The sequence below is a fragment of the Haemorhous mexicanus genome, chromosome 5 (assembly GCF_027477595.1).
Source record: "Haemorhous mexicanus isolate bHaeMex1 chromosome 5, bHaeMex1.pri, whole genome shotgun sequence".
In the NCBI taxonomy this organism is placed as follows: domain Eukaryota; kingdom Metazoa; phylum Chordata; class Aves; order Passeriformes; family Fringillidae; genus Haemorhous; species Haemorhous mexicanus.
In genome coordinates, this window is record NC_082345.1 from 34,113,748 (window position 1) to 34,257,926 (window position 144,179).

Consider the following 144,179-nt stretch of genomic DNA (forward strand, 5'->3'; position numbering starts at 1 on the left):
AAGTTATTTTTGGAACATCTCTAGTAACCACTGTGCTACCAGATATTGCAGAGCTGTCTTTCCCTGTTGGAAAGCTCTCATCCATCTTCTAATCGTTCCATTAATTCTTGTCATTTGTAGTTTAACTCTTAGTTTCTCCTGAGCTCAATTTCAGGAAGATTGTATCAAGTGTTTTATTCATCTGTTAAATCAACCAAAAAATATCATCTCAATTTACATGGACTAAGAACCTTACGGTGTTTTACTTCCACATTTTTCTGTGGTCCACTGAATTGTCTCAGTATATCTGTGCATAAAATCTGCCTTTTGCAGATACAGACATGGATTACAGCTATTTAATTCCATTTAATTTTAAATAAATCCTTTGTTTTAGTATTTTTTTTCATGAAAGTCCAGTTTTGATATGCTGGGATTTTTTTACAGTCATAATCTTGTAAATACTCTACTTCTTATCAAAAATAATTTTAAATAATGCTACTTTCTGCAGGTTCATAACCTAACTAAAAAATGGCTGGTCAGTATGCATACAAATATCCAGGTCTTATCCTCAGCATTTTTCCCCAGTCTGTACCTGCAAAGTCAAAGTTCCCAAACATTTCTCTGGTCAAAAACATTCCAGACAAGACTTTGATTTATATTGATATAGCCAAAGCTAGGTTACAACAGATAATTGTTCATTCTATGTTACTCCAAGCAAAACATTTATACTTTTTTTCTCATTTTAAAGTTAGTAATAATATTTTTTATGGCATAGGACGGACCTAAAGTCCATTTATCTTTATGGAATCCCTGACTGCAGTAGCCAAATGGTCAGGGGAAGGGTTTAGGAACAAGCTTTGGAACTGTGCATGGTGGATCCCTCTCTTGGTACGTCCTATGAGGTTTTGGGAATTTGCACACAAATACCTTCCTAAATCAAAAGTTGCATGGCATTTTACAGATCTTCATTCTCATGAATGTAGCTATGTGGCTCTTGTCATCTTTTATACCTCACCAACCCTAACATCTTGCAACAAACAACAAAATTTGTGTTCTGTAAAGATATTATTTTTACCAACAAAATTTTCATCCATGTAAGTCTCTCAGCCTGCTGTTAAGAGAAATAGTGTGTCACTTCCTGTTCACCTCTACTGCAAGTTGCATGATTCTTCCCTGGAAAACCCTTGTATAAGTAATGCATGACTTTGCAATGCCTCTGCATTAATTTAGTTGCTGTAATATTTCCCTGTACATTTTTTAATTCAAACACATGCACCAGGAGCTAGCTCCAGTGGTATCTGTCATGCAAAATGTCTCACTGGCTCTGCCGAAGTGGTTGGCCAGCACAGTGCTGTCTTCACCAGGGCATGCCTGCTGAGGAGCTGAAGAAGGCAATATGCCAAGGGGGTGACCAGCCTCTGAACATCAGGATCATGTGCAAATGGGAATGCTGAGAGCAATTATTTTCTTGCATTTTGTTAGAACTACCCTTGCTGCAGCTTGAGTTCATTACCTTTCAAATTATTTGCTTCTGTGCAAATACCGTTCCAGAGCTGAAGATGGCTGTAAGAAGCCCCTGTAAATCCTGTCTCTTGAGGCAAAAATGAATCAGCTGCTTCAGTCTGTCTTCATACATCACATGGCACAGCCCCTGGCCCCCTTGGATATGCTGCAGAACTCCTCCTCAGACGGCCACACCAAATGAAACCAGTCTATGTAACCCACTGTCAGTATCTGAAAGCAAATGCTTAGAAAAAGTGTAAAGCAAGTTGGAAGTGATATTAATCTCAAGCATCCAGTAATCTGTGGGGTATACATGTCTTGACTCATTGGTGGTACCTCTGTGTGCAAAAATCATATTCATTTTTTATTATTCCACTTAAGCCTTTCCAGTCATGTTGTACATGTAATATTCCAAACATGGTCTTCACAGCAGTCTCACTATTTGGTGCTGTGGTATGTACATAAGCTTCAGGATCTATGTATAATCATCTTGAATTAAAACTAGAAAACTTTGATAGGGAAATTGACTGTAACATTTAAAAGCAAATTAATATTTTCTCTTTAATTAAGCAGTTGAAGAAAAGCAATAAATTCTTCAGAAGAAAATCACAGGCTTGGAGGAAGGTTAGCAAACAATACTATGAAGACTGTCATATTTCAGTAGAATTAAGAAGCTTTGTAAGACCCTAGATGCTTTTTTGCTAGTCCCAAATATATGACGAAAATGCCATTTTTATTTATTTCCTGGTTTAGATCATTACATTCTTCCATGATGATAAGCTTCTCAGGTCAGAGGCCACATCTTACAGTGGTGTTATTTAGAGCACTGCAATTTATCCTGTCACTTGGAGAACATGGGTTGGATTCTTGCTTAAGATTTATAGTTACTGGCCTAAGGTATACAAAAGTTGCTACTAGGACTATGAAGAAAACATTCTGTAAATAGGTGAATTCAGGACAGAAACACAGAACAATTCAGTCTAATTTTGTCCTCATCTGTAGAGTGACACAATCACGATCTTCTGCAAATCGTGTTCTAGTTTAGCCTGTTGAATGAGCCCTCTGTTTCACATTTTAACGAGATACTTACCAAGAAGCACAAAGATAGCAGCCTTCACCTCTGAAGTGATAATGAACAGCAGATAACAACCGTTTGAACAGCTGCTGCCCTTGGAAGCAGAAACTCCCACCTTCTCAAAACCCTGCCAGATCACGAGCAAAAGAAATCCAATCACAATACACAACAGCAAAAAATCAGCCACACGGTGTTATGCTCTATATATTATACAACTGTACTGATTTATTTATGTAAGTCTCTGCTTTTAGCTGATCATTTTTGTGATTTATGTAGCTCCCTCACAATGGGTAATAACCTGAAGCAGTTACTTGGTCATCAGTCCCTGTAAGTATTTTTCTACATTGCTGTTCCAAGGACAACAACGAAAGTTTTGAATAATAAGGCAAAATGAGCACTTTTCATAGTGAATGTTGAAATATTTGTGTTGCATTTTTTTAGCAGAGACTTACATATGCAATTTATTTACATTTATAAATACTTATATTCATATGTATTTAACCAAAAGCAAAGAACAGAACACTGAAGAGGCTTATTAGCTATATGTAAAGACTTCAATCCTTCAGTTACCATCTCTTTTCATCCATCTGTCCCGGAACATTGGCAGTGTGAAAAAGTAACACTGCCACAGAAACAAAAAAAAGACAAGAGAACAAAGGAAAGAGATCATAAAGACATCAAAACCAATACAGAGACCGTGCTGCTGAAATTCAATCTCACTTCCAATCCTGTTATGTAGGTTCATCTAGAGCATAAGTACTAAAAACACAGCCAAATGATACAACTTTTAGATGCCAAAGTTGAGATTGTCAGTAATTGATGAGTTAAAATTTTGCTTTATTTCCTCATAAGCCAGAAGGCTTTTAAGACACCCAGACACAAAACAGCCTAAGATTACAGTGTTTGTTTTTTGTTATTAATTTTTAAACTAAGCTCGCCCATTTGCTTTCTTGCATTTCAGTTGCTGTTTTATGTGGTTTTCTCTTTTTCTAGTCACAATGTGTTTTGTGTTTGTAAGCTGAAGGATCATCAGTCAATTTTATACTCAGAATTTTTAATAAAGTTGTTATTTAGAGGAAAAGGCCTTACGGTCAGTTAAATAATCAGAATGTAAAGGAAGTCAATGGAAAGAAGGATCCTTTTTAGTACAAGATAAACCATTGCAGATAATTGGCAAATCTTCGAATAATCTTTATGCATCTTTGTAATGTCAGTGGTGCTTTTATCTTCATGCAGTACATCTATTTTTTTGGTCAAACACATAATTTTTCATGTATATTAATCAGAAGGAAAAACTCCCTAAACTCAGTTATATTATTTTTGCTTTTCCTGAACATGCAAATTAGCTCCTTGGCAATATCTGTTAAACCATCTGAAGGATTATCCTTGGAATGGTAAATTTAAACCTAAATATTTGTACTAAAACTTTGACTATGTTCATCCAAGTAAGGGGCAGAAATACAGTGTGAATCATACAAATAGTAGTCAGTTTTACAGATCATACTGTAATTTCATGAAAACCCTCTCATATAAATACATCTAAAGAAGTATTACAGAATTCAGCTCCTCTTATGTTCTTGCCCAGTATTTGAATTTCATGAGATTTAAGTTGTCACATTCCTTCCCATTCTTTTTTTTATTTGTTTGCAGCTATTTATACTGGAAAACTGATAAAAGTATATGCATAGAGTTGAAGAAAACCCAGTATCCCAGACCTGTTCAAAGTTTGTTCAAGGGATAGAAAGGGGGTTCAGAAAAATTACTGTATCTTGCAAACTAAGATAATCATCCATAATGTCTGGTATTCCTGTAGATGAAATGAGCAGTGCATCCAAACAAACAAGCAAACCTTGATTATTCAGCTGGAGGCTGAGGAGTGGTAACAACTAATCCCCCAATCTGTCAGCTCCCGTTGTCACAATGTCCTGCCAGCTCTCGGTACTGGGGAGTCGGCGCCACAGATCGTGCTCCAGTGATGCTCACGTACAACTACAGTGTCAGGCTGGGTTAACAACTGCAAATGAAATCAAGGTGAGTGCATGTTCTAGATGGTATTTTAAAAATCAGGATTTATGACTTCTGCTTTTGGTAAGACATCCTGTAATTGTTGTATTTTCCTCCTCCACCTACTCTCATTGTGAGCAGATGAATACTCACGTAATTAAAAATACCTTGCCATGCCTATTTAAAAAGACAATACCCTGGATAATTACATGTGAGGAACAAACATATATGCTAAATAGGGGTAGGATATCTGAACAACATGCTTTATTCCAATGCTTTATTCCAATGCATAGAGTACTATGTGGAGTCCCTCAAGGCTTCACATTCACTACAGTTACAAATTCACAACCTCATATAAATCTTCTAAGTTTTATCACCCTCAAAAACTGTATCAAATACACCAAATTGCCTGCTACAGTGATCTATGAGTAACTAAAATTTTGGAAAGTATATATACATTTTTTCCTCAATGCCAAGGTGTAGACTTGCATGCAACACCCCAAGCCAAGCTTTTAATTTCTTTGCTTCTGTCCATAACTACAAAAGACTGAACTCACCCATGCAAGTAACTCCTAAATTTGCTGTTATGTTAGGACCTCTGTATGAGTATTTAGCAAAAGACATTTACAGCTCTGTAAGCACTGGTGAAGACACAAGCTGAACAAGGAATTTTTACTCCCTTTTAATTTGGTAGTGCCTTTATATACTGATAAAGATGCAGCAGCTATCAGTTCTTCACATTATGCTGGAGTAATAACATGATATTAATTTTATTCTAAACAGAATTCCTTAGTTGATGGTATCCATAAATTCCAATTCTCTTTCCAGCCATCTTTTAAATTATGACCATGCCAGAGAAGGTTAAATGTGTTTTTCTGGGATGATTTTCTAGTCCAGGAAAATTATAGAGTTTATTATGTTGCTCCAGAACCAGGATAATTATGCATTAAGTTCTCTGATTTGTTTGTTTGTTTGTTTTCCTGGTTTGGTTTTGTCATTATTGTTTTTTGTTTGTTGATATCTGTATGTGATTTCCTCTGGCTGTTTGCAAGGGACATATAACCCACAAGAAGAACCACTAGTTTGTAGACAGGCACTAGACTGTAGAAAGCAGTTTTAAAGTTTTTCTAAGAATATTAACTGCACTACCATCCAGAGCTATAAAAATGTCATATCTATCTAAGATTATTTAAAACAAAGCATAGCATTGCAATATTTGTAACACACTATGTTATTTTGAATTAAAGAAGCAATGACTTATCTTTTTATAACCTCTGTTGGATATTTGGGAGACAGATTCTTCTTGCTCGAGTTGAAATACTGCACAGTGTTGTATTTTTGTATGGGAAGGAAGTGAGGAAAAGGATGGGTAGAAGGTGTCTTACAGCCTTTCTATTCTCATGGTTTCTAAGCAAAGCAGGATTCCTTGGCTCAAAGTCCAAGCATAGTTTTGCTTACATAGCAGCAGGTGAAGCAGGACTTTCCTGGAACAGCAGGTTCTGCTGCAATTCCAGACATTGTGCCAGGCAGAAGTGAATTACAGAACTTGCAAGGAAAAGCCTGGCCATGTACACTCACCCAAATGAGGACCCTTCCTGGAGATTTTGTGCAATGCAAAGTTTGCAAGAGGCTGGGATGGGTTGAAAACTTCCCTGAATTGCTTTGATCTTCATCAAGTCTTTCCATAAGAAACTCCAGGAAGGCACAGATAGCTGCATTCTTAGCCCAAAGGTCCACACCCCTGAAGAAGGCACGTGAGCTACATGGCTGTCATAGTTTGATACAGGAGGAATTCAGGGAAGTGAAGGAAAAAGTTTTTGTGTAACAAAAGTACTTTTTTGTTGCTCCTCTGCAACTGCACAACCTCCAGGTATCCGAGTGTCCCAACTATATGCATGCATATCCAATGTTTATGAGTCTGTCTATGTATATACTCACCTGCAAAAGATCCAAAAAATAATCTGACAAATGTATGCATCTGTACTCAAATCACATGCACAAATATGTGTAATACTTAAAATGCTTACTCTGCAGCTGTATGTGTAAGTGGGAAAAAATTTGCATACGGATGCAAAGATGATGTATGACATCCATTCTATTTTTCAGCAACCACAGTAATTGCACTGTATGAATAGAGAGCTACAAATTATTTTAGTATGCCTGTCCCACTCTTAGAAATTCCTACTTCTTGCATGTTTAGTGAAATTGGGGAATTCTGAAAAGAGATGATATGGCATTTTGCACATGATGATGGCGGGGAGAGAAAAGATGGGCTGAACTAGAAGGGGGAAAATATCTGTTGATTATTCTGTTCTACCTGCAAGCAGAAAAAGCTAAAATTACTCTTTTTGACAGTTTTCCTATGTGTAAATGCTATTTTGATAGTTTTTCACAAGCTATGTCACTTAAATTTAATAAACCATTTTACTTGTGAAAGCCTAATTTTAAAATGGCTGACCCATCCTAACAGGACAAATACAACTTGTTAGTCAAAATACTTGCTTTTACTATCATTTCTTTGAGAGAGACAAAGGGGGAATACAACTTGAGAACACAGTCGAAAGACATCCAGCAACATCCAATTTCCATCCATCTGATGATTTTAGTTAAACCTGATGGCACTTCTTAGCACCCATAAATCTAACAGTTCTTGCTAGTACCTAAAGAGCTACTTGGATGGTCAAGATGAGACAAGACAGAGGCTCAGATGCAGAGATTGAGACTGTGTCTTTACTCCCCTCTTCAATTTACACACCAAATAAAAATGGTGGGGCAATGGCAATATAGATCTTCATATAGAAGAGTAGAGAATCCTGACCTTCTCTATCAGAATACCTTTTCATACTACGCAGTTCCTGCCATTTTCACATGAATGTTCCTTCGTCTTGCCCAGAACAATGGCTAATCCTTTTCTAAAACAAAGATTTGGAGGAAGACTTTATATGCAAGCTAATGTTTCTATAAAAGTCAACAGACTCTCTATTTTAGGTGCAAGTATCTGAGTTATTCACAGACAAGTGATTTTCAAGGTGTGGTCAACAGATTCCTGTGAGCACTTCTTTAAAAGCAGCACTGAAATATTCTTTTGTATGACGAACAGCTGCACACCATATACTTGTTCCTGTCAGCTGCTTGTAAAAAACGTTTTTAAAAAGACATTTCCCCCCCCACCCCTCAGTTATTACCATGCAAGCAATTATTGTGCTCACATTAAGAATGATAAGCAATAAATAAAAGGTCTGTTCAAGGAAGCCCTTTACCCATTTCAGATCTCTCCCACAGAGATAATTATTACATCTTACAGCTGGATTACTGCCTGAGGCAGAAAGTTGAGCAGGTACGGAAAGGATTAAGTTTAAATGGTAGAATTGTTAAGGGATACTTCCACATCATGAAATAAGACAAAACATGAAGAGTAAGAGTTAGATTTAATGATCAATGAAAATGATGAGTGAACTCATCTCTTACACTTCTTTTCTTTCTGAGAATTAAGGAAAACATCAGGTTTAGGTAATCTGTAGCATATTTAAACAAAAATATATGCATTGCATAAGGATAAAAGCAATACTGAAATTTGAAAGATTTTTGTTTCGTGTAAGAAATTAAAATGATGCACTAGTGAAAAAGTGTAAATGGGAATGTTTTAGTAGTCAAAATAAATATTTAATAAAAACCACACACCCAAGACAAAGTATCAAAACAACAGAACTTAGTATTTGAAAGGACACTACCTACATTCTCTTGTGTTAAACATGACTAAATTCAGTGGTTTAATTATTATCGCACTGCATTGAGCAAACATTGCTTATATTAGTGTTGTAAAAAGTAATGAGAATAGAAATACTGTTGCAATGACAGAAATAGTAAAACCAGATTGCTATAAACAAGGAAGAATTTACTACACCAAGGAGTCAATCCACAGCCATTGATACAAAGTCAACAAAATGGACTACTGCATAGCATACTGGTTACTGTACCAAAGTGCATTTATCAGCATTCAATGAACTGGGGAAGAAACCACCCTTTATAGTATAATTTTTTAAAAAAAATCAGATGATTGACAGTTGAAGAAACCCCACACATTTCCTTTAAAATAAAAAAGTAGAGTCTAAAGATCTTAAAAGCACCATAAGACTTCTTACCAGGTAAAAGAGTACAAACCATTAGCACTGTAAATAAAGAACATCTAAAAGTAAGTATGTCATTCCATATTTGGAATGCAACTGAAAATTTTAGTGTGTTGTTGCATCCTCCTATACTACATCCAGTGGCATTTTGATGAATTTGTTAAGTTTTGGAAACAAATAATGCAAAGAAAAACTGTTTTTCTTCTACAGCAGGGGTCTAGGAAAATTAAAGCTGATTTTTAAACTGAAATGTAGATAATGAGAATACAAACAGATTTGCTGGGGGAAAGAAGGAGTGTCTGGCTTATCCCACTAATTCACCATTCAGTTCTACTGAATCTTCGAAAGTAGCATTACTTAATATCCCTGACTACCAATGACTTTTATGAGTGCTATTTTCTCATTATTAAGGATTCTGCATTGAAGATTTTTCTCAACTCTTTACCCTTCAATTCCCACCCATCCCTCCATCATATTTAAAAGTTGTGGTTTTCTCACATAGAGCATTGTAATGCCTTTTGCTGCTTGATAAGTGATATGCAGTCAACACTATTTCTATTTTCAAAGCACTGAGAACACTTTCCAGTTGGCTCACAAATTAAACAATAATTAAAAGTAGTATTCTCCCCTTATTTGTTTGTGACATGGTAAAGACTATTCACCATTTAATATACGCTCAATTTCTTCCAGTCTTTTCAATGCAGCAACTCTCTTTTTCTCAATGTCTTTGATTTCTTTTCTAGATTTTTTGGGAGTCTCTTTGTCCACACTGCTTTTCTCTGTTGGTTTCTTGTTTTTTGAGTGCTCTTTATTATCAACTGTTGATTGGGTGGTTGCCTTCTCACTTTTTGCTTCTTTCAAATTCTGAAATGATTTTTTTTTTGCTTCTGTAGCTGCAGTCCCATCTGATGGAAGTGATGATTGTTCCACAGCACCAAGTGATGCAATTTTACTTCTAACTATGTTTAGATGACGCTGAATATACTCTTCATGAGGTGCCAGTGCTAGTGTTTCAACCAGACATTTTTCTGCCTTTATTAAATCTTTTTCTTCAAAATAAACCACACACAGATTATGTTTTCCTTGTACATTGTTGGGATCCAGCTCCAAAATTTTTTCAAAACACATTTTTGCTCCAACAATATCCTTCTTTTGGTTCATAAGGATATCACCTTTCAAAATCAGACCTTTGGTATGATCAGGGTAGTATCTCAGTAAGTCTTCCAAGACAGGCAAAGCCATCAATTCTTTTCCTGTCTGAGAATAAAGCAGGGCCAAATTGAACAAAGCACTTCGGAAGTTGGGTTGTAACCTTATGGCTTTCTTCATCCATGCCTCTGCTTCCATGTCTTTTTTGTCATCCATTGCTAGCATACCCAAGTTGAAGTATCCATTTGAATCCTGTGGTTCTTCTTTCACATAATGTAGCAGTCTTTGCTTAGCTTCAGGTCTAAGTCGAGCATCACCTAAGAGAAAAAAATGCATTTAATTCTCAAGATATTTCCTGTAACACTTATTCTGAAGGATTTTTAGACTGTAAAATGCTAATCTTTATACAAATTAAAATGCAACTGTAAAAGTGAAAGGGTTTAAAATGCTATTTTTCATTGTAGCTGTGTAACAGCAAAACCAAATGTTATCTACCTTCTTTATAGAATGAAACTATATACAGTTGACTTCTAGCCAAAGTCAGCATCATTACTCTATTAGCTGTTGAATGATATTTAGGTTTGGTATAACAGATACAAGAAGTGTCTCTACAAGCTTAAGAGAAATTATTTTCATGCACAGTTGAGCAAATGGAATGCAGAGCAGACATCAGTTCTGACAAACCAGCTCTTACAGAGGCAAACACTGAGTGGAAGATCTCATTGTTTTAAAGATAGATTGAAAGAGTTTAGACAAAGAGCATATAGGGTGACTTCTAATATAGCTAGGCTAAGATATCTTCTAACACCAAAACAATAAAACCTGTAATGCTATATTTTAATTTGCATCAAAGTTTAAAAAAGATTTAATAAAACAATTTTATCTGACAATCCCAGGATTAGCTAAACTTGCTTGTGGTCTGTGCTATTTTACTGAATAATACAGTGAACATATTTTAGTAACGAATTCCAGACACAGACTTATTGAAGGATAGGGGAGCTGCTTTCATCTGCCCTCTTTCACCCCCTGAAACAATATTGCACCTTCTAATATGAATAAGTGAGTACTAAATAGTTAATACTTCTGTTTGTACTTCTACAGACAAGGAACAAGGCATGTCTTGAACTACCTAATTTACAATGTGAGAAGAGATGGAAAATTATCAAATGTCTTCAGCTTCAATCAACTCTCTTTTATCTTTCTTGGGGGCAGTTTATCATCTCAACAAAAGGGAAACAAATCTTAGCAGCCCACCTGCCAAATACTCTTTTCAACAGCCTTAATTCACTAAGGGCTCACCCTTATCCACAGAGTTATACATATGAAAAAACAAACTCATGAAAATCCAACTGAATTCATCCTAATTAGTGGTACCACAGAAAAACCTATGAAAACATTCATATTTCTAGAGCAGGATTTAAACCCAGAGACATAAGCTAGATTATTGAGTCAATAATTAAATCAATCACTATAAATGCAAATCAGGTATTAAAAGTATTTTACTAACTATCATCATTACAGATTATACAGGCATTATTTTGAAGATGTTCGAGTAACACTCTTCTTTATACGTGTAAGTTATATTGTAAAATAGTATTTGTATTAAAGATGCTGATCAGCTAAGGTGTATGTACTTTGCACCAATTCCATACACTACAAATTACAAAGCTATAATAAATAGCTTCCTTTTTGATGATGCTATGTACTTCTCCTTTCCAAAAACAAAAGAGTTAATAAAAAATGAAACAGTAGGGATCCTGTAAATGCAAATATGCAATATGCACAGAAGGGACAATTAACGTACCAGATTCCTGCATTAGCAGTGCTGAGTTGAATAACGCCAGTTTATGCGTTGGGTTGAGTTCTAGTGCTCGGTTGAAATTCTTCAGGGCCTCTGTTGGATCTTTCAGTTCAATGTAAACAATTGCCAAGTTGTACCACAGGTCTGCATTGGTTCTGTCTAGTTCTAGAGCTCTAAGGTATGCTTCCTTAGCTTTCAGAGGTTTGTTCATTTTTAAAAGTAATTCTCCCCTGTTGAAGAACCATACTTTTCTTGTTACACATATGAAAATTGACAGGATTTTTAAAGTTTGACTTCCTACAGACAGCAGGTGTCAGATAACAGTGTTTTTTAATTTAGTTTTAAGCACAAAACAATACAAGACCCTATTTTACATTCTATTCCTAAAACTTTCACTTCTCAAAACCCTGTATACAACAAATATATAAGCAGGACAAGAACAAAAAAGGAACTGATCAAGGGTGCCTGATTTGGCTCTGCAATTACAGGCAAAGCTATGGTTCAGGCATCTGCGAACATTCCAGGGGGAATCACAACAAACAAAACAGTGGACAGAAGCCTCAATACCCACATCCACATTACTCTTAACTAAAATGCAATAATGTCAACTAAATGGTTACTTTGGACTTGCATTTTCTGGACCATCTTTAACAAAAAAGTATAAAGCATGCTCCATGATCCACACTAACCAAAAGCTTTTTAGTTCAAAACTGAACTATGAGGTTGGAAATTAAGAGTTAGAGATTCATAAAGAAATCTAATGGAAGTCTCTTTCTATAAAATCTACATGGAAATATGTGATTTGAAGCAGGAATTTAAAATAACAGGACTTGTAATGAATAAGTGATTATTGTCCCAAATCTTCATCTTGTCACTTGGAAATGAAACAATTTCAGAAGGTAATTGAACTGTACAAGCTAAATAGTGTTCATAGTACTACAAATATAAAAAATTTATTCAAGAATATGTATCTCTAAAATTAGAAAATGTACCTGCTGATGTAAGCCTGCTTGAAATCTGGCCTCATACTAATTGCTTGTCGATATAACTGATCCGCTTCTTCAAGGCGAGATTCGTTTGCTCGAATTAAGTTTGCAAGATTGATATAAACATTTAGATGGTTAGGAGCAACTCTTGCTGCATACTTTTTGCCTGGAATAATCTGTCAAAGACAATATATGTACCAAACACAGACGAGGAAAAATATGAAAGATGATCAGTATAGAACTCCTTTTCACTCTGCCACATTTGTTTTAAGGTACTACTGGACATTATCGTGTAGGCTCTTGAAAATGACAAAGAACAGTAATTCTTTTCTAGAAAAATCATATCGGAAAATAAATAGAATATTATCTATGTTTTCACAGAAATAAAGAATAAAAAACTTGTACAATATTTAAGCTCTGCTACTACTTAACTTGGTTCACGTAGATAGCCAATTGAAACCAAACAGACCTTGCAAAACTTTCCCCAGACAGACAAAAATATTTCCTAAAGCCTAAACTGACATTCTGTCAGACATTTTAATTCCTTTTTATGATCCTTCAGCCTAAGAAAAGTGCAAATAAGGTTTTACAGCCAATGATTTGCCAACTGATATGGAAAATGAAAAGTAGTGAGGAGAGATGAAAATGCTATGACATTGCAACTACTGCACTGTTCATACTTTATCCATTTAGAATCTTCATACTGTTCCACAGAACAAACTTCTAAATGCCATGCTTCTACTCAACGAGCTCATTTGTGTGGCCAGTCTCATTTTCACCACAGCTTTTATTACCTTCACATATTCTTCAAAATACTATTCTCTTTTTCTCTAAACAGCTTGAACAAGTAAAATTTCCTAAGTATAAATATAATTTAAAAAATGAAACTCAGTCACCATCAGTGTATTAGCTGTGAGTGAAAATAAGCCAATTGTAACTAGAAACTGTATGTTTTGGCTGCTGCTTTCTTTTATAACCTCAATTTCAGAAAAGAAACCAAACCCCAAAACACAACACAGCATTATAAAAGGTAAATTAAAACAGTTGTAGCAGAGTTTCAAGTTAGCATTTTTTTAACAGCCATGAGTGTATACAGCCTATTTTTTTCATAGATATCTTTTAAAAGAACACTGATAAACTAAAATATACAGAGCCACAGGGGAAAAAAACCCCAAAAGTGTATTACAAATATAGGTCTTGTGCTGTGGTGGTAGATAAAGTTACTAATTACCTGTGGCATCAATGATTTAGCAATCATATATGATTCTTCAGCTTCTTTTGTTTTGTTTAGGTTCTTGTAAGTTCTTCCTACATTCATGTGGGCACCAATATCATCTTAATAAAGAAAAGAATGAAATTTAAAACATTTCCACGCATTGAGTATCATGAAATTAAACACTTCTGCATTCAGAGTAGCATGAAGTACAGATGTTTCAGATGAAACATCTCCATCATCAAAAGAAGAAAACAATTCTATCAATTTTCATCTTAATTATGAAGCTATTAATTTAACCAGGAACTGCTAAAATATGGATTATAAAATTAACACTGTAAAAAGTTTAAGGTCCTATCATACTTCCCTGTATCCAATTTCTTGCTATAATAGAGGCATATAAATTGAAGGTTATTTATTAATCTTTGAAAAGGAAAGATTGCCAGTACTACCCAGAACTTCTTTTGTAACAATATGTAAAATGGATTAAACGTGCATTTTGATATTATCAAGTTTTTAAAATTTTCTTACACACTTGCTTATTTTTGAATAAAAAGATAAAGCCATACTTATACTCCATAGGAAATCACAGTTCGAGTTAATACATAAGAATGTCATACAAGGAATAGTTTTGAAAGTATTTGTAGCTTTTTATAGATAAAAATCTCTTCTGGAGGACTTTTTTAGTTTACTTTCAAAAACCCTGGACCAATTAACTTATTATGTGACTTGGTTTGATGTTAAGTTGAAGCAAAATAGTTCATTTGTGAAGCTGTTAGTAAGCTAAGTATACTGAAATACCAGGAGTGAAGAGATGGCAACTAGTCAAAGCTTTACCTGGTTGCACTTGTGTGGCCTGTATGAAAAACTGCAGAGCTCTTTCAAAATTTTTTTCATTTTCTAATGCATGCCCCACATTGTTCCACAGTTTTGCATTGTTCTTATTTACCTAAAACCAGAAAAAGATACCAAAGCGTAAGGTATTAAGTTGAAATTTAACAACTGAGTTTCTCTTAACAATATCTTAAGTCATTAAAATGTATTGCAAATGACAGAATTCATCAGAATTCATCAAGCTTCTATATGCAAAGAATAGCAGAACGTGACATACAGAATGATTACACTGATCCTGTTGTGCAACATCAATTTGTTTTAGTTATTTGCTCCTAGAATTACCAAACATCGTAAAATTCATTTTAACTGTTACGGGATATTTTGCGAACTGCCTTATTATGCAATATAAAGAAGAGAAGAAATAATTCTATGCCTCAAACTTTTTGTAGATTTTTGTACTGAAACATATCTGGCTTTTATCCAGACAAGAAAATAAATTCAACTGCTTTGACACAAGAAAAATTATCATCTATTTTCTGCATATGAATTTCTGTGTGTGCATTATATTTAAAGCATTCCCAACAGCAACTAATTAGATGCCAATACTCTCAATATAGAAATTAATGTGCTGAAACAAGCATCATTTTTGCCAGTTTTTATCACGTTCCACTGCAGCTTCTTAAGAACAGCAACAAAAACTTCCAATTAGCCTTTCCAAACAGAATACAGTACCTTTAAAGCAGACATAAACAAAGTGTACTCCGACTCCCAATCCCAGTTTCTGTGCAGTGTTTTTAAGGCATGAGTGAATAGCACCGCAGCCAAACAAACCCAAGAAATTTTTCTTAGCACACTATTAAATAAAACAAACAAAGACTTGTTGTAAGCACACCAAAAATTCTAATTTTTATTAGAATAAGTATCTTATATGCTAAAAGGCAAACAAAGCACCAAATTTGTGATTAGCACACTCCAGAGATTGAAAGGAAATAATGTTCGATTACAAATTAATTTTGTTTACCTGCTTTTGTTGTTATGTCCATGCAAGTCCTTTAATAAGAACAAGCCCAATTCACACAACACAACAGAATTTGCATAAAATGTTTACAGAAATTTTACTTCTCTTAAAACTTAGCTGTAATTTAGGACAATAAATATGATGCCAAAAACTGGGGTTCTCCAAAACACTATACAAAATGTTAAAAAATGAAAAAAGCAACTAAAAAATCCTCTCATACTTCTGTTTCACATCAGACAATTCCACACATATTCTTCACTGCACATACTGCAAACTTTTCCCACACTGCAGAACACACCTTAATGGAGAGGTCTGTGGAGACTACCCAAATATAATGCTAGTGCTACTGTAATATCTAAGTAGGAAAAAAGTTTAGTGCCTTTCTAGCAATTTTATTTATAAAGCTGCAAACTGGGGCAAAGGCCACTCTCTGTGACAAGTTTGTCAGGAATAATCTTCACTTTGTGCAGTTTATTTTTCTGGAGTTTAAACATGACAGATATAAAACATACACATTCACACGCTGATCATTTGGTTTTTGGATTATAATTCAATTATGAAAAAGATGCCAAACATTCAATAGCCTTCCCACAATTATGAATACAAATAGTTTTAAAAAAAAATCTCATTCTTGAGTGGACATACAGGTGTTCACGCTTAATTGCTATTTCTCACATTTGACTTATGGAACAGTTGTTCACTCTGCTAACTACTTCACAAGGGTTTATTAAAAACTGCAAGGTTTTTTCCCCCCCACCTCGTCCACTTCTAAAATAAAATGCATGTTTTGTCTACCATGTTTGGTTTTAAAAATACTAAAAAAGGGGAACTGTAAAGAGTAATTTTAAAACACTACCAAAGCGATCAATAAGAATCGGCATACACACTAATCTGCAAACCCATCAGGCTTTTATGAATGTTTTCTTCTTTCCACATATTTCTAAAGCAAGGATCTTTTCTTTCTCATTTTAAAGAACTGATTTCCAGTATCATTGTAGTAAATGACACTAGCCGCCTAATTTTTCTCCCCAGCCATCCTCTTTTGGTTCCTTGCTTTCTTTCACATCACTTCTATTTTTACTGCCTCATAGTGGGATTTGTGAGAAATCCACACTCCCACAATATATCACTAATTTCTCATTATCCAGTGCTGTCAGCTTCAGCAGCACCAGTTAGTGTAAATTTTACCGCAAGGCCTCATCTCTAACAATAGCAGACAACAGAGACTGCAAATTGCTGCCTTTCCATTTGTCTGAACTGGCATTAGGATACCACTGGGCTAAGGGTAAAGCATCCACATCAGAGAGAGGTACGTCCAAATCAACACAGAAGATACCAGAAAACACAAAAGCATGTGCAAAACATGCTTTTAGAGCACAATTTTTAAGGAGAAATTGTTAACCAAAAAATTGTTTTGTTTAACAAATACTGAATGGCTTTGACATTCACTCCTAGCACGGCATTTCTGAAAATTTAATTTTTTACTGATTAAATTTTCAGCAACTTTAATTGGCTGACCCACATGCATTGTATAAACTTCGGTCAGTAATCAACTTTGAATAAAGTTAAGCCAGTTTTGATTTATACTCATCTATGATTTTCATAGAAGATAACCACATTTATGGCTATGCAAGCTTTCCCATTGGGGCTTTTATCAGTTTGAATTTATTTACCTTTTAGTTGACAATTTCTTCCATCCATGTGCTACTAAAATGCAGAATCCCATGCTAGGAACATATAACACTCGCTCTGCTACTACAAATCCAACAGGAAAAAACAGGTTTGACGCAGGAATGAATGGTAGCACTATCAAGCAGAGAGCCTAGAAAGGAAATATAAATTAGTAATCAAGATATTGGCAGTGATAAACTGTACCCAAGAAACAAGTTACAAATAACAAAAATCATCCCATAAAACCAGACATAAATAGTAGATATTTGGTCTTTAATATTCAGATCTGTTTTACATTGAGATTGCTCTGAATATGGCAAGTAGTAACCTGCAAATGATTCTATTCCTTACTTAAGGGCTTGGTAGTCTATTTGCTTTACTATGCTACAAAAAGAGGACAAATAAATAGGATCAACAGATTAATTAAATTCATAACAATGTTTTAGTAAGAGTTCCAGCTACAAAAACAAGCCAGTGTAAAAACCTTGGACATTATCTGACAATTAAAAAATTGCATCAGCTTATTTGAGGCATAAAGCAGCTATTTTTACAGTACAACAGAGTTAGTTGTACGTTTCTGTAAGAAATGTGAATAACAAAATCACCATCAGTCACCGAATAAACACCAGTTTTTGAACAGAGTGCTAGGAGTTCCCCAAAGTATCAAAAATTACCCTGAACTTAAGAACTGCACAATAATAGTTCTTAGGTTGGGGACTGACTTCTTATCAAAAATTGTGTTTAGTAAGTGACAAAGAAATCCATCTGTTGCAAAGAAAGTGGACATGACCAGTCCTGGAAGTCCTGGAAGACTGTTAAGTAGCAGATTTCCCATCTCTGGTTCCAGGAAAGCCATGAATAATTATTTCGAAATATCTGGCCTCCAAGTTTCAAAAAAACCCCACAAAAATATACCTACAGAAATGTAATTTTTCTTTGAAGAAAGAGGAATTTTCTAGAAACTTTCAGTACAACTGGTTGTCTAGAGTTAAGCATGACATTAACTGCCTCTTCCATGCTAAAACAGTTAAATACTCCAGTTTGAAAATCAACCCAGGATTATATATATAAAAATGCAACACTGATTTAAAACTTCAAGTATGATTTTATCTCGTATTTCAAGGATATTTCAAGAATATGCACATGGATCTTTAACACAGCTCAGCTGCTGATCCACAGCATTCCATTAAGCTCCATGAAAACAAAAACACAACTGAGCCTTGCAACATTCAGAATACATTGATTACTTGGGGATATTAATAGCTTGCTGGAATGCAGCAATAGGTTTTGGCCTATCATATTGTTTCATTTTGTAGCACATATTTAATATAAAATACTGCATTCCCATTTCCTATGAAACTTGCTTCCAGACACTTCAATGCTGAAGAAAATCAACATATACACAGCATAGATATAGATTAAAGGAAAACAACTTGCATTAAACCAGGACTATACTGTGTCAGGTGACATTGAGGCTTGCATGCTGGAGTGAATGATCTCAGAAAATCTTTCCTATAAAACTCACTTGGAATAATAAAAACACATGCAAAAATACCACCCTCAAACAAAAACTGACTTACATCAACATATGCTAAAAAACCCATTAACCCTTTCCTCTTGTGAACTTCACCAGGTAGGGAATAAACAGAAATGAAGGGAAATAAACAGCCTTAAAATTCAGGAGCTGTCCTGTAAAAAATGTGAACCACACCCCACACACATTTTTCCTGCTAATAGTGCAATGGAGAAAAGTTTATGCCTCAGCTTATATAAGGAGGAAAATGCAACTACTCTGCATATTTGAAGTGCTGTAAAACTTATTTTCCATTTTCCAAGCATGTCACCTTGCACATTTATGACATCAATAATTTCTTCTCTTCATACACAGTTTCCAAATTCAGGAGAAGAAATTTCATCAGCAATACTAGATATCATTTTCACTTGTCTTCTAGGGAAATATATTGCCTTGCTCCATGACAAGACAAGAAAAAACATGTGAGTCAGAACTATAATGCTAGATCTTTTAGAAGCGCATCAAAATTTGTCAGCTGCTTAGCAAAGAACTACTTAAACCTTAGGTTATGCATAAATATTTCCACCCATCTGAAACTTTTGTTCGCTGATCAACATACTAAAAAAATGCATTATTTCTGAAGCAGACTAAGATAAATGCATGCAGGTTTGTTGTACACATAACTTCACCACAGAACTAATAAAAAGTATGGTATCAGGTTATCATTCACCTTGTGAAAATTTGTAATGGAATCAATAATTGATGACTGTTTTTTTTTTTTTTTCAAAAATACCAGCTCCTTTGATCCTTTCTATTTCTTCCAAAATATTCTTTTCTGTTAATCCATCTCAGTTTTAAGATCATATATAATAGTGAACAGACACAGGAACTGATCTTACAGCCTGACAAAACTAGTTTTTCATAATATGAAAACAACTTACAGAAGAAAAACAAAACAACAATAACAAAAGTGGAAACTTATTCCTAAATGCAAAAATATGTCCTTTCTTTTACACCTATGAGAAAGAAAATCAAATCTCTTGCTAAACACATATCATGACTACTGACATTTAAATAAAGTAGACAGCTTGCAGGATGAAAATGCATTCTGGTCCTTGAAACATATTTAAATTCTATTGAAAGCCCCCATGTGCCAGTTGAGCTCTGAATATCTGAGGAAGGCTGCAATACAGTTTACAAATACATAAGAAGGGGCATATTTATTCTCACTGCTAACAGAATCACACACTTAATTGCAATTTAGCAGTTTTGTTGCTAGACAATTTTCCTCTTATGTGTTCATTCTAGCCTAAAAGGAGACACACATAGTATCTCTGGGTCACAGCAGATTACACGTGTCACCATACAACCTGAGGCACTTAACAAAAGGACAAAAACAGTGCATCATTCATACCATCAATACTGTCTTGGAGGAGTCTCCAGGGTATCGGAGACTGAAGACCATCAAAGATCCCAGAAAGCAAAAGAAGGTAAGGGTGGCAATATTTCTAACATCTAACAAAGACTCCACAAGAGGAATCGTTCCCATTGTCCAGTCACAGCATAATTCCGAGGGATTGAGAAGAAGCCAAGCATTTACAGGGAGGAGGTAGTTGAAAGTCAGCTGTCTTGCTGGGGATGGACTAACAGCAGCTGGGTTATCAAACCTAAAGCAAAAGAAAGGAGAAAAAGGAACTTTTAATGAGGAAAGATATGATCTTGATTCACTTTGTGAAAAAAACTTTAGAGTCATAGCAAACTTCAGAGTCATAGCTAGAACTACTAATTACAGACATGTATAATATCCTAATCTTTCTGCATTTGTCAGGTGTGAAACCATGCACAGTGATTCACTGAAGAGAGGGACAGAGCCTCCCCCATGTTTATGAAACTGTTTTGGGATATAATCAACATAAGTTTGAAGAAACAGAATAATTTACACCTCAAGTTGAGTTCAGTGGCCCTTGTTCATGTTTTTAATAGTTCGTCTCAGTTTTTCAGGGACAGTTTTAGATTCTTGTAGTTCTACATTGCTCAAGCTTAAGATAAATTAGTTTTTCAGTTCTAACATCATTCATATACATCTTCAAATAGTCTATCTGAAGACAACCATGTTTTCTGCATAGCACATACCTAAAATATAAAATATATTCTGTATGTAGAAGAGGAAAAATTTAAGAGGTTTGCATAATTCAGACAAGGCTCAAATAAAGAGACAATAAAAAATACTTAAGCAATAAGACATTTAATTTCTGAATTAGTAAGATGAACTATCAACTGTAAACTTTTTTTAAATTGCTGCCTGGCCAGATACCTCAATATTTGGAACATTTTATTCAACAGTTGCTGAAATATATCATTTAGCAATTTCACAGAAAATGCAATATTGTACAGACGCTGAATAATAATATTAAAACAGGTGAATAACACTTAAGTTCATACATTTATGGCCATTTCATTCCAACTTCATTAAGTCACATCTTATTTATAAACAACTGTAAATAAGAAGCACCTTACTATTACCTTGTAAACACTGGAAGCTGAGACTGGATAACCTGGACTCTGACAACTACAAGCAGGAGTGTACTGAACATTAGGACTATGAGTTTCAACAGTGTTTGGAGCATAGAGAAAGGAATACTGCCCTTTCCTCGAAGAATCTGTACAGCTGTGTCCAATAATGCTGGCAAGGTGTACTGCAAATGAAAAAAATAGTTTATAATCAGACAGGGTACTCATTAGTTCCTTAGATAAATATGAGCTACCTAATACTTTTTTCCTTAGTTTTCTGTAAACTTCTGCTTCCAACAGTTAATTAATTCAGCTTCTTAATGCCTTCATGACAAGTCCCCAAAATAAGGTCTCCATTCTAATAAACTAGTCAAGTATTCTTGCTAACACTATCACAGCTGAACCTGTACACCCGTAGCTATTTCGTGCTGACAGATCAAAAAATAGTACCATCTTCAGAGGCTTGAACAAATGAATCAAAAGAATGAAAGGAACTCTCAATAAGAAAAATGACTATTTTCAGAATTATCAGCACCTTTGAAAACTTGCCCTATAAACAAAATTCCTTATGAATGACAGAAATACTGTTCGCTTCCTGATTAGCCCCGGCTTTCCATTTCATACCTCCACTGCAGTAAGTCATCCCTCCTTGCCTCATGAACATCATCATCTTGTACAGTTTCCCATTACATAGCTAATTTCTCCTCAGTGTACCTCCTTCCCTTTGTCTTCATGACTTCTGTGATGATTTATTGCTTCACATATACAGGCTGGCTAAACTACAGAAACTGAAAGGTTTTTGAGGACTGGTAAAACTCTAAGTTCATGTGACACCTGTGCTTTCAGAAGAAGCCTTAGTTTGCATTTTATCTTTCCTACTTAACTGACTTACATAATCTTATTAAACTGCAGGGAAATTGAAGATCAGATCAAAAGTTACTAAAAGAAGAGTGGGCTAAAAACCAGTCACGTACTGGTGATTTCCTTAAAAATCCAGCTAGAAAACAGTATTTTAATTCACTAGACCTATTAATTAACTATTGCAAAGGCAATAGTTACAAAGACATCTATGTGATTTTGGTATTTCGGCCTTGATTATGTGTCCCCATGATAGACAATCTTTTGGCTTTTATTGCTGCATTTTTTGCAAAATTTTCCTGCAAGCAATTAAGGAATAATAACTATAAAATTTTCTTAAAATATGGAATGCTACATTTTTAATTGCTACATTTTAATTTTTAATTTATTTTGGTTATTAAAAAATCTAGAATTATTCAATTGCAGGAAACTCTTGTTTCTTTAAGGAAAAGTTACAATTAATTTAAAGGCTTACCAATGCTTAAAATGAAATATATCAGATAACGGTATTCTTAGAACAACAAATTTCTTAAGAATATTGCTTATTCAAATAGGACTACTCTAAAGCATTTGGTTACTCAATAGAAAATGATGAAATGAATATGTATATAATATGTTCTCTATTTTTACTACATGGATTAAAACCAAATAATCCTCCACCTTTATGCACCTCAAACTTTAATCAAGACTGTTACAAGTTAGGATTTGCAAACCTCAGTCAGCTAAAACCATAGGCTTCCATTAAGACCTGTCAAGTCTTTACTGAGTATATTTGCTAACATCTCTGCATGGCACGTAAAGGACAACTTGGAAGTTATTTGATTCCCTCACTGTCAACTATCAAAAGTGAACTGATCCAAAAAAATCTGAAAAATGTAACAGAACTATTGAGTTAACCTTAACTGAGAAAGATCAGTGCCGAAATACGACGCTTCAAAGTACTTAATGTCTCATAAAAAAAATTCATTTTATTTTTCAACAGCTTACCCCTTGAGCAATAAAGACTTCATACACACAGCATATCCCCACCACTGTTATTCCTTGTTCTTTACACAGTGTTGCAACAGCTACTAGAAATACAGTCACTGCAATTGGTGTCCACACTGCAAATAAAGAAAATATTATTGAAAATGTTCCATCTTACAAAAAACACATTTAATAGAGTAAATTACTTTAAAAAGTGAAGGCTTTGGCTCCTCATATCTGAATATGACATGTTTTGTAAACTTATTTAGTATATGTAATGTCTTATGAAAGATGATCACATTTATTCTACAGAAAATAATACACATGCATCAATGTTACTACTGTCTCCCTTAAATTGAATAAAATAAATGAAGGGTAAAAGACTAATTTACAATAAGTAAAACAAAATAACTCCGTATTTCCTAAACCACCAGAGCACTTTTTCAAATGGAATATTTTATAGGGAGTCATGACTTCTCACTATGTCAATCTGACTCTGGCAAAGATGGAAGCCTCCTTTATCTGCATTGAAACTTTGGAGTTTACTTGTGACTGATCATCTGAGGCACCTCAGCACACTTCCTCTTAAATTGCAGTAATAAAAGTCAGTACAAGCATATCCTAGGGTAGGTGTTATAAAACTAATTAAAGAAATGCCTATGTCTTGGAGAAAAAAATGCAATTTATAATGGAAAGTAGTATTACATGGGTATCTTGGCTCTGAAGGAGGTTTGGTACATGCTTGCTGAATAACCAGTTCACCTCTATTATGGTTTTAAGAGCGTTTTTATCAGTGGGAAACAAACTAACTTATATCTCTATTTGTCAATCATTTACCTATGGTATTATCCGGCCCTTTAGACTTTGTGTATGACAAAAAAGCAGCTAGGAAAAAAATAGATGATAAAAGCTCTGCTCTGCCCACAACTCCAGTCACCTGAAAAATAAAAGAAGAAAAACCTTAATTATTATTATGTATTATTATTTGATATTTTAAGATAGCATTTGTTGAGTTTTTATTAATAATCTAGCTATGCCATTTATATGTTACTAGATATTTATTATTATATAGATAGCAGATCTCTAAGGAAGTATTCCATAGAGCACAGGAGTTACCAATCCCCAGGAGCTAGAAATTGGGTAAGGAAAGTGAGAGGTCAGTTTTGCTGTGTAAAAACTGTTGGTCAAACTAAAGTGAAAGAAGCAAATGCCCAGGAGAGGAAACAAGGACCAGTAATCTGGGAAAAAAAACCTGGGACAAAGCTCGGTTGTGCAGAGATAGGGTGTGGAAGGCCAAGGCAGAGCTGGAACTGAATGTGGCAATAGACATAAAAAATAAAAAGAAAGGTTTCTGCAGATAGGTTAACCAGAAAAGGAATGTCAGCGGTGTACCTTGCCACACCAGCAGTGCTGAACAACTGGTAACAATGGACAAGGAGAAGGCTGAGGTACTCAACAACATTTCTGCCTCAGCGTTCAATCGCAACCTCTCTTCCCTTGACGAGACAGAGAGGAGTGGATTTTATGAAACTCAGAGAAGAGTTAAAATGCATAGGGCAAAGGGTTGTTTCAAAATCCCCAAAGAAATACAGATTCATTCCCATTTCAAGAAATGTTTTTAAAAAATGCTAAAGTGAAACCAACAATCGCATATGGAAGACAGGTCATTATGCTCATGGTTCTTGCAGTAGCCGCTGCATTGCCTACACCACCTTCTAGGACTACCATTCTTCCTCACCTGTCCTCTTCTGTAGTGCCACTGACAGCTTCCAAATTTTTACAAGTAACACGGCTGAAACAAGTGACATGTCCTGAGGTACATGGTTGTATTTAGCTAAGGAAACTGCATAGCTCATGATTTAACTATGATGATGCTGAACACTGACTTTTTACCATCTGGACCCAGCTAGAAATTTTTATTGCTAGTACATTCTTGGTCAAGCATGATTGATCCAGCACAGCATAAAATGAGAAAGTAACTCAGTATCCAAGGTCACAGTGTAAAGAAAAGCATTCTAATCTGAATCTGAAATCATACTCTAGTATTTCTCTTGGGACTACTGTATGTTTACCAAAGGATTCACTGAATCATGCACAGACAAAGCATGTTTCACAGTTGGTAAGGCACCACAGGTTTGTGTTAATATTTTAAAGAGCATCTAAGTATTTGTTTCCAAAATATCTTAAGATGTTTCAAACATTCCTGGTCTGGATTCCAAAATCGTCTAGCATTAAGACATTAAAGAGAACTTTATCTGCAGATCAGCTGAAAGAGAACATGAATAAAGCATGTTGGTGTGCCTCCACAGTTGACTGCCAACAAAAGAGAGGTTCTATTTCTCGATGCAAATGTAACTTATGAGAGAAAATTCCAGCACTCACAAGGTTAGTTGACATCCTGTAGTAATAAAGGTGGTTTACATACTTCTGGCCAGAACAGTTGAAAAGTAGGGAGGAAGACTAAACTGGAATTGTAAAGGCAGGGACAAATGCAACTATGATGCTGTTATTCAACTCATTTCCTAAAAACGTCTTTCTCAGAAAAACAGATATCACTGCAATAGCCTAGCTTCTTTCTGAACTGAAGCAGAAAATAATCTACTTATCCTGCTCTGATAACTTTTCCAGGAAAAATCTGTATATCTTAAGATAGGCAAAAGGTTGAAATATTTATGTATTGTATCTGCTGTTTCAAACCCTTGTACAGGTGATTAATAAGTAAAAAGCAATAAGTAGGAGATTAATTTGAAGGAATTAAGACCACAGACCTTTTAATTATAATTATAAAAGATATAAAAACTCCTAGTACTAATATACATCTCATTATTACCTTCTCTTTTCTGTGTAAGGAAACTTCCACTTGTTCTTTTTACACAGTGAAAGAGGTGAGGGTAAGACGAAAGCAAGCCCCTGTCTGACTCTTCACTGAGTACCTGAGTACAACAGCAGGGGGATTTAACTAGAATTGCAGTTTCGCAGTGTTTCCAGGCCAGCACCAGGTTGGAGCGATCCTTGTGTTGCAGCGCCCTCTCGTGGCCAACACCAGGCCTTACACACGCTCTGCCAAATCGCTCCAGAACACTGCCTTACACAATTAGCTTCGGTTACACAACGGGCTGTAGGATTTGCACGGCACTTCTTACTAACTCTGATGCACAGGACTAAAAGCATCTGTGCTACTTGCTATTTCGGGCAAAATCTGAAAGTTCAGGCATAATAAAGAACCACTGAAATTTGGAATGAAAGTGATAAAATTACACTGGCTGATCTAACCTGTGAGCCACTAACCTAAGTCACTGGCAACTTGCTAACACTGCTGCAAAGATCCTATCACATTTACTACAAAGATGTAAAGCCAAGTTTGGCAATTTAAAGCATGTTTTTTCAAAGAACCAGAAAACCAAATTAAATAAAGAATTTCAATTTTTAACTCATGTTTTACCCAAGTTTTTATAGGGGTTTGCGCTTTGGAGCAAACAGGAATTTTTAGGTGCCGAACTTCCTAATTTTAAACATTCCATTAACTTCTAGCAAGGACGTATCAGTAGCTTAAGTAACAGCCAACTTTATCAACTCAATTCCTGTAAAATTTGCTCAAAAATACAAGGATGCAGGCTTCTTAATTATTGCTTAAAGGGAACTGTACTACTAGTGAATAAGAGGTAGATGCAAACTCTTTACTCCCAAAATCGGGACCAAAAAAATTAGAACATAAAGCCCCCTCATTTTATTAAAATCAAAAGACTCTACTCCCCCCTCCCCCACCCAAAAAACCTCTTTTTACTCAATGAAGTGGTATAATCTCCAAAGCAGCAAAAGATTCAAACATTTTCAGTTTTCTGGAAATAAGCTAATACTATTAAAAAAAAAAAAAGAGACAGGGCTCTGCAATACCTGTGTACTAAAATCCAGGAAAGTAAATTGGAAGGGGAGCAGAAATAAAGGCAGAAAATGCCACGAATTTGCTTTATCAGATTTTCTGGCAGAAAGAAATCTAATGAATGGTCATCACAAGACTTCATTTCCTCCACAACATTGCAAGCCTGGTTGGCCATTAAAAAGTAAATAATCAGAAACTTGTACAAACAAAGCTTTTTAGTTTTTTTAAATAGCAGTGAAGAAATCCTTCAGAATCAAAGAAAACAAGAGAGGAGAGAAATGTATTTCTTCTTCCTTGTATCCTATCTGTTAAAAAAGTGGAAGGTTCAGACAGAATTGGGCCAAAGCTGGCTATAGCATAGGAACAACAATTCTAGAGAAAGTCCCACTGAGATAGACAATTGACATAAAAGAAAGCAGACAGAATAGGCATGGTGATTAGCCACAAGGGATTCTGGAAATGCATTAAGAGGAATTCATAATATTTGAAAAATAGGATACTGTATGAATCACACAGAACACAAATTCTACGTAAACTGAAGTCATAAAAGCCAACGTGCATAGCAGAGGACTAAATTATTTAGCAACTAAATCCATGTTTCTTTAATTATTTTCCAGTAGCTGCATGTAATATAAAACAACTCTTGAGCATGGAAATTTGGCACTTCCACCACTCATTGCAAAGGAAAGAATAACTATGAATAAAATCATACTTTCTGAAGGTATGTATATACAAGCAGATCCAAACACCAGGAAATTTAAGTTTAATTAACACAGTTCAAACAAATTAAGCACATCACAGCTGTACCTACCGCTTCAGTATGTATTGGGTGCACTGCAAAGAGCAAGGATGCAACTACACTGCTCCTGTTGTCCAGGAAGAGCTTACAGACCTTGAGGAAGACTATGCACACCACCACATGAAAGACCAGATTTAGAAAGTGGTAAGAAACTGCATTTAACTCGCTGAACAAGTAGTTTAAGCGAAACGTTAGAACTGTAAGGGGACGATAAGATTTATGACTCCTCTCCTGAAAGAAAACAAATACAATCAGTCACCACTAACTTACAAAATGACTTTCACTCTAAAATACCTTCCTAAACACCTATCCATACCTGAATACCCTTCTACTGTCAGGCATCTACCTTCAAAACAAAGATATGAAAATCAGTGGCCCAATCAAAAAAAAAAAAAGAAAGAAAAAAAGAAAAAAAAAGGCTCTTTTCCACTGGACATAGTTAGGGATTTTTTTTCAGTAAAAACTCTACCAAAAAAAAAAAAATTTACTATTTGAAACTTTACTGGGGGAATTTAGGAACCTATTTAACCCGCAATGAATACAGAACTAAATGGCATCTGGAAACTTTGGTTACAGGGTTATATGAAAATTATGTATCAGTCTATTTGCAGAGCTAGCAAATAGTATGTCACCAGGAACTAACCCTGTAGGTTATGAACATAAGAAAAGATTATAAAGTGGAATGCCTTGATAAGCAGAGAATGTATGAATGGGAGAGAATTTTTATTCATTTACTCAACAATAACGCCATGCATGACTTTTAAAATTGTATCAAAATACTTTAGCTATTGCCATTTAACAATGTTTATCAAGAGCTTTAATGCTAATGCAGCTTTTCAGATAATAGATAGCCACCCTATATGGGCTACAAATCAGAAACTCTGAATTCATATCTATCTCTATATATATACACTTAAATAAATTTAAAGGAATCAATATCCTAATTCCCAACTATGTTGTTTAAGTGTTATTTTTCCTTCCAGGTTGCATCCAGAAATAAATGTCCTGGCAGGCAATATCTAATTTTTGCAGGAGAAAAGAAACTGGTCAGAGTTGTTCAATTTTGATATTGTGATTACATAGGAAATAACATCATGCAGCTATGTGCTGTCAGTACAACTTCATTTTCTTACCAGTTTTTTTTATTGAACAAAGGGAAAGAATATAAGCTACGTGTATTCCTGATATTATTGTACAAAACACTAACACCACCAAATTCCACAAATCCTAACTATTCTGTTAAAACCACACTAGGATAAAGAAGCGTAAAAAGACACTCTGCAAGGTTTTTTTCAATTTCCTAAACATTTCAAAGTGTTTCACAAACCATTTACCTCAGACATTGGAGTGCCCCAGAAGTCATTCTGAAACAGATTTCTTAGTGGAGTAGAAGGATGCAAATCTTTATTGTCCAAAATTGCTGAAACATCATCAAAAACAAACCCACAAAAGAGACTGTTCCAGTAGCAGGCTGCCACCACACCAACAATAAGAGCTGCTTCCTTCAGGCTTATGTCAGCCATCTTCTCAAGGAGGTTTCATGGACAAAAACTGAAATATATGTAGAGAAACTTGAGTACTTTTACTTACTAAACTTGATAAAAAAAGTCAAATTTAGACATCAAATATTTTAAAAGTTAATGACACTCCATACCTATAACTCAGTAAGATAGAAAAGTTTCCTCAAGTCACACATGTAACATGGTTTAGTGCTTAAAGTAAGTACTCTCATTAAAATATCTTACCCTTAAAAAGCCTTACAAAAGGTGGATACACTGATACTTTTAATGTTTTACTTGCGGGCAAAGAAAAAAAAGCATTGGTAATAAATTGTGATGTTGCTTTCAGCAGACAGCTATTGCAGTTCAAGAGAGTGCTGTGAACTGATAAACTGTGAAAAATAACTTCTCTGCAATCCCGAGTAATTTAACATACACAAAATTCTAAGTTAGCAAAGATGCAGATACTGTGTCAATTAATTATTTATGAGGTTTAGATTTAAAGGTGTTTCTTAAAATATCTCAAAATCAATTAAAACTAAAACAAACTTCAAACATTCTGATGAACAAACGGGAAACTTGTAAAACTTCATAAATACAGGGGTTCAAGGACAGGTAAAGGACATTAATAATAAAAAAAAGTTAAACTTACCATTGAAAGTCACACTAGGCTCATTTGCATTCTTTGTAGAAGTTCATGAAAAGGTTTTTTTTCTTGCTCAACTCTGCCAGTTCCTCTGATGTCATTGACTGTTCATGAGACTACTGTCTAAAACAAATAGTATGAAAAAAACCAAAATTAATTTTATCTTATATTAATTTCTCTCATCTTGCTTAATTTTCTAAGCCTGAGAAATTATTAATCAGCAGTTTTATGATTATTATTATTTATTATATTTATGATTATTTACATAATATTATATGGGTGAACTGATGAAAAGGTGAAATCACTGTGTACTGTGTTGCTTGAGAATACTGTTCTGCCTCAGAAAAATAAGAAGGTAACTTACAGGTCAAAGGTATTTCTTCTGACCACTAGTTGACCCTGCATAGATCACTGCCAACTGCTGGGACTGAAGATACTGAAAAGCTACGGACAGTTGAACACTGACTTCATTTTGAGAACATGGACATGACTGAACAAGAGTATTTTCCCACCCTAACTGTAGAGGGGGAGCATCTGTAAGGACACAGAGCAGCTAATATTAGCTAGATAATGTGGATCCTTGAATACATAATTGTGTATGTGCAACCTTATGTTTATCACAGTTCACACATCAAAGCTGATGAGCTATTTGAAAGCTATTTTAGTCTGCTTTATTGTCCTAAACCCTGAAATCCTGGTGATTTTTTTTTTTTCCTTTGGTCTACTGGGCTTTTTAAAAATTGTGTTCAGATTTATCATAAAACATGATGAGCTGGAAAGGACTCACAAGGATCACTGAGTCCAGCTTCTGGCCCTGCACAGGACAACCCCAAGAATCACACAACATGCCTGAGTGTTGTCCAAATGCTTCTTGAACTCTTAATACTCCACACTTGAACTCTTAATACAGGCCACAAAGATCTAGATAGGTGACCTTGTTTGTAGTTTGCAGCGTGGACCTGAGAGCTCACAATCACTCACCACCACAACTAGTGGCAAAGGAGCAGTAGGTACAGGAAGGAATACACGTGCAAAAAAGATGCAGATGCAGCTAAACTGAAAACAAGGACACATTTCAAAGAAATCAAACCAAACCATTTGGTGTTCCTCACATAATGGCAGTTAAGGGCTTTTCTAGTACTTGGAGCACTGGCTTTGATGTTACTTCAACAATGAAAGCCTTTTTTTAAAGCTGCCACCACCTTTGTAAATAACAAAAACCAGTAAAAAAACCACCACAATGTTGAAGAATGTTGCCACACCTTTTTCATAGAATCACACAATGGTTTGGGTTGGAAGGGACATTAAAGATCATCTAGTTCTAATCCCCCTGCCATGGGCTCGATCTGAGTACTTTAAAACACTAAGATAAGTTTACAACTGAACATATCTAAGGTCCTCTTGGCAGCCAGAGAAATCTTATTAAAAAAAGAAAACAAAGCGTGCTACAGGAATACACTTTGGAACTTGAACTCATCACTTTTTTAGATCCCCCTTCAAAGAAGGTGGATATGAAACATATGCTTCTACCCTGCCAGAATTTGAAATTCCTTTTTTGCAACAAGTTCTAAAGAGTCCACTTCCTTCTTCTTGAACTTCACCAATTCTACTGAAAAGAAGTGATATCTGAAAAAGATCTACAGTAAACATGTCAGGATTTTCCAACATACAAACCTTTATTATTTTAAATACTGTGACATAGTAATATTACCACACAGAATCAACGGTAAGATTTATTTAAATTCAACTATTAAGAAAAGGCTTTGTTAGGTGAGTAGGGTTTTGGTGACTTCTAATTCTTTAACAACATTTATTCAGAAACAGCTACCATTACCCAGCTAGCAAAAAACCCAAAATTGATTCCTAAGTACTGCATCTTATCAAAATGAAAAGCTTAACCAGCCTTAATTAATAGCTTTTTCACCTTTTAGTAGGTTTTCACTTTTCCACAAGTGAAAAAGTATGTCAAAACATCCACTATACTTATCTCTAAATCCCAGGTGATTCTGATGCTTTTCACAAGCCTTTCATTTTGCTCTGAATTTCTAGTATTCCTTTAACTCAGAACTCCACACTCTATATCACTATTGACCATGCTGCTCCCTGACAGAGCTCCACTTACCTACAAGACAGCTGTAGGGAAAATACTGTTTTTATCTGAATGAAAAGGAACTCTCAAGCATAAATAAATTCATATATTACATAAATCCAAAGTTCATGCTTTAGTGGCTAGCCCACCATCAGAGAACTCCAGCAAATATTCACATTTAACACTGAAAGCTTTTATTGCAATTCACCTTCTCCTTTACACGCACATTTCAATCACAGATACAATCACAACTACATGCAAATACATGGCTATACCTTGGTCTTTCAAGGCAAGTATTTCAGTCACAGACACTCCAGGAAATCCTGAACAGTTTTACTAAATTTACTGTAAGCAATGAATATATGCAACAAAATGCACTGTTCTGGTTTTAGCAGCAAGTCACCCTGCTTGAACTGTATCAAACTTGGTAACCTCTAAAGCATCACACCATACCCCTCTCAAATTTTAGCTGTGTGCTAAAGCACTAGCTCTTGAAAACAGAGAGGCATAATGGAAATCTGGTAAAGCCTCCATATTCAAACACTCTGCTTCCAGGCTAAGCACAAGGAGAAAAAAGGAAAACGTAAGGCCACATAGAACCTGTAGATTGCACAAAACTGCAGTACAGTTACAACTTCTGACTTGCATTCTGGCATTCTAAGGTCTTATTTTTCTGAAATGTACTGTAAAGATACACAGAGTTAGGAAAATTACCTTTTTCACCTGGTCTGATTACAGAGTAATTTTAATGTTCTAATGTTCTACTTTTAATGGAATAAAAAATTTGCAGTCCTTAATGTTAGCATAACAATGCAGATTTTGAGCAAGTCTTGCCATCAGAACTACTAGTTCCTATCTGCTACTGTAGCTGGGTCCACTCCCACACTCCAAACCTGCAATGATCAGCAACATGTTGAGAATGCAGAACTAAAGCAGATGTTTGTAAAAGATCATCTGTACTTGGTAAGCCAGGCAAAAGTATGACTGCTTTTAAACTCAGTGGAAAACAGCAACTGCTTCTTGATAACCAAAATTACTTTCACGCCAACTAATCTATTATCAGTTTGATGTTGGAAAGAAAGAATCCATGTAAGGAGTATGTAAGACTGAGAACCTTGCAAATCACAGATGTGCAAGAGGCTGCTGAAGCCTTGACATGACTGGGCTGCTCATGTGAGTGTATATATTCTCCTTCTTACCCAACTGACATGTTGATCAACCCAAGTATGGTCTTGCAAGTGCCAGTACTTCACTTCCAGTGATGGATGGATTTGATAAACACCTGCAAAATGCTGCCTAACAAGTTCATTGTTAAAACAGACTTGCTGCGAGGGAGAGCCACATCACTGCCTGGTCCTAAACATGCAAACAGACTTACCATCCCTCAGGTTATTTTTTCATCTCACCTACCTGCTGCTTTCACAGCTACTAAGACTGCCCCTGAGATACCTTAACCAACCCTTGGGCTGTATGACTGCCACCTTGTGGTTTAGTGCACAGCCACAGAGCTACCATTTGACTGGATGAAATCAGGGCAGACATGTACTTCAGATACTTTATTACAAAGACTTCTGTTGGATGCTTTAATCTACAACAATATCTGACCATGTCATGAAGAATATACAGCTGAAAACAATAAGCAGCAAGGTAAATCTTGAGAGTCAAAAAATGCACAGTAGTCATCAGAGACAACTGTAAAAAAAAGAATACCCAGGCTGTGCAAAACAGCCTATCATTGGACTAAATCTCTTTGGCTGTTTGGCACAGAAATCTGCACTTGGCACTGCACCATTTTCACATCTGTACAGAGACATTAAATGGAAAGGACAGAAGAGAACCAGAACTCTCAAGCCCATTTGGCTCATAAAGTAGTTTTCCTGTTCCAGCTTCTTCAGATCACTCTAATAGTTCATCCAGTCTTCAAGAATAACAGACATGAGTAAAACGTAAGAAAGACTCACAAAACTGAAAAAATGCATGGACAAAAAAAACAAGTAACAACCACCAAAAGAGCCAAAGCACTATTAGAGGGTAAGAAAACACACTATTTCTCAACGATTGCTACTAAATCCATGACACTACAGATGGTTTAGCACACCCCATGTTGCAAGATGAAGCAGTCGGCATAAGAAAACCTCTGTCACAAATAAAGGAAGCAAAATGATGCTCTAGGAGTATCCTCAGTTGGGAAATCTGGGAGTGCAGAAGCCATTTTCTGTCCATCAGAACTTAGAAAAAATTGGCAAGCGTGTATCTTGGCAAGAACACAAATGCAATCCCAAAAACATGTTAGCAGTCCAGAATTAGCTATCTGCCACCTTACATTAAAAGACCCTTGTCAGAAGAAATATGTTTTTGTCTGTTAGACACATCTGACTATCAAACTTTGGAAACTTAAACATACATTTAAATTTTTTCTTCTACAGAGTAATGGCACTTGCACTGATTGAAAGGTATTAATAATATGTTATGTCAATTTACTAAAAAATAATCAGGCAATACTAGAGATTTATTTACTAGAGATAGAAACTTTATTAATCACTGAAGGTTCTGAACTGTTTAGAACATTACTTACAGTTCACAGAGAAAACCTTCAAATTATCAAAGGTAGAAGAAAGTGAAAAGCTGTTAAAACCACTCCTAGGGTTATTTTTATTTTTAAACAGGTGAGCAACTAGTTAATCTAAGAGCTGGTAGCTGAACTGATGAATATCAGCAGATATATACAAACCAATAGCACTTAACAGTCACTTTAATAGCATTTTTAATTCATTTAATAATATAATTTGAGGCTCCGCTAATGTCCTAATTTGTATTGCCTACTAGCTAACCTTTGTTTATTTTTATTCTGAGTAAACTGAACATTCTTTCTGCTGATTTAGTACAAGTGTTTACTGACAGAGAGAGAGATCATAATTTTGTTTTTGTTTTGCCTTTCCAACAAAGCCTTAAACTTTATCTACTCATGCTACTCCAAGGTACAACTCCAATATGAAATAACTTAGATGCACAGCTGAGATTTAAATGATTGGGCTTGAATCTGATCTAGAAAGCAAGAAGTATTTGGAAAGATGAGAGGATGAATAATACAAAACACACCTGAATTTCCTTTTCATCTTGCTGAAATCATAGACCAGGACAAATATAACAAGAAAAGTTTTATTGTGAAAACCTTCTGCAAGGTTTTTACTACCAGCTCAAGAGGCGAGGGACTACTAGGAAATACTCTCCACTACTCAAGAAAGCCATTAGGCCTCCAGCCCTCTCTTCACAGGGTCTGAAGGGTTAACTAGAGAAGCACTGGCAGTTCTGATACAAAGTCAGAGTAAGTGCTGCAGGCCAGATGAAAGATCTCCTATGGGGAAAGAACTCGCTGGCAGCTAGCAGCCGGACTAACACTAGGGACATTTTAGGTTACTCTGATACAAGCAAGGAAAAAAATGTAACACAATTTAAAATGGGTGAGATGAAGATCCTGGTTTAGCTGGTGGTTTAGCTTCAATTTGTTCAACGCAACTGGTACATGCCAGTTGAAATACAAACCACACAGGTCCAGCTTGTACTTCATAACTTAGAAATTTAAATCAGTAATAGAATCTCACATTCCAATGTCAAATCTTTAGGGGTTTTTGCTACACTCAAACAGTAGCAAAATAACACCCGTTCTATTTAGAGCAACTACATAAAACATCTTTTGTGGCCTCACTGATGCAAAAATAGTGTCTCTAAAATAACACTTATCACCATTCTCAGTGTTCCAGAAATGCAACAGCAGAAACTGTATGCTTGTTTACTCCAAAGAATAAATGAACAAAAGCTACATGTGAGGTATAAGCTGAAATCACAGCCTTTAGACTCTGCTACTCTGTCCTTACTTAGTATGCTGGGTCTGCATGAGATTTCTTGTGTACATTAAATAACATTCCATTAGGCTTTCATTGGTGCAGTTTTTCTATTAGGTCTTTGCAAGGGCACACTGTTATCAAAGCTGTGATTTAACATGTATGCCTAACTCTTCTATCAGAGTAGGTCAAACCATTCACCATGGAGCTGAATTGATTTCTTTGCTCCAGAACTGTAAGTATCTATTCCCACTAAAAGAAGATTCACTTAACCAAGTTCATGACGTGAGATAATGCAAAACATACTAATTTACAAGCCATGCTGCATTTTAAATGTTTTCTCATTTTGTGTGGGGTTAATACTTCAATTCCCTTTATTCTTTTTTCACTTTTGGAGTTTCCATGCCCACTTCAAATCCAAATACCTTTTACTTCTGCACCAATGGTCTTTACTAGCTGCACTACGCAATTACAACCCAGTTATGGTTTCACTACCAGTAAATGTGTTTTCTGCTGATTCTGCAAAATGCTGATGCATATTAAATAAAGCACATTAAATAGCTAGACTGGCATTAAAAGCTGGTTAAGGTGATGAAGATGATTAAAAAAAGCCTCCAATACAGCAGCATTGTAGCATCAATGGATTATTTTCTCTACCACAGAAGGATTCATTTCCTGAAGGCTTACTTTGTGGCTAAGGTGCCATTATTTTCAGTGTCACTTCCTATACCTAAAAAAGTCCCTTCTACTAATAAATCATTGTTTTACACCTAACCATAATTAATTTTATTTTTAGTAACATTACCCATTCATTAAATATAACCCGGTCTCCTTCCCTTCCCTAACTACACAGTTTGCCTTTTGCACCCAATATGGAACTATAATTAACCAATCCCTGGCTGAGATATAGACGTCTTTGGAGTTGTGCTATGAGTGGAAAAAGATGCATAATTATAAGGACTGCAAGGCATCTTGTATCTTGTCAGTCTCCATTATATATCAACACTGATCAAGAGACAGCAAAGTATTGAAAACAATTATTAATCCAAAAAAGGACAAAAGTACAAAGATAACGTTATAGCCACCTTTCTTTTACCTTTAAAAACAAAACAAAACAAATCCACTTCAGCTCTCCAGAGCTGTTGAACAAACAAATACAAAGAGATAAACACGCCTGGAATGATTACTAGTTTTCTTTTTTATTTCAAAAGATGCCTTCACACCCATTTAACTAAAACACAGGATCCCAAACTTTCTCGGCTACCAGACTTTACCAAACTTGCTGGCTAGTATACCCAAAGGATGCAAGTAGTTTATAGGTGTGATTTCCCCCGTGCCTTCTGGCTCCCACTGTTCCCTTCCTACCCCAAAGCACACGCGTACCCGGGCAGTCCCGCAGCCCTCCCGCCGGCCGGGCAGGAACCAGCACGCTGCCCGCAGCGCTGGGGCGAGGCAGGCAAGGCAAGGGCAGCCTGGGCGGCGGAGGCGGCAGAGCCAGGGCGCGGTCCCGTACACGGCTCAAGCGCCGCAGTCAGCGGTCGAGGCCGCACCGCAGCCCGGCAGGCGCGGGGGGCTCACCGACGGGGCACGGCGGGCACTGCAGGCACAGCCAGCGAGCCGAAGCTTCTGCGAGCAGCAGCTACACAGGACTCACTCCTTCCTCCCTCCCTTCCTCCCCAGCAAGGCCCACAGCGCGCCGTGCCCGCCCTACCTGTGGCCGGCACCAAGGCTGGAGCCGCGGCCCCACCACCGGAGCCGCCACCCACCGCGCGCTCCGCCGCCACCGCACACGGCGCAGGCGCGCCGCCCAGCAGAGGCTGTCGGGAAAAAGTGGACGGGGCGACCAGCCCAGATGAATGCCGGGAGCTGTAGTCCCGGGGAACCCGCCCGGTGGCGGGGGTGGTGCTCGGGGCCGTTGCCCCGGCGAAGTGGCCCTCTCGGGCGGCATCACGCCCTGCGCGCCTGGGTGCCCTTCGGGACTGGGAGAGCCCGCTTGGCACCGTGGGGCTTTGTCTGTGGGTGCCACGGAAGCGTTGATTTTCCCGGCTCCCACGAGTATCCGGGTCCGCGGGAGAGTCTGATGGCGTCGCCTGGCAGCGGCCACCGTCATCCTCCGGGAGCGGTGAGGCCACGGGGCGGGGGGTGCTCCGGGCGAGGAGACCAAAGCTGCCCCCGGTCGCAGCGGCCCGCGCTCCGCCGGGAGCAGCCGGGCTGGGGGCGGCGGGGCCGCTCCGCTGCTGCGCGCCGGCCGCGGGTCCCGGCAGGCGCGTCCGGGCGCCGGCGGCGGCGCAGGCTGAGCCCGGGGAGGAAGCGCCCCGCCGGGTCTGCTGTTGGGGCTGCCTCTGCTCCGCCTCGCTGGGAAGGCGGCTGCCGAGTAAGGCAGATTGTTAGCTCAGCAGAGCTGGAATGAATCGGGGACAAAATTGTCTCAGCAGCATCCTGGAGGAATCCTGGGCTGTCACTATATCCTGTGCCTGGGATATGCCAAAGAGGAGAGAATGGGAACCTGCGAAGGTTCTCTCTTGATTGAGGCTTTGTAATTAAGATCTTGTGGTTCTCCGAACTACTCCTGGTAAATTCAATTTGAAAGTCAAAAGCAGTTTAAACTGGATTACGTCATGTAAACAAATGCGGAGTTAGCAGAGCACATCTCCCGTGTGACTGTGGTGCTTCCTGATGTTAAGTCCCCCTCGTGTGCACATGACTCTGTGTTGCCCATTAGACACACCCTGGGGTGAAAAGATCAGCTCTTCCCAGTGATGCTTGATCTCACTGTGATGGTAAGGTGTCACCATGTGAGCTTGGCTGCCTCTGCGTGTTTTCCTATAGTCAGACTAGGGCATTGTTGTTCTGGTAGTACTTTTGCAGTATGATTGTTCTGGAAGTACTCCAGACTTCCTTTTCCAGCTGAGGCTGCTGAACTTTTCAACATCTGGCCGTTTTATGTAGGCTTGATTGCCTAAGTCCGGAAAATCTTGTGGTAACTAATACCAAATCCCCATCTATTTCAAACATTTTGTAGACCATGAGCTCAGCATCTCACCTCATGGATCATCTGTTTACTAAAACCACGGGTTTTAGTTGCTGACAACAGATGAGCAAAGATGAAAAACTTTTCAATTAAATAAATTCTCTCACAGTACTGTACTGTGTACTGTACTGTGGAACATACTCTGTGCATAGGTTGTGCCCCCCTACCTTACTGTAGCTGATCTCCCAACAAGTTGGATTCAGTTGTTTTTGTACAATCCAATTATGTTTTATCCTTTTGGATAAAATTTTAGGGCTGATATTTTCTTAGGACACTATTTTGTTAGTTAAGGGAAAAATATATGAGAGATGGAAAGTGGGAAAGGATTGACAATAGTAAGTTTATGTATTTGCTTTCAGAATAGTTTTGATTGTTGAGCATTTAAAACTTCAAACAACTTCAGAAAAAATGAATATGTTTAAGAACTCTGATCCTTAGACAAGTATGTTACTGAAATCAAGTAGTATTCAGTTCACTGAGTAAGTCAAAGAGCCAGTACTGTCCTTGTATTATCCTTTGCCATTACAACAAAACAGAAAAGCAATAATGCTTATAAAGTGTCATCCTTGTGAAGTCATCGATTCAATGTAATGCACATTTTATGGTTAGCAAACATTGAAGAAATATAGTAAATATAGGGGACCTTTCAAGTAGTTCACATATTCAGAAAGGATGAAGGTAATTTTTGTCTTCCCTTAAGCATACAATTGTATTTCTGAGTCTGACAGCTCTTCTTTCAGAGTGCTTGGGCATGTTAGTTTTGGAAAGTAATATGAGTTTCAGCCTTTTATTGATGAAGGAGATTTCAGTTGTTGAGTCTTTAAACTGCTGAATGAGGGACAGGGTGCATGATGGATCAGATCTCAAAATACTGTGCTCAGCATACAGCATTGCTGAAGTTATTGATTGAGCTTGATTTTTTTTCTATAAAATACATACCCCTGCTGTGGAATTTGTTTTTTGAATAATACTGCATTTACTATTCTAGTTAGCTTTATTTCTTTCTTATTTTTTCTTAACCTTTTGTGCTATATTCATAATTTAGGGCAATAAGTAGATAAAAAATGTTCTGTTCTAAACTTGGCAGAGTTTACTTTTTGAAATATTGATCAGAAAGTCTAGAGACAGCTCCAAAGAACAGAATAATCCAAGATTTCCAATCCCTTCTGCCTTTTTCAGATACTGCATTGAATTTCAGGTATGTGAGAAATCACTGTGGCCCACAACAACCAGTAGGTAAGCAGTAGAAAAAACTTTCCACCACTTCCTTTTTTTCTCTGTTTCCAGGTTGATTAATGTCTTTTGTCAATTCAAGTATTCTAATCAAAAAGAAATGATGTTTAATACAATGTCAAGAAGTTGGTGCTCACAGTATGAAAGTGTTTGTTGTGTTTTAAATATTAGAAATAATGATTTTTGTGTTTGCTCATTGGCCTAAAAATACCACATTAAGAGATGGAGAAGAAAACGAGGATATTGAAATTAAAGTACAGGTTTCGTGAGTGTCCTCATCTTCACTGATAGTTCTAAGAATTCATTAAGTATGCATGGTGTAATTCTTAACATAAGAAAAAATGGTTTTATTATACCCTAATAATTTGCAATAGAACAAAATGTGTTACAGTTGTTAGAATCATCTGGTGTGTTCAGTGGCCAGCCTCCATTAAATCATTTGACCTAAAATTGGTTTGCACTGATAATACCTGATAACTGTTATTTTAATCTTTATTCTAGGGGGAAAAAAAAGTCATACAATCACTATGGCACCTGTTTTAGATTGGAAGAAACTCATGAAAGTTGATCCAGATACTCTGCCTCGTCAAGAGGAGCTAGCGGACAAATTGCTGGATATCATGATCAAGGTCCTGGAGAAGAAGGGGTCATGAGGGTTCTGTCATACCTTCTTCCCTAAACTGTCTCTGGTCCTTCACATACATGAAAGATTTATTTTGTGTATTTCATTGATATTAGTGTAAAACCAGTTTTGTCTCTTTTGTTAGGTTGATGGGAAAGAGTTAAAAACTGAAACTCCAGAAAAAATGATACACCTTTTTAAAATTATTCAATCACTACTGAAGGTTTGTATAAAGGCTTACTTTCTTCAATTTTGCAGATGCATTTGTTTTGCTTTGTGGGCCTTTTTTTTTTTTTTTTTTTTTTTTTGTCTAAATGAAGGATCTTCTTTTCCCCCATTCCTGCTTACTCCTGAGGTAATTTATATGCCAAATGCCTACTTGCACTAGAGCACTTTCTTGTGTAGCTGTTGGAATTTAGCAGTGGGAAGTGAAGTGAAATGCAATAACATAGTTATATAGATGGAAAATGGAAATAAATTTCTCAAAATAAATATGTTTTAAGCATAAGGTCTACGGAACAATCTTTTAATTTATGGTAGTAGTAAATATTTCTTCTTTGCTTGCTGTGCTTCTTTTCTCAGATGAAAACTCAAGAGGTAGAACTGGCACTAGAAGAAGTTGAAAAAGCCGGGGAGGAGCAAGCCAAATGTGGTAAGCAAGCTTTTGTATACTGTTCTTAAAAGATTTGTTAAATGTGCTTTTAGGTTTTTGTTCTTGCTTTTTTGTTGCTTTTTTTTTTTTAAGGTTTAGAGAGCTGGACAAAATACCAACTGCTCTGAAGACAGTTGGTTTAATGTATTGTTTTATGTGTTTTTTACCTTATTGGGTAATTCACTGTATCTGTTCTATTTTAACAGAAAATAATTTTAAAACCAAGCTGGTGAAACTTCAGAATGAATTAGAGGTATGTTTGAAAATTTTGTTAGTGCGTAGACTAAAATTTTGTTAGTGCTCAGGTGGGGTCTTCTAATTATTTTATTTTAGATGAGTAGTTAGTCTTGGAACGTCATGAAATAACCCTAAATTTTAGCAAATGCTTTTTATGTTTTTTGAATATGCACCAGTCTTGGATGAATAAATGAGTTTTTTACACTTGAAATCCCATTTATTTTAGTACCTGCTTTGGTTTTTTATTTGTTTCTACTTTGACTATGTACTATATTTATAATGTTATTTTAATGCTCATAAGATGGCACAAAAATCTGCTGGTGGTCGTGATACTCGTTTTTTGCGTGATGAGATCCGCCAACTGGAAAAGCAATTGGAACAAAAAGAGAGACAGTTAACAGATACAGAAAAAGAGTTGGAAAAGGAGAAGAAAGTGAATGAACAGGTATGAAGGACTTGAGCTTGACATCTCTAGAAGCGTTCTGTCAAATATTCTGAAAAGGTGATGTTCTGAAAAACGCATCTGAAATGTAAAAAAAAAAAAAGCACTGATGACAGGATTGCTATGCATTTGTTTTTTTGTTTCTGGAGTTCTTTGTGGTGTCAGTGATGCATATAAAGGTTTTCTGTCTTGTAGCTTGCTCATCGAATTGAAGATGCTGAAAATGAAAACATCAGATTCAGGAGAGAGGTTAGCAGAAATTATTGCTGATTTACTGTATTTTCTACTTTTTTTATAAATATGCTACTATATTTCTGTATTTATAATTTTTGGTGTGATGTTTAATTTTGGAACATTTCCTGTGTACTAGTGCAAAATAAATATGTGGTACATCTGCTCCAGTGAAATGTAGTTAATTGAGGTCAGGAAGTCTCTGCATTTCAATTTGAACAGTCCTACTGTGCATTAGCTTTGCCTGGATTTTGGGTTTTGAGTTTTTAAAATTTTTGTTAGATATTATTTCCTAGTAAATTTGTTTCATTATTGTCCTGGGATAGAACCTTGATAATCATTTGTCAAAATACCCTTCTGTATATGTGTGTGTATGTATGTATATGCCTGCAGAGGTATAACGAAAGCTATTTTATTTTGTCTCTATATTGGTTAATATTTAGTCTTCCAAAAGCAAAGCTAATTTCTAATATTTTCCATGCTTTGTTCTCTTGGTCTTGTTTTCTCCTTTTTAATATGAAGAAAAAGCGCATAAAGAAAAAGGTGAGGCTTCTAAGACTTCTAAAAGCAGACTGTAGGAGTTTGGATGGGTTTTGCTTGTGTTAGCTCTTTGTGTTAGCTTGCTAGAAATGCAACAACTTTGTCTTCAACTCTTAGAAATGGATTTAAGTTTGGATTGCTTTTTGTGCAGAATGAACAATTGCGTCAGGATGTGGTTGACTATCAGAGGCAAATAGATTCTCAAAAAGAAGCAATTCCATTACGAAGAGGAGAGGTATCTGATTACACATCACAGCTGTCCAAAAGAAGCTCTGAGCTTGTCCAGTATTTGGATGAAATTCAGGTGAAAGTCTATGCATTGTATTGAGCAGCTATTGGAGTTTTACTGACCACAGTGTCTTTCATTGCAATATTTCAATTTACAGATAAAGTCATGTGGAGTAAGGGAATTCATAATTCATAATATGGATTCAGTCATTCATACAGTCTGCATCTCTGAATTTGGTAGAGGTAATGAAGTTACTGACAGGGAGAGAGATATGTCTTACTTGCTGTTTGGGTTTGTTGAAATTGATAACCTAGAGAGGAAATACTCTATTCTGTGCTAGTTTTGTATAAGACTTTCAAGTTCCTATTCAGGTATTAAGACAGGCACTTTGTAAAAGCAGTTTTTTCTTTATTTTTGCAGAATTTGACTGAAGCTAATGAGAAGTTAGAGATTCAAAACCAAGAAATGAGGAAAAACCTTGAGGAATCGGTGCAAGAAATGGAGAAGATGACTGATGAATATAGCAAAATGAAACTAATTGTGCAACAGTCTGATATTATTATGGATGAGTTGAGAAAAGAAAAAGATCGATACAAATTTCAAGTAAGAAATGACTCATGATTTAGTATAATTCTTTTTTAGGTTTCTACTCTGTTTTCATATTTTAGCTTAAGTTAAAACCTTCTGTCTATGCAGTTAAAACCACACGCTCCTCTAAAGTAATGCTCTTTAAAAGTAGTGTGATCTTTGAATGTGGTACAGATTTTAAAATTTTACTGCAGATCACAAAAATTTTTTTGTATAGAATGCACTGTTCTCAAAAGTCATTCCCTTGCTGTTGTAATACTAATCTGTTAAGTATTATGTCCTTGCTGTAGTGTGTTTGTACATATATTGGTTAGTCCAAACCTTTTTGGACCTAATGTGATGTTCATCCAAACGGCATGTCTAGGTTCAGGATCTTTCAGACCAGCTGAAAGCAAAGAACGAGGAAGATGATCCACTCATGGCAGCTGTAAATGCAAAAGTTGAAGAATGGAAGGTATTTTTTAGTACTTTTAAAGTCTGTTCTAGGAATTACTTCAAGTGTTCTGATGTTATTTTATCTTCTTTTCAGAAAATCTTAGCTTCAAAAGATGATGAACTCCTAGAGTATCAGCAAATGTTATTTAACTTGGAAGAGAAAATGAAAATGGTCCAACTTGATGTGGACAGAAACAGTATACTGTCCCTTCAGCAGGTACAGTTCATTCACATTGCACACATAGAAACCACCATTAACTACATATGCTATTGACCAAATATGTATTTAGTCTTTCATAGTTTGCAAATACAAAATACTTAATTTTGAGAATTAAGAGATAAGTTGATTCGTTCCACTGCAAGGTTAGCTTAATAGACAATGTACAAAGGAAACTTCTCTTGATGTATATGTGTATGATCTGAACTTTTGGTGGCTGGCCCTACCTTTTCTAACTATTTATCTTTTCTAACTATTATGTAGTGTTTCTAAAATACGGCTTTAGCTTCCACTAAATTTGTTAGTTAAGGAACGGTCTTACCTAGTACATTATTTTTTATGTTCATTTGTCTCATCTCATTAACTCAGTGGTTCATTATATGATAGAACTGTCTGAATTTGTGTATCTCTCATATTCAGGCAAAATTACATAGTTCTTCATCATTTTGAATGTCTCCACTTTCTTTAAAAACATAACCCCCTCCCCATCCCCCCAGAATAATGTGGCCCGTTAGGAATCCTGAAGTAGTCTCTATGGAAAGCGTACTCTCTGATTCCAGGATGATTTCCTGCCTTGGTTCAAGTTTTCTAAACAAATGTGTAATGACATTTATGTTACATTTTGGGTTCTCGTAAACTGAGCAGTATGGTGAGATATATCTCTGCAGTCTTCCAAACCTAGAGACAGATAGCTTCTCAAGAGAAAAACACCCTAAATTACAAATCAGCCTTAAGATTCAGAAGAGGAAAGCAGCTGAAAGTAACTTTGATAAGCAGTTGTTTGGTTTTAGCTGATTAGATGGCTATAGAGGTTGCTTTTTGGGGGGGGGCTGGGGGGAGGAGGGGGCATTCTTAGCAGGGCATTTTGTAATGTTTTGTGTAAATAAGCATGTATTTTAAGCAGACTTTTAAAAATTAATCAAGTTACTGCTCAGGTTTTTACTCAAAATGGACTGATTTTTCTATCCTTCAATGTGTGTTCATATTCTAAAGGGTTGTATCTAAGTTTTTGCAAATTGCTAAGCTCTGTACTTACAGGTTTCAAATGTGGCTCTATTTGTAAGAAATCCTATAAGTTGTTTTTCAGAACATTGATATAAAGTAAGGATCTTGAGATTTTTTGTCTTTTTATTATTACATTATTATTATTATTATTATTTTATATTTTATTATTGCTAATGCCTGTAAATTTTTTTCAAGTCAGTTTTTTATCTTTTACCACTTTTTATTAATCACAGAAAAAATAACATGAAGATTTCTATGTTGTTTCTGAAGTTCATGTACAAGTACAGAAATAGGAGAGTATACACAGAAGTCATGTCCACAGTCTCTGTGTACCTATGAATGTATATGCATCCAAAACAAGATAGGATATGAATTTTGAACATTTAGATGTTTTGCTCAATGGCCGTCTGCAATTCATGTGTCATGTATGATGGATTGTTCATCCTAGCTATCTTGAACTTGTATCTCTCAGTTCCCAATGGCAGCAGTTGTTTATGAAGAAGCTGCCAAGAAATCTGTATTATCCAAAACTTTAACATTGGCAAACTCGGAGAGTACTGTTTTAATTTAAAGTCATTATACGGAAATGCTGCTTATTTTTCTGTGTTTGAGTGCTCTGTTTTTACTTTTTTATTTTTCCTGCTTTGCATTTATATGCCAAACTTCTAGATAATATCTGAACTCTCTGTTGTAAGTATAGTATATTTGATGTTCTGTAAATAGATTTGTATTAGCTAAATGTAATTTCTTCATTTCCCATGTGGTACTCTGTATTGCTAGTTTGCCTGTCAGTAAAGAAGGATCCTTTAATGGAGTTTCTTTTCTTATTTTGCATGCATAGGGTGTGCAAGAGCGAGATGCTCAGATAAGATTGCTCACTGAGCAAGTTGAACAGTATACCAAAGAAATGGAGAAAAATGCATTCGTTATTGAGAAATTAAAAGATGATCTCCAAAAAGATAAAGGTACAATGACTGTTTTGTATTAATGTAAAAATCAGGAAAATCAGAAACCACAAATTTACTTAGCATTCTTTATTTTTTTTTAAATACAGGGAAAAAAATTGCAGTATTTGAGTAATTTTAGTCTCTAATATTTTTTTCTTAATTTTCTTTTATTAAACATTCATGAAGAGTTTAAATTTATCCAGATTACCTCAGTGGGTTTGACGGGCAATAAAATTATACCTGATCTATAAAAGTTAGAGCATAAAATATAATGTCTCAGCTCCATGAAGAATTGAAAGGGAGTAATAGCTTGCAATTCCAAATAAATTCTGGTGTCCTTTCTGTGCACTCACTTATGATAAATACTGTTTGAAGGAAATGTTAGGGAGAAGAGAACCCAACCTCTTATCTGTAGTGTCTTGTAATTTCCTAATTAAAAAGAGCAGGAAATTAAAATCTCCTTTAAAATGTTTTCTGAAGTGTTTCTGTCTTGATTAATGGCAGATAGCAAGAATTCCTAGTTGAATGGTAAACATCAAAGTTTTTCTTTCCAGATCACTCATCTCTTGCTCAGCAGAACCAAACTGGGGATATGCAAGAAAAGTTTAAAATGCTAGAAGAGAGAACTATGGAGGCTGAGAAATCAGCAGAATTGGCAGAAGCACATGCTAGAGAAAAGGACAAAGAGCTTGTTGAGACTTTGAAAAGAATGAGAGACTATGAACTGGTAAACAGTTTGTAAGAGTGGAGAGGATATTAATCATATTTTTAGGAGATTGTTTTGTCTTCCCATATTTATTTAATTGTTCTAATTAAAAATTAAATAAATTACTTTGGTGCCCTTCCCCTTCGTTCTTCCTTTCCCTATTGAACAGTAATTGAATGCTCAAGATACCATTCTTCAAAGGATCATGTAGTTGGAGGATTCATTTTTGAAATATGCAAGCTCCTCTGTAGTCAAAGACAGATTTAAAGGATCTACTTTTTATTCAGTAATCATTTCCACTAAGCATAGTGCAGAAGAGTGATAGAGGTTGAAAAACATTTTTTCTTGTCTGTGTAATAATGAAAGAAAGATTCATGGTCTATTTTAGTTAAGTCTTCTATTGGTTGTTTTATTCTTACTTGTTTTGTTCTTACTTCCTATGTGGGGTTTTTACAGGGAATATACGGTTTGGAAGAAGCTGTTGCTGAAATCAAAGGTTTAGGAAAGCAAGTCAAAATACGAGAACATGAGATTGAGTCATTAATTAAGGAAGTCAATAAACTTGAACTTAAAATAAATGACCTTCTTGATGAAAATGAAGAACTCAGAGAGCGCTTAGGTATGCTATACCCAGTATATGTTCAATTAATTGTTGTGTAAAAATTCAAATAGGATTCCGTAATGGAAATTTTTTACTGTACCATGTCACCGGAAATAATTTGTTATGTTTTGCTAATATTTCCAAGTAGTTTTAATTAGTTTGGGAAGACTGCATGAATGAACTTGGCTTACTGGTTCCTTTGAGTGAACAAAGTAGGGGAATAGGTTCTCTACTCTTTTTTGGCTTTGATTCCTCTTCAGTCATGCATTGCCTAATAAACTTCATAATATGGTATCTGGAAACCATAACATCCTGAAGTTGTAATGCTAGATGAAACACACAGAGAAAACTTCAGATAGGCTTATTTTTGAATCGAAGAATTTAAGTGTATATAAATTTAATTTGAGGTGCCACTTTATTTTATTTTGGGTTTTGAGTAACTGAGGTAAAATTAAGCTTTCTTCTGCTCTTAATACATGGAGTATAAGATGTGTGTTTATGTTATATAGATAGTTACATAACAAATTATTTTTTTTAACTCTGCTTCTTTAGTTATGTTCTTACATAAATTAACTGCATTAACTACCATTAATTTTCCTCCGTAATAAATGACTGTGATCTATTTTGTTTTAGGTCTTGAGCCAAAGACAATGATTGATTTAAATGAATTCAGAAACAGCAAAGCACTGAAGCAGCAGCAATATAGAGCTGAAAACCAGATTCTTTTGCAAGAGGTAGGTGATAAATCCTACTTTTATGTAAAAGCTACAAAATAAAAAGGCATTTGAACAAAATGGAATACTGATCTGTGAATAACAATATGCAGATTGAAAGACTAGAAGAGGAAAGAATTGAACTGAAAAAACACATTCGTAAGTTGGCTCAGGAGAAAGGAAGAAGAGTTGCAACAATAGGTAGGATGTTTTTGATAAAAACTGTCCTTTCAAAAACATTCTGTTTATACTTATGCATAAAAATTCTGTTTATAGTTAATGAAGCTATGTTATGCTTACTCATTTGTTTAAATTAAAGGCCTTAATACATTGCATTGAATCTGTAGGAAGAGGTGAGTGGTTTTGGATTTCTGGATCTTACAGCCCAGTATCTTCTTGAGTTGTGATGACTTGGAATGCATCTCTGGGCCTTCTGTCTTTGCCTTGCAATAGGTGTAGGAGAATCTTCCCAAAATTTCCAGTAAATCTACATAATTCATGTGTTTCAAAATTCTTAAAATTTCAGTTCCATGCCACTCATAGTAACATAATGCTCAGATGGAAAGGTAGAAGACTAGAACTCAGATATAACAAATGGAGTGTATTCTTTTGATTGAAGACCAGTTAAAATCTCCTAATAATTTATTACTTTTACATCTGCTTGCACTTAGGATTGGATGCTGATAATATGCAGATGACTGATAGCTTTACTGAAGAGAAGGGACAGAATACGAGGAAGTTGGATTTCTTGAACAGACATGACATTGCTGAAGTAGAAGCAAAAGTAGGTTCATAAAGCAAGTTTATGAACATTTCTTGTATTTCTCTTTCAAAAACTAAAACCACCTATTTTGTAAATATTTCTTAAAATACTTTTTTAGGGGCTTTTATTAACTGCTTTTAAAAAATTCCAAAATTAATAATTTGTAATATTTTTTAGAAGACAAGTGAATATTCTGTATTTGTTGTAAATACATCCTGGCAGCTCATGTAATGGAGAAACACACTTGCAGATAGAATAGCACCAGCTGAAATTCTGAAGATGGAGAAAAATATAGCAGAAAGGCTGTGGGAAATCTTCTTAGAAAAACTTGTGGCTTACATGGGAATTCAGATCACTTGGAAAAAACCAATTTTTTGGTTCATTTATGAGATAGAGTGGCAACTAGTTAAACACAAGTGTAATTTTGAAGCTCTTGGTGTTTTCATATCACTAGAGCTACAGCTAACAAGGCCACACAGACATCTGGTTTGTACCAGACCACTATTCCAGCTGCTACATGACCCAAGAGTCATATTTTGCTGTGGACAGTGTTAAAGTGGATACACCTCCTGTAACTATTCCAGTGAATCCATTTCTGTTCCTATTAAGGCAAGAAACCAGTATGTGGACGGGGAAATTTTCATGAATGCCTATTTCAAATTTGAAAAAGTCTGGGACTAAAATATTAAACTGCTAAAATTAGATTCTGCATATTTTTTTGTCTAGGAGAAACTTTGTTTTTTTCTTTAGAATGAACATCTTGCAACTGAATTACGTGAGAGAGAGAGAGATTTGGAGAAGAACAGGACTGTAATGGCCAAATTTCAATGTAAATGTAAGTTGCAGCCTGTTTTAAAACTAGGGAACATTATCAGGTACCTGTAGATAGTTTGCTTATTTAGTTGTTCTGTTTCTATAATTGTGATCATAAATATCTGACTTGTAAAAAAAAATTGTGTTTATATTAGTGTATATCCTTGTATCTATGTGTAAATATACATTTTTGATGATTCCAAGCTAATGATAGTATATGAAACATAGTTTATTCACACTAAATACATTAAAATATTAGCTCATGTTTTTCCTTCTTGATTCAGATCTAGGAAAGTGTGAGAGTAATCCAACTTATAACAATTATACAACTTGTGTAGTTGTAGGGCTTTTCTGGCTGAAAGGAAGTATTGGGGAATTAGAGCCACTTGCTGCTTACATATACATCTATGTTAGTTGAAGTGCACTGTTTGAAAACTCAGAAATAAAAATAATTCTAATTTCTCTGGACAAGAAGCTTAATTTTTTTCCCCAGAAAATGTGAATTCTTAAAATTCTTTTTGAATTTTCAAATTAGACTTGGTGAAACTACTCAAGTTTTTGCAGCTCACTCCTAGGTGTTCAGGATGATTAGTGATATTGTTTGAATGCAGAGAATGTTTTGACATGTTTGTTGCATTTTTTTCAGTTTTCAGGCTTCTCATTTTTGCTGAAAATTGGAATTTCATTGAGAAACTACAGCTGGTAGGAGTCTTGAGACTCCTTGACAGCCACATAATTTAATTGCTCTTTTTTCTTATTCTGGAGAAGGAATTCAGGCAGTTCCAAGATACCTTACTGTTACACACCCAGACATTTCCAACATGGCTGTGTTTCTGAACTGGTAAAGGTCAGACAGGCTACTAAAGAAATTTAAAGTGAAGTAAACATTGAAGACTAGAAGGTTCAGTAAAGTCACTTGAGTCCCATAAAGCATTGAAGTGTTTTTTTTTTTTTTTTTGATACTTCATCACTAAGATACATTTCACAGATATTCCTAGCAGCTCTTGATTTTAATTTCATAATTGCTTATGCCTATGTATGTATAATGTGAGTATTCTTTTAATTTATCAAATCAACAAGAATCATGATGAAATGTACTAGGAAACCTTAAATAATTTTTTTCAGTGTTTTTTAACAGATTTACAACTTCTATTACAGTAAAAGAGTTATTAGAAGAGAATAAACAACTTGAACAAGGAATGAAAGAAATATTGCAAGCCATCAAGGAAATGCAAAAGGATTCTAGTGTGAAGGGAGGAGAAACAGCCTTAATAATCCCTAGTCTGGATCGCTTAGTTCATGTAAGCTTGCCTTCTAAATTATTATTTACCTTTGTAGGATTTCCAGGGATAAAATGTCATTCTTTTTGCTAATTTCGTGTAGTCTAAACTTGAGGGCTCTAGTTTACTCTGAAGAAATTAAAGCTTTTTTTACACTTTTTCTTTGTTGTGTTAACTGCATTAGGCAATGGAGTCAAAGAATGCAGAGGGGATCTTTGATGCTAGTGTACACTTGAAAGCCCAGGTTGACCAGCTTACAGGACGAAATGAGGAATTGAGACAGGAGCTAAAGGAGACTCAGAAGGAGGCAACAAGTTTGTCTAATCAGCTGGCAAGTGCCAATGAAAAGGTATATAATTTATTTTATATAATTTATTTTCAGCTTCAAAAGTGGATGTTCTGGTAATTTAGAACAATCCACTTGATCTATAAGACACTGAATTCAGCTTATATGAACAGTGTCATTGTACAAATCTTACTGAAATTTATGTAATGGACCTACTACTTTGTCCTTTTTAATTTCAGATTTTGATGTTCTTAATGTTACTTTATCCTTGCAATATTCCATCATGTTAAATAAAACAGCAAGCATGCCTATCTTATGGGGACAGCTGTGTCCAAAAAAGCTCACAGATGTATTTCTTTAAAAAAGCCAGGAGTCTTACATTTTTAATTTATAAATATGTGACAGAAATTAAGTCTTTACAGTCCTATGTATTGTTTTAAGTTGTACAGTTTATTCTGTGGAATGGTTCTTCCAGGGAAGGAATGATGAATGAAATATTATCTTACAAGAAGCTAAATTTAAACTGGCCTTTTATCACAGCTTTGGTGATAAACTAATCCTTTAAAATAGTGTTAGAAAACCAGAGAGCTTTTAATTTTAATGAATATGCAAAGACTTATTTAGAAAAAACTGTCAAATAACCACTGCAATAATTCTTTCAAAAAATTAATCTTACTAAAGGAGTAGGAATGCACCATGTTTTAAACAATTGGAATAAAACTGTGATGATAGGTGTAGTTGCCCTGATTGCTGGGGTAATTTGATAAATTTGGTTTAATTTATTACGCATTTATTGATTTATGAAATCATAGCATTTTTAAAATGATATTTTAAGGAGTATTAGAGCGTTTTAGAATATAAGTGAAAATTATTAGGCTATTAATAACAATTGATGTAGCAATATATTTTTCACTGTTTTTTTAATCTAATAGCAGGAGGTACTTCTTTATGAGAGTTTTGTGTCTTGTCTTTAGATTGAACAAATGAAAAATGAAATTTGCTTACTACATCAGTCAGAAGGTGCCAATATTGTCTTCCAAACAGTGAATCTTCCAGAAGGAATGGCTCCTTCAAGTGTTAATACAATTAATTCACTGAACGAATATTTAATACATCTTACACAGGTAAGCCATATATTCATTGAAACAAAGAGTATTTGTAACATGTATCTAATTCCTTTCAAGTCCAGTACAATGCCATGTATGGACATGAGAGATGTCTCAAAAATTATTTTGGTGTTCTAAAATCTACTAAATTCTCTGGGATATTCTGTAATTTAAAGCTGTAATTTTGATGTTCTGTAAACATGAAAGGTAATAGCTAACTAAATTTTAGACAGCAATTCAGATTTTTATGTCTTAAATCTGGATTTTGATCTAAATATTTGCCCACTCTTCCTTCTGCTTCCACAGTTACACTCTTTCTATGAGAACCTCTCTCTTACTGCTGTCTGGATTCCACACCTGAGTCTGCATGTGCAAATCCTACTTGAACAGTTTTTCCCTATAGAGCCAAGGTCTCTAGTAATTTACTATATGATTTTTCATTCCGTTATTTGTCAAAATTACATCAGCAATTGTAAATAAAGGCATAAATACATTGAAACCAATTCCAGTGATTCCCGTGGGAAGCATAGCAAACAGGCATATAGTAATGAAGAACTATTTCAGAATTGGAGTAAAAAAAACTTACCTTTTAATATTGTTAATTTATCTTTTTCTGTCTTTGATAATTTTTTCACTTTTTCATTAGAAAATATTTTTTCAGCTCTGTGTGCTTATAAACTAGAAGAGTATTTGAGAAAATGAGAAGAAAATGCCACTTGCCAGTTAGACATTCAGTTAGTATTCTTTGTGAGCTAGGTACGGGTCATAGTGTTTTGAACTTTGGGGGCTGAAACCTGCAGTGCAATTGTGCTCTCTTCCACACTGATTAATGTGAATGCTGAAGCTCATTGGATTTTTTCATCTGTTGCTTCTAAAGAAAATGCATATTTCATATTCATAGTTCACACAGTTCATGGCTGAAGCATCTATCATGAAAACACAAAGGACTGCCATTTTGATTAAATTGCTAGTTTCATGTTTAAAACTACATTAATAACTTCTGTATTTTTATTTGGAAAATAATAATTAGGAACTGGAAAACAAAGAAAAGTTGCTTAAACAATTAGAAGATGCAGTGGAGGACTACAAGCGAAAATTTGCAGTAATTCGTCATCAACAAGGCTTGCTGTATAAAGAATATCAAAGGTATTGCTCTCTTTTCTGAATTATGAAAGTTCAATTATCTAAATATTTAACAGTCTTGAAACAAAATTTTCTGCTGTGTTGAAATAGTTCTTTGGTTTATGTCAGAAGTGCTGCCATGTTTGGATATGGTCTCCATACATTTTCTTTAGTCCTGTAAAGGCTCAGAAAACTCCTACAAAACTGTCTTCTGCTGGACTCTTCTCATTTTGCATGTTGTATCATGAGGATTTCGTTGTGCTTTCTGCATCTGATATCTTGCACTTTACTAGAACCTGGTATGATGGTTATTAGCCTCATTTTCTTTTGCTTTCAGGTATGGGTTCTAATAGGTTTTTGGGAGTGAGGAGGAGGGGAGGGAAAAAAGCAAACTGCTGTCAAAATACAGTCAGAGATCTCTGAAAATTTCAGGTTGTTGGGGTTTTTTGGTTTCTTTTCTTTTGGACTCCTAATTCTTTTATATGCTTCTGTGAACCTAAATTCCATAAAATTATTCTTATGGTCAAAAATTTAAAAAGGTGTTTTCATTTGTTGGGAGGATAGGGATGAATATGATAATTTGGATTTTTCAATTAACAAACTATTAGTTGGATGCTCTCTGGATTGGGATGAGCAGGCACCCAGATGGCTTCTGGAATAAAGGTTTAACCATTCAGAAACTTCTGTTTGTTCTTTGAATCAAGTAAGATTCCCAGACAATGTTACCTCTTTTTTAGGCATTAAAGAGACAGTTTTTATTGAAGGCTGTAATATACTGCCTCATTTACTACTAGGTGAGATATCTCCAATATCCAACAGGGATAAAAGGATGATTCAAGATTCCTTCTCTAAACCTAGTACAGACTGAAGTTACAGAAGGAGATTCTTTGACCTGGCATCCCATTAAAGTCACTTTCAAAGAATTTTCTTTAATTCTCCTCCATTTTACTCCATTATTTAAGAAACTTAGGTACCTCTTTGGAGAGAAAATACCACTTCTAAAATACCCATGATGAACCATTTTTTAAACTATCCTAAACTGTGCCATATAGTCTGTAGGAACTTCCTTATTAGACATGTATGAAAGATCATAGGGTTTTTTTTTTCTCCCAAATAGATAAATAAAAATGGATAGAGGAGAGTAGTTTGGGGCAAAGTGAAGCTGAATGAGCTGAATCTTTTTATGTTTTGGGTGTGGTTTTCACTGAAATAACAAAACAAGGGTGGGAAGTTACATCCTTTAAGTATCTATAATATACATTTGAAGAACAAATAAGACACTGAAGAATTATTTTCATCATTTATCCGGCTGTAGGCTAAACAGAGGATATTGTTTTTGAGTAATCCATCTACAATTTATCATGTGCTTTTCAAATTATATTACTGCTAAAATTAAGTACCTTGGTTTGCAATATTTCAGAATTGCTTTTGAAGTTACAGTTTTAAAAATCATCAGCTCTTTCATTATAATAAATGAAAATTTGGTATTGTTTTAGTCAAAAGGAAAGCTGGCAAAAAGAATCAGAAAATATAAAAAAGGAAATGAAAAAACTAGAAGAGCAAAAAGAAGAGGATGCTACGAAAATAAAGGCATACTCTGTAAGTAATTTTGTTACTTTCAATTTTCAAAAAGATTTTAGGACATAGAACAGAGGTTTTAATACACTGCTCTAGTTTGTTAGATGGATAAAATGTGTACACACTCCTCTTGTGCCTGTCCCAGGGTGCTGTGTTAGCAGGGGGGTGCTCCAGGTGTGTGCCTGTTGGCCCTCCTGCAGTCTGCTAATCCAGGCACTGGGGAGAAACCACCCCAGAAGGTCACATCACACACCTGATGAGCTGTGGGTCCTTAATTGTTGCTTTCTATACCCCCAGACCGTTATCTGGAGTGCTAAGGCATGGTGTCCAGCAGGGAAGAGTCACTCACAAATGTGTAGAAGATACAGGGACAGTGGAGAAGTTTCTGAAGCTGAACTAGGTTATGAGTGCTTATAACCCTTTCTGCCCTTGCTATTAGAAGTCTGTATGGGTTTTTTATGCCAGTTTTCAAGCTGACAACTGCAAATAAATTTTGAGCTGACAACTTCAAATAAAGAAGTCACTAATTTTACTCTTCAGTCTGGTTAATGGTGATCTTTGTCTTCAACCTTATCAGTTTTGAGCAAATGCCTTCTAAGGCAGGGATTCTGTTCACATGCACTCTTTACAGCCGTGCTGCTCTCTGTTGTTACCTAAGCTGTTTGATTGGGAGGAGGAGCATGCAAACAAGCCCTTGGAAACACATTAACTTATGCTAAGAATTAAGGTTGTTACTTTCAGTTGTGTATTATTATATGTAGCTGTTAATGTATATGAATCAGTGTTTCAGGAGAACAGGAAACAATTCATCTTTTTACACATGCATACAAACACGTGTGTGCACACATGCACATAAATGTTACTATGGAAGGAATCTCCTCTGATTTTTTACTTTTCAAGTACATGTTTGATTTTCAAAGCAGGAAATTATTAGGGTTTGTTTGGAGCCACAGGACTTCTATATTGTTTAGAAAATTGTTCCTATGCAATTTTTTTATTCTAGTATAAACGGGAAGACTGATGACAGTGAATGAAGGGAACCACTCTTGTTCTAAATTTTGAAAGTGTCAGCATTAATTAAAATTGCAGTTAGTCAGTCAAATGTACTTAGCTACTGGTTTTGAAAATTCATCTTTTTCTTAGAATACTGTATGTTTGAGCATATGTTGAGTGTGTGCATATATTTTATTAGGAAAAAGAAATTATTTCAGATAAATTAATGGAATTTTTCCACCTAGACTAAAAAATATACAAGAAATCCTGTATGTAGCTGTGCTTTACCATATTTCTGTACAAGGGTCTTGTTAAAAAAATGTTTTTCAGAATTTACTCGATGCACTTCAGATGGATCCTGATGAAACAAAGAAAATACTTGCAGAAAATAATAGAAAAATAACTGTTTTACGAGTTAATGAAAAATCACTAACAAGGCAGTGTACCACTTTACTTGAAATGGAACGGCACCTGAGAAAAGAAAATGATAAACTGAAGGGTGAAATAACACATATGGAGACTGCAGTTACAGGGAGGCTTGGAAACTTGCAGCGATTCAAGGTATACTTTATAGTAGTAATAGCACACATTTTTTATTTTTACAGTTGGAAAAGAAATACCCTTTGTTTTTAAACGGAGTTATTACTAGTTTCTTGAATGCATTTTCCAAAAGCTTTCTAATTGCTGTTACAATTCTTGTAGAAATATTCTTTGTATTTATGTAAGTCACAGTGCTTACTGTGACCTGGACAAGCTCAGTAAGTGAGTCCATGTGAATCTCATATGGCTTAACAAAATGAAGTGCAAGGTGCTGCACTTGGGTTTGGGCAACTCCTGGTACCAACCCCGGCTGGGGGATGAACAGATGGAGAGCAGCTCTGCTGAGAAGGACTCGGGGGTGCTGGTGGATGGAGGCTGGACGTGACCCAGCCATGGGCACTTGCAGCTCAGAAAGCCAAACGTGTCCTGGACTGCATCAAAAGCAGTGTGACTGCTATGGGGAAAGGCTGAGAGAATTGGGATTATTCAGACTGGAAATGAGGAAGCCTCTGTAGTGACCTAAATCTGGCCTTCCAGTATCTGGAAGGAGCCTACAAGAAGTATGAAGAGAGACTTTTTACAATGGTATATGGTGACAGGACAAGGGGGACAGGCTTCAAAGGAAGGAGAGTAGATTTAGATTAGATATTAGGAAGAAATTCTTAGCTATGAGGGTGGTGAGGCACTGGTACAGGTTGCCTAGAGAAGTTATGAGTGCGCTGTCCTTGGAAGCATTCAAGGCCAGGTTGGATGGGGCTCTGAGCAACCTAGTCTAGTGGAAGGTGTCCCTGCCCCTGGCACAGTGGTTCGGAACTAGATGATCTTCAAGGTGCCCTTCCAACCCAAACCATTCTGTGATTCTATGATCATTGTATGAAACTGAATCTTACCTGTTGGTCTTGCAGGTTGCTAGGGCTTGTATTCATTTTACAAGATATGTTTTGACAGTGCCTTGAGAAGCAACTCTTGAAAATTAACCAGAGAGTTGGAATATCAGAGAACTTTTGTCAATGTTTATTGCATGTGATTTTTGAAGATGAAGAGTAATTTAGAAAAATAAACTAATATCTAAAGCACTGTATTAAGTATTATTCTTTTTATGTGGAGTAGTTTTATGTTTAAATTTCTAGGTGACCTTAGAAACCTATTGTGTTGTTTATTTTCATAGGAAGTGGCTTGCTTTAAGATTGCAGCTCTCCAAAAAGTGCTGGACTGTAGTGTGCCATTGTCTGAGCTAGAAGTGGCCAATAAGCAGTACAATGCATTAACTGCTAAATACAGAGAGATGTTACAAAAAGATAATTTGCTTGTGCAACGGGCAACAAACATGGAACACATGGAGGTAATGTTTGTGTTACATTTCAAATGGGCAGACAGAAGAGCATTTTGTTTTGTTTCTTTTTTTATTTGTTTGTTTGCTCTTTAAACTAAGCTTTGGATATGTTCTCTCAGAAATTCTTCTTAGTTCTCTGATTACTAAAATGAGATCAGCAGAAGGAATTTACTATCATCTTCAGTTTTGGAGGTCATAAGGAAAGTAGAATTAACGTAAGCACTTTTGAAAGCTTTCTCTCAAAGTATGTGCTCCTACTAATGCCCAGCTTTCACAGGAATGAAATGTTTAGTTCCGAAAAGAGTAAAGCTTTGGAATTTTACTTCCATGAAAGAAGCCAAAGATTGTTCGTAATGTGCTTGCAAAATATTGTAGGTGCTGCAAATATTTAACTCTTCTCATGAAACTTTTATTCTGAAGTAGAAGGGAGTTTCTTCTCAAGAGCTGTGAAGTTGGCTTCAAAGATATGTTACTACCTCCCACTTTTCATGGGTGGTAAAGAATTAAGTACTCCTATGTCTATTTAGTGGTATTTTGTGAGTATGAAAACTTGCATTGCCTATTTCAGCAACTTCATAGAGCTAGAGAATAATATATCTACTAAAAATGTGTCCAGAAAACTAAAATTGAAAATTAATAAAAAGTATTCAATTTGTTTTATTGGTTAATGTGGAAATTTGTATTTCTGTTTGGAGGATTGAAGGAACATTTACAAAAGTAACATTTGGCATCGTAGATGCCATTAGATGCCTAAAAGAACTAAAAGAAATGTGGTCTGTCTCAAAGAGGTATTTATGTGCAAGATGAAGTATTCTTTGTGGATGAGATACTTCTTTCCCAGTGTTAATGAGGTGCTCAGTATGACAAAGATTTTCTCATCTAATTCCAGCTGCTGTAGGAATCACAGTTGCTGGTAATAAATATTCACAGTATTCACAAGCTGTGACAGTAAGATACAGAGGTCAAAGATGAATATTTTTACACTTTGCAAACATATAGTCTTCTGTTGCCATATATGTAGGTTATAGGTCACAGACAAGTAAAGTCTGTTCATCTAAAAGATTTCGTAGATACTAAAGATGAAATCTGCTACAATTAAATAGTTTGCTGTTATCTTGCAACTTTTCTGTCATATAGCGTGAGAATGAATCCTTGAAAGCACAGATAACTTCATTGAATAAGGAACTGGAGATCACAAAAGAAAAACTTCACACTGTAGAACAAGCTTGGGAGCAGATGACTAAACTGGGCAAGTATGAAAGTTATATTGCAACATTAAACATCAAATGGTACATCCTGTATAAAAGTAATACTTTAAAATATTTTAAAATTGATGTGTCATAAAATAATGAAAATTAAATCATAACTATTTTATGTCTTTCAGTAGTGATGTCCATTTTTGTGTTGAATTTTTTTTTGTAAGTTTAATTTGACTAAAAACAAGTTTAGTATTTTTCTCATGAAACTCTTCCACTTTGACTTTCTTGGGTTACTGGGTTAGGGGTCTAAAAGCTTTTAACGCAACATCACCTGAATTTTTTTTTCTTAATATGTCAGTCATAGTGTTTCAGAGTAGGTTGAGAAGGTGAGTTCATTTTGCTGGTATCATGCCTTGTAACAAAGTATTCTTTCTTAATCGGTGGGGTTTCTTTGTGTAGATTTCATTCACGTAATTTAGCCCCATTTCTTTTACAGATTTTAAATTAAATTTCCTCAAGGTTTGCCAGTTGTATTATGTGTAAGGTGAAAGGCTACATTAAAAATATCTATCAGTCTCGGTAATCATGGTTGCAGATACATGCATTCATAATTGATAGTAGCATTTTATTCAAATTACATACTTTTCAAACATGTAGTAAGGCAAGATAACCGTGCATCCCGATGCACAGATGTTATGTTAAAGTTTACTTGACACAGATAAACCAAAACTCCTGTTCGGTTTCATGGTGGAAATAATTTTCATTGTTGAGTCAGTCTGTGTATTTCTTAATTTAAATATTTTTTCTTGTAGAGGATGACAATGCCATGGACAAAGCCACAAAAGCGATAACCAACAGTGAGATTTTGTCCATTTCGAAGAAGATCACAATGCTGGAAATGAAGGAACTAAATGAAAGACAGAGAGCAGAGCATTCACAACGAATGTATGAACATTTAAGGAGTACTGTAAAGCAAATAGAAGAACGTAATTTCGAATTGGAAACAAAATTTGCTGAGGTAAATCTGCTGAGATTTTACAACCTAATTTGATACATCTTAAAAACATATTTTTGAGCTTTTCAAAAATTATTTCTATCAATAATATCAACTTGTGTCAACAAATAAGTGTATAAATAAACTTATGATGCAAAAGAAAGTTTTGTAGCCTTTAAGAGCTGCAATTTTGCATATGAAAGACATTGGTAAAAATAGAATTAATTAATTCATTGGTAGTTTAAAGTTAGTTGATAATAAAACACATGATGAGCATCTTGACAGATAGTTTCCTAGTTTTGTAAGCAGACTGCAAGAAAAAGTCTGTTCCAAACTTATTTCTTTTGTCTAATCCATATGATCTCTTTTTCTTACAATTTTTTCATTATAATTACCAATTATTCAAAATAAAGTTTGAACTTTACATCCCTTATGCAAATGATAGTGTTGTAATTCTTTTACAGACTGGCTATGTCCTATGCCATACATTGTCTATAGTACAGAAAAAGAAGTCATGTGCCATTGAAGCTGATGAACCTTAGTATTCCTGGCCTAATAGTCTTAAACTTGTTAGGTTTTTTTTGTTTGCACTATTAGTTTTTGAATTTTTTACAGAATTTTTTTTTACTTGGAGGAGACTTTATTATTGTTTCTAAAATAAATTTTTTATAGGAATTGTACAGACTTGTTTTTTTGACATTACTGGTCTATAATTTAAGCACAAGGGCAGAAAGAGAATAATTGATAGGAATGCTGATAATTTCCACTCCTTGTCCTTTGCTAGAGTGTAGTCTATTTTAGATTGCTGTTGTGTGACTCCCTGTTTCTGTGTTATTTTAGTAATGTTTGTTACATTGTTTTGATTTTATTTAATCTGGGAGATGGAGTAACTGAAGGTGTATAAAGCTTTTCAGCAGCAGTATTGCTAAAGCCTTTTCTGATGGGATGGGTATTTTATTTCTATAAGGAATTCTTTAGTTGATGCACCCTAGTGTCACATTTTTCATATTCTCTAATGTATATATTATTTGTCTTGTGATACTTTTTTACTTTAGGTCTGATGGTCTTCCTTCATTCTGAGTTGATGAACTCCTAATGCCATTCTTTCTTACTAGTACCTCTGTATCTCTCGTTTTCCCCATTTCTGTAGTTCCAGGACATACATTTTCTGTTTCATATACTCCTGTTATCAGTACCTCCTAACCTGGTATAATTGCTTTTTTGTTTGAGAAAGAGATAGCAAGACTGTGCAGATGTAATTAATGAAATCTGTAAGTAGTACCAGTTTAAGAACTGATAACTAGAATTCTACTATACATCTTTTTAAGTCATAAATCAACTTCAGCATTCTGCTTTTAGTTTTCCAGATATGTGAGGATACCCTGCACTTCTTTTTGTTTGTTTAGTAAATCAGTTATTTTATTAAGAAGAAGTGGTATCAGAATAATGGCCCGCAACTGTATGTACTGATTAAGTCCTGGGACTTCTCTGTGTTAAGATAGATTAAGATTATTTCTTTTAATGCTTTTTCGTTTGAATTGAAATATTGGTTACTCAGTATTTGATAATCAACTTGAGAAATCAGACTGCTTGAAAGAATATAATTTAATTAAGAAAGTTTTTTTTAGAATGAATAAAAAGACACAATATTATTGTCAGTCTTGGCATTTATAACCTCTATTTGTGTTACCAATGCCACTATAAAAGGCAGTATATAAATATGTAAGACTGTTCATTTCCCAAAGTGTTTAAAGTCTTTTTTAAAATCTGTTTTTATTTTTCATTTTAGTTGAGGAGTTATTGCAAGTTATTGAAGCAATCATTTAAGAAAATTCACTAATAAAAATTGTATTTAGTTTAGAATCCTTTTCTGTGCCAAACTGTGTATCCATTGCTATGTGCATGGAATCCTGCAAACAAAAAACATGTTTAAGCAGAGAGTAAGGGAAACTGGTTTTTGAACACAACCTCATCACAGCTAAACTGTATTTTGTAATGACTGAAGAAGAAAAATTACTTTTGTGGCTGCTATTTCATAGCAGAGTTTGAGCAGTTATGTGCTTAGGATACCATTTTGTTTGTTTGTTTCTGGTTTTGATTTTTTTAAGCTCACCAAAATCAATCTTGAGGCACAGAAAGTGGAACAGGAATTAAGAGATGAACTGTCAAAGAGTGTAAGTAAGGCAGTAAGTGATGCAGATAGACGACAAATTATGGACCTAGAGAAGCGTGAGATGGAGCTCAAGATTGAAGTATCAAAGTAAGTCTTGAATTTATACATTTTGAATTAAGTATGTTCAGAAATGTGTGAAAATTCAGGCATACTAGTCTTACATAAGACACTATTTGTGTATCACTAACATGAAATTTTCAATGCCTGTATTTTTGAGCATATATACATGCCAAATTTGGCATTGAAAATGAAACATTTAATTCCTGACTATAAAGAATGCGATTTGTTTCCTTTCAATTTGAACAAGGAGTTAAGTGCTGGCTGGGATAGATAGGGTAAGTGTGCAATTAGATACTTGTACTAGTATTTTTGCACTAATTAAGGTTAATTTTATTTCTGTGCCACAACCCCCGTTCTGTGTATGAAAATCTCGTAGAACTAATTGGAAAGCAGTTCTTTCTTTGAAAGACTCATATCTCAAACATTAAGGTACAGTAGGAGGGCGTATTTCCATTTACTTAGAAGAGATTAACTTTGCAGAAATTGCAAAATGGAGCTTTTTAGCCATGTTGGTATGAACATTTGTCTTTGAGTAATTAATGTAATCCTGTTATATGCCTAAACCAGCAAAATCTATAGGGATACTTGCAGTGATTTTTGGCACTGCAAGTAAGTTACAGGATTTGGGGAAGCAGAGAAGGGAATTGAGAATGAAATGTTTTGAGCATTTAGAAAATGTTGAGTATTTATATCCTGAAGTAAGAGAGAAATAGAAGACAGAGATAATTAGGTCAGGTAAAAAACCCATGGCATTGTTTTCCTGGAGTAGGTTACTGCCAGCAAAATTCTATATAATGTATAGGAAAATGTCCTGTGAAAAAGTTGAGAGGCAATACAGAAGAATTTTCTTAAACAGAACTCTAAGTAGTAGAGTATACTGAAAAGAATGAAATCCAAATGTTTTGATATGAGGAAACATACCTAAATATCTTTTCTTAGTATCTTCTGTGTAGAAAACCTTAAAAGGTTATTCACTGGTTTCAAGTGACACAATACTCTTGTTTTCCCTGGAAGGTTAAGAGAACTGTCTGATGTGGCACAAACACAAGTTAGAGCTCTGGAGGCCCGGCAGCAATACAGAGATAAAGAAGTGGAATATCTTAGAATGCAAATTTTAGATTATCAGGTAAAATTTAGCCTTTATTAAAACTCAGTGTGGATTCTTTTTTCCCTGGAGTGAGAAGAAATGAAGAAATTTTTCAATGAATTAGAAAACTGCAAAAGTATTTCAGAAGAATCTTGGCAAGCTAGTCCTTGTAGTGCCCTTACCCTTTCAAAAGTTTCATATTACATAAATTATTCCCTTCTCTATTTATTCCATTTCTAGCTGTGCAGCTATTACAGATCCTGACCTTTTTTCATATTGTTTACATAATATTCATTCTTGTATCATCAATAACTCATGGTCAAGGAAAAACTCATGGTGAGGAAAGTCTGATCGTTTTTCACAAGGCAAGAAATTACTTGTAAATATTAAAGATTTGCAATGGGTTTGCTATTTTGATTTGTTATTAGATAAAACAATTTATTGGAATTTGGTTTCACATTATAAAATGGTTTGAGACCTTAAACCCAACACTTGTGTCAGCTTTCACATTATCATATTTTCTGAGTTTAGGTACATATTTCTTCCTCAGTTTCTCTTTCTCTTTTGGAAAGAGACCATTTTTAAGATCAGTATCTGAAAAGGTGTGCTTCTAAAATGTGGGTGTAGAAACAATAGTGGAAAAATTAAAAGCCTGTTAGAGGCTGATTCTTACTCTGCTCTGTGGAATAAAATACGTGCAATGTGTAACACATATATATTAAAAAATACCTTGTTTATGTTTACATATAATCTGTGTTAACATATTCTACATTAAAATGAAAAATTAAATTTGTTCTATCAATTTTGTTCTTAGGCACAGTCAGATGAAAAAGCAGTTATTGCAAAACTACATCAAGATATCGTAGCCCTTCAAGGTAGTGAATCTGTTGCTGTAGACCAATTGGAGAAGTTTAAGTTGAAACTACAGAAGATGGAGATCCATAATCTACGTTTGGAGCAGAAGCTTGATGAGAGAGATCAAGCCTTATATTTTGCCCGGCTTGAAGGAAGAAATAGAGCCAAACATCTACAGCAGACGGTTCAGTCTTTGCGGCGACAGTTTAGTGGTGCTCTTCCTTTAGCGCAGCAAGAAAAATTCTCTAAAACAATGATTCAGCTACAGAATGACAAACTGAAGATCTTGGAAGAAGTTCAGTATGCCCAGCAGGAGCGTAGAAATGCAGAAAACAGAGCATTAGAGCTGGAGTTGAAACTGAAAAGTTTAGAAGAATTAGTAAATGCATTGAAGGATACGAGAGGAGCTCAAAAGGTTTGTGATTTTATAGCTTTGAATAGCTTTGCTTATCTGATCTGCATTTAAATTAAGTTACAGTTCAGTTTGTTTTCTAGATACATGTTTTAATGTAAAACTTACTGATTTCAAAATACACTGTTAGAATATGACAGCTATCCTATTTTGTTTTCTGTAAAAGTCAGTGCAGTTATATGTACTAATTATCTTCTTTTGTGCCAAATAAGGCACATGGGAGCTAGACCCTAACTATAAATACAGTTATATTAAATTGAATTAAATTACAAATATAATTAAATAATGAAATAAATAAATTAAATACAGAGTAGCAATTGAAGTTTTGTTCCATGGGCTTGCAGTGAAATCTTCACTCCAGATCCCTGTCTTTTTAAAAATAAATCCAGGGGCAGTAATTTAGACAGCGTGGTTAGAAATGTTACTGTGCTCATGTAGATTCTGCTTAAGCATATTTTGCAACCGTAAGCAATGTCACCCTGAAATCTTAATAATGCTTTCTCACTTCTCTTCAAGATCACTGTATGTTAGATAATATGATCGTATCTGTTGTCACTGAAGTTGTCTGCGTGTGAGCAATGCTTGTAATGCTCTAGGCATGCTATAGTTTTAAGTCAGTTTTCAAATATTTTTCTAGAGTATTTTGACTTAAGTATGTCTTAAGTCAAAATCTTAAGTTACTCTTAGTACATGTGCATTTTTTGGGATACATACAGTTTTTAATGGTTTTGAATTCTCTTGCTCTTTTAGAAAATACGAACCAAACTTCTTGCATACTTTTTTTTTGTTCAGTCTGGACAGCTACATAAGGTATAACTTGAATAATTTGAGAATTGTTTGCAATGCACTTTCGTCAGTGTAAGGGAAACCTGTTGCCTCTCCAGTTGGCTGCAGTACTTATCAGTCATTCCCCTTGCAGTTTCATGCTCTTGTCATGCTTTCTCTCTCAAGAAAAGTGAAGAGGCTTAAAAAGGCAGAACCAGAGCGTGTGTCTTCCAGTTAGTTTGAGAAGTTCAATCCTGCCTCGAAGCCAAAGAGTGAAGCTGAATCTAGTTGGCCTGTGGTAAATTATAATATTCTGTGTGTTATCCATTGCAAGGTAATTGTATGGCACATGAAAATGGAGGAGCTCCATCTGCAGGAACTTAAACTCAGTCGAGAATTAGTCAAGCAAAAAGAAGAAGTGAAGTATTTGCGTAATATAATTTCTGAATATGAATGTACAATCAGTAACCTGGAAGAAGAAATTGTACAGCAGAACAAGGTATGTATTCCTGCATGCTATTGAAAAAATATACTATTCCTTACTTTACTGATTGATTTTCTAATAGCTTTTTAACACAGGTGTTTATGTCTTGGTTTTATAATCCTTTTTAATAGCTCATTTGAGTGTTTCCCTTTTGGTAGCTATTTTTCAGTTGAAGTTTTCTATAAAATTCCCCTTGCCTTCAATAAATAAACTACCTTATCAAACATTTGTTACAGTTTCATGAAGAAAGGCAAATGTCTTGGGACCAGAGAGAAGTAGAACTGCAGCGCCAGTTAGACCAGTATGATCATCAACAAACTGAAATACTTAGCACAGCTTTAAAGGTACATGCACTCAAAGTAGGCATATAAGCCTGTTTTTCAGAGCTGTCAGATTACATGAATATGAATCTTTCTGTGCAGTTTGAAGACGCTACAGGTTCAGTTCCAGACCCTAGTTTGCCAATCCCACAACAACTTGAGCTGGCTTTAAGAAAGATTCAGGAACATATTCGAACAATCCTGGAAACTAGGGCAACCTGCAGATCACTGGAGGAGGTAATTTAATGTATAAATTATAATTTAACATGACAAAGTTTGTATTTCATATGCCTTTAGTTTTTTTTCCCATGAAAAATATCCTTTTTAAAATGTCATTTAGACAAGCTTAACACTCAGAAAATGTAAATAATATAATTAGACCATGAGTAAAATGAAATATCTTTTCCATTGGAAAAAATCATACAGGTGAATTTTATAATTCATTTAGTAGCTTAAGATGTCTCTTGCTGTACAAAATTCAGTTGACTACGTATAGTTATAGTTATAGTTATACTATACTACGTATAGTATAGCAAGTTCTGCAAAATACTTTGATCTTGGGTTGTGAAATTGCTACTCTGCTACAGAAGAGACTTTGTGGTTCTTAAATAATTTGTAAAACACTAGCTTCTTCATTTGGTAGGACAAAATGAGTTGTTTAAGTGTCATGTGCCAAGCAAATGATACATAAAAACATAGTAATGATATTCTAGGAAATTTTCATCCAATAGTAATCCCATACAGACAGAACCCAGTACAAAGTGTTTTGTGTTTATGAGTACTTTTAGACAAATCTTTCTGGTACATTTCTTGAAAAGTAAGATCTTTTTGCAGTGTTTGAATTCTGGAAATGCAGAAATTGCCTTTTGTTGTAGAAATTAGAAGAAAAGGAGACTGCTCTGTGGAAAGCTGAACAAAATGTTATATCAAGAGACAAAGTAATAAATGAATTAAGACTTCGATTACCTGCAACATCAGGAGAGAAAATAATGGCTGAATTAAGCAAACAAGAAGATGACTCAGAGTACCATCATGCCATTAAAATTGCTCATCAAACCATTGCAAATATGCAAGCAAGATTAAATCAAAAGGAGGAGGTGTTAAAAAGATACCAATATATGCTTGCCAAAGCAAGAGAGGTAGTTAAACCTTTTTTCTGAAATTTCTTCTATTTTCAAGTTGTTTTAGTTGATTCATTGTGTTCTTATTGCTAGTGAAATCTAAAAATAAAAGTTTCTGATCTCACACAGAACAGAGACAGTTACTTACTTTTTATGTGGAACTTTCATATAGAATTTTTTCACTTTTTAGAATAGTAGGTTTACTTAGTTGAGAGGTTATATATATAATGTCTGTCTAGGAATTAAAGCAGTGTGACATGAAGAAAATCAAAATTCTGCTGATGTGGTCTCAGTCTATGTTGTATATTTCTTCGGGATTTTTCAGTATTTGCACAGATCTCTCTGGATTGCATCTGGTAGTGAGTTTGGGAAGTATAAGAAAAGCATACATTTATGGATAAAAATATGCTCTTAAATCATATTTTAAACTGAAGCATTTTTTAAAGCATAAACAGTGTGTCTAAGCATACTTTATATTATTTAAGCATAATTAATATTGTTTTTTCTTTATATCTATAAAGCGTATTTTAAAGCATAAATGTTTTGTCAAAGAGGTACTTCAAGACCAAACATGCATTGGTTTTAGATCAGAAGCACATTTCCAAAGCAGACTTTCTATCATCTTCTTTTAGTGTACTTTGGTTAACACATGGAGCTATTTCTTTTGGGAGAAATCAAAGGGTTTTGTTTGGAAAACACCCAGAAGATGCAATCCTAAAATGAGCCTGTTGTGCTCTGTGTTAGCATTCCATCCATGGGATCACACTCTAATCCAAGGTACATAAGCTTGAAATGTACCTGCTATGGATATTACTGCCCATACTGACAGTCACAGTTGGTGAAGACCGGCACCAACTGTTTTGTTCTCCAGCTTCTGTGCTGTTACACCACACTACTTGCTACATAGTTTAAAACTTCAAGAGTTGATTTTTTTCCCCCAAAAAGTGTAAAAAGGAAAAAAGAAAATCATTGATTATAGCTAGAAGAAAAGAATTTTAAAAACTTACAGAATTAGAGGAAAATCTGGGGTGCATTATTGAGCAATGAATGAACAAACAACTTGAAGGCACTGCAGTTTCATGACTTTCTGTGATAATGTACATCACTAGAGTTTTATTTTGAACTAACAGGAACAAGAGGAAATAGCAAAGAAGCATGAGGAAGACATAAGAATTCTACACCAGAAGTTAGATTTGTACACTGAAAATTCCCTTAATAACTTGAAAGCTACTGCTTTGGTGAGTCATGTATTTGTCGAATTTGTGAAATTTTTCCTATATTTTTTGCTTTGTTGCTGGAAAGAACAGTTTGGCAGTCAAAAGTGAGTAATAACTGGTGACAGGAAAAATGAAATGGTGATTGATTTATAATTGTTGCATTGTTTTTGGGAGATTTCACATGAGAGGCATTAGAAGTCAACTGTAAAAAACCAGAGTTACAACCTCAGTATATATGGGCATTTTGCTTATCATCCTAATTCATGGAGAGTTCTTGGGGAGAAAGTTATATATTGCCTTCTATTCTTCTCATTCAGTGTATAGTTATATTAAGCTAATCCATTTCAATTCAAAATTCCTCCCTGCACCTTATGATAAGGTGAAGCTTATATTCTGCTGATCATTAGATACAAAGCTCTTTTCAAACCAGCCTGACCCATTTCTCTGTGAAGTAAGAATCACATCCCTGTAAATAAATGGTAGCTATTAATGCTTGATTATATTTAGAAATGAGTTTAAAATGCATCAGTAATGCTTATCTTTTGCTTAAAGCTTAAAATGTTTATCACTTGCATTTGTTGTGTTTTACAGGAATTAGGGAAAAAGACTTCTATGTCCCTATCCAACAGCAAATATTTTCATCACTTAGAGCAAACTGTAGCAGAACAGGATAATTCTCTTGCTTCACTTGTTGGAAAATTAAAGAAAACATCATCTGATTTGGAGAAACAAAAACAAATTACTATGTTGAAAATCAATGAGTTTGAGACAATCAGAGCCCAGTGAGTTTTTAAACTATTAACATAAGGTACATTGGAGTGGTTCAAGTAAATTATGTATTGCTGCTGCAGGACTGATCTGTCAAATTGAACATGTTTTTGCTGACTTTAGGATTTAGCTGAAAAAAAAATCTCAAAAGCATTACTACAGTTGGCAGTTGTGAGTTATTTTTAGTCTCTAGCCCTTCACTGGGGCTAATACTGTGATTTGGAAAAATGCTGTTTAGTTGTTAGCTTTGTGCCATTTAACGAAAAAGAAAGTTGTTCTTAAGTTACTGCATTACTTGCTGGCTTCTGTTCTGTCATTTTTCTCCCCATGACACATCCGTTTGGGTTTACTGCTGAACAAGTTTAAACTCATGAAAGTTTAACCCATGTTTAAAAGGGAAAAATATGATGCTTTCTTTACCTGTAGGGGCCAGGAATGAAAGTTAACAATGCTCTAATGTCATTTTGCTGACCTTCATGAGTAATTCTCTTATTAAATGGGGGCTGCCTTTTTTAAAGAAGTCTTTCTTTGTTGTTTCTAAATAGAAGTGTCTTTTTCTTTAATAATAATAATAAAATTAATATATTGTGTCCTTTGTGATTTATTTAGAGTTTGCTAACTTAATTATTACACTGTACCCTATTAATGCTTATTTTTTTATTAGGCTTCAAGAGAAGCACTCAGTTGATGTGGAACGAATCAAAGAAGAAGTAAATGAACTAAGGAACATATTGTCTCAGAAGGAGAAGGAATTAGCAAATGTTAAAGCTGAACTAGTGGTCCAAAAAGAAGCAAATAATAGAGCACCCACAGCAACACTGAAAAACCTGGTGGAACAGTTGAAGAGCCAGTTAGCCATAAAAGAGAACCAGCACCAAGTTAGTCAACAAAAATTAATCTCTAGTTCACTTAAAGACTAAATTTTTCGTAATGCATAAGAATTCTTAGTATAGCTTAGCAGGAGATAGAATATAACTGCATAACATGCCAAAGTAAAATATAACTGTCTTCTTTTGTTTTGTAGCAGCATCTTCACTTACAAAAAAAATTGAATTAATTCTTTTCAGGCTTTGAGTAGAGCACTTCTAGAGCTCCGAGCAGAAATGACTGCCAATGCTGAACAGCAAATTATTTCTGCTGCATCACAAAAAGAGGCATATATGAATGTCCAGGAGGTGGTTGACAGAGAAACCAAGGGGCTTAGGGTGAGTACTAGGTAATGTCATTGTACTGCTTTGCTGTGCTTTACAGCAGTTGGGGAAAAAAGACTTCAACCTGCTTTGGTGCCTTTGCTGACTTTTTTTGTTTCCTTCTAGACACAGATAGAGGAGTTGAATAATCAGATCACAAAACTTACAGAGAACCTTAAAATAAGTAAAAACAGGGAAGCTTTGTTGTCTGATGAAAGGGATGAGTTAAACCAAGAGTTTCAGAAGAAAGAAAAAGCACTTGCTAAAATATTGAGGGAAAAAAATGAAATAGAAAAAGAAAATGAAGAACTGAAGAACCGGATTAGGAGGCTAAGCAGTAGCATTCAGGTAGAAGTAACTTTTCAAACTATGTTTCATCTTGGTCAAGTTTCTGTATAGGTGAGCTGGTTTGGGGGGAGGAAGGATTTAAGTATCTTACACTTGATTAAAAAATTTACTTTTTCCTCATCAGCTGGGTTACACGTAAGCTATTAGCTTGTTTCTTTGCCTCAGCTAAAAGAAAAAAAAAAAAAAAAAGAAATTACATACTTTTTGAAATGTGTTTGAAAGAGTCTGAGTTGAATAACCACTTTCATAACTTCTTGGAAAAATGGTATTTTGTCTTCTTCCTGACTCTCCTTATTTCTCCTTTTAGAAGAAAAGTAAGGGATTTACAGAAGAATCATCTTATCTTTTTTTAAAAATTCAGCTACTCACTGCTGATTATTTAGTTCAGAGAGAAAAATTAAGTTTCAATATTTTAATAATTTAAAAATAATTTTTAAAATATCATTTAAGTTTTAAACTGATTTTACTGATTTAGAATTAAAATGATTTTTGACTGGAGAAAAAACTCAGTGGTCACTGAACTTGAAGCTGTAAAAACTTGTAATTTTGCAGAGCAAAGCTGATGAACAAAATCTGACAGATGTGCTTCAGAAAAAAATTAAAAAGTTGGAAAATGAACTTGAGAAAAAGCGTGAAGAAACAGAAAAAAAAGGTCTAAGAGAAGACAAGGTATGTGATATTTATATCATGGCTTTGAAAGAGGTCATCAGCTGAGGTCAGAGTTGTTCACCTCTCCCTGTTTCTTCCAAAACCTACCAGCCAAACTTGATCAGAAAAACAGCAGCAACTTCTTATGTTAATCACTCAGATTAATTTATGTTAATGTTAATTTATAAGTTCTTTGCTGGTTTCTTGCTTGTTACTATGTCAGTAACTAATTAGTGGCTGCTCATATGAATTATAAAGTATGCTGGAATATGATAGCATTCTTGTGTAATGAGAGTCAGACGATTGATGTATGATGTGAAATATTATTCTACAACTGCACGTATGCTTTCAGTTAATTTGAAATGTTTAAATACATGTTACTTTGTGTCTAGAGGTATTTTTCTCACACTTGGCATGCATTTTTCCTATTTTCTAAGATTTTCCTTTCATTCCATCGCTTCATAGCAGTAACTGTTAAGAACAAAACCAGAAAATGAAGTACAGGGAATAACCAGAGAAGGAAAAATTGCAACTAAAAATAAACAAAAAAAAAAAACAACCCCAAAAAAACCCCAAACCAAAGCAAAAATTCCATACAGGAATATTGACTGTGATTTTTCAGTAGCCATTTGTGATTCTATAGGTATGGGTTTTAACCAATGTATAATTTATAGTTACTGAATTCTTAACTCTAAGTAGAGATTCTATTTCTTGTAGGAAAAAAAGCTGTGCAGCAGGGGCAAGCAAGCCCCTGGTGAGTTGTAGAAGACAGATCTGTTGTAAATTGCCATACAAAAACCTACTTTGTCTAAAATCTAATGTGTAATTTGAAGTAAAAGGCGACATTGCCCTAGTACCTCTAATTTCATGAAATGCTCAATTTCTTTTTTTGTAAAATGAATATTAAAATCTAAGGAAGAATTTGGTAGGAGCAATCAACTGCATTAGCTTTAAATCACAGCAGTGTATCCAACTGAACCTGCTACTTAACTATGGCAAATAATATATGCCTGCTATGGCTTCCTGGTTTAAACTGATGAATGAAGAAGATACCATTCTTAGTTTTCTAATGTGTTTGCTTGTTTTGCTGTAAGAGAAGAAAGCAAAGGGAAATACAGAATCTATTTATGTTCCTCACAGACCTCCAAGGAGGAGATAATTAGATGGGATGAAGGTAAAAAATGGCAAATCAAAATGGAAGGATTGCGGAACAAACTAAGGGAAAAGGAAAAAGAAACAGATGCTTTATCCAAACAGTTGAATACATTGAAGGAGATTTATACAAAGTGAGTTGGTTTTAATTGATTCAGCTACAAAATGATGACATCAAGGAAATCCAGATATGTTTGACATAGAGTAATTATTGCAGTTTGTTGCATTTATAAGATTGATGGTGAGAATTTGACATTGCTGTTGAGACTAAAAGGATTAGTTAATTTTCAAGAGCCGGTTGCTGACTCTTCTAGTATCCTTTCTCTTGTGGAAGCCAACTACCTTTATTAGAATAAAGTATCTCAAGATAAAGTTAATTTAAGTCCTTTATTAAGCTTTCTGGTTTAGCATTCTGTGATTCTCATAAAGGAAGTAACAGCTTTATGAAGACAGGCTGTTTCCACAGTGGTGTTATTTAGCTAGGTTGCTAGGACTGGATACTTGCAGTGTTACTGCCATAATGACAGTTCTAGGATTATGAGTTGGAAGCCTTTTCAGGAAACAACTGTATGTCCATACACTCTGCCGATGTTTACTTCAGTGAAGTAATGGCAAGATTTTACTGATAGAAGATATGGTGGTGATTGTAGCTGTTACTAAATTATGATTTGAAACTGCTTCAAAATGGCTCTTATTCTTAGCAAGCCTTGCCTGAAGTTCACATAGAACAAGGCAAGACCAACAAGTGGTTTATGATGTGCATGATTCTGACTTAATGTCCATTGGGTTTTTCTGGGCTTTGAGTTGAGATTTTGGTAAGGCTTTAGTGTCTATCCAGTAATCGTATTAAATAGAAAAGGGGGTGTGATTCAGTTGGCAGATAAAATGAAAATGTGATTCTTTAAGACAGAAAATATTTTCTACTCAAGAAAGCAGTTTAGCAAATAAGCTTTAAAATGTAAATTTACTGGATGTTTCAGGAGTGAAAAAGAGAAAATTGCTCTGCAGAAGAAACTGAAAACTACTGGTGTCACTGTTGACCGTGTTGTTGGAGTAAGAGCCACAGAAACTGAAAAAGAAGTGGAAGAACTAAGAAAACGGAATCTAGAGTTAGAAAATGAAGTTGCACACTTGAGGTGGGAGACTTTTTAAAAGAATATAAAAAGTGAGAAATCTAAATCAGTTAAAAAATATGTGGAATGAGATAGTCTCTAATAAGCAAACTGTAATTCAAGAAGGAAAAAAAGAAACAGGAATTTTAAAATTTCTTCTTAGAGTCCATGATGACCAAACTTAAAAGTATTTGGAGCAGTTGTGTGTGTTCAGAGAATATGCAGCATTGGTTCATTATTCTAAAAAGCTAAAGAATATGAAAAACATACGGCTTTTATTGTGAAAAATTGTAACTCCAGTTTAGAGTTGGTGAAAGTTACTGGAACTGCTAAGTGCAGTTAGGAAGTGCTTAACTAGTTGTCCACTATCACATTGTATAATGTACCTAAGTATTAGAAACTGTATACATCTGAAAAGAGCGGATTCCTTTTGCCAAAGCAAATATCTTCCATTCATTGGGATTAGTTAAAATGTGGCCAACGTTGATTCAGAATAACTAGCTTAGAAACAGGAAAAGTTCAGTGTAGAAGTCCAGAATTTCACAGTGCTTTTACATTAAGGGATGTTTTTCTGCATTAGTAGCCATTTGTTTGTTTTGGCTCGATTCTTTTTTTTTATGTAGAACACTGCAAGCAATCCCACGAGACTCTGTTGTAGAAGATTTACACTTCAAAAATCAATACCTGCAGGAAAAGCTTCATGTATTGCAGAAACAATGTTCAAGAGAGAAGTTTTTGAAACCCTCGGTAAGTTAATTATGTAACCATAGTACATAGAATGCTACTTAGGAGAAGTATGTGTTTTCTATTTGGTATTCTATGTCATTTAGCTGGTTTTATTTAAATGACAGTATCCTATAGCAGGATATGATATACTCAACTTTTAGTGGTTTAAAAAAAAAAACCACGAACAAACCAAACACAAAAAAACCCAAAATTTAAAGTTTCTGTGTCCTACAGGTAGAAGATGGAATATTCAGCGTCCTAGCATATGTGGAGAAATAAGGAAAATAGCTTTTTAAACATGAGTCTGCAACTAAGAGACTACTTTTATATTACATAGTGATTGAAAAAATTAATGATGCACAGAGTTTGGGGAAATACTGAGCTTCATTTCAGTTACATTAGGTGTTTTTGTCCCACTTTGATTTTTACAAGGCTGCTTACATTGCAAATTTTGCATTATTAAGTTTTCTTAATCTTTCAAGAATAGACTTAACAGTACATTCTAGTTTCCTTTATTTCCTGTTTTCTTTTACTGTGTTCTGCTTTTCTTTCATGCTTCATTCTATCTTCAACTTGACTCAGAGTACATGTGACCAGACTGAACTGACCAAGTCTGTTCCTATCACTGTCAGTAAACAAAAGTATCTAAATTTCCTTCACAAGAAATCTATTTCTAATAGTGCTGAAATTAAACATGAGACTAATAATAGAGCTACTGATAGCAGTGAAGCAGATGAGGACACAGACATGCAAGCATGCATCACGCCTAGTGAAGTCCAGGAGGCTGCTGCAGTTGTAAGCAGAGAAGTGTCTCCTGAAGAGCACCCTGAAGATGGTGAGAAATGCAAGGACACGGAGATTTCTAGGGAAGGACTGAAAACCAAAATTATAGCTGAAGCTGGTAAAGAGAACTGTGGTGAAAAAGAAGAAAATATAACCCTGCCTGAAAATGGAAAAGTTAATGAGAAATGTGAAGAAGAAGAAGAGAGGAAGCAAGAAATCTTCAAGCAGTCAAATGTCGATGAAGAAGAATGTCTAGAGGAGCCTGATGCTGACAAAATGAGCTGCAATCAGTCTGATTCAGGGCAGCCTCCTAATCAAGCTAATGACTGTGAAGCAGAGAAAATAAATATGAATAATGAAATGAATCAACACATTGCAGAGAGTAAACAGGAAAATGACCGAAGCTGTACAGAAGGAATTGAAACTACCCCAGAATTTTGTGAAATGCCTGAGGTTTGATACTGTAGTGGCCCTCTAGCATTTCTTCAGTACTAATGGTGTAGAAATAGAATTGTTTGATCTTGAAAAAGCAGTGCTTTCCTATGCATGGTCTGCAGGGATATTGAAGTACTCACCAAGTGGTCCATAAAGCAAACTTTATACTTTCATGATAGCATACATGTCAGCTACCAAGTAAGCTGTCAATCCTAAAATTTTGATCCAGACAGTTTATAAATAACCCTAAAGATACATGGAGCTAATTGATATCTTTCATTCTTTAAAAGACTTATGATATGTTATTATTTACGCTAAAAAAACCTGCTTTAATGAAGCAAATACTTGATTGCTCTAGTTAGTGATAAAGTAATGAATCAATTAATTCCCAAATTACATAAATAAAAAACACAGATTATTAAATTATTAAAAGGTTTTACTCTTTACTAGTCAGGCATAATAATTTACTGTATCACTGATTTCAGTTGGCACTATTAAGTATGCAAAGCTGTCTTTGTGTAGTTGAAATCACTGTCCTCCATGGATAAAGACTTAAGATTTTGGGAACTAACAGATTCAATGAGAGTTACATTCTTCTATTTCTGGCTTGCTCTCTGATCCATTTGACATAATTGAAATTTCTTATGATGTATGTGCTACTTAAAAAACTATCAGAGTATGCCCTTAAAATCAGATGCTATTTCCAGGTACAGTGTCACAGCTTACTTCATTCAGTAGCCTCTTTATCTTTTAGTCCTTGAGGTTTACTTCTACAGAATAGTTTGAGAAGTAATTTTAGTTTGATAAAATGTTTACTGATATATACTGATCAGTAAACTTCCCTTAAAGGTTAAGCAAGTTTAAGAAATGTAGGAGAAGTTGTTAAAATCAAAGCAGATTAGATCAAAACTGTAATAATGCTTTCTTTTTTCATTTCTGTGAAAAATACTAGTTTTCTGTTGCTCTTAATCAGCTACAAATGATAGTTGTATTGAATTAGTTCATTACCACTTCATAATAAATTTTCCCCTTTTTTCTCAAGACATCAGGAACAGGATCAAGTGATCAGTATCGAAGAGAACAAGAAAAGGAAAATATAAGATTGTCATCTGAAAACATTGAGCTAAGATTCCAACTAGAGCAGGCCAATAAAGATTTGCCAAGACTAAAGGTAACATCTTCTTACTTTAGTCCCCTTTATCCTCACACTGGTCAGGGAGTTGCTTTAAAAGAAATGAATATTTTTTCTGTATATTCTGTAAAATTTTCATGTTTTTACAGAAGATGAGAAGGTTGAATAGCTGGTTGAAATAATGGAAAATATCATTGAGATGGAAGATTGCTTTCTCTTAAATTTTTCCAAGTAAAACCACTGCAATTTTGTTCACCAGTTTTTCACCTCAGTTTGAGATCTAAGGTGTTTATTACTTTTTTTTTTTTTTTCTGCTTGTAGGACCAAGTAGAGGACTTAAAAGAAATGTGTGAACTTCTCAAAAAAGAGAAAGGAGAAGCTGAACGAAAGCTGAACAGCATTAGAGGGGTGAGTATTCTAACAGCACTTTCATCATAAGTAAATGAAAAAAAATGCAAAAGAAATGCTAAGTATTATTGAAGCGAAATCATTTGGAATCAACCAAAATCAAACATGAATTGTTCTTGTATATTTTATTGACAAAATGCAATAATGAATTAATGACATTAAGTTAACAGGACCATTAGAATGGCTATTAAATATTTGCACTATCATGGCCTTATTTTGTCATTTGGATTAGTTACCTTCAGAGGCATATTTGTACAATAAATAGTAGTTACAGCCATAATAATGAAAATTATATTCATGTATTTATGTAAATGATTTGATGCAGACGTAGAAAGGGTAAGTTACTGTTAGTGAAGGCTTTTGTTTGTTGTACTATGGAAGGTGACACAGCTAAATTTTACCTTAGCTACTGTCAACTACCTTAATAGAACAATATTTCCAAAGCTACAAGGAAAAAAGTACTCAGCAGTGTGTCTCCTGCGGCTCACTTACCGAACTACTTGTGTGACCTTCTAGAGAAAGACAAACTCATAAAAGCTCCTAAGTGACGTTGTAGCTCTTTGGAGCTTAATATGCAAGGAGAATTGGGTTCTGCTTCTGCATACCTAGAAAAAATCAGATATTTTTCATTTTTTTTACTCATGCTTTGCATGGACTGCTTGTGTACCTGTCTCTCTTATGCAGTATTCTTGGACAAGAAAATTCAGTTTAGACAACTGTTTCACTCAAAGGTTCTGAGGAGAAAGCAAATTCTGAATCTTTCTCCATTCACATGCAGCAAGATGTGACAGGTTTTTCTTTAACTCTACTGTGCACCAACACAAACGTTCTAATCCCTCCAATTATTTTAAAGAAAAATAAATACTTTTTAATCATGAAAATTGGTCGCTATATACCTTTATGTAGAAGTCCAGGGAGTAAAATCCTCCCAATTTTCCTTATGAGATACCTTATGGCCCCAGAACTAGAATCAGCAGCATCTTTATGATTGCTGAGGAAATTGCTACAAAGAGGATAAGAAAATAAATGGATTTGAAGACTCCCTAACAGATTTTTTTAACTCGTTAATTAATGTAGTGAAAGAAGAAAAATAGAGAAATTGCAGTATTTTCCCCCACATTTATTTATTTATCATTTTGCAAGAAGAATATATTTCTTTGGAAAGGGAGATCTATTTATGCTTTAATATGTAGTCACTTTAATTATATTATATAGTCACTTCTTAATATATAGTCACTTCTTCTGTTGCTTTAATTCAGCAGAAGAAGGGTTGCTAAAAAGGGGCCCTCTTTTCTTCCCTCAAACTTCCAGCCCAGCATTTTTCCCCAATGCCCACAACAGCATTTGCATGGTCTGTTGGATTGGGGAATTTTTCTACAAGAAAAGCTAAATAAATTAAGTAGTTCTTTGATTTATTTTCTTAATGTTCCAGTTTAATTCATAAGTACAGCAGATTTTGAGACTTAACTGCAGGCCTTTAGGATAATGTAGAAAATGAAGGAGTTGCTTTGTTGACTTGGGGAATTAATAAATCATTAGGTGTTTTGGAGAGGTAAGTATGCTAGAAATTCTAGGGTTCAAGTCACATCAAAATAAAGCATATCTTTTTCCTATAAATATGAATTGCAATGGGAAAATAAGCAATAAAGTAAGATTTGGAGTATCTCAGAACTTTAAGATGAACTATTTGCTCACTTTTACTTTTTTTCTTCCCCCTTCTGTAGGGTGGTAGAAGTGGAAAGACAGTCCCAGAACTGGAAAAAACAATTGGCTTGATGAAAAAGGTTGTAGAGAGAGTCCAAAGAGAAAATGAAGAACTGAAAAAAGCTCCAGCTGTGGTTTCTAATGAGAAATTACTTGGTCTTGAGCAGGAAAATGAGAGGCTAAAGGTACAGATTTATCTCCAGTAACGATATTTAGGTAACAGTTTATATGCAAGTTAGTAACAAAATGGAATAGCAAGCCTGTTGATACTGATTGGCACAAAACCGTTGTGAAAATACCCGATATGATATATATAGAACAGAAAGGCAAAACTTCATTTTAGCAAAATATACTGCACAGTTTAAGGTACTTTGTACCTTCAGCATATATTTAACTATGTGATAAAATGTTCACTGTGCTAAGTAGCTGAACTATGCTGTGCTTTAAAAATGGAAATCTGAAATCTACTAAGCGATGTAAATGTGTTTTAACAAATGGTTTGATCTTTAGTCTGAAATGGAAAAAACGAAACTTGATCTGGAGGGCCAGCTGAATGCGCGTTGTGAATCTAAAACCAAAGGAATGGAAAAACTCATTACTGAAAATGAGAGACTGCGTAAAGAACTGAAAAAGGTATGATCATTTTAATGCATCCCTTTATTTCCACTAGGCACTGGTTATGGTAAGTATATGGTTTTTATTTTTTTAATGGTTGATATAACACTGATATTGCTATGACAGTTTTATTTCACTATATGTGGAGAGGAGAAATCCAAGGACCAGCCCAAGACCAAATCTGGAAGTTGTAGTGCTAGTAGTCTTGGCTGCAGTTTTCTTCTGCAGTAGCACTGACCCTCTCTCACTGTTGAGATGCTTCCTGTGAGGTTAAGTCTTCCATAAAGCTTTGCTTTTATTGAATAACAGGAAGCTGACAGTGGAGAGAAGCTACGAATAGAGAAGAATAACTTGGAGATATTAAATGGGAAGTTAAATCTTCAGCTGGAGGAAACCATTAAGAAGCTAAATTTGGCTGAGAGCCAATTTGATGGAGCTGACAGCAGAAACTGGAAGTCCATTGTAACAAGGTAGGAATTGAGAATGCGTAAGGATGGCAGAGAGCAAGTTTTGGTAAGAAATACTTAGTCCTGGACTCCTGGATGACTTTAGGGTGAAGTAAGTTGATGTGTTGCAAAGTACTCTTTAATAAACAGAAATGGATGGTATCTACAAAATCAGAACCTCTGACAGTAAACTTGGTAGGGCATAAAATCAGCTGGACAGGAGAGAGACTTGTCTAATTTCATTTTAGGTCAGATCACTGTTGATGTCCAAGATTTTAGTCCCTTCCTGGTCTGGCACTCCCACAGGATCCCTTGGAGGGTCTAGTGCTACCCTGACATATTGCTGAGCCATTTGTTCATTGAGACTTCAAAAAGCCAGTTGGTTGTTTTTAACCTTCCCTTGAACTATCCAGTGAGGTAAAATGTCTCTAAGGCCAGATGACAACCATAATTTGTCTAAGGAAGGAGGGCAAAACCAACTGCAGGACAGGACAGAAGTAGCTAATGGCTACAGCAGAGAGGATGTGAGCATGCAGTGAAGATCATAGGCCCTTAACAGCTGGCATATTGGCACAGCAATATTCACACATTTATTCTTTTTGTTCTTCACCTGTTTTGAAAAACATTTCTACTTGGTTCTATTTAGTTGAGAGATACATAATTATGTACAGGTACAAAATACATGGTCATGTTTAATTGTACTTCCCTATTTCAGCTCATGTGAATAAAGCCTTCTATTTGCATTTACTTTAACATGAATTTAAAGTAATTTAATAACATAATGACCTTACTAACCTAGAGAAGCTGCTTGGGGAACTTTAACATGCAATCCACCTCACCAGCACATCTACCAATGCATATACATGGTAACAGTAAGTGTTTCTTAGGGCAGACAAAGGGTTGTCATCCCAGTGACCCTTCAGAAGACTGGCAGGTAGCAAGGTGTTGGACACTGAATTGCTATCTGAAAATCCAGATGGATTCAGATGGGGGACTGGGCTATGTGACCTCTAGAGGTCACATAGCCCAGTCAACATTTCAAATTCTACACAAACCTTTTTGTAGCCTTGTAAAGCTCAAAGCAAAGTGGAATCTTCCTCAGATTGCTCTTCCTTCAGGGTAAACAATTTACTGCAGAATAGTTTTGGCATTGGAGTCTTCATCTTCTCCATCTGTATTAGCCCTTTTCTCAGTATATTACTTAAATTACTTAATCATTAAAAAAATACTTTCAAAGGTATAACACTGAAGTAAGATCCAGCTAGTGTACATACTGCACTAGTATGTACACTTTTAGCAGCAGGTGTTTGGGGTTTATGTGCAATAGCATAAAAAGATTCCTGTCCCCTTTTAATAAAATGTAGGCATAAAAAGAGAACTATGGAAGTGTAATATCTAGAAAAGCCTTTATTTATTCAAGGATTAAAGATGTGTTTCTCATAATGCTTCTTTCAGCAAACTGTATTTATAAGGCCAGTGGTTATTTCAAGGCCAATGCCCCAAACATATTTTAGGGTGTATTTTACAGCATTTATTCTCCTAAAGATATTTTAATCTGTTTCTGCATAAGTATTAACTTTTGCTCTTTTTTTTCCTAAATGAAAATACTGCCAGAATGCAGGAAACTAAGTTGAAGGAAATGGAAATAGATATTGCTAAAAAAACCCAAAGCATTGCTAACCTTAAACGGCTGCTTCAGGAAGCAACAGAACGTGAACACAGTGCTGATAAAAATTTACAAGATCTGAAACAACAAGTGAGTAAAATTTAGCTAGATAACTCTGAAAGTAGAATGGTTAATTCATCTTTGTAATGTCTGTAGTGGCAGAATACTTGTTTTTTTTCCAATCTTTTACTTTTTAGGTTTTATTCAGTCATAGTTGCTAATTTACATATTTTAGCCAATTAATGAGGTTTACCACATATTATCAATATATATTCTTGACTTGCAGTCTGAGGAAAACAATTATTTTTCTATGTTCTTCTGTAGGGTTTTTTACTATAGTTTCAGTGATCACATGAAATCCTGTAGACAGATGCTTCAAAAGGTCTTACAATCTTTTTTTCAAGCTTGTTCTGCAGTGAGGTTGCTGCAGAGATTTCCCTATTCCCTTGTTTGGTTTTTTTGGTGAGGGACAGGAGTGTATTGAATTCGCTATCCCAAACAGGCTCCTCATTTCTGTTTTCAGTCTGACCTCTTATGTGCAGTCTCCAGTAGTCTTACAAGTACTATTGTACATGTGGAAGAGTTAATAAATTTTTAACTCAGGTACCTTTGAAAAGATGTATCGTGTTTTGGATTTTAAGTACAGAGGTGCAGTCCTAGAATTGCACTAAATCTTCTCATTTATTTACATGCACATGATTTTCTTCCCCAGGCACCTGGTACTGGCCCTTCTCAGTGTAAGGTATCAAATACAAAACTTCCAATTTGGGAAGTCATATATATATATTATCTAAGGAAGTAGATGTGTTGAATAAATAGAACTTGGAATTGAGTCCTGTAAAACAATTATTTTGTTAGTTTTCCCATTTTTCCTTTTCTAACAATAGTGTTATTAACATGAAGTATATACCAGCAGCAAATTTAACACAGAGATAGAAGTCTTTCATTTTGTGGTATTACTCTGGGAGCGACACAGTTTCTTTCATGTCTCAAGTACTGAGGAAGGGATGAGATCAAAGTTAACTACATTTCAAAAACCTGAGCCTGATGGCGTAAAAAAAAAAACAAAACAAAACAAATCCTTACCATGTTAGGTAGTAACAGAACAAAAGCCTATCATTGCCAGTAGCCTCATGCGAGTTCCTGAACTGTCACTGCATTTATTACCTGTATATAATCACTTATTTAAACCATTGTTGTGCTCCTGCATCTTTACCAGGCATTTCTTTCAGAGGCTCCCTCCCTCTCTGGTCAGGGACCTCTTCTAACTTAACTGCAGGTTACCCCTAGTCAGTGTACTGTCCTTGGGATTGTCATTGCAAATCACAGGGTTTTCATACATTCTTTCAAAATGAACTGGGACAACCATGTGCAAATAAGCACATGTGTAATATTTTTAAAGCATTTAAATTATTTAGGCATATGAATTCCTTACGCACATGTATACAGTATGCTGGTGTAGCTAGGTATCCAGCTTTCTTTGTTAGTCTAACTTCTAAATACATATTTCTTCACCCTTCATGATATATGAACTAACTTTGGAAAGACTGTCAAGAATGAGCTTTGTGTGTAGAAAATGTACAGGAACAATTAATTTTTTTCTGATAGCTTAATGTTTGATTACATCCTTAGTATTATTTTCATTCTTTTTTAATCTTATATTCAAGAAAACTCTATGTGAACTGCATTGCCATGGATATTGATTACAAGAATAAAACTTCCTTAATTTTTCTTTTAAGATTGAGCATCTTAAACATCTTCCTGAAGGTGCAGGGACAGAGCAAAACATCAGGAAGGAGCTTCAGCTTTTAAGGTAATGTACTTCTAAACTAATGAAACACCTCAGCCAACATACATGAAATAAGAAGATCAGAAAATGGCTACTGCAATTTTTAGTTAAATATTTTTATGTTTTAAAATATTTTAATAATGAAAACAATCTATTTTTTTTTTTTAATATTCCAGATTAACTAATAATCAATTAGAGAAAGAAAAAGCAGAATTAGTGCATCAGATGCAGGCTTATAAGAATGAAAGACACACCGCTACAAGTGAAGGTCCTGCAGCTGGTAATAATTTTCAATACCTTAAAATAATGATCTTCTTGTATTTAGGGTCTGAAACTACTTAACATGTGTGTGCAAAGTGATAAAAAATCTACAGAATTATTTGAAGTAGATTAATACGGAAGTAGGGTAAACTCAAGCAGATTAAGGTCTTGGATTTTTGAGTACATATACAAGCTTTTTGAGAATTTTCAGTAGAAATCTCCATAATTAATTATTTTGAGCAACAGGCTGTAAACTTTGTATGATTTTCCCCAGGTTATTTGTTTGGTGATCTCAACTGGTTTTATTTACCTGTTTCAATTTTCAGGAGATGCAGAATTATTGAAACAAGATTATTTGTGCCATGGGTTTTCACTAAATATTTCATAAAAAATCTTTATTTTTTGCAGGACATAATGAAAGTATGGAGGATAAAATTGACAAACTACTGAAAGAAATGGATGACCTCCAGTCACAGCTGCAGACTTCAGAGCTCGAAAAACAGAAATTAAAGGTGAGCTGCAAGGATCATCCTAGGCAAGATAACAAGCAAAACTATGGTTAGCTAGAAAGAGCTGTTTAATAGCTGAATTAATATTTAATGACAAAGTCAATTTTTAAACATTGTTTACAAAGCCTATTTTGTTTTTATGAAGGTAGTGTTTATGGGTAGAGTTTTTTGCTTCTAGACAAGATCGTTATTCTCTTATCATAAATGATTTTATGCCCCCAAGACAAAGGCAAAAAACGGTGTTGTGTGGTATTAACAAAGTTCTGGATAAAGGTGGTACTCCTTCATTCTTTTCAATAGGAAGAGACAAAAGAGCTGAGAAGAGAACTAGAAACCTATAATCCTTCCTTTTTTGAAGAACTTGAGGATCTAAAATATAACTACAAAGAAGAAGTAAAAAAAAATGTTATCTTGGAAGAGAGATTGAAGCAGCTTTGTGAAGAGTTTGGCATTCAGGATAGTCCAGGCAATGTTTCTGTTGATTAGGGTAGTGTTCAGTATCCTCATCATTGGTACAAAAAATAAAATTGTCTGTGTTTATCTTGGAATTATACAAGTCTCTAAAAAGTTATGTTAGTTTGCACACACCCAAGAGGGCAAAATTGGACTATTCAACAGTTCAGTGTCAGTATTTATATACAACAGTCAAAATAGAAGCGAGTTTTACCCCTCCCAGCTCTTGTGCAATAATATATTTTAATTAAGAGCAGTTAATTTGGGTATTGAGGTGTCAGGTGAAATTGAAACTTTAGGCTTCTCTTAAAAGTCAATAAACATTTAAACTGTCAGCATATGAAGTATACTAAGTCCCAGATCAGTAACAATACGTAATTTGCTCTTGTTGTCTTGTGCAACCATAATGTTTAACTCTGGACTCAGGGTGAATGTGCTGGATGTCTGTTCTTATTACTCCTGGTTATTTTTACCTAAATATTAAAAAATCCAAGAACAAAGAACTGAAAATGAAGCTATAGTATCTCAGCCAAACCACTAGTATTTTTGTACATAACTGATTTTTCATTTTGTTAATTTTATATTGCTGGATGTATACTTTTATAGCAGAGATGAAATAAAGCCAACTCAAATGATCATTCAGTCTCACCTTTATTATTTATATACCTTATCTTACTTAATATGTCTGTGATAAGTTTCCTAATTGAGACAAAATTCCCATTTACAACTACTAAGCCAAGTCATGTTTCTCTCTACTTACTAGGCTCTCCAAAATAAAACTATTTTCTATTATTTACTCTTTTTGTCCCAAAATAGTGCAAGTGCCTGTAAGATACAGGTTAACTGGGTTTTTAAATCATAGCATAATGCTGCAGATGTACAGTTAAGTGATACCAGGAATTTTTCCCCCGTAAGAAACAGTTACAACTTCAAAAAAAATTGTCAGATTTTAGGACTAATTCTGGTCCCAACTGAAATATGTCTTTTTATTGTTAAGAAGCTTTATGCTAACTCTCAAATCTACATACAACAGTGGCAAAATAATTACATTTGTAGAAGCACAAGCAACGTAACTTTTCCAGTTGATTGCATTCATTAGTAAAGCTTTTAGGACCAGCCAGTGTTAGAAAACATATTTCCTTACACTTACTGCTAACAGTTTCCAGGAATGTGTTCAAAGGTTAGGGATTTTTTATAAAACAAAAATGCTGGAAGCTAGATCTCTGCTCTAGCTGTCATATCTCTGTTATTTAGTCATTTAGGATAAACTTAAAATGATACAGTAGTACCTGGGCTGTTGCCAAAGCTAGAAGAGTATTCATGAAGAATTCTGTGAGAGACACAAGTAAGAGGAATGCAGAACATATAACAATTAGCTTAAAAGCAAAGAATAATTTCAAGCATCAAACTTGATATCTTTGAGTCTGTCAAATTTCTGTCCATCCAACATTGAAAAATGGTGAAACAAACTCTTTGGTTCAAAGTCATAGTCACATTTAGTTCCATTAAAAGAAATTACAACAGGCTGAGAATTCAGGTACGTCTCTGCAAGTGGCCAAGGTAAACCAAGATGATGGCGATGGAGCTAAAAGAAAAGGAAAGAAGATCAGTTTAGCCATTTTGATAGAGTAGTGCAAAAATTCCCAGCTTGGGAAGTGTGTAGGTGTCTGTGGATTCCAAGATCCTCTGCATCAGGGCACTTAAAACCATGAATAAGTTATCTCTATAACATGAACAACAACAAAGTGCAAAAGGCAAACCAGAACCAAGGTGTCCTCCACAGTTTCAGAAATAATACAAACCTGCTAATTAATCAGAAATCACATTCTTATTAATAATACTTGTTCTATTAGTCAACATAACAAGAATTTAATTTTTAAATAGAGGAATTAAGCTTAAAAACTAATGATTTCTATACCGAGAGGCAAGAAAATATGTTCTCAAGTTGGGAATGAAAAAGTTCAATATGTTGTCATTGTAATGATTCAGCGGCTTAACTAATTGTACTGTCAACTCATTTGTTGGAGAACATTTACTATTAAGGAATTTTGAGAAAAAGATGAAAAGTGAATACAGTACGTCACATTTTATGAATTGTTACAGCTTTCCACATGTTCATCCACATACTTACCTTGATTAAACACCCATCATTGCAGTGCCACACAATTCCTTCAACTTTACCCTCTGTACAGCTTTCAAACCAAGACAGTATGTCATTTTGCTTCAAGGCAGGTGGATTCTTTATTTCAAAAGCTCCATGTGGGACCAGAAGATGTACAGGGTGTTTCTTGCTTCCCAATCCTACATTTAAAGAAACAAATACCTTCCTCCTAGTTAAAAGTGTTTCCTCACTTTTTTCATTGCAGACATCTTAAAAGAACTCCATAAAGGTAAACATCTATTAGATACTGCAATATTGTCCTGCCTTTAACAGAACAGTTAATTAAATGGTTAAGTACCAAATTCAGCTGTCTCTCCTCACATTTTAATTTATATTTATTAAAACCTCATCCTCCTTTGTATAAAATAAATATGACATAGATTTATACAGTTGTCTATTTTCCATTGTGGTCACCTCCTCTGTCACCATACAGCTACCAGCAAAATCCTTCATACTTCAGATCACAATCAATGGCACACACACACCTTAGTTCCAGAAAATGTGGCGTATCTCCTCATGAATACGTAAAACTGGGCTGTTAACAACTGCATTGCCTTTTCCTGTTAACATAAATCTTCATTTAAGAACACAGCTATTAGAACTTTTTGTTGCAATTCTTGTACATACTAAGGAAATGCTTAGGACCGGGTAGGACTATTTTTCCCATCCATGCTTGCAAAGCACAAAATTTAGAACTCACTTCTGCTCATATGTAATTGGTTTCTCACTATAAGGCCTTTAAAGGAAGAAGCCACAACTGAAATTTAGCCTAAATTACATTTCCTTAAAAAAATTCCTATTTCATAATTTAAAAGTTGCAACTTATGGGGGCTCCAAAAGCTAACTTTAGGGACTCCAAAAAATGGCTGAATAAAGTTTTCTACTTCAATTCATCAAAAGAGTATGCAAAAAAGTGAAGGCTCCAAGAAACAAACTTAAAAAATTCTACTAGTATTTTAACAGTAATATTTACAACAGTTTTTCCAGTCAAAATATTTTTGAAAGACAAAAGCAATGCATTTTTATAGTAACTGAGGTTAATAGACATAACTCGTCCCATGACAACTCAGCTTTCTAAGGTTGAGTATTTTTGGGTGAGAGTTCCTCCAGCCAGCCCTTGCTCTCTTTTCTAAGAAGGTTGCTACAGAAAAACTCTTTTAAAAAGCTAACACAAAGAAAATGCATTGATTTCACTCAAAAATACCACTTATGAAAAAAGTATTTAGGAACAGACCATATAAACCTACCATATGGATTTGCATTAATATTAGTTCCAATAAGCTCCAATGTTTGTTCTAGAATTTCTGATAATGGCATGGGACTGATTTCCAGAAGCCCTGGGTCAGCATGGTGTTTCAATACCAGTGCTACTCCAGCCTCATAATTTACAACAGATGAGTGCCAGCAATACTGCTTACTGTTCTTCTCCACGGGCACCCAACCTATGAGAAAACACATTTTACCAAAGTAAGTATCTGAAGTTATTAAATGGATACTAGAAACCATTACAGGCATTATAAAAAACCATACAGTTAACTACAAACAGAAAGAGTAAAAACTGCTGTATGTTAGAAGAATGCAAATGTGACAATCACGCCTTCAGCTGAAGGCCTCTAAGTTTGTACAGCAAACTGCAATTATTTCCATGTGTCAGAAGAACAAAGCCTTTCTGGATAGTGAATGAATGACGTTCCAATTTTATTTTTTCTGAATATGTTAACTACTATTTTTAACCTTGGAATTAATTCTAATTCACTTCAGACATTCACACACACCTTTCCCCAGTTTTACCTGTGCTGCATCATAGGTACCTGGCATATGTCCATTTTCATCAGGCAAAGGACTGCCATTAGAGAACTCTATGTCCTTCGCTGGAATCCAGGTATCTGGAACAGGCTTGAAGTCCTCTTCAATATTCCAAACAAATTCTAGACATATAAAAGCAACACTCTGTTTTTGGTAAACTGTTAACCAACTTTGCTTTAGTAGTCATTCAATGCAATTATCAAAATACAATTTATTTAAACCTTGTTTGTTATAGACAGTAGTCCCAGTTACTTTGTACTAACACCAACATCTATCACACTCAAGTGGTTTACCATTAGGATAGTTTAAAGATGCACTTAGTCTTTAATAAGTTTAAAAGTTCAAAAATTAGGATTAAAAATTTGGCAACCTATTCCAGTTTAAAGCTCTTCAATGTAAAGGGTGATGTCAAAAAAACTGGAGCAGGATAACTGATTATTTGTTAGCCTAGTTGTTTTTCTAACTGGATAACTTACGTTGTCCAAAAGAAGGAAAGAAATCTTCACTAACCTTTGCAATCTTCCAATGAATACAAGAATCGTTTGAACCTTTTTTCACCTTGTTTGGAGGGTTTTCGATCCAACCTGGCCCACAGGTAGGGCTGTCCTAGGAGTTTCCAAAGACAAAACCAGCACTTTACTGAGCTGACTATACCCTGCAGAGTACTGAAATCAACTACGTAACAGGCACGATAGAAATTCCCATTTGCCACTAGAGAAATTTTATAAGTAAAGCCATCCACTATTTAAATTCAAAGTACACTGTGTGAATTTCCAGATCTATTTTAGATTCTGTGTACAGTCCTGCCTAGCACAATACAGAAGGTGAAGGCATGAGCCCCGGAGTGAGTCAATAAATCACAGTCTTCTCATTTCCTTCCAACTTCTGTACTTCTATAAATCTTCCCCAAGGAAAGTAGGCACTCTATTATACATGACCCAGTTTGCAAGGAAGACTTACTAATAAGAAGTTAAAAAGCTGGAATAGTTCCTGGATATTCATATTCACTTAAATCATACTTCAGATATTTTAGAGAACAAATGCTAGATAGAACAACTTTAGAAACACCTTCTAAGTCTATGGTAACTATGGTAACATCACTTTGTGGTGAAGATGCTTAATGACACTTGAATTCACAACAGCTGTAAATAAAGCATACAAAAAAAGGGAAAACTAAGAAAAACGAGTTCTAGTCAGCATGAGAAATCAACAAATGGATCTTCCTTATTACCTTTATATGTTGTTACATAACAGCAGGTTCCATCCACCTTTTCAGTAGGAACTGCATTGTGTACATCTGCCTCTAATGCCTTTCCAGTAATAGTGTCAGTTGCCAAAACTTTAAATGGCTGAAAAGAAGACAAGTGGCTAAGTTACTGCCTTGCTCTCATACAGACTCTTGCTCCTTTTACAGTTGGCTTCTATAAATCCAGCTCTTGAAGTATTACATATTATAGGGCTGATTTATAATAATTTCTTCAAAACTTGATAGTTTGCAAAGTACTCTAAGACAGAAGAACTAGGGCAATCTGTTTGTAAAGTCTCTCCCTCTTTCCCATTCTTGATTATTATTTACAGATGATTTTGCTGTCCACTTTAAACAGGGCATATAAACTACAAGGGTTCCCATCCAGCACAGCAGCATTTTGAGATCCACCTTCCTGCATTAGGGTTGCAATAAAAATTCCTCCTGACTCAGCTTTCAGTTTGGAGATGAAAGACAATACCAGCATGTTAGTGCAATACACAGAGCGGGTGTGCTTTTGCAAGGTAGCAAAAGCATCCTGTATTAAACACTTAGTATCAGCAATGCCAGTTAAACATTTTCGCACTTCAAAAGAGCAAAGAAATATAGGATCTGTGGATCTTAAAGAAACAGCCAACTAGTACAAATTTCTAGAACTTCTGTACAGCTTCTCTAACAGTTTCACTGCAAACATGCAATCAGTGATGTTTGGAGTCAAATCTTTTTCTCCGTAATTATCACACCCCCCTCTTCTCTCCCCAGTCAACTTTGTCTTTTAATTTGAACTCGCTCTGCTAGCAAAACACAAAGCAAGTCCTTGTCTTGCAAAAGTCTTGAAACAGAATATGGAATTCATAAAATGAGAACCTGTGTTACATGACATAACTGTTTCATATTATTAAATGTTTAACCATAATAAACAGCACATATGAAGATTACATTAAAAATTTCAGGGTAGTGACAAAACATTCCCATTGATTTTACCACTAGTACCACCCCCTTTCTTCCCTACCAGTCATAACCACGTTTTATTCTTGCCTAAACTTTAAAAAATCAAAACAAATCAAAGCAACAACAACAAAAAAAAAATACAAAAAATCCCCAAGCCAAAACCAGCCAAACAAAAATAGCACATGCCAGTTCCAGATCTATTACCCTGTTAGGTTTTTCTGTGCAAACAATCACCAGTGTAGGGAGGTACCCTTATATTACCATTATTGAGATGGTTTAACTCTAAGTCAAACAATTATGTTACTGTTGTTTTGGCAACCATTTCAGCTCTTTCATCCAGAAGCAAATCACCAAGGGGAGAAGGTCACCTACAGCTGCAGTCAATCTCACCACACAGCTGCTACTAAAACCAGGGAACAGAAGCTGGAGGTCTGCAGCTAGACAGGTGAGTGTGCCGCCCTAATCTGTCCACATCTCACAGCCTCATTTTTCTTCCTGAGGAATGCTCACAGGCGGCAATGACAGGACGGTTTCACACAGGCTCCCCGTGCGGCCATGCTGGAGTGGCCTTCACTTAGTAAAAGCAAACACAGCATCAGGGTGAATACCTGTATGCACTTGCCAGGTAAAGCATGGGGCTAACCTCACACGGCACTCAGACGGGCCTTCTCTGCATTTCAGCGGGACACCCCTATACAAGCCTATCCCGTGAGATTCCCTTAAATCTGCAGCCGACCTTCTCGCCACTCGGCCGTGCCTGGGGGCTCTGACACGGTCCGTGCTGTTGCAAGCCGCGGCCCAGCGGTTTCCCCTGGGCTCGGGCACGGGCCCAGGCCCACCTGCCTGCCCCCCGTCCTCCCGTCCCGGTGCTGCCCCAGCCACCTGTCGCTCTCGCTTGGCCGAAGGCTCGTCCTTCACCTCGGTGACGAACAGACACGGCACCTTGCGCTGCACCGCGCCCCGCCGCCTCATGGCCCCGGCCAGCCGCCCGCGCCCGCCGCCGCCGTGCCTGCGCCCGCCCCGCCGCGCTGCGCCACGGGAAATGGAGTCCGCCGCGGCTGCCGCCGGAGCGCTGCTGCCGCGCGGGGCGGGGCCGCCTCCCGTCTAACATCGGGCCTGGCGCCGCCGTGGCTCCGCTCGCCTGGCCCGGCCCGGCCCGGCCGGGGCAGCTGCGCTTTCTCCAGCGGCGGCTCCTGCGAGAGTAGGCTCCTATGGACTCCCGGGTCTATAGAGTCTGCCAGGAACTTAGTCCAGCGCGGGCTACTCATGGTGTCACAGCCTCCTTTGGGTGCACCCGCCTGCCCTGACGTGAGGCCCTGCGCAGGCGGCAGGGCTATCTCTGCTGCACCGTGGATCTTCATGGGCTGCAGGGGTACAGCTGCCTCACCATGGCCTTCACCACGGGCTGCAGGAGACGCTCTCTGCCCCGGCGTCTGGAGCACCTTCACCCCCTTCTTCCCTGACCTTAGTGGCTGAGGGTTCTTTCTCTCACACATATTCTCACTCCTCCCTCTTAATGTTGTCACCCAGCACCCAGCAGACAGCGGTATCTTTGTGGTATCAGAGATCTGTTTTTAAGACCACAGTCGCATCAGCAAGAAGTTTAGCTTCACTAAATTGGCTTGTTCCATTTCACATTAAAAAAGCACCAGAATGGGCGACTCTTTGAAACGATGTGATATTCTATATTTTACTTGGATGCAGTGGAGAGAAAGGAAGGTGTTCAGCCTGGACAGGTCATGTAGCAGCATCATGCTGGTGTCCCAAGCTGGAAGAGCAGTTGGCAACTGTTAAAATGTAACATTCCATCCTGGCTAACAACTGCTCTCCGTTCAGTTCAACAGTTCAGCCACATGGAGAAGGTACCACATGCTTCCTTTACCTATTTTTTGTTTTAGCTACACTATCCACTGAGTTTTATGTCATCTGAAGGTTTGGCATTTGGAAGAAAACTGCTTTCAGTATTAGATGATTAGTCTGACTGCTGATAACTTTAATTCGAAGAAGTACTTGCATTCCACCTGGTAAAAATCCAGGGATGGTTTTAGGGCTCTTGGTAATTCCATCCATTTTTAAGGGTCAGGGAGTTAGGTGTTAATGCCTGGGAGATGGGCTTTGTGTCCCAGGGGGTGGCCCAGTTGTACTGACTACAGTCCAAAAGTTTTGGAGATGGTGCTCTTAGACAAAGCTGTTAATGTCTAGAACTGGGAGAAACTTGCTTCTAAATATTCCAATATTTTCAAGTATTTGGCCTTGTTTTAATTTAAAAAATTACTCAGAAACTAATTCTGAAATAACCCCCATTATAGCATTATGGCATTTACAGTTCTTAGGTGGAATGCCTGTCACATCCAGGATATAAGCCTGAGTTTTCATATTCAGGGTAAATCTCATGAGCCCTTACCTCTTTGGAATTACAAGTTTATCATATGTTTGAGAAAGATACCTCAGGTTATAAGGATAAGTGAATTGCATCATCAGAGATGGTGCTAACTCTGATAAGATGGAGATGTGGAACAACAATTGTACATATGACTAACAAGTGACTCATGCTGTGAAAGTACTATCTCTGCTATATTGTGCAGGCTTTTTAGCTGGTGCCACACTGATCAGTAGAGGGACAGCAGCAGTATATGTATGAGTAAAGAAGCAATAATTAAACAAATCCATGTAGGCAGTCTATTATTCCCATTAGGTTTTTGTTTGTCATCTTTAAAAACAGCTGAAGCTGAAAGATGGTGCGAGCAGTGTAATGGCAGTAGTGCCAACATCAAGTCCCAAATTTTTTAGTTTTTGTTAGGAATCTTTCTGGGTTTTGTTTCTTACCACATGTTTTCCCATACATTCCTGTCCTTTTATAGTAAGGCAGTACAAGCACAAGATTTGAACTTGTACAGTACATTTAATTGGAGATTGATCTAATTTTTCCATTGTACAGAAAAATAAACTCAGCCACATGTCAGTTAAATGACTTAGGAGATTTTTTTTTTCCTTCCCACCAGCTCATGAAAAGTCTGCCATAAACTAAGTAGTCTGTCTTACCCCTATTCTAATCTAGAAACCATTTTACATCACCAAACACCATTGACTTAACTCAGTAACTTTAGAGCTATCTAGAGCTTATGACAAAAGTCATAAAAGATAATTTGAAATGTTATAAACTATAAGAATGTGGTCCCACAAAATCTTGGTCATACATTTATAGCAGTGTGAGCTGTCATTTATTCAATCCTATGTTCACACATCATGTGCTAATCCATTTATTCCATTTTGATTGTTATATTTACAACACCTGAAAACTGTTTTCTCCTGCAGCAAAACTACAGCAAGTTTTCCTGTTTCTGGGAGACAGAGCCCGTAGGCTGTAGAAGGATAAGCTGTGACTTCTTTCACAGAAAACCCCGTAATATAAATGGACTTTATTTGCCACCTAGTAACAGTGAGTAAAAATATTTTCTAAACAATTTGTTCACTAGAGTAATGAAATAGACAAAAACGTCCTTCCTGTGCTTATGTAATATATAGTGAGGTCAAGAAATGCACCATGATGAATCAATCAGGTATGATTTGCTAGCCCAGCAAGTTTAAGGGAAAAAAAGAAATTTGAATAAGATTGCCACATGAATTATTTTAGTTGTCATATTAAGAATCTTCATACCTATTAGCAATATAAAAAATGAAGTCACATTTAGGTTTCTGAGATCCATGGAATAAAAATGTTGCCTAACTTGAATTTCTGATAGATTAAACCTCTGTAGTAGTTCAAATGGTTAGTATGCAGGTAATAATTTAAGAGAAATCAAAAGCAGAGTGTGTGGTGGGAGAAGGAGGTTGATAGGGAGACCAATATCTATTGATAGAGCACAGCATGTGTGGATGAGACACCCCTTGTAGAGATAACATCAGATTACAGAGCTGTTTGTGCAGATGTATTCCCAGTTTGTTGTTTTGAATAAAAATCTAGGGCTTGAACATTGGTTAAATATTACTGAAGTACAGTAATATTACAGTGTGTAAAGCAGCACTCTTATTTGTGGAAAACACCACCATTACAAGTCGAGTTTTTTCCTCAACCATTTCTAAGAGGAGCTCTTAAATACCAGAAATCCTGGTAGACAGCTGGAATCTGGAGCAGGATAAGAGTCCAGGGCAAACAACAAAGACAGCTGTCAGAAGCAGGAGTGAGGAAAGCAAGTCACTATGAAACCTGATGTTCCAGAAATTGCCCCAGGAAGATATAGCCTGTCATATCTGGGTCTGTGGAGCTTAACTAAGCACACAGGATCAAGGCAAGACCTCTAGTGCTGTTTTTCCAAGTGCCCATTCTGCCTTCAGCACAGCTCCCACTTACAAAGCACACTTTTGGCTGTGGTGGAAGTCAGAGAGTGTACCCAAAAGACACTGTGGGCAAGGGTATCCTGTGCAAGAGCAGTGTCTGACAATCACAGCTGAAAAAACAGACCAAACCCTTTTACCCTTTTACGTCTTACTGAAATATGTACAAGTTCAAAGCCTGTGTGTGCCACAATAGCATTGCAGATACCAAGCCTGCTTTTTTTTTTTTTTTTTTTTTGTTCTTATGCTTAAAAATCTTGTTAAACTAATTTAAGATTTTTTTTGGCTTATTCTACATGGAGCTAAAAATAGCCTTTCTGAACACTGAGAAAGGCTCCATCAAGTTAGTGTTGTATCTTACACATCTCTTACATGAGGTACAACAAATCGAATTTGCAATCATGTTATGAGAATAAGTATGCATGCTGCTCATAAGCAGGCAAGAGATGCACAAGAATAAAAACAACTAGAATAATAGAAAAATTCCCATGCTTTCTTTTAGACTGGAAAATATATCAAACTTCAATATTTTTAATACAATTTGCAGAATACTGTGTTTGAAAATCAGTCAGCTTGAACAGTATTCATAGACTCACCATCTTTTATAATTTTTCTTTTTAGTCTATTGTATTTCCTGGCTCTTGGAATGTGTAATCCCAGTACTAAAGCCATTTTGATGAAAATATGTGTGGAGATAAATTCCTTAGGAAATGAATATATAAATTCCTTAGGAAAATAATATATTTTTCTAATTTTCTTTCTGATTCAGTGTAGATTATTTTTGTGTACTTCACATTCCTTCACAAAATCTACATTTTTGTACTTAGTAATGAGATTTGAGATTTAGTTTGCTATAAAAAAAAGTCTTCAAATTTAAAATGAGCAATCCTGTGCTTAGCATTGCTAAATTCTTCAAAATGGATGCTGTAGGGATTGATACAGCATGTTTGCAACTTTTTAAAATAGTGCAGTGATGAAAATGTTCCTTTTTTCAAAAGTCTCTATACAGCAGTGCCCATGTCCATTCAGAGGAGCTGGCACCTGTGTTTTTCATACTTTCTGGAGTTGGAAGGTGCTATCTTGCCAGCCTCTGCAAAAGATAATGCCTAATCTTGATAATGTTTTCAGAAGTATGCCTGCTGCTGTCAAGCTGGATATGATACTTTAGTTTCCTTCTAACAAAAGAAGTTTAATGTTCTTGTCTGCAGATGTCCCATTGAAACAGGACGTCCAAGGAGGCATTTTGCATCCAGCCCATCGTCAGGACTCACTCAGAAATCAAGACAATGTTTTAGTACCAATTCATCCTCCACTGATTATAAACCTCAGTGATGAAGAGGATGATGAAGAGGATGATGAAGAGGATGATGACGAGGAAGACAACTGTAAACAGTTTTTTTCTTTTATAAGCAAGTTGTATGGGTTTTGTTAGCTCTTGCAATGTACCTCTCAACTGGCTTATTATAATAACCAGGACATTTTTAGAACAGAGTTGCTGAAAAGTTTTTTGAGATAGTTTTCAGCTAGTCTTTAAAATGTTGGAACTGGTAGTCACCAGATGTGAGCAAGACAGTATTTTCTAAAGCCTGCAATCCAATTCAAATGGCCATCAAAAACTCTTCAAAATTTTGGGATGAAATTACAAGTTTAGGAGGTACTTTGTTTCTGAGAAATAAATTTTTGAACAAGGGCTGTATGCACTCATCAGTGAAGGTGAAGTCACAAGTTTTTTACAAAAGATAATTCTGTGACTTTAACTTAAGTAATTTTTTCAGCTGATTTACTAAACTCTATAGGCAGTCATTTTTTAGAGAAAGTGTTTCTTAAATCTAGCAAAGACAATTGATGCAAACTCTCCAGCAGTTGAACTGAATGTTTTTACATTTATATGTAAATATATGTTTATACAGTTAAACCATTGACCATATCTCACTTAGAGATAAGAGACTCCTAGGGATGGAACAAATGGCATATTCCTGGAGAGTGAACAGTGAAAGAATGACCTACTTTCAGGGATGCATTCAGCAAATTACTGTGCTGCCCCAACCCACTTTTCACTTTCCCACTGCCCATCAGGTTGGCTGGTAGACCAGCCTGTTAGTGCTTCCTAACTTGGTCTCAGCCTGAGTATGCCATTTAAACAATATAGAAAAGCAGGGCTTTGCTAATCTTCATACCCTTACCTGAGAGAGATCCAGAGCACTCATTTCACCAGCTCTGCCAGCAGGCATTAGCATTACAGGGCTTTGTAACTTTGGGCAGAGGTTTTGTGACAAGCACTCTCTGGTGAGACATCGAATCCGATTTCCTTGTGGGTATAAATGAAAGATTATTTTGAAAATGAATATTGGAGATTTGTTTGAATTAACAAATGTTTGCTTTCAAAAATATGTTTTAACTGCAATCCCATTCCACATGGAAATATCTAATATTAAGTAATCATTTTTCAGTCTAGAAGCACAGGTTGCAGTCAAAACCTAAAATAACCAATGACAAAATTAAATTCATTATCATATTTTATTATTAAGTATTATTGAAGGTCTTTGTATAGTTACCTTGTAATCTTTTACAAATATTTCCTGCAGATGTTTCTAGCTGGATGCCTAAGACTGTTATAGATATTGAAGAGGAAAGAGCAATAAGGGATATATGCTATAAATCTGGTAAATATGAAATTAATCTTTCTTTCCTTAAAAGCAATGCTTCCAATACAGTAAACTTTAGTGCTTTTTTTTTTTTCCCCTCCTGGGGCTTGTGTAGGAGAGTATTATGGGATTCAGAATCCTTACAAACACCAATCAACAAAAACTGTGTCTTCACCATGGCAAGATGAGTTGTTACCCTTGGAAACTACTGAACAAAACTTGCAGAAAGGCAAGTATTTTAATTTCTTTGGATTGTATTTACCACTTCTAAAACTGCTGTAACAGGGAGAAACTATTACATAGTTTTCACTTCCTCCCTGCTTTTTTGATTTAGTGAAAATAAAATATTGCAGAAACATATTTGTATTTATCAGCAAATTGCACAAACACTTCACTCTTTTTTGCCATATATATAGTCACACTTGTGCTGATGACTTGCTTCAGTTGTGGATGGAAAAGATAGAAATGGGCTATTAGCCCAAGCTTTTCTGACATAAACAACATAGATTTTTCATATAATTTCAAGATAAAGATTTATGTAGTCTATTTTTAACCATCCTAAGGTTAGGAATGTAGTTTAAATTTCTCATCTAAGCTCTCTGGTGAAAATGACGAGAGACAGGAACTCCATTGAATCTCCTTTTTGTTGAATCACCAGGCAGTGCCAGAGAGTGAGATGAGCCACTTTTCCAGAGGTGTTCCAAGACCTCTGCTGGCTATCTTGGGTGTCTTGATGTCAAAATGTAGGGTTAAGTCAAACTTTTCTACCAAACTAAATTTAGATTAAATGCCTCCTTCAATTATCTTGTAAAAGAGAAGAACAAAAGAGTTACATTTTGTTTTGAATTCTGGACTTTCTGACATAATTAGGGTCAAAGGAATACAAATTTATAAACATTTACCCCAGGTCTTATTGTTCATCATTTACTATTCTCTTCTAATTTCTAAATTTAGAATGTTTGTTATTAAGATAGTTTTGTTAAATTCTTTCTAACAAATACACAGATATATTTAGTCTGTAGATGAGAGGCTCAGTGACAGATGTGTGAACATACCTTTTAAGAAGTGTCTTTATTTAGTGTCAACTATCATTAGATGCATTAATAGAAAAAGACTGATATGCTTCTCTAAAACAATTTTTCAATTGAGTACTCTGCGGCTTCAGGTACAATGATGACATGCATTCTGAAAATGCCATAAATTCCATTAGATAGGATTAAGAAATATAATTCATGGGTAGTGAGAAGCTCATGAACAAGCAGGTGATTTATAGATAGGTCTTTACTTTGGAGCCATAGTCTTCTTTAGTCTATGAATTATGATATTTTCTTATTGAGCGTGATAGCTAGACATTTGTTACACTAGACAGGATTAAAATAATTAATAAAAGAGAAAGAAGGTTATAAAATGAGATATTAAGAGAAATTGCACTAAACTAATCAATGGCTACTAGGGGTGGGAGGAAGAGAATGTCAGTGCCATTATCTGTGCTTACACACAGCTAAACATTCTTTATATTACCTTTCCAGGTGATGGTAACACGATTCCTACAAGATTTAATAATACAAGAAAAGAAAAGGAGAATTCAGAAAGAAGAGTATCAATAGAGAGTATTCCCAGAACAGATCATAAATCCTTTGACAGTGGAGGTAATGTACTGTAGCATCAGCTTCTTATTGCTGAATGTCATGTGGTAAATAAAATAACTAAATATGCATGCATTAAACTTCCCCACTTTTCATTTGAGTTATTATATGTTCTTTTTGTTCTAGACACTCTTTCTCATGCTAAACCATTAATTATAACAATAAACCACAAACATTGCTTATGATTATATATTATGGTTATTTTAGGTTTGCAGTGGAAAAAATCCTTTATGCAGATTACAGTTGATTTTGGGGAAGAAAGGGTTCTGTGGAGTTATGAAAAAGCAGGCATAGAGATGCAGACAAATTGATTAGAGCCTGGTGCTAGTAACACTAAGAGTGTGTTTGATCCCTGTATGGGCCATTAATTTAAGTGTTGGACTTGATGATCCTTGTGAGTCCCTTTCCACTCAGAATATTCTGTGCCTGTGATTCTGTGACTGTTTGAAGTCAAAATGCTTTCAAAAACTGTTACTTTTGTGACACTATCCATAGTTAAGATGGATAAGCTTTGTATTTTTCAGTTATGATACAGAAAAATAGCAAAGCTGCAATCCTGCAACTTGTGTAACAGGATCCGATCCCTCTGCATAAACTTGGTTGAGCAATTGAGTTCAGTATTGAATCATGTCATTAAAGTTGAAGAATGCCCCATTCTCCTTGAATTAGCTGAATACTTAGTGATATTCAATCCTTTTTTCTTAAATATTTATTAATGATAAAAATAGCAATAATTGTAGTATTCTTTTTTTCTCCTTAGTTTGTCAATGCAAAATAGTGCAATACCATGTTTGCTCCATCTTGAAGCAAACTGGTGTGTGTCTGCTAGCTCCAGAACTATTGCACAGTAGAAATGAATCTTACATTCTACATCTTTTCCTGACACCTTTATGTACAAAAGTATCTTTCTTTTTAGATATTCTTTATGTCAGTATAAACAGTTACCACTGAGCCACAATTCAATAATTGAATCGCTGTTCACAATTGTATGTATTAAAAGCTTTTAACAGACTGTTTAACAGCTCTGCTTAGCAGAATATTTTCTCTAATTTTTGTGGGCCTTATTAAATCAGATATTTGGTTTCTACTCACTTCAGCTAAAGTATGCCATTTAAAAAGCAGACTCTGCATTGTTCACCTTTCCCAGGTTGCTCTCAAGTATAGATAACTATGAGACTTCTTTCCTACAGGAGGTGGTGGTTCTGTGGTGCAGAGGAGCACTTTTGTTGATGGGAACAGATTTGAGGCACTACCTCAGGAAAAAGAACCAATTACATCAAAGTATTCCAATGTAAAAGGTACTTCATTATTATATATTTGCAAATTTTTAGATTAGACTACTTTTGTTCCTCTGCAAGTGTGTTGAACATTATTTTTTTGTGTAAAACCAATCTGAAGTGAAATTTCCATTAACAGTGTGAATTATTTCACTGCAAGATGACAGCAGTTGTTGTATGTTATGGTTTAATTCTGCTTCTTTCAGCCAGTTTGCATTCTCTGATAGATTCAGTTATGAGTCCCTGAGTTACTAAAGTCTTTGATGCTCACATTAGATCATGGGGAATGCTGTGTGCCTTCTACTCAGGACAAGTAAAACAGATTTGATTGTAGGTAGTATCTCACAGAACACAGGACTTAATAAAACCAGTAAAAATATAGTTAAAGAAAGAGCATAATAGTTGTGATAGAGTATGTTTATCAAAAACTAGTCATGTACAGCAAATTAAAATACCTACACTAAAGTACCTTAATGATAAGTTTCATCCTTTTCACAGGAGAGTTCCAGAATATATTTGTCAATTTACAAAATTTTATTGAGAGTAGATTGTTATCCAGTTATTTCTTTGCAGTTTTAGAATAAAAGGGAAAAAAAAGGACAGATTTTGGTCTTTAAACTATCCCATAAACTGAAGCAGAGTAGAGCATTTCTGCCTCATTTTGGCCTGAAATGACAGGAACCAAAAGTGCTTATTTACATTAGCAGGAAAAAAAGGGAGAACAAAGCCCCATCTTCCCAAAGAGTAGCAGGGCCAGGAGAAGAGAACTGTGGTTACTTTAATATGCAACTTTCCATGTGAAGTTCAGTTTGTAGTTTGAAGTGGGCTTACCTATGCAACCAGTGCTGTTGCAAATTTATCTCCATCATTTGTAGTATTTTGTTATGTTCATGCACTGCACGTGTCCAGGGTGTATCCAGATGCTACAGGCAGAAGTCATTCATGGTTCAGCCAGGCATCCTTTGAAGTGCATGGATTGGCCTCCATGGGTTCAGCCATGGGTGTTCTAGAGGTCCACACCTATGCCGTGTAGAGAAAGGATGATCTGATTTTTGCATTTAGAGTTAATTTTTGAGTTGGTCTTCAAGATTTCTTCTGTTAGAGAAAATATAGACACTTTTGCTTTCTTTCTGGGGAATGACACTTTTAAAATAATTAACATGTGAAACTATGTTTCACCCAAAGGGACCTATTATGAATTAGGAGATTATAAAATGAAAATACCACAGTATTTTTGGCAATGAACATTTTTTGTGCTTTCTAAAAAGTGAATACATGTTATTTTAATCTCTCAGAAACAAACTACACTGAACTGGTAAAGAACCACCACTTTAAGGAAGTAAAGGAAAATAAAAGGATTTCTGAGGAGCGAAGAAATTCAGTTAATGCACTAACTGGCAAAGGTATTTTGAAAAAATCATCAGCTTATTCATTTCTATTTACAAAACTGTGAGATGTTTTAGCACTATCTAGTAAATTTCTGTTCTTAGTGTCAAATATGGACAGCCCATACTTGGACTGATCTATCTACAAAGAACATTTTTTTAATATTTTGGTCTCCAGTTGCGTGCACTCTGTGAAATTTTGAATAATAGGACAACCTTTTTGGTTGTATTTTCTCCTTTAGGAATTCATACTCCGGACTCCAAAGTAAAACCAGGTTATCAACAAAGGGGTCAAAGTAAGGAGGATGAAACTGCTTCTTCCAGTCCATATGGGAGAGACACTGGAAGATACACTCATCTAAATTCTCCAGAACCTCGACGATCAGCTTATGTAGTCTACCGGACTGTCACTCAAAAACCAAAATTCAATGGACCTACAGGTGGGTTCCTTCATATACAGAATTCTTAAAATGCCTGTCTATATTGTGCTGCTCTCAGTTGGGTCCCTGCAGCTGAATAAGTTATTTATGCTTAAATACAGGCATGAGTAAATTTGATCAAGCATTACTGTCACACGTAGATTTCAGCCATATCCATAGGCAGAAATGTAAAGATTTATAAAGCTTTACAGTTTGTCAGACAGAATACTCATGAGCAATAATTGAGTCATCTTTACAGTAGGAATTCATGGATGCAATAAAGTGAATTAAGTGGGGGTCAAAAATATAGTGATCCCTACTTTTTACAGCATGTCTTATGTGATTTATTCTTTTCAAATATTTAATAAACCTTGAAAACTCCACCTTTAAGTTCTTATTTTATTCTAACTACTTCTAGTAGAAGTATGTTTTGCAGCAGAATTTCAGTCGTGTCTCGAGAAATGTTTCTTGTTCAAACTTATTTTTCCCAGTAGGAAATATGCTGCTTGCTTTGCAGCATATATTTCCATAACTGGGATTTCACTGGAGATTTCATGATTATGAATTTGTATTTATTTTCATTATCTAGGATTATTTTTTGTCTTGAATAAACAAGGGTTTGGGTCATATTCACAATTCTGTATCAATTCAAATGCAGTGTAAATCTTTGTATTTTAACATTAGTATTATTTTTTTCACATTAATTATGTTGGACAGAGGACTGAATCTATTATTTCTGCTGCTCATAAAGGATGGTACTTTCCTTCATCTTATTCTACTGTCTTCTTGATGGTACATGCTATGTCATTAATTTGACAAGAAGCCTACAGGTGGGATTCTGAGTCTTGCATCTTTCTGGCAATCTGCTTCAGATTTATTACACCTCTCACTTTATTTTTATCTTGCTAATATATATATAGCCTTACCCAGTCTGGTACATCATTTGGGCTTTATTTGAATTTTCAGTTTCTCTGTTCACGGTTTCTCTGGCTTATTTGTTTTTTCATTTGTCACTTTGTCAACAGATTTAGTGGTAAATAATTTAAATAATCAGAAATCAAAAAAGTGATTTCATCGCGGCAGTTTCAGTCATCTCTCTTAAGCTGGGCTTATTCTCCATTTTGAGGTGCCTCCCTGTCTTAATTTCTAATAACAGGGACCTCCTTCAGACAGAGTAATGACTACTTTAAGGTGAATAAAGTAAAGTGAAACAAATTCCAGCATTGGTGCTTTGTGTCGAGGACAAATAGTTGTGTCTTTTTTCTTTTTTCTTTGAATGTTTGCTTTCATTAAATGTGGACCAGGTGGTACAGAGATTATGTAGAGAGAACTTTCTTTATGTGAAGAATGCATTTTATTAAATTTCCAGGTTAAAAAAGGATAAAACATTTTTGAAAAAATGGAAATCAGCATTTTTCTTGTAAGAACAATCATTCAAATTTTTGCTGCCTTTCTTTTCAGCAGTACCCGAGTCCTATGGTCAGAAAGGCTCCAAACAAAAGAATCAGCCTGACACCAATAGGAGATTTTGGACACAAACAGAAAACTATGGTAACATTTACACGTTCAGTATAAACTGAAAATTGTAGGATTATTTCAAAATTAGTAATTTTAATTAATTGCATTAGATGGAATTAAAAGAAGGATATTAATAATATTCATTTTAAATCAATTTTTTAGAAAGTGGTTTGTGATTAGGCAGCATATTCTGAGGCACAATCAAATGTCTAGCAAAAAGCCATAATATAGCCTTGTATATATAGGGCTTTCACAAGCAGGGATAAAACAGAAGCTGTTGATGTCTTCGGGAAGGTCTTTATGCCAGGAACATTCCCTTTGTTAAAACCAAGGATGTTCATAGCAGAATCTCCTCTTTTGGCAGATCACATGAGCCTCATGGAAATGCTACAATATTGCAAATTATCTTTAAAGTTCTAGAGAGAGTCTGCCTTTACCACTAGCTTGTGTTTCAGAGGCGATGTCTGACTCATCTGGTACATTAATTGAAACTTCAGCCAATGCAATATTTAATTCACATATCAGACTAAGGGACTCTTTCCTGAAATTGTGGCTGAAATTAGGAAACAATGTGTATGTTTTTCCTACAGGCAAATATACTTCAGGATCTTCTAATTCACCAGCTTGGAGGAAAAGAAATCCACAAGCAAAACCGTTCTCTAAATTTAAAATAACCACTCAGGTAACTGATAGAAATGGTTACAATTCAGCCTTTTTAGGAGAATTGGCATGTCTCTGCCCACCTAGAAAATGTAAAAGTGCTTGTATAACTTCCTCATTCAAAATCTGCGAGATTCTGATCAATGTTGAGTAGCTGAAAGAGCAGTTAATTGTTTTGTTTTCAGTCATGTACCTTTGCCTAATTAACTAACCTTGATTTCTGTTTCTTTCAACAATAATACTTATATGAAAGCAAAGTGTGTACTCTAAAGTAAAGTGCTACAAAAGACAAATTTTAGATTCTAGCACCAGACAAACACAGTAGAGGCCATATGAGTTTGATCTGTTTCTCTGCTGGATTGTTCTTGAAGCTTCAGCAATGGCTGGACAATAACCAGCTGAGGTCTGAAGCCATGAAAGGACTCAGGCTGCTAAACGTTTGCAAGATCCCTTAAAGACTATTCATACATTTTACAGCTGCTTTGAAAGCTGAGATTAGAACCTCTATCTCAACGTGTTTCACGTTGAAATGTTACTTCTTAAAATGTTTCTGAAGGAGCATGTAGTTTTACTCTAAGAAATTATGCACAGAATTTTGTGTATATCTGTTTTGACAGCAGAGTAAAGAAGACATGGAAGTGAATAAAAAAAGAGAAAAAGAAACATGTAAAAGGAAATAAGGAGATTATCGACTTGGATGTGACAGAAGATGAAGAGAGATGAAGAAACTGCAAATTCCAAAAAGAAGGTGCAGGAAGGAAGCACACTATAGTGTTTCAAAACTGGTTAAAAATTCTTAAAAGTATGCTCTGCATGGTGACATATAAAGATCTATATCCACTATGTTTAATCTACTATAAAATTTTGGCACTTGAAGTTATTTTTACAGACTACGGCTCTACACCATAGACTGATAGTTCATAGAGAAAAAAAATCCCTAAGCAGAGTCTTCCCCTATTTTATTTGATAGATTTTTAAGGCATAATTCCTAATATGAATAAATACTATTAGTTATACTTAGCAGTTTCAGAGGACTTTTAATGTAAACAGCAATAATGGAATGCATTCTAGAATGTGGTTTGCTGGTACAAAAGCCAGATTCCTACATGGTTTATCTGCTTTGCCACATGCTTGGGGACTCTGAATTTGATCTTGAGATTTTGCAATTTTAACTGAGCAGCAGTTCATAACTGTGTTGTGAATTAAATGAAATTCACAAGAAAACTCAGAATTAACTGAGATATGTATTTAAATGTGTTTCATACGAAAATATGAAGAGTTGTATAAAAACTGATAAGAAGGATACTTTAATATTGCTCTCTGGGGAAACAAGCCTCTTAGTGAAGTGTTACATATACATGACTTCATACCTCTTTCTCAGATGTTTCTTCAGTTTTTTGCATTTGCCTGACTTTTGCTCCTTCTTAGAACATAATCAGTTTTTCTAAAGAGCCCTTCAGACTTCTTTCTGTAACACTAGGATCCAGTAATTATCTTGGTGGTGCCTGTAACTGTGAGAATGAAAGCATTTTACCACCTTGGAGCATTTTCTTCTGTGACTGCTTAGAACATGAGGCTGGATCAGATACCTTCCAGGGTACTTCTAGCTGAAATAATTCTATTGATGTATGAGAAATATAGTCATATGTTTCTCTGCCCTACTTGATTATCTCAATAGTGGTGTAATTTTTATTTTATTTTGAAATTTAATTTTTAATCATTTAAGTTAGAACATGCTGTACTGATTATAGACACGTATGCAGTTATGCATCACTGTTCTTAACTGAGGGAAGAATAGAAAAACGTAGAGGATTTGGTTTAGCTAAGCAATAATGGTTTGGTAAAGGATTTGGTTTAGCCAAGCAATAATGTACAAAACAAGAGGCGTCTTTTTAAAATCAAACACTGGGTGTGTTGTAAATATTCCCTCCACCTCTAATTAGATATTGGTGTTTCAAATTGTAGCACATGATGCCTTGAAGCAACATTTCACATGTTGTCTGCCAGAGGCAATTTAAAATCCCATTTCAGAGAGCTGTTGTATTGAGTTATTTTTTATTATCTCAATGAAGGCTTTTAATTCCCTTTTTTTTTTTCACATAAAAGAAATAGAAATTTTACATTTGTTATTTGTCTGGTGTCTCCACAATTTAGAGTATTAAATTTGATAAGACCAAAAATAGGCATGGGCAAATGTTGTTATGCTGGTCTGATTTTAGCATTCTTTTAAAAAGGATTTCAGTATTCAATTTGTGCAAGTGTTTAATATTGTTACCATGTGGATCTGTAAGTGCAGGCTATGCTGTGCTGTGCTGCATGTGCTGCCTGCTGCCACACAGGTCCCTTACCGCAGGAGAAAATCAGCAGCTCCTCCTGCTTGGTACAGGTGATTACCTCCCTGCTGGGCCTCACCTTTATTTAGCAGGGCAGCAAGTTCTCAGGTGGGCATCCTTTCTGTTTGACAGTAGAAATGAGGAATAGAGTTGGCCTCTTTGGGAAAATCCTGTGAGCGACCAAAATAGGGTAATTTCCCACAGGTGAAATCTGCAGGGTGTGCTGGGCTATGGTCAGAGGCCCCATTTGGCTTGAGGCTCCCAGCATCTGAAGGGTTAATTCTACTATCTTCTTTTCTTTTTAGTGTGGTCTCAAAAAATCATGTTCTTAAGAGGTCTTTTATAGACTCTGAGCTCCTTTCTGGCTGGGATCATATAGAACAAGGCACCTCCTTATACAATTTAACCCACCTCAACAAACCAAAGCCAAAAGAAAATAATTTTCTAGCATCTTAAGATGTGAATATCCCAGCAGATGGTTGGGCTAAGTGTCAGACTCTTCTCAAGGGAAACACAGGGAGATGCAGGAAGAAAAGGTTGTGGCCATGAGGGTAATACTGGGCTGATCCTTAATTTCAGCTTTAGTACTCTTTTCATTGGAGCTTCTCGTAGAGAAATTACAAATACTCTTCTTTTAGTCATAACTTGCTCAACCCAGGAATTCACAGATACCAAAAAATATCTCAGCATTGCACATTAAATATACAGCTCAACAAGATATTTACAGTTCCTGTGAGATGTTAGCTGCTCTTGAGAGAAATGAGAGGAACATTAAGGGATCAAGTGCTTTGTATGATCAAATCCTTAATTAACATTTCCTTTACACAGCTTCAAAGACACTAAGATGCTCTAAAATAATAAAAATACTTGTTTGTTTTCCAGATCACAGACACTTTCCCTGTTATATTTTTTAATCTTGCCTGGGTTTCTCTGCCATTAAAACCCCAGAAAGGAGCCAAAGGAAACTGAGAATATTCAGTTTTTCATGCAGTGAGGCCCTTAAGATTGATTGCATTTCTGTACTTCCACATAATCACTGCATGACAAATCCCCCCCTGCACTGATTTACACTTATAGTGGTTGAAAATAAGCTCTGAGATAATGAGCCAAAGATCAGAGGCAGAGGGCCACTGAAGCAGAGATGAACTTGCCCTGATATTAAGTATGCATGGCCATAATCTGCTGCTGAATTGGAAGGCCCAGGGGAAATAAGTAATTTGTTGATTTCACCCTAGACATGTTAAAATATGCTAATATTTTTCCAAATGGTACCTTTAAAAGCACATCAGACATGTAATTTAGGTGAATCATACTCCTTAGTAAATAGAATAACAGTGCTACCACCTGTATTTTGACAAAAGTTTGCAAAGCTTCCAGTCTGAGATCCTGCATTCCTTAACAAACCTATATGGCTAAATTAATACCATTGACTCCCAGCATCTCATCAGCACTGATACTTTAAATATTCTGTCTATTAATTAATGTAGGAAAGTCCATCTCAAGTTAGCACCTGAACAAGAAAAACATTGGTTGCTGTAAAATAAAAATAGAGTAAAATGTCCCTGGGAATTGTAGACGTTGTTTAAAAAGAAGGGTTTTGACATTTTTCCTCAATAAAGATATTTTCTGATGAAAGCTCCCTTGTACAGCAATGCATTATGTAAATATATAAATTTATTGAAAAACCAGTAGTCTGTGAATTATTTAGCTGCGCCTGCGGCCACCAGGGGGTGGTGCAGTCCCAGGAATGGGTTTGAACAACGCCCAGCAGGACCCTCCCTTCCTTGGCGGGCGCTGCCTTCGCTCCCTCCGGAGCTCAAGCCTCCCCGCGCTGTCCTGCAAGGGCTTCACATTCAGAGAAAAGGCCACAATAGCCTTATTGGCCACTTAATGGCCAGCTCGGGGGAGAACTACAGCAACCTACATTCAAAATTGCTAAATGGCATTTTTTTTTCTCATAAAACACAGTGGTGATGTAACCCTACTTGTCTCTCTTTCTACACACTTTCCAAAGGTGTTTTCTGTTATCTCCTGTTCTGGACAGTTCTCACCACAAGCTTCTCAGGGAAACTGAGAAGTCTTTGAAAAGAGATGTTCCAGACTGAGAGTCTCCTTTAATCTTTCCTGTCTGGAAACATTTTACATGTTTTTAAGTGCCTTTCATTTCATATTTGGGGTACTTTAGAAGCGGAAATAATGATAGAAACATGCTACTGTGATATGTAAGATTTGAGGCAGATGGAAGCACAACCATTATGCTTAAATTCCTACTCCCTCTTTCCTTTTTTCACTTCCTAAGAAAAAAGGATGTTAAGCAATATTACATATTAAATTGACAAGGCCATTTGAAAAGGTAATACAGACCGAAGCTTGCCCAACTAACCAACATTGTAATTGCAAGATTTCATTCCTTCTCCTGAAAGAAAATTCATGAATCAAAACTGAAATTGAAAAATCCTGAAAATTTGAAATGGAGTGACTACAACCAATTATACTGAGATGAAACTGGGTGCAGTGAAAAGGACCAAAACTTGCCAAAATTATTCCCATTGAAATCCCAAAAATCTGTGAAGAAAGGGAAACAAAGAGACAGAGAAGGGACTGAAAAAATTAAATTTCAAAAATAACCCCTGATATGACATGAAAACAAGGAAAGCCAATGGGATGACATGAAATGCAGGAATATGGAGCAAAGCTTGCCCAATTGATCCTCATTGAAATCACAAGATTTCCTTCCCTTTCCTGAAAGGAAGTTCTTGTTTTCAGGCATCCTTCCTTTCAGCGGCCACAAAGTTGCCAAGATTAAAATCTCTTGGCAGGAGGAAACATGCCAGGAAAACTTTAACCCTGCACTTGTATATGAGGAGAACTGCCTTGAGTCTGCTCAGAGGATTAGTGGGTGAAATCCTCTGGGAAAATATTTTTGCTGTTGCTGGCATTCATCAGTGCTGCTCACTTTTTAAACATCCTCTCCTAAGATCCCAGGAGAAAGCAATTCCCAAGTGTTGTAAGTCAAGCAGATGAGGCAGAAGGCCAGCTTGGCTGAACACAGATTTCATTTGGAAATTAAAGAAGGTGTATTCCCAGGCGAAGCCAGGTCAGGTGACATGGGAAGAATACAGAGATGCTGCTTGCTACTGTAGGGAAAAGAATTGAATCACCAAAGTTCAGTTGGAGATGAAGCTGGCCAGAACTGTGGGGGACAATAAAAAGAGGGTATTTGCATTATTGTATTATTGCATTTAAATGCAATAATACAATATTAATGCATATTGCATTTTGTAATATTGGCAAAAAGCAGTGTAAAAATAACATCATGATGTTACAGGATGAGGATGGTTGTCTTGCAAACAGGGACAGAGACAAGGCAGAGGTGTTTAATGCATTCTTTGCCTCGGTTTTCAACATGGATGATGGACCAAAGGAGTCTCAGTGCCCTGAGCTGAGATTTTTGACCAGTCTTGGAAATCTGGAAAAGTCCCAGCTGACAGGAAACTGAAAAATGTTGTCCTGATTTTCAAGAAGGGCAAGAAGAAGGATGTCAGAAATGACAGGCCTGTTAGTCTCATTTCAGTGCCTGGTAAAACCATGGGAAAATTATTCTGGGAAGTATTGAAAATACACCTGGAGGACGACACAGCCAGCACAGCTTCATGAGGTGGAAATCCTGCCTGTTGAACATGATTTTTTCCTGTGACAGGAAAACACTAGTTGATCATGTCTGGTATATGATGCAATGTCCAACTTGTGGGGCAACATTTTCCTAAGGATGGGGGGTGACCTGCGATGAATACAGGCAGACCTTTGGATGTGGAAGGGCACAGTGGAGGCCTTCTGCCAAAAATTAGCCCCATGACTTTGTCATTTTCAACCCAAATGCTTTTCAGGAGTAACTGTTCCGGATGATGGCCCAGTGCCTGTACACTTTGGTTCTCCTTTTTTCACCCAGAATTATGGTCTGTGTGTGCCCCCTGGTTTTCTTTATAAAGAGGAGCATGCTAAATAAAAAATGAAGGATATTGTGAGGTCAACTCATACTTGTAAAATCCAGAGCGATTCAGCTTGGGGAGATTTAGGATTTTCTGCCTTTCTATGAGCCCAGTGTTATTGAATCTAGAGCTTCCAGAGCACTGGAAATGTTGAGTTTGAAATTCTTGGTTGTCCCTACAGTGGCTTTGCCTTGGAGTCTTGAAGCTAAATTATCATTTGCTCTGTGTCTGAGGAGGTCTGTGACACACATCTACCACAGTAAGTTGGGATCCCAGATAGTGCACTTGGAGGAAAAGAATCAGTTTTCTAAAGGGAGAAAAGCCCTTGACAAGAAGTAATCCTGGCTGTTGTTCCTTTGAAATGTTTTTTTGAAATGGTACATTTTGACAGAACACTTCTGTTTTGACAAATTCATATTTTCTACTGGAACCAGGTTGTTAGAAAATTCCCAGTCCTATGTAAATTCAATTTAGTGAATGTATTATTCATGACACCCTAAATAGTACCCCTCAAAGCTGAACTGTCCCTGTCATTTAATTCACTACATAATCGATGTTTACCCAAGCATCTCTTCATTCTTGTTGTCTGTTTGTAAACTGTTTGCCACATGCCTTTTTGATGAAGTGGTCAGCACTGAACAGTGGTTCAGAGGAAGCTCTCTCATTGATTTTTATGATGGTGTTCATTTTCAGTACCGTTTTTGACATTACTCTGTTTGCATCCTAACATTTGTTCTTTTGATCAACGCCACGTATTGAGCAGAGACTGTTATTGACTGGTTCACAGAAGTATCCAAGTCCTTTATTCCCCTCTGCATTTGCAGATAATTTGGAGTCCTGTAGGGTGCATTAGTTGGTCAGATTATTCTTCCCAATGTCTATCACTCACTTCTCTTTTTGAGCCCTGCAAGGCAGACAGACAGTGCTGCAATCAGGCTTCCCCCCCAAGGTGCACAGCTTGAAATTTGGTCTGGGACTCTGCAAGCACACTGCACCAGCTGCTGTCCAGCACAGGTGTGGAAAGCCTTCCCCACAGAGACCTGTCCTCTGTATCATCAGTGTGACCCCCACCTCTTGCTCTCACAATTACTCATTCCAGCTGCAGATTATCAGAGGAGAAAATACTAAAGATAAAGTGACATGTCCTTCGCTCTCTAAAAGAACTGTGCCTCAGAAGCTTAGCTTTTTGCAGATTTAGTGTATGAAGAAATTATTACATGAATAATAGTAGTATTACCCAAAAAACCATCAGATATCTAGCTGGTTAGCACTATGATTTAGGATGAGAACTGGCAAGATAACTGCCTTTATTTATGTTGCTAGTCTCAGTCCAATAAAATTGTCTGTGGCCTTTGCTTAAATATTCTATTTTTAAGGGAACTGAAGGCTTCCTGAAAACTAACCTCATGACTGTTGTCAAAATGCTCAATGTTTTGGGATTTTGTTATTCTTTAATATGTGCTTTTAATTGGTGTTTCTCTCTGCAAACTATCCTGTGAGTTGAGCACACCATGCTGGGGATCTGAGCACACTGAACAACCAACACAGGCTATCTGGTACAGGCAAATACAAAGAACAAATAACACGGGGGGGGGGGGGGGGGGAAAGCAAAATGTATGGTAAAATGGAGATTTTAAATTTTTTTCCCACCAAAATGAAGAGAAAGTTTAATATTAAAGTGGGCAGCTTGGAAAACTATTTGAATGAATAAATTATCTACATTTCATGGATGAATTTTTTCTACCTTTAGTAGGCAACTGTTAAGAGATCATTTTCCCCTCTTGGGCTTTTGCAGTGTAACATTTTCCTGCTTGTAAAACAAGTAACAAGGTTTAAACTAGATTCTTTTTTTTTTCTGCAGATTAAGCACCTGCCTTCTGTCAGGTTCCCTGCTCAATACTTCTTGCCAGTACTTGCTTATAAAAGAAATTTGTCAGCTACTAAAAAATTGAACTAGAAATGATTCTTTGCATACATTTATAACTCAATAGTAACACAAGTTATATCTGCAATTTAACTTTCAATTACTTCCTGGAGGAGTACTGTCCAGGAGAGAGCCTGCTCACCATAACTTGCTCAGTCATGCCCTATATGGATGATTAAAAGCAAGTGTCACAAGAGACTCTTCCTCCTGATTACACATCCTTCTGGTTACTTTTGCAAAATGATGTAAATAAAATAAAACTGTTACCAACAACTCCCCCTTGCCCAGTCTTACAAACTGTTGGCACTAAGTTGTCAGGCAGGCCTCCAGAAATATGATTTTTTTTTGGTTTTATTTTACTTTCCCAAGGAAAGATCAATATTAAAAATTGAGAAGGAATCAAATTAACTTCTCTATTGCTCCTGTGAAAACTTCACTCTTCTGATTAATTTATTGACAGCACCATGGCTAATCCAGGACATACAGATTGTTGAGGTATACCTTAGCAGAGTTTAAAAAATAAACTTGTTATTGAAGCATGAGAAGTGGCAGCACCTGCTCAGCCTCTCTGCTGTTTTGGGGGTAAATGCACAAGACTTCTTTATTTTTCATAAGGTTTTCTCTATCTAATGGAATTTAACTGTAGAAATGTGAAGCTGATAGGGTAAATGGTACCATCCCTGTAAGGTGACATTGTTCTCTCTGATTTCTCCTCTCTCACCTGGCTCCAGGAATTTTCCTTAGAAATGTAGAAAATCTGTATCACTCTCAGGGGTATCAGGGAAGACAGTTGTTTTTGTCCAGGTCTTAAGAGTTTCTTCACATTGTGAGCTGTAAATTAGACAAAGGGAAAACTCAAGGTAGGGCAAAAGGCTTCAGCATCCGACAGTCACTCTCTGAGGCATGATCCAAGCATGGTGATGTGGAGCCACCCTACAGGGCTGTCCAGGCTGATAGGAAAGAAGTGATGTCTCAGTGTAACCCCTCACAAACTATGAGGACTGAGAAATCATGAAAATTCAGCCTCTGAAAAAAACCACAGAATTGTCCTGTTAATCAAAGTGTAACCAAGATAACCAAAATGCCATAACTCAAATCATATTGAGTTGTGTACTGCCTGACCCTTTGTCAATATCTGCTTTATGTATAACCCAAGCATGAACAGGCATATCAGATGTCATGTAGATGCAGTGAAAATATATTGGGAAAAGTCCTCAGGTATAGCTGGATGGGGATCTGGTAAGGCATGGGATGCCCAGAAAGCAGCAGAGCTTCTGTGCCTATTACAGCAGCTGGAAATGTCTTCATCTTAGTACTCTGATTGCCTTTTGGATTCAGCTTTGGGATCAACTTGAGGTTTTAAAGAGCTTTTCCTGGAAATGTATTCTGAGACTGAGGAGCTCTGTGAGTTCTTTGAAAATAGTAAGTACTTATTGTGACTTAGGAACAGAAGACAGAATTAGGCAAAGGAGTTTGTGTCTTTTTCCCCTTGTAGTTACTTGCCTATTTTTTCACAGTGTTTACAGGAACTTTGATATTTTATCAGACTCTTGTTCTTTCCTTGTTCTACAACTTTCTTGGCAATCAAAACAGTATTTTACACAAGATGGTAGCAAAATTACAAAAAGAGATGTGTCCATTTCTTTTGGGAGCTGGTTTCTGTCTGAAAGAAGATTGAAAGCTAGAACAAATCATAGAGAGTAGCTATCAAATTAAACAGAATAAACAGAATATAAATTTATTTATAATTTTTGGTCACTGAATGCAAACAAGTCCTGCCATTATAATCACTTACTTTGAGATGCTAAGTAGTGGTCCAAATTTTACTCTTTCTCGCTATGCTTTGCCCTTGATTATCTGTACTGAAGTAGAGAAAGCATTATTGTACCTAACTTTTGGCAAATTTCTGCTGTCACCATCACTTCAGAACTTAATAAATGAGAAATAATCGTCATTTTGCCAAAAGATAACTGTTAAATAACAATCAATACATTTCTTTTGTGGCCAATCCTCTCTGGCCTTGCCTGATCTCCTGTGAGATTCAGCTATATCTTTTATGAGTTTAAAATCTCAGGTCTTGTGAGGTTCTACCTCTTGAGGTCTTGCAGGCAGTCCTTGCAATTATATTACTTTCTGTCCAGCCAGCCTTTGCTCTATGAATGAATCACTCATGAGGAGAATGCCATTATATCATGTCAGCTTGAGAGTTTAAGAAGGTGAAGACTAATTTTAATTGCATGGTATCCACAGTGGGCAAAGGAATGTGCTAGAAATGAAAGTGATTAATGAATTATGGGGAAATAAAAAACAGGATGCTTCTGCTTGACCTGTTGCAAAATACAGATGAAAAGAAAATAGAAGTGGAAATGTGTCAGAGTGAAGAAAACCAAAACCATCTAGTGAATAGGTGATGAACACATTACATCCTCCCTGGTGAAACAGAGAGAGCTCAGACAAAAGATTCAGTGCATGCTGTACCAGGTAAGGACAACCCACATATTCCTGTGAACCAGGATGTAGATCTACAACAGAGTGACCTTTTCTCATCAAGAAATAGTAACTGTGGGGGGATGCCAGCAGGAACTCCACTGTGAAATCCTTCCTTTTAAATGCATTGATACATTGAACATCTTAGTGTGCTCTTTTCTCCGTCAATGTTGATGGTGACTGCCACAGACTGTGGCTTTCCTGAATAATCAGAGTTAGAGCCATCCCGTACTACTGCTGTAATATGACCAGGATTGATTTTTCTTGCTATCCAGCTGCTTTAGTTTAGCTCTATTTTCTCTTCTTCCTCCTCCTATTAAATACACAGGATGAATCTATGCCAGATACTATGGTTAATTGCATTCACTTCTTAACTAAACATGGCTGACCACAGCACGCAGTCTAAATTATATGCCCATTTATTAACATCTTACAAATTTTGCATGAAGAAATGTAGATAAACTCCAAATATTAGGTGTAAATTGAAACTACTGAGGTGTAGCAGTATGTGGTAGAGAAAAATGCTTTTGCCTTTTCCTCTTGCAAGCAAAGAAGTGATATATATAATTGCATGCTTTTGTAGGAAGATATGTTTTGATAGTACTGAGTTTTTTTGGCTACTGAATAAAGTGACAATAGACTGAATTGTCCAGGTTAGAATAAATGCCCAGACTTCTGTATCTCTGCTCTTCACTGCACTTGTTACCAGCCCCTTTCTGTTCCCCCAGCTATTTTAATCCTGTTGACTACTGACTGGAGGTGTTTATGTGCTGGGATAGATGTACTACACAGTTTCTGAGGGTTTCTTTATTGCATGCTGAGTATGTCTGATGTTTCAGGTTTGCTAAGTATGCACAGATCAAAGGTGAACTTAGTGCTGAACTTACTACTGTCTATGATTTATCTGAGGAATACCTCTCTTTTCAGAAGTCTCATAGCTTATGCTGTTGGAAGTCTGAAAAAAATGCAAGTGTCTCAAAACAGCAGGAAAGTTATTTCTTTGTGTTTTGTTTGACTTGGGATGGAGTATAGGATTGTAATATCTTCTGAGGGATAATTGATGATAATGCCTTTGGTTCTTCGGGGTCTGTTTGTCATCTGGTTCTGGTGCAAATCAATCTGTTATCCACTCCTGCCATCACAGCTTCACAGGATTTCATATTTCATATTTCATATCATACAAGAAATCACATATTCAACAATGAACTGATTATTTGCAATTTTTTCTCTGTCTTCTGCCAGTGAGAGAGTAATGGAGCTATACATGCTTATTTTTCATGGAAACATGGAATGGTTTGGTTTGGGACCTTAAAGATTGTTTAGTTTCAATTTTTTATAAACCAAACTTTGGACAAGATTTTCGACTCCAATGTTTGGGGATTTTTGTTTTTCATTATGTAAACATCAATCTCAAGAATGGCAACAGAAAATTTCACAGCATTTATCCAGTAGTTGAATTAAAAGGAAAACTTCTATTTTTGCATAGAGTTAAAAAAAATTTTCATTGATATACTGTGCTTACAGGACAGATGCCAGAACAAGGGAATCAGTAATACTGTTTAATTCAAATGCTTTTTTTATGCCTTTTCTTTCATAGTGGGAAGTGGCCAACATTGACTTTAAAGTTGAAACAGTGGGCTTTTCTTTAAGAATACATGGTGAGGCTTATTGTTGGTTTTTTTCAGTCTCCTGGGATGGAGTGGAGAGGTTTTTAGTTTTTTTTAAATTGAACGTAGTAATCCAGAGTTTTATTAATTTGCTCACATAAAATGGTACTTTGGAAATCATTAATATGTTTTCTTGTAAGACTCAAAAGCAAGTTTACTTTCCTCTGGCAGCTGCTGGCTTCCTTGCTTTGAAGAGCTATTATAGATACTTGAACTGTATATGATTGATACTGTGACATTTCTCTGGGTCTGGTTCTGGGTCATTAAAACTGGGAAAGCTTTGTTGTTAGCTGCAGTGAGTATCAAAAGATCCATGCTGGATCATGCTTTTAGTATTAATCTTCACCGTAACAAGGCTTCAGCATAGGATCAAAAAGTATTTGATTCATTTTTGATAATTTTATAGTTCTCAACTTCTTAGCTTGTTTCCACCTCCCACAATGTTTAAAGCCTTCATGATTTCTGCTGATCTGGATTTGTAAAGTAATTATTAAAAGCCTTTGATATTTATAAGGTATCTGAAACATTTCTACTAATTAATTATTGATTCCCCAAGTGATTAAATCTTACCAATTTGTAATAAATATTTAAGATTTCTACGAAATAAAGAGGGTTGACTTAGTTGTTTTTTTGGTGTTATTTGTTTTTTTTTTCTTTTTGCATTTTTTTGTTTGCTTGTTTGTTAATTTTACATTCATGGTTTTGTAATTTGAAGTAAGAAGACTTTTAATACTTCTCAAGACATTTTTATCTATGTGCATTTTAATATGTACTATATATATTTATCTTAGTGTTGATAGCTTGTCCTTGAAATTAGAAAAATCTATCAGTAATACTATGTCCAAAAGAATCACAGAATGGCAGAATATGCCAAGTTGGAAGTGATCCACAAGGATCCTTGAGTTCAGCTCCTGACTCTGCACAGGACTGTCCCCAAGAGTCAACCACATGTCTAAGGGTATTGTCCAAATGCTTCTGGAACTCTGTCAGGTTGGTGCTGTGAGCAGCAATGTCCCTGGGGAGCCTGCTCCAGTGCCCAGCCACCCTCTGGGTGAAGAACCTTTGCCTAATCTCCAACCTAAACCTCCCCTGACACAACTTCAGGCTATTCCCTTGGGTCCTGTCACTGGGCACCGCAGAGAAGAGATCAGTGCCTGGCCCTCCTTGTCCTCTCACCAGGAAGTCGTAAAATGAGGTCTCCCCTCAGTCTCCTCTCCTCCAGGCTGAACAGACCAAGTGACTTCAGCCTCTCCTCTTGGAGCTCCCCATCAAGGCCCCAGTAAGACACTCTGCATGTGTCAGTAATTTCACACACTCAAAATGCTGAACTGTATGGTGCACAGCATTGGATAGATTATGAAGGCTGATGAGTATCTTTCTACCATGTGTTGGGAGACTTGGGACTTAAGAACTTCAGAAAGTAAATTAAAAAATTACGAGTTTAGTTGGAGCCCAAATCTAGAGCTGGTGGGAAACAATAAATACATCTAATCTCAGTTTACTCCATGGAGCTTTGGTGCTGAAGTCAGACCATTCTTCAGAAAAAGACATGATTCTGTTTAAATTTTAGAAATTTTATAATCTTATCTAGAAAGTAATCCATAACCATTTTTCAGCACTCTCTGAAAGGACTGATAAGAGCTAATCAATCAATTTTCAAAGCCTGACTGCTGTAGGAGGATATGTAGTGACTTCTCCTCAGATTATTTCCCAACACCTGAAAAAAAAGGATGTGGACAATATGACTTTTTTATCTCATATTTTTTAAATAATGCAGAGTTAGCTTGTGAGAAAATAAGTTGTAGCAGGTGACTGCTGAGAGTTCTCTTTCCACCCACTTTGAGTCAATTTGGGATCTTCTACCAGTCATCTGCAGCAATTGCTTATTCAACAGGAGAGAGAGCTAGATAGCTAAGATTAGTTGGCTAGGAGGCTGAGTATTAATATACTCACCACATCCAATGAGGAGAGTTTGCTAATGCAGCACTTGCCTCTCAGGTGGGGGAGGTATAGGTCCTTTTGTATAGCCCAATTCTTCATGGTGAATTGCTGTCTTTTTCTCTGCTTTTATTTTTTTCTCCCCTTGAAGATTTTACTCTTTTATCTTAGTATTTTTCTCATAAATTGCTGAGTTCCTTGCTGTCCCATCTTTGCACTTCTGAGAATTCCTTCATAAGAAGTTCTTTCTAGCTCACTTCTAAGTCACTTTTTGAATTCAAAGGTTTGAGAGTTTGAATTTGTAGGTGGCTCCTTTGCACTTTCAAAGGTTTTTGACAAAATCAAACATGTCAACCAGGAAGTTTTTTTTGGCCAAAATATGAAATTTTGCCCCCTTCAATCCTGCCACATGGGGCCACCTGAACATTATCGTGAGCTGAATCTTCTGGCATGTTGTTGTGACTTTTGAGAAGTAGTATACAGACACATTTGAAACTTGGATGAAAAAATCCTCTTCATTTCAGACAGTTCAGGCATTTTTCAGTGTAAATTTCTTTCATACCACCATGAAGCACAATCCTGTATTTTCATGGCTTCTATTCACAAAGCTGTTCTTTGTCCCCTGTTGCATGGTCCTTGACAGGCTAGGCAAGGTGCTACTTTAAGCATTGTGGCATTCTAATGTTATTAGTGGTTCTCTTTAAAAATCAAAGCTATCCTTTCCTTGAGAGAGAACTTAAATTTATGAAATTCAGCTCAAAAAGGTTTGCTAAATCATGTAGTCTTACCTCTTCAGTATGACAGGATATCGGATTTTACATTTAGCTTACATCAAACCCAAATGCTCTCTGAGTCTTGAAGTCCTACATGGCTTGTGGCAGGATCTTATCTGTAATCCAACTCACTAGGTCACTTTTGTTTGAAGCTTTTTACTATGCACAATAAAAACAGAAACAGAGCTGAAGAGCTTTATATGCTTTCATGTGAGTATTTTTCTTCCTGAATCCTTGAGCCACTCACTATCTCAATAAGTACACTCCTTTTTTAATTTTGCTATCTGAAGTGACTTTAGCTCACAGACTTTATTTCATCTTAACAACAGTATTCTTGTCAGATCTAAGCCTGGGCTGAGCACTATCAGCTGAAGCTCTGTGCAGAGTCACAGTATCAGGGTTCACCTAGGAGGAACTGACAAGGTAGAGAATCTGAGTAGTGTTGGATTTTACAGAGACATGATGAAATCCTATGTAAACTCAAAATTCTTTTTGCCAGCTTTTATAATTGTTGCTACCTCTTTTAGAGGATGTTTTGGTGAGTCATGAGAAAGTTCCTTATAAGATTGTTGAAACCCTTCTGAGTAAATAGACTTGTAACCTAAGCATGTAACCTGCATCTGAGTTATTGGACACTGGTCTCCAAGTATTTCTCTGTATTGTAGCAAACATTGTAGCCCTGTGATCATTTATTCAGAGATTCATGTTCTTTTTTAACAATAACTTTCTAACTATTTACTGCTGTCTTGTGAAGTTACAGAATGATTAACATTTGTTTCTGAGGTGGTCTTGAATACATTTGCTGTATAATTATTTGTTTATACTCTCTTTTGATCCATACTTTCCATAAAGACATATCCATAATTAATGTCACAGGTCTCTATTCATTTCCAGAGATAAAAAAAATATTAATTCCCATAGCTCATTTGGACCTCCAGGGGAATAGTAATTTTTTGGTCTAAATAAGCTATTCAGCATTCCCCTTGGTATTACAAATTTTGTTTTTTCAGAACTACTGCTTGAATGTGTACCAAATGAACATATTAGCACTAAAATTAACTGCATTCAGATAACTCATCTGTTTAAAAAAACCCTGAGAAACACATGCACATAGATCTTTGCAAGTCTGAATGTAAGCAAAACCAAGGGAAATACAATCACAGAGTATAATATTGTATTAAAATATCAGAACACATAAAAATCCTCAGTCACCAAGTTATTGGCTTCATATGGACTCATAATTAATTCATAGTCTGCTTCTAACGTGGCTGGGAGAAAGGACATAAACCAAGAATGTGGGGTTTTGTTGTTTTCCCCTCGGTGACTTCTTTTCTGCCAGATTCCAAATGAAAAGAAACCGAGGCTGGCATTACACAAAATTTAATTCAGATGAAGGTTCAGATACTAAAGTCATTGAGTGTACATTGCCTAAATAAAAAATGAGATGTTTGCAAGCTGCCTTGATGTGGTCTGCAAGGTCTAGTACATAAAAAAGAAGCCCAGTGAATTGTCAAATGCTGCTGAAGTAAATAAAAAGAAACCCCCTCTGGCCCTTTATTCTTTCTTTATTCTCTTAAAATTACTTTGCAGATACAATACTCCAGATAAAATAGACAGTTATAAACCAGCCTACTGAAGCAGAATGATTTCTTATATCACTAAGTCACTGCAATACAGTTTGAAAAACAAAAAAAAAAAAAAAAAAAGTGAAGCAATAATTTTCTGCTTTTGAAGTATTTACACCATTTCAATTTTTCATACAGCAAATGAAGAACTATGACTCTTGTCTCTTCCCTGCAGATGCTAATGGTAATCATAACTCCTTAGAGGTTAAGCCTCTTGATTATGTCCAAGGTGCCCAAACTATGATACTGACAAAATAACACTGTCTGTTTTGGATGTCTTCCTGCTTAGGCATTGGTAGTGCTTCCTAACTGGCATCAGAGACCATGTTCAAAGCATATAAAGAGCAACTTACAGAGCAAGAAAACTACCAGTTAATTTCAATTTGCTATATTTCAGCCTGAATATCTACTGAAAATAATTAGACATATATAAATCAAAGCTCTGGAGAACTACAGATATGACTGTGACTACTGCTACTGTGACTCTGCTCATCTTGTTGGAGTGAATTTTGCTGTTCTTACTCAGCTGCAGTTTATTATCAGATCCCACTGTGTGTGTGTGGGGCTAGTGATTGAAATTAACGTCTAGTTATCCTTGTGTTGTAGCCTGAACTCGACTAAAACTCACTGCAGCTGTGTGAATTCCTAAATCTTAGTTTAAGTGATACTGCCATGAGGTCTATTGCAGGGGCTGAGGGTAGTTACAGTAACATCCATGGTTCTGCCTGACTTGCCTCATCTATAAGTAACCCACAAAGAATGTTGATAAGACAAGTGGCTAGTGAACAGACCTTCTCTTAGAAAGTTTTCACTGTGCCCAAAATCTCTCATTGTGAATGAAATAAAATGTAGTATGAAAATAAAAATGAAGAAAATGTCTTTTTCTAGATAGAAGACAAGTCCAACTATTTGTGTGGATCTTTAGGGTGGTGTTATTATTGTAATGTAGAAGATGTTTGAATTATGAGAAGGTAAGATACAGAATTATACCTTGAATAGCAAAGAATGCAAGAGGTACTGTATCATAAAATCTGGTTTTATTTTCAACTGCTTGTATTTTTGTACTTGCTACTTAAAAACTTGACAAAAGCAGACTTCTCAATATAGAAGTGGTAAAAAGTCTTTAAATGGAACTTCATTAAGGAAATCTTTAAAAAGAATTCATGTTCTTGCTGTTAAACCTTTTTAATTTTGATCTTGTACATTTAAAGAGAGAACCTTTTTTCCATCTTATCTGCTCTGTATGAGATATTCTGTGTACTATACATAAAAAATAAGGAATTTGCATGTCAGACTAAGAGTTAGAAAAAAAAAGAAATATGGAGACCTTGAATGTCCTGGGTTGGAAGGGACCCATCACTATCCTTGTGTCCAGCTCCTGGCCCTGGACAGGACACCCCAAGAATCACACCATGGACCTGAGAGCATTGTTCAAACACTTCTCAAAATCCAGTCCTCTTGTAATCTGGTCTAAATTGATTTGAATTAAATTGAACTAACATCTAATTATTTTATAAGGTATATAAAATACATATATTTAACTACCATGGACCCACATCTTACTGTAAAAGTCAGGACAAAAATCTTTGTGTTTGGTTTTCTAGTTGTTTTATAAATAACTAAGGAGGCTGCAGCTTTAGGTCTGAGACAGAATGATTAGGCTGCTGAATTTGCTCACAAAGCATGGTTTAATCCAACAGGTATTGGTAGCAGCATTCTTGGACCATTGTCAGTGTCAGAGAAATGATCTTTTGGTAGTCTGCTACTTGTCTGATTTACATTAGTTCTTCTGGAAATGGTTTAGAGGGCAGGAAAAAATTGATGCACAGACTTATCCAGCTTCAGAATTGGAAAGATTAACATTGGAGAGAGGCAGAAAATTTAAAGATGCAAGAAGAGGAAGTTTACATTTGCACACAGAAATACATATTGTGAGTAGACACAGAAAACCCTGGATATTGGAAAGATTTATCAAAATCAATGAGAATAGCCAAATACTGTAACTGTAAGCATGTACATAAATCTTTGCAGGATCCAAGGCTTTGTTAATAAGTTTTGTTTCATGATGAAATTATATATTTGAACAAAATAAACCATATGACTTTGATAATCAATCAATTTCAAAATCAGTTGAAAACAAGATGAAGTAAACTGTTTTTAACTGTTAAAAAAAGAAAAACTTAAACTCAATGGGTTTATTTTTTCCTCATAAATGTAATGCTTACTGGGAAAAATAACCACTTATTTTTCCTCAATTTATCCTTCTCTCTTCACCTAAATTAGTGAAAAATATATTCTTAAGAGTACACGTTTTTTCCCTAAGGAGCTTTCAAATTAAGATTATGTGTTTCTCTTTTAACATCTATGAATAATATAATTTCAATTAGACTTTAAATGTTTCAAAAAATAGCATAACTGATACTACATGCACATGTGCAAGTTTAAAACTGTATAATTTTCAGTCCTTCTCAGTACTGCAGTTAGGAAAGCATGCAGGGATGGAGTTGAATGTCAGCAATGAAGGACCTAGGGATCGTATTTGCTTTTACTTTCTTGTAGCAGATTACTTCCCTTTACTATCCATCTGGGTGTTTAAGTTTTTGACAAAAACATTATAAGGAAGAAATTGGAAGCATGTTCTTCCTCTGTCTGACACATGCACGTATTTTTAATGGCCGACTGCAGAATTTTCACCTCTGGATGTGAATATGTGCTTTGGCCAACCTGATATTTCTAATCCTCTTCTAGTAAAACTTGTCTGTGTCAGTTTTGTAATCTTCTATTGGTCTGCATTCACAAAAACTTCCTTGAGATGGCATCTTTTGTTAGGAGTTTTCATTTTTTACTCCCAGGTTGCACTGTTGAGAGCAGTTTTCTGTGACCCTACCTATTCTCTCACCATGTGCCTAAATCAAAGGGGTCTTAGTGCACATTTACTACTTCTTTCCTGAAATAATACTCCTCTCTCTTTGCAAATTCACTTTCTGCATCTTTCATCCTGGCCTTTTCCATATACATACAGAGCCAGAAGGAAAAGATGCTATAAGAAGACAACGTGTCACACAAGCATACAGATTGTAGGTTGGGTTGAATCCATACCTGATGGATTTCAGGTATTTACTGATTAGAAAAAGTCTGTGTTGGTGGGAGAAGGGAAGCCAGAAACTGATGGCTGGCTCCTGGCTGACATAAATCCTAAGGAAATTTTCAACACTTATTTTAGGATCACATAGACAAACCTTGCTGAGTGAATCATGTAGTCTGAAAGACATTTCAAAGTGGGCTAGGCTGACTGTGGGCACTGCTTAACTCAGCCCAGAAAGGAAGATATAGAAACTGAAATGTCAGCTCAGCTTCAGGCTGTAGATTGCTTATATCTCTGTTAATTATCTTAACTGTTTAATGATAATTAGTTTAAATGGCAAAGCTGAGATCAATTTTTGGCAGATGTTCAGGTAAGGAGTGATAGCTGGAACTGGGCTCCCCTGTCTCTGAGTTAATGAACCCTCTAAGGGGAAATGTTAAGCTTGCTCAGACAATGATAAAAAGCAGTAGCTGAGTGATGATGAAACCGTAGCTAGCCAGGCAGTCTGCACAGCAGGGACAGAAGGAAGAATTCCTTGAAGTACAGGAGAACTCAGGGAGTATATACCTCCTGGGAGCACAGGATGATTCTTTGGTAGCAGTCCTACACTTTGGAAGAGCAGCTGGCAAATTTGCTAGAGGCAAATATCTGAAGGCTTGCTGTGTGCCTTTGCTGCCTCTCAAGGCTGTGCAAAAACTGTGTGAGCAGGCTTAGAAAGACCTTTATAAAGGGATGAAGCCTTCCCATGCCCAGGTGAGAACAAAGATCCAGAAAAGGGGCAGTTTGCCCTGGGAACATGTGTTAGTGAAGGTCCAGAACTACTCAGATCAGCCTATTCCTGTTGTCTTGATGTGATCAGATATGTCCTGTGTATTACTAGCCAACCTAATCAGTGTAGAGCTGGGTAAGAGCATAGTAATCCTAAGCATAAATTCAAAAGAGAAATTAGATGAATAAGAAATCCCAAAACCTAATAAATTTTTAGCTCATAAGCAGTTAAAAGTCCCCCAGCATAATGAAGGCTGCTAGATTTATTGTACAAAGTGCAGTAGACACTTTGCAGGACAGCCAAATGCCATGTCAGTGGCAAGGGCTTCAAGTAAGATGTTACAAAACTGAGAGATTTGACAAAATGTGGCAGCTGAGGTTCATTTTGAACTGCTTTAAGGTAAGTAATATAAGGAACACATCCAGGTTGACACAGTATCAAATTTTGAATTGATGCTTACAGTTAAGGAAAATATCTTACGGTCATTTTGGATTGTTACCTGAAATCATTGTGTTAAAATGCAGCAGCAATCAGAATGGTCAGCAAGATACTGAGTATCATCAAGGAATACGTGAAGATCAAGACAAAATTGAAGTTCCATAAGGGGAAAAGATGAGTTAGAAAAAGGCAATGAAGAAAGACAGGGACCTCAGTTTAGAGAGGAAGTTCAGAGAAGGCTGAGAAAGAAGTTGAATTTGGAGATGTTATTCTCTAAGACCCACAGTAAAAGAATTAGAGGGCATTTAAACTAGAAAAGGTTGATTTGAATAAGTAGAAGAAAGCAATTCTTCACATATAAGGCAGTGATTTTCTGAAAGTTGCTACTTCTGAAGGCCACAGAAGCAGAGGTATCATCAGGTAAAAAAAAAAAAAAGGCATATTTATAGAAAAGAGTTATTCTAATGGAAAAATAAGAGAATAAGTAAGGATTCACCCACTAGTATCATAAATATAGTTGTTGTAGGTTTAGGGAAAGTAGAGGGGAAGCAGACAAAACAAAGTTTTTAGGCTTGTCTCCTTCCCTGAAATCTTCTGTTTTCATTGTCTGAGACAAAATACTATGCTAGGTGGACAAATTCCCTCACCTGGAGAGTACTTATGATGTTATGGGTGAATTTAGCTGGACTTTCTGTAATAACAATAAATACAGAGGACTATTCATGAGAGAAAAGTAAAGTTCCATCATCTGTTTGAAGGCATTTTAGGACATAACCTGGTTCATGTGTGAATGAATGCTCCAGAATAACTCCTCAGTGCTGAAAATAATTCTTACCAGAATGTCTTCTTTATCTGTGGTCTACAAAATTCATGGTATCCTAGTTTTGGGTGATGAAAGTCAACTTTATCTTGTATGCTTTCAGTATTGAAATGATAAGACTGTAGCATGAGGACAATAAAGAGGGTGTAGAGGAGATACATCACTGAAACAGAGAAAAGATATCTATATATGGGCAAATAAAGTCGAAAAGATGACAATGACAAAATACATTTTAGTGATACTGGATAGAGACCCTGTAAATACATTTGAAATTTCTGTGATATGTCAGTAAACTTTCTAAGTTTGTTCATCTGTTTCATAGCTTTCATTTCCTGTGATTTTTCAAGCTTGCACATCATAATAGGTAAAAATAATACTTGCCTTTTCTGTTGCCCTCATGAAAGGATATCTCTCTGATTCAAATAATCTGGGAAAGAGTTAATTCTAATGCTTTAACTGTACAGCAAGTATTTTTCATGTTACTTTGAGAGTAATGCTATCTTTTCAGCACTATAATAATGATACAATAAAAACAGCTTAATTGTCACAGATGAGGCAATGCAGTGTCTTTATATATATAAACTATAGAAAAATCTTCACACAAATATTTGTATTTTGTGCATTTATGGCCATCCCTCTCTGGCTGAGCATATCTTAGTTATTTCATCCATGCGTGAAAATTACTGCCTTACAGCTGTATAAACACTGAAAATCAGGTTGACTAATTGACTAACCTCTTCCTGTGTTTGGTTATGTTAATAGGTTTACTCACTAATGCTCTCCTAATGTGGGCTGGAAAAGACTGACTAGGTGATTTTAATCAGTCTTAAATGCAGGTAGTTTTTCTAGAAAAGTCCTAGATAAAGTTGCAAGACCAGAATGTGCCAGAGATTCAGAGGCCAGTTCACTCTCTGCTGTTTTAATCCTACTTTATAATGCTCCAGTGTAATGGTGAGAGATAGTTTTGATAGAATAATTTGAACAAAAGAATCCATTTCTGTACATAAAAAAATTTTGTTAGCTTAAGTGAGACATGTCAAAATGTGCAGTTTTACAGAGAGAGAAACTTATAATACAGCAATAGAGTGCACAGCATTTCTGCATCCTGACAAAAAGATGAACAAGTGATTCCTATCTGCTATCTATAATGAGTTCAGTGAACTTTCTCTGTAGCTGATAATGAGATCCAGCTGATAAGAGCTGTTAGTCAAAATGATGTTGGTGGCTGAGCTACGTGAGGTCATTGAGGATAGCAGGATCAGTGGTCTTTCTCTCTTGTGAGGAGCAGGCTGAACAGTCAAAACTCTGTGGCTGCTGGGAGGTGTTACTGACTCCTGGGGAAGGATCTGGCTTCTGGAGGTGCACCCCATGAGGCACCAGCACAGGATCAAGAGATAGATATGTATTTGGATTTAGACTGGAAATTTACCTTGCTTTTTCTGTTCCTAAGCATGATAAAACTGTGTGGTAGTCCCATGGAAAAATCTGCTTTCTTTTTTTTTCTTTTCCAATTCTCTAGAGAGGAGCAGCACTGCCTATTACCAGCCTTGAAGATTTTGTTCAGGATCTGCACAGCCCAGTGGAGATAGAGTGGAGATATTGCTTGCTGCTGGATATATCTAGGCAAAAAAAAAACCCCAAAGGTAAACAACAAGCAAAAAAAAAAAACAAAACCCAAAACCAAACCAACCCAACAAACCTAGCTAAAGCTGGAATTTGGGAATAAGTGCTGAAATTACAAGGCTAGATCATGAAGCTTTTGAGTTTTAAAATATTAATAATCAAAATGTCAGTGTCTTTGGCACCCAGAATGTGACATCAAATAAAGCGTAGGACAGAACTTAGCCCCAAGGATTCTGTGAGGAGCAAGTAAAGCTTCCTTGTATGGTGCATCTCTGGGAACACTGGGATTTTGCTCTATAGAATGAAGGCTTAACCAGACTGCTTGCCTGTTTTTCTTCATAAGGACCTTGGACAGAAATGAGAACAAGGAAAAACAATTTCACAGATGAAACTGCTCAATTGATCAGGGAGAAAGCCTTAAGGAAAGCAACTGAGGAAGCTTGTTGGAAAGCTGCATGTGAAATTTGAATAGATGAAACAAACCATAAAACCTCCAGAGAGGCATTCACTGTTCATATAAAATTCTTGGTTTCTGAAATTTGGAAATATTTTTTAATATCTTTTTTTTAGGAAACTTATTTAGATGAAAAATTTCTCCCTACCTTTGTACCTATTGCATATATTATGTTGCATGTCTTGGGATGAAAGAGAGAAAACAGTTTTTTCCGGTGATCTCCTAATCTCCTCATGGTATCTGAGCACAGCTTTGATCTAACTGGAAATCTCCATGGTCCCCTCCAGATGGAAGCAAGGGAAAAGAGATGGTGGTGTGACTGAACAACACATGCAGCTGTGGAAGACTGCTCAGATGAGGTGGGTGCAGGCAATTGGTTTATGTAGCTCAGGGAAGAGGGGAGTGACAACAGCTATTTCAAAGAAAGCTGATTTTAGGTCAGCACGAGGAGGACTGGAGGGTGGACTTCGTTTTAGATCAGCTGGCTGTACGTGTTGAGAGGTTTAGCTGGTTTTGCAGTTGATTACTTTATTTTATATATTTCTCAAGTTAATGAGGAATGTGTTTTCCCAAGCTGTCCTGACTAGCATGGAGGAGGGGCGTAAGTTGCTCAATAGGGTATAAAAAGACAGGCAACAAAATGAACTTAGATAGAAACAGGATTGAGCTGGATTCAATATAAATACTCCCTCCTGCTGACTGGGGATACCCAGTGCCATCATAACAAACATATAAGGACCAGTAATGGGAATCATATTTGCATTGTGATCCTACTTGCTATGTTCTGCTTGTATTGTGATTTCACTGCTCTGTCATATCCCTCTGCTAAATCAAAATCCAGTGTAGCATGAAATATCTTCTAATAAGTAAGTTTAGCATTAAACCCTTCTCATGTGAAATGTCTAAGAGAAGCTGCTCAGAGAGTAATGAATTCTGACAGGGAATACAGGATAAAAAGGGATTTTATTTTCAAAGTCTATTTTTCAGCGCCTATAGACACATATCAGACAGGAGCAGGGAAGGGAGGGGGAGGTAGGGAAATTGCCAGTGTGTTCTGTCCAGCTGTTATTTCTTAATGTGACTTCGTGTTGAATTTAATCTTACACAAAAACTGTTTTTTATTCAAGCAAGAGAAGAGTTCTCTGAAAATAAGTCAGGTTTCTGATAATTGAGGATCAGATACTTTATTTATAAACATGCTTAATTTGCCACTAGGTGCCCCCACAACCATAGGAATGTTAATTGTACAAAACTGATACAATAAAATGTTTTGAAGAAAGTGTAGGCAGTTCAAATTCTCTGACAAGTATTATTTATGCTATACCCTATATCAGAGATCTGATAATGTTATAAAATTGTTGGGTTTTACATGTCATATAGCTTTAAAATATTTTTTAAATGCAGTTAAGCTAAGTGTTCCTTCCCTACGCCAATTCTACATCTTCAAATAGTCCATTATCACCATATTTCTATTTTTTTTTCCAAATAAAAATGGAGTAGTGTGTGTAAATGGTTTGCAAATAATTTTGTTGGTCAGCCACAGATTTGCATGAGATCATTAACGAAAAATAATTATTCTTCTAAAATGGAAATTTCTATCTGATTATTTATTCAAGATCATATGTGTAAGTTTTTGGCTGGGACAGGATAGCTGAAGACCAGGACTATGAAAGTTTTGGCTTCTATGTAGTGTGCTGGACTTGTGGCAGCTTGGAAGGGTTCAAGTCACTTGGGTGGTTAGATCACTAAATAAAATTTCATGTCGACTCAATAGAAATCCTCATTACATTTTACATTTTTTTGAGTAGTGGACTATGGTATACTGTAGCAGAAAAAGGATTTAGATGAGGAAAAATTATTTGGATTTGTCTCTGTGTTTATACTTTGTCTCTTATTAGCTGGATATATACATATAAACATATATAAAAATCAATATTTTGCCATTGTATTTTCTTAATACAGGAGGGAATAATAAAACTTCACAGGACCATGGGATAAGAGGTTTCAGGAGAAGGATAGAAACATTTGAGTTTGGGCAGGCATCACTTGTAGACTTCAGCTGTGAAGGCTAGAAATCATAGTAACTGCAAAATAAACATTTCTATTTCCAGAGACAGAGAATAGACTGCTATTCCAGGTAGCCCATCAATCAAGAACACTGCGTAAGAAAACAGCTACTTAACTCTTCTTTGTGTTTGAAAATGTGAATGGTTGCTGCACTTTGACTTGTATACCTTAGATTTTCACTTCATGGTAGTTAAAAAAAAAAAAAAAGCTCTCACTTGGTGCTCTATACAAGCATCCTATGCCAGCTAGGGAGTTAATTTGATATCAGGGCACCTGGAATAATACACCTGTAATACTTTCTTGTGTTATTAGTGTATTTCTTTCCAGAATGCCATGGCTCTTGACACTCTCAAAATTGTACTTTGATCTTTCATTCTCCTTGTCTGCCATGTCACTAAGCACACGAAGCAGCTCCCTCCTTCCATCATCTCAAGATCCCACTGTAGCCTTGTCTGTTTGCCCCCCTGAGGGGGAGCAATTGCATCAGATGATACAATTCTGTTGAAAGCTCTCAGTTCAGTTTGCTGTTCAAGTCCTCCATTACTTTGACTTTGGAATTTTTTTTTGTTTTAATAGAAAATTAAAATTATTAACCTAGTTCCAAGGACAGAAATTGTGAATGCCCTGTCCTGGGAAGTGTTTAAGGCTGGGTGGATGGAGCTATGAACAACATGGTCTAGTGGAAGGTGTCCCTGCTCATGGCAGGGGGTTTGGAACTAGATGATCTTTAAGCTTTCTTCCAGCTCAGTCAATTCTATAGTTCTGTGACACTGGGTGCTCTTTTCCTCCTTCAAGAAACATTTCTGTAGAGTTTCTCCTGACCATCCAATGTTGCTTCTCTTTTTGCAAGCTCTGGAAAATTGGAAGAAACCTTTAAAAAATAAGATTTGAAATTATAGTTATTTGGTTGTAAAATTGTTTTCCAGAATATGAATTTAAAGTTAATAAAAGTTAAAACTAATGCAATTTCCCCAAATCTGTTTGTGCATTCTTTAGAGGTGTCATATTCATTTAATGAGGGGGAGGCAGGGGGGAAAGAAGCTTCTTTTATGTTAGTACTTTGACAGTCAGAAAGATTAAGGATTACCACAGAGAAAATTATTCCTCTTTCAGGTGTTTCAGGGATACAGATTTATAACAATAATGGCAAATAAAAACAGGCATAACACTTCAAAATTTCAGTGGCAAAAGCCCCACTTTCATGTTTAATGTTTAATTTTTATCCAGTTTACCAAGTTATCATGTTTAATTCTAATTGGTTAGTAACATTTTTGCTGCTCAATGCATTGGTTAGAAGGTGCTTGTGTGTGTACGTGCTAAGGCTCTCTCTTTACACAGGTGTTCAAATTTTTCCTTTGTGGATTCTCATGGGATAGGCTTCTTATTTTTAACAGATGCAAACTGCCTTCTTACAAGAATAGATTTTTATGCAAACTGATACTCATTCTTATGATTCTTTCTCATGGGAACTTAACAGGCTAGCTGTTAATTCAGCTGAAATAGCAATAAAATCTGATTTTCCAAGGCCTTTCTTTTATAAGGTTTTACCTATATGCAACACAGATTATCCTATTACAAGTATTTCATGAATACTGTCCTTCAACCCATAATGAAAAAAAGTTAAAATACCAGGGAAAATTCAAAATCTGCCTTGTCATTTCCATATTTAACTTCATATTAGTGGTGTAAAAAGGTAGAAGGTAGATACTCTTGCTGTTGTATTTCCATTCTAATGATGTGGAAATTCCACTGGTGAAATGTTCAACATGTGGCTAGTTAGTTCACAACATAAAAATGAGCACTGCAAATAATTACCCATGTTTGAAAAAAGTATGTAAATTAACTGATATTAGCAGATCTAGAGCAAAAAAAGACAGCAGGATAGCTGAAATAGACAGATGATCATCTGCTGTGTCATTATAGTTTGAATTTTATGTGTAAGAGTTCTTCCAATGCAACTTTAGTTGTGGTTTTCTCTTGTGACTTATTTTCTTGCTGTGAGGGTTATGGAAGGTTCTGTGATGAGAAGATTGATAAGATGGGGACACCTCTGTGAAATTTTCATTCTTATCCTAACATCACATTTGTTATGTATTTATAAAGAATTAATGAACTAAGCATTACCAGTTCAATTTATCACGCTGCTTAGAAATGGACTGAGTGTGTTCAGAAATGGTTTAAAATATTTCATCCAGCTATAATGCAGCTACAGTCAAATGTAATGAAATTAGTTTGTACCTCAAGGCTGGAGATGACTTCTTCATTTGCTGTGGTGTCTAAAATTTCCCCCTTTAGACTGAAGAGTGAGAGGCGTTGTAGGGCAAGAATACCTAACCTCAGCATCTTTGAAAATGCAGCTATTCCTTGTTCCTTATTCCCCATATCTCCCACACCTAGCACAGTATGAAGAAAGACATGGATCCTGCATCTGTATTTGTTTTTCTTTCCCACAATGAATATTTTGAGCTGGGAATGACTAAAAGCATGAAACATAATTTTTTAAATGTTTTCACTGGGAATTTAATAAAGGAATCTTATCTTTAATGGTATATTGCAATGATAGTTTTCAGATCAATAGCAGGGGAAATAAACATGGATTAAACACGAAAATTAAGAACAGGTTATCTGCTCTGTAGCTTAATGATGCTTTTCTAGTAAAACATTCTGTATTTGCTCTGAAAGGTTTATTGGCCACTTTTCCTGGGGTACTAAAACTAAACAAGAATATCTTGATGTATGTGGATCTGCCATTTGACAATACCAGTATGGGTAGATGTTATATGTTGTAGTGTTTTGCACTGTGCAAATATCAGTATATATTAAACAGAATAAAATCAGTGTTTTATTAGTCATAACAATGGTTATGTATATAAAATCCATTCAATTTCCCTAAATCATATACATGATGGCAAAAAAAAAATAATTTCAAGTCCTCATCCTTCAAGAGCTCTTTCTGGACAAAATTGTTCTCTCCTGAAGACTTTCTATTGTATTTTGGTCCTTAGTTCAGTTACTTATCTCCCTGAATATAACTAAAATGCTGAATATTTTAGCATTGAAAGCCTTTTCCTTATTCCCTTTGATTTTTTCACTTCAGTTTTTTAGGCTTTGTTCTTTAAGTCACTGCTGACTTGCATGTTAGGACTTCTAAAGAAAGCTGCATCTTACCTTGGGAACACAGGTAAATTTTCCATCTAATGCTACAGTGAAATAAATTACCTTTTACTCAGTATTTCTTGTTTTGATTTCCTTGAAACATCATGGGGAAGTCATGAGTACAATTTCTTTTGTAATGGGTCTGACCAATACCCTTAATCAGCAGAGAGTATAGGTGGAGTAAAAAGGAGTCAGAATCCATCAGATTGTGTTGTACTAAATATCACCAGAGAGAATATATGTTGAGAGCCTGGCTGCAGTCTCCTGTGAGCTGTTCCTCTTTGCCCAACATCCTGTAATTTAGACCTGAGGAGCCAAATCAATTTCTCTTGTAGAAGGTCTGCTGATTGCACAAAACAGCAACATCAGTACAAAGTGAATTTTCTCTGCACTCATTAGACTGTCACTGGACTGTGTGCTGCAGGATCTTGCATGTTTCAGATTAGAAAAGGAGGAGTAGAGAAGCAGGTGACTTTTTTTTGTAGCTCTTTTGGCTGATTCAGAACCTGCAACTAAGCAGAGCCCAGAGGACCAGTGCCAGCCCTTCCGAGACTTTTTAAACAAACACGTCTCCCAGCTCTGCCTTGTAGATGGCTGACCCATAGTCCTCCTTACAAAGAGCACCTACAGCAACAGTGCTGAAACTATGCAGTGGTGAAATAAACATTTAGTATCCCTCTCTGGTCATAATTTGCCCTGTGAGGAGGGGAGAAGAAATAATTACTTTTTTTATTTCAGTTCTTGATTATCTCCATTCTTATTTCAATTTGGACTTTGCTCAGTCAGTTTCTCTTACTACCTTTTTCTGATATCTGGGTGTTCCTGCCAGCCTGATTTGAATTTCAGGTGCAGGCTATTGTATTGGATCATGCATTAAGTGAAGTTAAACCAAGAACTATGGTTTCTGTGGAATTGCAACGTAAAAATCTAGCTTTCATATCTAAACAGAAACATCTCAGTCTGAAAAGTGACTAGTGTCTGTTATGTTTAAGGTTCATAAGAGATAGGAAGTGCAAAAAAACTAATATAGATTTTTTTTTTTTTTTTCCTTAGTGTATGAGAGGCACATTGCTTCAGTAACCAGTATATCTCTTGGTATCATATCATATTCATACAGTATCCTGGAGGATTTAGGAAAATAAATAGTTTAAATAATTTCATTCATTGAATGATAAACAGAAACATTGTAAATAGCATATTTATAGGGAATTACCTGATTTTTTTTTTTAATTTTCCTATGAATTACGTCTGTTTTGTCTAGGATTGGTTTTAATCAAGAAGTCATTATATGTATCTTGAAAAATGCATTTATAAGAAGTTAAGGCGTCTCTGATTAATTATCACCTTCCACTTCATAGTGCATTATGGTTTTTGTATGGTCTTGAGTCTGTCTTACGATAATGAAAAGACTTATTCAAATAAGTCTTGCTATTATTCTAGCTATTAATTTTTCTGCTTATAGAAATTTACCTGTGGCAGTATCTTTAAATGCCAGAGGAAAATAATGTTTAAAAAACCCCTTCCTATGTATTTTTCTGAACTTTCTCAAATGGTAGTCCTCATGTGCAAAGGCAAGATCAAAGATGAAACTAAAGGTTTCAGGTCTTGAAGATCCACTGGTAGGCTGCATTTTCTGATATGGCTTCAGAGAGGAGACGACAGTGTATCCCCTTCAAGGCCTTTCTGAAATGCAAGCCAATGTATTCTGAGTAGTGATGATTGAGAGGTCTTCAAAAGCTCACTCCTAACCTGAGCTAAAGCACTGAAATTTGGGCACTTGTTTGTCATCTGAACAAGGCTTCAGAGGAAATGAGCTATTCTTCACTTCTTGGTGTCATCAAATTTAGTCTCAAAGGTTTTGGCTACAATGTTCCTTCGAGAAAGGTGAAATATAAAAAATGGTTTGTAGAGAGAAACCTTAGGTGAAACTTTATTATTCATTGAACATACAGGAGACCAGATCTTTGGAAAATATCCAGACTTTGGAGCAGAGTTGAAGTCTAGAAAAAACAAAATAGATATAACACATCTAATGGCTGAGGAACTTGAAAACCTGGGAAGTGATATTGCCATGTTACGGGAGAAAACCTGACTGCTGATAAGGCTGACCCAGGTCAGTGGAAGTCTTAGAACTTTAATTCAATAGAGTTGCAGTCTGGGCAGCTTGTTGCCCTTCACAGCCCTAAAACCTCTTTGCCTCAGCAGTTTAGTCCTCGCCAATCCATCTCCCTAACCCAAAAGACACACATGCTCTTCTGCACTTTGTAGGGTCTCAAGGAAAGGCTGGATGTTTGCAAACATGACATGTCATGTCATGCCAGTATTATACTTTACTAGAAAATCCTTTTCCCAGAGCAGAGATTTAGGTTGGAAGTACTAAACTGTCCCTGTGACTTTCTGCTTAAGTAATGGCTAGGCTCTGACTGGAGCATGTCAGGTTTTGTGGCTTCTAAACTGCAGTGGTGAAGTACTCACTTGTCTCTTTGTCTCCTAATATGTTTGTTGCAGCTTCTGATATTTTACTTGATGAGAATGTGCAGGTCTGTGCTTCATCTTGTGAACTTGCTTTACTCTTCCAAATAAACATCCTATTTTCTTCTCCAAGTTACTGAATTTAAGTTTTTTGTCTGTTTAATAAATACTCTATGGAACTTCCAGCTGGCTTATACAAGCATTTTAAAATAAAATGCTTGTGTTGAAGTTAACTATTCATGCCTGTGGTAGATGAGGTTATTTCTGGACCAGAGATAGCTGATGGTATCTTTCTCTGCAACTTTCCAATTAAGTTCCAGAACCTTACAAGTCAGAGACAGTCAAGTTGTCTACGTGGTTACAGCTGAAAACTCAGCTAAGTATCAGAGGCACAGAAGTTAAGCACATGCATGGATGTGCTGAGTCCTGTATGTGACACATTGCATTCACCTTCCTATCACATATTTGATAATTTTTTGTAACTATTCACTGCCTTTTTTTTTTTTAACATCTCTTTTTCTTGACTATATCTGCTGTGTTGTTTTATCTTTCCATTTTGCTTCATTTTGTAAGTAAATGTGTTGCAATATAACAGGATCTTCACAAAAATCTGGGGTTTTGGCAAATTATAAAGCAGTCACAGACGCATTGCTTAAAGATGTATCCATATGGATTTTTTTTCAGGAAGCTAAGGAAAAGGTATGGAAAAGAAATACACAACAAAGTCTTAGTATGTGTGTCTCATGGAATATCCTCCCTGTACAAAACTGTTCCATGAAAGAAATATTTATTAAGGAGATGCCACTTATTTTTTTCATGTAAGTTTACAAAAATTCTTGACAGTGTCCTTCAGACTATTGGAAGTGGTCTTCATTTTCTGTGGGAAATTTCAAATTAGATTTATTTGTTTAATTTATACTTGTTCCAGTGCTTAATGTTCAGTTAGATTAATCATTTGTAAGCTGGAAAATTTCTTGCTGGAGGCCAGCTCCATCCTGGGCTACATGGAAAGCAGTGTGGCCAGCAGGGCAAGAGAGGGGATTCTGCTCCTCTACTCTGCTATTGTGAGATCCCACCTGGAGTGCTGCATCCAGCTCTGAGATCCTCAGCACAAGGAAGATGTGGACCTGCCTGAATGAGTCCAAGGAGGGCTGCTAAGGTGATACAGGGCTGAAGCATCTCTCTTATGAACACAAGTTGAGAGAGTTGGGTTTGTTCATCCTGGAGTGGGGAAGGCTTGAGGAATACCTTATAGCCCCTTCCGGTACCTAAACAGGGCTACAAGAAAGCTGGAGAGGAATTTTTCACAGGAGCTTGTAGTGACACGATAAAGGGAAATGGCCTTCAGCTTGGATTGGATATCAGAAGAAATTCTTTACTGTGAGGGTGGTGAGGTACTGGAACAGATTGCCCAGGGAGTTTGTGGTGTCCCTGTCCCTGGAGGTGTTTATGTCCTGAGCAACATGATCAATGGAAGGTGCCTGTGACAGGAAGGGAGGAACCCAGGTGGTTTTTAAAGTTCCTTCCAAGCAAAATCCTTCTCTGGTTTATGAGATCAGTTTGTCAGTGGAGCCAGTTTGACTGGAAAATAGAGCTCTCAAGAGCCCTTAAGAGTCAGCCTTGAAGGAATACAGAAGTAATGGGCAAGTTAGAGGATGCATTTGTATTTTCAAAGGGATTACTTTGGGCTGTGATTAGAAAATTCATGGGGACATTTCAAAACCATTTGACAATTACATGGGGTTCTTGGCTGTCCAGTAGGCTAAAATTATTGTCTGTCTTCAGTGAGCAGGATTAACACTTGTGAGAGGTTCTGAAGTGATCTTGGTTCTTAAGGACAAGTCATGCTGTCAATGTTTTATCTCTTCTTTGGCATTCTGCTTGCCTTGTCTGAAAATTAATGATTTTTAATAGTAGCTAGGAGAGAAAAGATGAACAGTATGAAATAAGTACACATAACTGACTTTCCATTTATATACCCAAAGTACAGACCAAATAAGAGAGCATTGAAGAACAAAAATTAATGTGGATTCATAGAAAACTGTGGGATGTGACACCTTTAAAAAAAATAATTCTGCATCCAGTTGCAAGACTACTTTTATTATTTAGAAGAGGACTAATTATAGTTCATGGCCCATAGTTAAAGCTAATTATTAATTCTGTTGACCCTTTACAGGATACTTCAGCTATCCTTGGGGTTACAAAGCCCCTGTAGTCAATAGTTTTTTTTCAGTTAGTGTTGTGAATTCAAAGTATTGAACAAAACATACTTTTAGTGTCTATGTATGCATTGCATCTTTCCAGAAAAAGACTATTAAAATTCTTCTTAATAATATTTTGTAATAGAAAGTCATTACTGCTTGTAAGAATGTTTGTCAAAGTGCTGAACTGTACAAAGGCTTTCAAAACCAGTACGTCTTCGGTGGGTGTGTTTCAGATAGTTTTATATATTTGGCTCATACCATTGTCTTTAGACAAAATTTCACTCTACACCTCCAGAAGCAAGATCTGGTGTACAGGACTCCCGAGGGCTCAGCTGAGACCCTCAGCTGAGATGATTTGCCCCTGGGCAAACTCATTTAAGAAAGGGCAAAACCACTGGATAGAGAGAGAAGAATGAGGAAAAAACTGCCTGAATGCAGTTTCAGTGTTTCCATGTGGTATTAAACTTCAAATAATGGTCCCAAAGCCGGTTTTTAAATATTCCATTAGAGCACCAGACTGATGGAGATTTCAGTTTAATTATTACCTAGCAGATAATTTGCTAAGGTTAAGTTCTTGCATGCATTTGTTTTGCAAAAGGAGCACTTTAGATGAACAAGTATATAAATGACATAAAAACAATTTTCAGTTCTGTGAGAGAAAAAAGATGTTTTTGAGTTTTCTTCAGTTTTCCACTTCTATATGGAAATATTTTCTGGGGATGCAGCATCTCCAACTAATGTTTCTTATCATCATGTGTCTGTCTTAAAAAATGGTATTTCTTTTCAAATCTTTCCTTTTTTCACATCCTATACTGAGATTTGTTCAGTTTCTGACAGGCAGTGCTGGCAGAGGTTCATTATCTGCTGCCCAGAGGTTGCCCCACTGAACCATTAAGAAAAGGTTTGTCATAATTTGATCGTTCCCTCAGCTGGGTAGAAATCTTGGACAGTAGCTCCTGGCTCCTGTTTTCACTAACATAGCAGGGGAATCTATTATCCCTGTAAGGAGCAGAACAGTGAGGTGAAAAGGCTAAATTCAAGTCTCATTTTTGATCTCCTGAGGAAAGACCATCTTCATTTTAGAGATACTGTTATTGTAGGATGCCTAATAAAAAGAAGTCTTTATACTAAAGTGTATGTGGGGTATTTTGGTTTTGTTTTGTTTAACTTTTACTGTCTTGTCTGGCATAAGCCCATAATCAGAAATACAAGTTCTTTTTCCTTTTCTTTAATGGAGTGTTTGATTTGGTGAACAATACTTCTGAATATTAACATTGCAATTTAAAATCAATATGTCATGAATTACATTAGAGAGTTTCTGAGCTGAAAGAGCTATGAAATGTGAATTCTGGATAATAATCTTTCTATATGAACATACAAAAATCAGATGGCTATATACTCATTATTTTATCTGAAATGAAATTCAAAGAGTTCTTCAGGAGAGGATGAACTCAACAGCTAACTTTTTTTTTTTTTTTTCCTTGACTATTCAAAAATGTCTTCGAGGAACAAGTAGTAGGCAAAATAGCTGATCAGGTATTTTTAAAGAAAATAACCAGATGTGTTGCTGATGCTTATCTGTAAATTCTGTTTAAATCAAAGAGCCAAAGGGGGAAGATAAAATTTATTTATAATTTTCATAAAGCTGATTCCTGTGACTGTTTCACTAAGGCAAAGCATCATTTTATCAACTAGGCAATATCAAAAAGCACTAGCAAATTACTTGGAAAAGGGACAGAATAGATTAATCTAGTTGAAAGCAGTTCTGGAGTTTCAGAAAGCAAATCAATGAGTAAGACCTCAGCTATGGTCCATTAACTTAGGTCTATTAAGGGAAAACTGAACAAGATCAGGTGCTGAGATATTGAACTTTAGTCTTGATTTTTAATATATTGTACTAGGCAAAGTTGAATGTCTAACTGCTTGTTGCTAAGAAGCTAACATAAAATACAGGCTTACTAATTGAAGCACTGGAGAAGACATGTTCACTTGATTGACTGCAGTGAGATCCAAAGGATTTGAAACATGTAGGAAGCAAATAATTAAGGAAAACTGATAGCAAATAAAAAGAAAAAGATCAAGGATTTTCTTGATGAAGATGATCCTAGGAATATTCATAGCATAGAGGATTTGATCATGCTCAATTTTTACTGGAGAGACCTGTTAAAAATTATTTTCTTTTAAACCAAGTGTTAGATGAACTGAATATACAAAATTCTGGGATTTAAAAAAGGAAATTATTATTTATTCTTGTTTCTCTATAGCACCCTAAACAGAATTTGTGAATATATTACCACTGTAATAATTTTATGGTTTAGGTTTTCTTTGGGAATTATACAACCAGTAAAAGCTTTCTTATTGTAAATGAAAATAATAACTTCTAATTATTTGAACTAAAAGAAGCCTAAATATCTTGCAATGTCTTTCCTATAATTTAATTTCTAATATTTTACCTGCTTTAAATATTTTTATTATTTATTCATCACTTGTGTTTCCCATCCGACATTCTCTGAAGTCAATTTCATAAATACTTGATTCAGATCTACAAACATTATAGGACCTACAAGATTATATTTAGTGAAATCTGAAATCTAGTTTTAAGTTTGCAGTAAGTTTGAAAAATAAATAAAAGAAGAATACATTTTGGGTAAAGTTTATCCTAGCCCTGAGGTGGTGAAACATGCATACTAGAAAGGAGTTGTAAGATGCTAAATTTGGGTAATGTTTAGACTTCTTTTTTTTTCCCCCCCTTTGAGACTTCCCATACACAATTAAGACATCTTCAAGTATAAGAGTGGGTCATCCTAACGCTTAGAAAAATGTGCAGATATATATCAGGAGAGTATCTTGGCTGAGCAGGCTCCAGTCCATAAAGGGAACAAAGATTCAAATGAGGACAAGCTGCACGGCAGGAGCTTGGAAACATTGCTTGGACCAGCACGGGTGGTATCAGAAAAGCCAAAGCTTATTGAGAATTGAAGTGACAAGGGAAGTTGCAGGCAATGAAAAGATCTTCTACTGCTTCAAGAGCAGTTAGAGAATAAATGAGCATGTGGGTTTGTGATGGAATGGGTCAGTCACTCAGTGATGTAGAGGGTGCAGTTAAGGTAGAGACACCAGTGCCTTTGCCTACATAATCACCATAAGGTTCCAAAAATTTTTATGCCTAGACAGAGAATTCACACAGAGGACAACAATCAGTGGAAGCTGATCAAGCCAGAGATCCCTGGTACTTTTAGAATGATGTGTAGATTGACAGAATCCCTAATGAATGCAAAAATTCAAATGTTGGACTCATTTTCCAAGAATGAAAATAATGATAGAGGGAACTACTACCTAATCTGCTTTGCTTTTTGTATCCAGGAAAGGGTCTTGGAAATTATTCAAATGAAGTGTTCTTTGTAAGAAAAAGGGCTATATCTATATGTGAATTTTCTGTTGGCACAAGGTTTGTGCAGTTTCTTTGCATCTTTAAATAAGTATTGATGCCTTTTATTTTAGCACTCTATGTTGAAATATTTAAGAATAGTGGATTTCTGATAAAAGTAGCTTTGATGCAATCATTTGCTTTAAAAAGTTGTGTCAGTATGGGGTTTTCCACACTTGCCTCATCACAATTGTGATGTCAGGCTACAAACTGAAAGTCAGCCTATTTGTAGAATATGCCACACCATTTTTTTCGTTAAGGTGTGTGGAAAAAATAATATGGGAGAAGAAAGTTGAACAAAAATTGATTTCATTTTTGCCAGTGAATAGAGAAGATAATTTAGTAGAATTTGTGGAACCTGTTAATTTTGTCATGACTTCAGAGTCACTCACATTATTGTGAAATAGAGTCAAATATCTCACTAATTGTGGAATGCAGTATATTACATCCATTTAGAGTGGCCTTTGTGTATTCCACACATAAATGTTTTAACCAATGTTGTATCTTGCCAGGAGTTTAGAGATTAGAACATGGACAAATACTGATCAACTAAGAAAAGGAGAGATCCATTTCAGTACGAGGAAGATGAATGAACACTTAGAATTGAAAGCTCTTTAAGACTCCTCCTGGATCTAGTCTCCCACTTATAGGGACAGATATACTTTGAGAGAAAAGCCATGTACAGTAATTTAGCCTGATAACAGGTTCTATTTGAGAAAACTAAAAGATCTGCATTAGAAGTTCTTTTGAATAGACCTTAGTTGTCAGGCATTAGAGATTATATTTGCTGAGAAGTGATAACCACTGTTAACAGAAAAATAGAGCTGTAATAGCTAATACAAAAGTGATAGCAATTTATAAGTCTTTAGTAAGTCAAGTCTTTTCCTCTGTAATCTTCCTCCATATCAGTTGACTGGTTGGCTAACCCTCTTTTTGTGAAGTATGAATTAATAAATGAGTAGATATTGAGGCAAGGCTAGAAGAATGACTCGTGCTTGCAGAACAGCAAATGTAACTTGGGTATTATACCTCATAACAGTACTTCATTTTTTTCCTCTCATAAACAGTATTTTACCTTGTTCTTTTGTTCTTTTGTTCTTTTGTTCTTTTCTGTTTTTCATACACTCTAGGTTTTTTTAACCCCCTTTGATGTTTTTACCTTCAACTTAAATTAGTTGCAATAAATCAAGTAACACAATGTGGCTATTAATGTTGGATGAGATGAGCAAGCTTCCATAGGGACTACAAAAAGGTGGTGTGGGGGTGTGATTGAACAGATATGTTGACAGATTGTTTCTTTCATATCCATTCAGAGAGCTGCTATCTTCAAAAAAGCTTAGCTAGCTGACATTTGCATATATTATGAAACTCCTGTTTGTTTGTTTCCCCACCTTCACTCCATTCAATCAGATGTTTAATCACTCAGGCTGTTTGTGCATTTCCATGCCGTATGTAACAAGCAGGAAAAAGCAAAAGGGCAACTTCTGCCATAGCAATCTCAAGAAAGAAGGCACTTCTGAAGTTGTCAGATTTCAGAAATTGAATAGGACAGCTAGATAGGCTTAACAGACTGGTGCCAGTAATATAGCATAACACTGCAGCTGCATGGAAGTCATTTCCAGAAATGAGAAAAACAAGAAAGTGGGAACAGGCCAACATGGATTTACCAGGAATAAATCAAACCTGACCAATTTGATTGCCTTCTCTGAAGGCACTTCTTGGTCTATGGACCTAGGGTGACCAGGGCATGCAAGAGAGCATCAATAATTTCAAAGATATGTAAAAGTCAGTATTTCGTCAGTCTCAATATAAATGTCTAAATCCATGTTGTTTATCTCTCT

General features: G+C 35.8%; 5 protein-coding genes across 6 annotated transcripts; 3 read left to right on the forward strand and 2 right to left on the reverse strand.

The window, feature by feature from the left end:
* Positions 1-8,202: 8,202 nt before the first annotated feature.
* Positions 8,203-37,832, reverse strand: TMTC3 (transmembrane O-mannosyltransferase targeting cadherins 3). The gene is made up of 15 exons (XM_059846827.1): positions 37,675-37,832; positions 30,039-30,155; positions 29,222-29,438; positions 27,900-28,118; positions 24,046-24,145; positions 23,230-23,345; positions 21,397-21,569; positions 20,288-20,540; positions 17,363-17,511; positions 15,404-15,524; positions 14,675-14,786; positions 13,856-13,959; positions 12,631-12,800; positions 11,642-11,868; positions 8,203-10,154 (listed from the first exon to the last, which is right to left on the reverse strand). Exons 3-15 carry the CDS (start codon positions 29,408-29,410, stop codon positions 9,343-9,345), a joined length of 2,745 nt encoding a protein of 914 aa, XP_059702810.1. The 5' UTR covers positions 29,411-29,438; positions 30,039-30,155; positions 37,675-37,832; the 3' UTR covers positions 8,203-9,342.
* Positions 37,833-37,904: 72 nt separating this feature from the next.
* On the forward strand, positions 37,905-85,676 carry CEP290 (centrosomal protein 290). 2 transcript variants are annotated; one of them, XM_059846826.1, is made up of 54 exons: positions 37,905-38,085; positions 40,174-40,192; positions 40,729-40,856; positions 40,995-41,072; positions 41,432-41,501; positions 41,708-41,754; positions 42,040-42,183; positions 42,376-42,429; positions 43,103-43,255; positions 43,601-43,783; positions 44,133-44,222; positions 44,298-44,420; positions 46,267-46,390; positions 46,927-47,099; positions 47,535-47,697; positions 48,313-48,413; positions 48,506-48,593; positions 49,064-49,176; positions 49,906-49,990; positions 51,127-51,269; positions 51,433-51,597; positions 52,509-52,658; positions 53,671-53,786; positions 55,259-55,361; positions 56,664-56,894; positions 58,042-58,215; positions 59,344-59,455; positions 60,218-60,423; positions 62,508-62,659; positions 63,647-63,758; positions 64,534-64,989; positions 66,086-66,250; positions 66,472-66,579; positions 66,658-66,792; positions 67,431-67,694; positions 68,807-68,914; positions 69,485-69,675; positions 70,326-70,539; positions 70,729-70,866; positions 70,978-71,199; positions 71,752-71,868; positions 72,988-73,133; positions 73,980-74,135; positions 74,735-74,858; positions 77,098-77,226; positions 77,509-77,595; positions 79,320-79,484; positions 79,810-79,932; positions 80,224-80,384; positions 81,975-82,116; positions 83,766-83,839; positions 83,992-84,095; positions 84,485-84,588; positions 84,886-85,676. In XM_059846826.1, exons 3-54 carry the CDS (start codon positions 40,755-40,757, stop codon positions 85,069-85,071), a joined length of 7,374 nt encoding a protein of 2,457 aa, XP_059702809.1. In that variant the 5' UTR covers positions 37,905-38,085; positions 40,174-40,192; positions 40,729-40,754; the 3' UTR covers positions 85,072-85,676. The 2 variants fall into 2 exon arrangements, with proteins under 2 accessions (XP_059702809.1, XP_059702808.1); XM_059846825.1 differs by having other exon boundaries at positions 37,906-38,085; positions 40,174-40,230.
* LOC132327545 (uncharacterized) lies at positions 74,865-77,087 on the forward strand. Its single transcript, XM_059846829.1, has one exon. It carries the CDS (start codon positions 75,390-75,392, stop codon positions 76,077-76,079), a length of 690 nt encoding a protein of 229 aa, XP_059702812.1. The 5' UTR covers positions 74,865-75,389; the 3' UTR covers positions 76,080-77,087.
* RLIG1 (RNA 5'-phosphate and 3'-OH ligase 1) lies at positions 85,671-92,214 on the reverse strand. The gene is made up of 7 exons (XM_059846828.1): positions 92,085-92,214; positions 90,237-90,354; positions 89,516-89,611; positions 89,011-89,127; positions 88,447-88,641; positions 87,170-87,339; positions 85,671-86,623 (listed from the first exon to the last, which is right to left on the reverse strand). Exons 1-7 carry the CDS (start codon positions 92,172-92,174, stop codon positions 86,435-86,437), a joined length of 975 nt encoding a protein of 324 aa, XP_059702811.1. The 5' UTR covers positions 92,175-92,214; the 3' UTR covers positions 85,671-86,434.
* An 841-nt stretch (positions 92,215-93,055) lies between these two features.
* On the forward strand, positions 93,056-109,062 carry C5H12orf50 (chromosome 5 C12orf50 homolog). The gene is made up of 12 exons (XM_059847925.1): positions 93,056-93,064; positions 94,518-94,641; positions 96,746-96,922; positions 98,123-98,200; positions 98,298-98,411; positions 99,712-99,831; positions 101,019-101,126; positions 102,401-102,508; positions 102,733-102,930; positions 104,374-104,460; positions 105,018-105,109; positions 105,705-109,062. The coding sequence occupies exons 1-12, from the start codon at positions 93,056-93,058 to the stop codon at positions 105,765-105,767; spliced, it is 1,278 nt and encodes a 425-aa protein (XP_059703908.1). The 3' UTR covers positions 105,768-109,062.
* Positions 109,063-144,179: the final 35,117 nt, after the last annotated feature.

What these genes read in the sequence shown, in the direction of transcription:
- TMTC3 (XM_059846827.1), bottom strand. Translation starts at nt 29,410, where the DNA reads ATGGCTGACATAAGCCTGAAGGAAGCAGCTCTTATTGTTGGTGTGGTG. An exon ending in GGGGCACTCCAATGTCTGAG is followed by an intron (nt 28,119 to 29,221) that starts GTAAATGGTTTG and finishes GTTTTCTTTCAG; the next exon opens with GAGAGGAGTCATAAATCTTA. An exon ending in ACTGCTAATGCAGGAATCTG is followed by an intron (nt 10,155 to 11,641) that starts GTACGTTAATTG and finishes TTTTTCTCTTAG; the next exon opens with GTGATGCTCGACTTAGACCT.
- CEP290 (XM_059846826.1), top strand. Translation starts at nt 40,755, where the DNA reads ATGGCACCTGTTTTAGATTGGAAGAAACTCATGAAAGTTGATCCAGAT. An exon ending in GGAGGAGCAAGCCAAATGTG is followed by an intron (nt 41,502 to 41,707) that starts GTAAGCAAGCTT and finishes CTATTTTAACAG; the next exon opens with AAAATAATTTTAAAACCAAG. An exon ending in CCTGCAGATCACTGGAGGAG is followed by an intron (nt 66,793 to 67,430) that starts GTAATTTAATGT and finishes CTTTTGTTGTAG; the next exon opens with AAATTAGAAGAAAAGGAGAC.
- LOC132327545 (XM_059846829.1), top strand. Translation starts at nt 75,390, where the DNA reads ATGCTTCATTCTATCTTCAACTTGACTCAGAGTACATGTGACCAGACT.
- C5H12orf50 (XM_059847925.1), top strand. An exon ending in TGATGACGAGGAAGACAACT is followed by an intron (nt 96,923 to 98,122) that starts GTAAACAGTTTT and finishes TATTTCCTGCAG; the next exon opens with ATGTTTCTAGCTGGATGCCT. An exon ending in AATTTAAAATAACCACTCAG is followed by an intron (nt 105,110 to 105,704) that starts GTAACTGATAGA and finishes CTGTTTTGACAG; the next exon opens with CAGAGTAAAGAAGACATGGA.
- RLIG1 (XM_059846828.1), bottom strand. Translation starts at nt 92,174, where the DNA reads ATGAGGCGGCGGGGCGCGGTGCAGCGCAAGGTGCCGTGTCTGTTCGTC. An exon ending in TTATGTAACAACATATAAAG is followed by an intron (nt 89,612 to 90,236) that starts GTAATAAGGAAG and finishes GGAAACTCCTAG; the next exon opens with GACAGCCCTACCTGTGGGCC. An exon ending in TTCATTGGAAGATTGCAAAG is followed by an intron (nt 89,128 to 89,515) that starts GTTAGTGAAGAT and finishes TTATATGTCTAG; the next exon opens with AATTTGTTTGGAATATTGAA.